The sequence below is a fragment of the Erigeron canadensis genome, chromosome 8 (genome assembly GCF_010389155.1).
Source record: "Erigeron canadensis isolate Cc75 chromosome 8, C_canadensis_v1, whole genome shotgun sequence".
In the NCBI taxonomy this organism is placed as follows: Eukaryota; Viridiplantae; Streptophyta; class Magnoliopsida; order Asterales; family Asteraceae; genus Erigeron; species Erigeron canadensis.
This window is the reverse complement of record NC_057768.1, coordinates 43,848,213-43,991,962: the sequence shown is the minus strand read 5'-3', so window position 1 is coordinate 43,991,962 and position 143,750 is coordinate 43,848,213. Positions and strand designations below refer to the sequence as shown.

General features: G+C 32.3%; 19 protein-coding genes and 1 pseudogene across 21 annotated transcripts; 10 read left to right on the top strand and 10 right to left on the bottom strand.

The window, feature by feature from the left end:
* Positions 1–995: 995 nt before the first annotated feature.
* On the bottom strand, positions 996–2,425 carry LOC122580045 (F-box protein At1g67340-like). The gene is made up of 3 exons (XM_043752315.1): positions 2,174–2,425; positions 1,901–2,063; positions 996–1,804 (listed from the first exon to the last, which is right to left on the bottom strand). The coding sequence occupies exons 1-3, from the start codon at positions 2,362–2,364 to the stop codon at positions 1,208–1,210; spliced, it is 951 nt and encodes a 316-aa protein (XP_043608250.1). The 5' UTR covers positions 2,365–2,425; the 3' UTR covers positions 996–1,207.
* A 28,302-nt stretch (positions 2,426–30,727) lies between these two features.
* LOC122580611 (chlorophyll a-b binding protein, chloroplastic) lies at positions 30,728–32,586 on the top strand. The gene is made up of 5 exons (XM_043752876.1): positions 30,728–30,857; positions 31,011–31,196; positions 31,290–31,327; positions 31,791–32,305; positions 32,394–32,586. The coding sequence occupies exons 1-5, from the start codon at positions 30,799–30,801 to the stop codon at positions 32,406–32,408; spliced, it is 813 nt and encodes a 270-aa protein (XP_043608811.1). The 5' UTR covers positions 30,728–30,798; the 3' UTR covers positions 32,409–32,586.
* Positions 32,587–35,668: 3,082 nt separating this feature from the next.
* Positions 35,669–38,896, top strand: LOC122578793. Its single transcript, XM_043750831.1, has 5 exons — positions 35,669–36,116; positions 36,882–36,985; positions 37,211–37,324; positions 37,979–38,062; positions 38,647–38,896. The coding sequence occupies exons 1-5, from the start codon at positions 35,843–35,845 to the stop codon at positions 38,701–38,703; spliced, it is 633 nt and encodes a 210-aa protein (XP_043606766.1). The 5' UTR covers positions 35,669–35,842; the 3' UTR covers positions 38,704–38,896.
* Positions 38,897–41,980: 3,084 nt separating this feature from the next.
* Positions 41,981–43,077, bottom strand: LOC122579374 (probable methyltransferase At1g27930). Its single transcript, XM_043751539.1, has one exon. It carries the CDS (start codon positions 42,998–43,000, stop codon positions 42,143–42,145), a length of 858 nt encoding a protein of 285 aa, XP_043607474.1. The 5' UTR covers positions 43,001–43,077; the 3' UTR covers positions 41,981–42,142.
* A 2,319-nt stretch (positions 43,078–45,396) lies between these two features.
* LOC122578119 (squamosa promoter-binding-like protein 12) lies at positions 45,397–49,341 on the bottom strand. The gene is made up of 5 exons (XM_043750006.1): positions 49,179–49,341; positions 47,061–47,712; positions 46,489–46,625; positions 46,114–46,335; positions 45,397–45,890 (listed from the first exon to the last, which is right to left on the bottom strand). Exons 1-5 carry the CDS (start codon positions 49,228–49,230, stop codon positions 45,580–45,582), a joined length of 1,374 nt encoding a protein of 457 aa, XP_043605941.1. The 5' UTR covers positions 49,231–49,341; the 3' UTR covers positions 45,397–45,579.
* A 13,747-nt stretch (positions 49,342–63,088) lies between these two features.
* On the top strand, positions 63,089–66,027 carry LOC122578300 (F-box only protein 6-like). The gene is made up of 2 exons (XM_043750232.1): positions 63,089–63,287; positions 64,623–66,027. The coding sequence occupies exons 1-2, from the start codon at positions 63,163–63,165 to the stop codon at positions 65,842–65,844; spliced, it is 1,347 nt and encodes a 448-aa protein (XP_043606167.1). The 5' UTR covers positions 63,089–63,162; the 3' UTR covers positions 65,845–66,027.
* On the bottom strand, positions 65,949–66,487 carry LOC122610933 (stress-associated endoplasmic reticulum protein 2-like; the record flags this gene model as incomplete). Its single annotated transcript, XM_043783882.1, has 3 exons — positions 65,949–66,105; positions 66,227–66,383; positions 66,476–66,487. Coding segments are annotated over 3 exons (252 nt in total), but the record flags the coding sequence as incomplete, so codon positions are not given.
* A 1,062-nt stretch (positions 66,488–67,549) lies between these two features.
* Positions 67,550–68,205, bottom strand: LOC122578301 (stress-associated endoplasmic reticulum protein 2-like). Its single transcript, XM_043750233.1, has 3 exons — positions 68,099–68,205; positions 67,841–67,997; positions 67,550–67,721 (listed from the first exon to the last, which is right to left on the bottom strand). The coding sequence occupies exons 1-3, from the start codon at positions 68,099–68,101 to the stop codon at positions 67,675–67,677; spliced, it is 207 nt and encodes a 68-aa protein (XP_043606168.1). The 5' UTR covers positions 68,102–68,205; the 3' UTR covers positions 67,550–67,674.
* Positions 68,206–69,663: 1,458 nt separating this feature from the next.
* LOC122578456 (nuclear transport factor 2B-like) lies at positions 69,664–73,285 on the top strand. The gene is made up of 2 exons (XM_043750426.1): positions 69,664–70,055; positions 72,934–73,285. The coding sequence occupies exons 1-2, from the start codon at positions 69,759–69,761 to the stop codon at positions 73,006–73,008; spliced, it is 372 nt and encodes a 123-aa protein (XP_043606361.1). The 5' UTR covers positions 69,664–69,758; the 3' UTR covers positions 73,009–73,285.
* Positions 73,286–74,321: 1,036 nt separating this feature from the next.
* LOC122578528 lies at positions 74,322–76,324 on the bottom strand. The gene is made up of 2 exons (XM_043750504.1): positions 75,703–76,324; positions 74,322–74,724 (listed from the first exon to the last, which is right to left on the bottom strand). Exons 1-2 carry the CDS (start codon positions 76,076–76,078, stop codon positions 74,708–74,710), a joined length of 393 nt encoding a protein of 130 aa, XP_043606439.1. The 5' UTR covers positions 76,079–76,324; the 3' UTR covers positions 74,322–74,707.
* A 5,865-nt stretch (positions 76,325–82,189) lies between these two features.
* Positions 82,190–88,868, bottom strand: LOC122610104 (agamous-like MADS-box protein MADS4). The gene is made up of 8 exons (XM_043783098.1): positions 88,674–88,868; positions 87,570–87,651; positions 83,824–83,891; positions 83,159–83,258; positions 82,986–83,027; positions 82,861–82,902; positions 82,486–82,631; positions 82,190–82,300 (listed from the first exon to the last, which is right to left on the bottom strand). Exons 1-8 carry the CDS (start codon positions 88,856–88,858, stop codon positions 82,219–82,221), a joined length of 747 nt encoding a protein of 248 aa, XP_043639033.1. The 5' UTR covers positions 88,859–88,868; the 3' UTR covers positions 82,190–82,218.
* LOC122578079 (AP2/ERF and B3 domain-containing transcription factor At1g50680-like) lies at positions 86,034–86,996 on the top strand. Its single transcript, XM_043749948.1, has one exon. It carries the CDS (start codon positions 86,034–86,036, stop codon positions 86,994–86,996), a length of 963 nt encoding a protein of 320 aa, XP_043605883.1.
* Positions 88,869–94,128: 5,260 nt separating the features above from the next.
* Positions 94,129–98,022, bottom strand: LOC122580537. Its single transcript, XM_043752811.1, has 14 exons — positions 97,780–98,022; positions 97,170–97,264; positions 96,993–97,070; positions 96,762–96,837; positions 96,317–96,384; positions 95,942–96,043; positions 95,321–95,410; positions 95,156–95,230; positions 95,009–95,041; positions 94,861–94,920; positions 94,716–94,763; positions 94,582–94,644; positions 94,447–94,491; positions 94,129–94,356 (listed from the first exon to the last, which is right to left on the bottom strand). Exons 1-14 carry the CDS (start codon positions 97,820–97,822, stop codon positions 94,204–94,206), a joined length of 1,029 nt encoding a protein of 342 aa, XP_043608746.1. The 5' UTR covers positions 97,823–98,022; the 3' UTR covers positions 94,129–94,203.
* Positions 98,023–101,397: 3,375 nt separating this feature from the next.
* Positions 101,398–102,605, bottom strand: LOC122580253 (probable WRKY transcription factor 75). Its single transcript, XM_043752532.1, has 2 exons — positions 102,156–102,605; positions 101,398–101,706 (listed from the first exon to the last, which is right to left on the bottom strand). Exons 1-2 carry the CDS (start codon positions 102,572–102,574, stop codon positions 101,532–101,534), a joined length of 594 nt encoding a protein of 197 aa, XP_043608467.1. The 5' UTR covers positions 102,575–102,605; the 3' UTR covers positions 101,398–101,531.
* Positions 102,606–104,686: 2,081 nt separating this feature from the next.
* On the top strand, positions 104,687–104,818 carry LOC122580692 (annotated as a pseudogene).
* Positions 104,819–106,734: 1,916 nt separating this feature from the next.
* LOC122579390 (protein LAZY 1-like) lies at positions 106,735–109,835 on the bottom strand. The gene is made up of 5 exons (XM_043751560.1): positions 109,747–109,835; positions 109,615–109,675; positions 108,772–109,538; positions 107,585–107,843; positions 106,735–107,013 (listed from the first exon to the last, which is right to left on the bottom strand). The coding sequence occupies exons 1-5, from the start codon at positions 109,750–109,752 to the stop codon at positions 106,994–106,996; spliced, it is 1,113 nt and encodes a 370-aa protein (XP_043607495.1). The 5' UTR covers positions 109,753–109,835; the 3' UTR covers positions 106,735–106,993.
* A 2,384-nt stretch (positions 109,836–112,219) lies between these two features.
* On the top strand, positions 112,220–118,647 carry LOC122578647 (11-beta-hydroxysteroid dehydrogenase-like 4A). Of its 3 annotated transcripts, XM_043750653.1 has the most exons (7): positions 112,225–112,337; positions 115,457–115,647; positions 116,871–117,069; positions 117,150–117,229; positions 117,299–117,430; positions 117,556–117,708; positions 118,249–118,647. In XM_043750653.1, the coding sequence occupies exons 2-7, from the start codon at positions 115,636–115,638 to the stop codon at positions 118,438–118,440; spliced, it is 768 nt and encodes a 255-aa protein (XP_043606588.1). In that variant the 5' UTR covers positions 112,225–112,337; positions 115,457–115,635; the 3' UTR covers positions 118,441–118,647. The 3 variants fall into 3 exon arrangements, with proteins under 3 accessions (XP_043606589.1, XP_043606588.1, XP_043606587.1); XM_043750654.1 differs by lacking the exon at positions 115,457–115,647 and having other exon boundaries at positions 112,220–112,337; XM_043750652.1 differs by lacking the exons at positions 112,225–112,337; positions 115,457–115,647 and adding an exon at positions 115,972–116,496.
* Positions 118,648–120,773: 2,126 nt separating this feature from the next.
* LOC122580687 (11-beta-hydroxysteroid dehydrogenase 1A-like) lies at positions 120,774–122,399 on the top strand. The gene is made up of 6 exons (XM_043752953.1): positions 120,774–120,968; positions 121,135–121,330; positions 121,421–121,500; positions 121,583–121,714; positions 121,857–122,009; positions 122,090–122,399. Exons 1-6 carry the CDS (start codon positions 120,774–120,776, stop codon positions 122,291–122,293), a joined length of 960 nt encoding a protein of 319 aa, XP_043608888.1. The 3' UTR covers positions 122,294–122,399.
* Positions 122,400–123,785: 1,386 nt separating this feature from the next.
* Positions 123,786–125,725, top strand: LOC122579945 (11-beta-hydroxysteroid dehydrogenase-like 4A). The gene is made up of 6 exons (XM_043752213.1): positions 123,786–124,023; positions 124,118–124,316; positions 124,649–124,728; positions 124,820–124,951; positions 125,055–125,207; positions 125,286–125,725. The coding sequence occupies exons 1-6, from the start codon at positions 123,829–123,831 to the stop codon at positions 125,505–125,507; spliced, it is 981 nt and encodes a 326-aa protein (XP_043608148.1). The 5' UTR covers positions 123,786–123,828; the 3' UTR covers positions 125,508–125,725.
* Positions 125,726–137,731: 12,006 nt separating this feature from the next.
* On the top strand, positions 137,732–140,653 carry LOC122580108 (ACT domain-containing protein ACR4-like). The gene is made up of 7 exons (XM_043752382.1): positions 137,732–137,831; positions 137,969–138,014; positions 138,146–138,260; positions 138,419–138,486; positions 139,150–139,761; positions 139,846–139,950; positions 140,225–140,653. Exons 1-7 carry the CDS (start codon positions 137,758–137,760, stop codon positions 140,591–140,593), a joined length of 1,389 nt encoding a protein of 462 aa, XP_043608317.1. The 5' UTR covers positions 137,732–137,757; the 3' UTR covers positions 140,594–140,653.
* The last annotated feature ends 3,097 nt before the right edge of the window (positions 140,654–143,750 follow it).

Genomic DNA, 143,750 nt, shown 5'->3' with positions numbered 1-143,750 from the left:
ATAAAGAGGTAAAAAAAATAAAAATAAAAAAAAAGGAAAAAAGGGTATGGATTTGAAATGGGAAAAATGATATATAAATGGCATAGGATGCCTTTTGATGTGGCAATTTTAATGCTTTCGCCTTTTTTCATTATCAAAATAAAATAAAGAAAGCAAAATACCATGTCTTGAGCTTTCGATTTTGAATTTGCAATGCTAATAAAATTCGTATGGTTCCTTTTTTACATACTTTTTACATTGATTCACGTGATAATGCTTTTATCGTAAAGTACTTATTCGCATATTTTATTTTAATATAGTCATTTCTCTAATTTGCTTGTATTGTACTCCGGAATTAACTTTGGTATTTTTACATTGAAACATTTATTCGCCATCAGGAAATAATTTCGGATTTCAACTATATATTACTACTTTAATAACTTTAGTTGATGGTTGAGAAAGATATATCAACAGTTTACCATTACATTACATTAAGTCAGTCAAATCTTCAATATATACAATAGTATCATAAATACTTGAGCATTAATAAGTTAAGGTCTTGAGAAATATAGTCATAGTGACAATAAAATTGACGTGGTGGACTTTTGATATAAATCTATCATTATTTTATACATGTTAATTATAGTTCTAAAGGTCGTATTTGATATGTTCTTGACTTGAAAATATAACTTTCTTGAGTATTGACGAATTTTTGTGTTTTTATATTGTTATATTTCTTTTATACTCCCATGCAAAACTACCTCCATATTTTCCATTAATTAAATTTTTCCTTGCAAATCATTATGTTAAATGTAATATCAACATGGTGTGGTCGAGTCATTTAGTGGTTCATTTGCCATATGATGTTTGGCAGTATCAAGACTTGTGATCACTAATTGCATTCGATATAGTATTAATTGGTAATGCATACGTATCAAATTATAACTCAACCAGTACTGGAAATTTGGATCCCCGAAAAGGGATTCAAAAGGACAAGCAAGACGAGGCGATGGAAATTTAGCCACAACTATTTTTGATAAGGTAACAAAAACTAAAAAAGTAAAAGGCAGCTATATGATATCATATCTCATATTACTCCACTAGCTAAGCTATATAGCTATATATATTTTGTTTTGTGTACAAAATTGCTACCCTCTAAACTGTAAAAACATAAAACCAATATCATCACATCATCCTCCTTTTCATCATCTCACCGTCATTGTCAGCGTTAAACCAACCACGCGTGAGGATGATCAACAACATTCATAAACACCAAGGGCCTGCAACTCTTAAAATGACCCATTGTCCAATCACGCGCTTGACAACCACGTGAGCAGTAATTCATCACCCCGCAAACCGAACACCTCCTAAACTCATGCATCCTAGTCTCGGGTCGTCCACAACCCGCATAACAACAAATCCGCAATGCCGGGTCGGGCACCCGATTCACAAACCAACTCGCCAGAAAACGGTTTGCGGGATGACCCACCCGACCCGCAACAGAAGCACGTGGATCGTACATTGCATTCAGTTCACGCGCGTTTGCTTGTAACAGAAACCGTTGGCCTTCTGTTACGTTTTTACTGATTCCATAACCGTCTTTCAGACAATAACCCAATTCACGGAGAGCGTCAATGTGGCCCAGAAACGCTGCACGTGCACACAGCGTGACTCCCCCAATTAGGTCCTTGACGTTTTTTGTGCCTCCACTTCCGTTGAACTGGATGATAGCAAGCGAGTATAATGCTGGCGCGTGTGATGCAATCGCTGCTTTTGCCATCAACGCTGCCCCATTTCTTCTGTTTTGAAAGCAGTAGAACTGAATCTGTAACCAAACAAATATAGTACAGTTAATAATTAATGTATATATTAATTAAACATAATTCATTAATGATAATAAAATGTAATTAAAAGAACTAACCATGCCGAGAGTGTAAGAAGCATCGGCGTTTCCGGCATCAGAACATCGTTTAAGAAACCAATTGGCATTGAGAGACCATTTGTGAGGTTTAATCGCAAACGTTTCTGCCGAAGCTTTCGATAACACCTTCTGGTCTAGTCCCAATCCGTAAAACCTTCTGTTTCTGTTTCAATAATTCACACATAAAAATAAAATCACCACCTACAAAATATATATATATACATATAAACAAAATGTCTTCATTTTGAGAAATAAAAAATAAAAAATTATTACATTAATAGAGAGGAGATGAAATCAGACGGGCGTTCGGCTGAGGAGCTAAGATTCGCAAGGATGACTAAAACGATGTCGTCTGGTAGTCTATCAAAGTTGTCACAAAGAGCATTTGACGGTTTTGACTTTTTCCGGCTGCTAGTTAACTGAGCTCCGGCAACCGGATAGGCATTTCCCCGTCGGGTTTTCATATGTAATGTGAATTACTGTAATAATAAGAGATATTGATTGGGGGGTGAAATGAAAGGGAAATGGGTGCTACTGTTGGGTTTTGGACACTGGATTTGTTGACTTTATAATGGGTATGAGTAGTCAGCAAGTTACTATAGTGCCCCTTGGCTTAACTCACTTTTGTCATTTCTCTCTTTTTTTTTGTTTAGTGAAATCAATATTAGACAGAACTTTTCACTAAATATAGCAATCTATTTTTAGGTTTTCTCTTTTTCGTTTTTACATTTTTACTTTTGATTTATTATATTTACTAGAATAGTACCCAAGTGCGGTGGTTGCGGTGGAGGCGACGTGAAGTGGTGTAGATAACTGATGTAAAAGTATTTGATGTAAATAATTAATAAAGATAGTTTAAAAGATACATGATTGATAATATAATTTAATCATTAATGTTAAATAAATAGTATATGTGAAAATATTTTAAAAAGTGTTATAGGTATTATGGGTATATTAGATTGAGAGATTAATGTTGTAAATTAGGGGTCTTATAAGTATATATATTGTAGATATAAATAGATGGATAAATATTACTCAAGAGACAAGTCATCTCCAATGAAAGCGTTTTCATAAAGCTTTTGGTAGAGTTTGCTACCCACTCCATCTCATATTAAGTGTCTTATTTTGACTTTTTCGATCTTTTTCATTCAAATTTGACCGTAAATATTTTTGTTTGTGTTATATAACATGTATATATATATAATATATATATTATATATATAATATAATATACTTTTCATCGATATAATTTTTATCAACTAAGACATAACACAAACAACGATATTTACGGTCTAAGTCAGAAAAAAAGACTTGACCAGTCAAAATAAGACAGTTAAAATAGGACAGAGGGAGTATTTTTTTTTAGAACAAAGAGTTTGTTGTTTTTTAAGAAATTTTTTATATAACATTTTTCTCATTAGAGTAAAAAACTCTTTAGCAATAGGTTGATAATCTTTTATTTTTTGGTAAAATTTAGCATTCTCTTTTCTTTGTTTTATAATTAAAAAATATATAAAATACTTTTTTTAAGTTTTTACCATTGAAGAAATGACTTTATCAAAAGTTTTTTTAAAAAATATTTTTGTTAATAATTAACCATTGAAGATGCTTTTGTTATTTAAAAAAAACTAAGTTTCTTTTATCATCGGGGCACATGATATTTTACATTTAACGAACTTCAACTTTTCCAATAACTAATTTATGTTAAAAATGAAATTTCAAATTAATGTATATTAAAAACATTCTATAATAATTTAGAAAATAGTAAATTTATTAAATACATACTAAAATTTGCCTAGGGGATGTAGAAATATGGATTTAGTGATCGCATATTATAATATTTTTATAAGAATTTCTCATATTTAAATCTTTTTACATAAAAATATGGGAAGTGATTTCTACACCACCCAATTTTAACCGTACACCACCAAATATGCTATATAGTATTGCATTGTACAACACTTTAAAACATATTTGGTGGTGTACAGTCAAAAACGGGTGGTGTACAAATTATTTAGGCATGGTCAATAAAAAGAGTTAAAAATATTCAAGGAACTCTCATATAAATGATCCGGTTCAAATACATATTATTCTCAATATTCTAAACAGAAAATGCCTTTTATTTGTAAAATGTATAATCAGTATAACCTTGCGGTAGATAAAAGGGATAACTGCACAAAATAAAAAACAGCTTTTGTCTAATTCACGTTATTAGCATTAGCAATGACGTATAAATGTTTTACTTTTTAGAAAACATCTTTTTTTTATTTACAAAAATAGTAGCCTGACTGGTGATGTGGCATTTTTTTATGCAATGACTAAGCAGTTTTAATGATCTGGCAGTTTTCATCTACCTGTAGCTACTTACTTTATATCCCATGTCAATCGGAAAATTGTCGACCTAAACCTCCTCAATCATTCTTATTCGATCATTCCCCAAATCATCAAGATTCATTCCTTAATAGATATTTGCTATAATGGAGTTATAATCACTAGATATTTACTGGATATTAGGAAAGTGCAAGAGTACGTAGCCAGCGTCAGATCCGATTTCAAGTCAGATATTCCTTTCATTCATGTATTATTTTAGATCTGACTTGAGATCATTTGTTATCATCAACAATTGGTTATCGTCGGATATTCCCTTTATTCTTCCGTTACAGCAATAGATGGAGACAGCGACGGTTGACAGTCGAAGGTTTATGGTATCATTTGTTTAGATTTGAGGAAGGGAGGTGGGTTTGAATTTGCTTCACAAAAGTTTTCGGAGATGCTTCAAAAGTTGCAGCAACAGATCAATAGATGGACATCCAATATGTATATATATATATATATATATATATCTCAAAAACACTTCCAGATCTGGATTTGATTTTTGTTCTTTTTAGACTTGGCCGTGGTGAAGAAAATGATATATAGTAATAATAATTACGAGTATATTGTAGTTCATGTGATCTGGCGAGTCAAACTTTGAATATAAATGCCATATCAGTATAAACTTTGCCAACTCATTTAAAATTGCCATGTCCCCACTTTGGTTACTATCTTTGTGAATAAATAAAAAGTGTTTTTTAAAAAGTAAAATGTTTATAGGTCATTGCTAATTACGTAAATTGGACGAAAACTGCTTTCTATTTTGTACAGTTATTCTTAGATAAAAATGCCATAAATAAATTTCTTTATATCATTTTACACCAATAAATTTCTTTCTTCTAGAATTTTATCGCTAAGGAAAGTTCAAAAATTCTTTGTTGGAAACCATCTTATTGATAGTCCACGTCCAAGATTGTCGGTGTACGGAATTGTGCATTAAACTACTCCCTCTGTTCCATATTAAATATCCAATTTTGACTTGTCAAGTTTTCTGCTTTAAACTTTGACCATGAAAATATTTGTTATATTATACAACACTTCATATAAAATATATGAACGAATTCAGTTTTCAATTTACTTTTTATTGATATAACTTTCGTAAACTATAATATAAGACAAAAAAAATTTTATTTATGGTCAAAGTTGCAAACAGAATACTTGACAAATGAAAATTGGACATTTAATATGGGACGGAAGAGTATTTGTTGTCAATGCATCACACGTGTACCGTGATATTTCGCTTTCAACAATACTATTAATTAAATAAATCACTTTATACTGTTTAACATCGTTATGTTTTTTGTTCGCTAAAGAATATTCGGAAATTTCTATTTTACTGAAATGCTCTCACTGACCGTACACGTCCAATAATGTCACTGTACGGAATTGTGCATTAAACTGCTTGTAATCAATGGATCACACATGTAACCTGATATTTTGCTGTCAATAATACTAATTATTAAATAAACCACTTTATATCGGTTAACATCGTTTTTAGTTTTTTTTCCCTCTAATCTCAACCTTAAAGAATGTTTGAAAATTCCTATTTTGTTGGAAACAATGTCATTGATATCGTACATTCAAGAATGTGAATGTACGAAACTGTGCATTAAACTACTTGTAGTCAATGGATCACACATGTATCGTAATATTTTGTTTGCAATAATACTATCATTAAATAAACTAGTTTATAACAGTTAATACCGTTAAGTTTTTTTTTTCTCTAATCTCACCCCTAAAGAATGTTTAGAAATTCCTATTTTGTTGGAAACGATGTCATTGATATCGTACATTGAAGAATGTGAATGTACGAAATTGTAAATTTAAACTACTTTGCAGTAAATGCATCACGGTGTACTGTGCCATTCCTCTTTCAAGTAATATTATCACACGTGTGATATGACATTCCGCTTTAAATTATTATTAAATCTAATTACCTTATGCAGGGACGACCTACCAATGATATCATGCTAGGCGGTCGCCTAAAGGCCCCATAAAGTTCAGGCATAAGGCTTAAGTAATTTAAGTTTTGCGCTAAGTATTTAATGAAAGTAATTACCATTTACCAGTGCTTAGCATGCGAAGTAGACAACAAAAATCAAAACCAGATAAATCAATAACAACTTTTTATCTAAAGAAAAAATATAGTTTCATGGATCCAAACGAGCTAGTTACAAGTATCGGAATGATTGTACTGTGTGAGTGATTTAAATAACAGTACACGTAAAGGTGAGGTAATGAAGGTGGGGATTTTATCTTATACTTTTGATGCATATTAATATCTTAAGATCTTTTTTTTTTAATTTAATTCAAAAGGTTGTAACATACAATTGTCCATATTTTAAGTCTCTAATTAGTTAATTTATGTATACAGTTGTCCATACTCTAGGTCTCTAATAATGTTAATTATAATAAATTAGCCTAACAAATCTCTTAATCATAAGATAGTGACATGTGAAAGACCAGAGGATAAAATTAAAAAAGGATTTAGTGGAATTCACGTGTCATGATAAACTAAAAAAAAGATTTAGTGAAAATTATAATTAATTTTAAAAGGATTTTAAGCTAATATTTAAAAAGATATATCATTCCCTAATTTTTCAAGTAACTAAAAATGGATGGTCAAAATTAGCACATCCTTATAACATCATCGTAAATAAACTTAAAACCAAAATTAAATAATTGTAATTCAAATGTATTAGATAATAATATATTTATTGTAAAATTTAAACAAGTAGATTTTTGATAGTAAAAATATAACTTTTGAAATAAATATCTAAGTAAATAAAACAAATTTCCTTTTAACAGTTAAAGCAAAGAAAAGGAATTAACTTTTTTTTTTTTTGAAAGGTGAATTTCGCTTGAGAACTTCGTGTCGCGATTCGACAGCGGGACGTCTAACATACGTTGTTTTAACCGGCTCCGCGTTAGAGAGCTCCCTCGAAGTAGAAATGCCTATTTCAAATACCCGATGGGGGAAACTCCCTACTAATCCGTCCAAATGCACGACGATCAATAGGGGTAAATTCTGTCTTCTCAGACTTGAACCTTGGTATACCCAAGCCAAGTCTTCGAAGAAAGACCTCCTATGTACTTTTCAAGTTTTGAACATAAAACTTTCTTCTTGTAAGATAGGTACTTAACCACTTGAACTAACTAGAAAATACATAAAAAGAATTAACTAAAAGTAAATGAAAATGGATTGGGATACAGTTCACATTTTACCAAATGAAACAAATAATATATGGTCAAATATCCAATTGACTAGTTAGATTGGTCCCATCCCGAAGCTGTACCCTGTTGGCTTGTCTGCTTTTACGTACGATATAGGCATATAGCAGAGATAATTAAACACAGAAGGCAACAGTCAAGATAACTAAGGCACGTAAATCCATGTTTGTTCGAACCTAAAATATTTAAGGAACTCAAATCCAAGTTCTCGATTAAAACAATAGTATCTGAAAAAATTAAATGAAAAAGCTAAAAGAAGTCATCAGGGCTTCACAATTTTTTTTTACTTTTTTATATCAAAACCATATCCTCTTAATTTTATGATAAATATATAATTATTTAATTTAATACAAATTAACGAAAGCCCTTGTAGCTTCGTTTAGCAAAACATAAAGTTAAAAAATAAAATTATGGAAAATGATTAATATGTCTAATATACATAAACCTAATGATATGTCTATTGTCTTAGATATTTGACACATATATCATGTAGTATTTCTCTTATAATCTTTATCATTCATTATGCAATATATAATACTATGTGGAGTGATCCTTCCTTGGAAAGTCTCTTCTCAACTCAAAATATGTCACGTGACATTCAATCATTAAAAGGGCATTCCCTTCATTTACTTGGAGTAGAACATTAGAGGAAATGCCCCCCATTTCCTTTAACTATTTAAAAAAAACAAAAATTAATATATATTTATGTGAGTCATGCAGTGATAATAACAGTAAAAAGGACAAAAGGGGCAAGCCTGTTCAAAATGTAACGCGTCAGGCTATTTATCTGTTGGGAACGCCCCCCGGAGACAAAGAGGGGCGTCCCGGGGCATTCCCGTGGACGTTTCGACGTGTTTTTAGGCGTGGAACATGCTACTCCTCATAGTCTAATGATCTTATTCTTAAACATCTTTTTAGGCATGTCAATTAAGCCTATTTATCTTTATCCTAAAATTATAATAACACCCAGATATCTAATTCATATGCTTTAAAAAAAAAAGATTAATCTTTAAAAACGAGGATCATTTTTCATATACAATGATAAGAGTATACGCAATGCTAAAGACGTGTTAGGGGTTTTTAGCCGACATCACATTATATCCTTATATATACTCAATTACAATTTTTAAAATCCTTATAAACGTTTAATATCCTTTAAAAATAGTATGAGTTATGATCTCATGTCTCACCACAATAATATCCTTTCACTTTCTTTCATATTTTCATGTTTCTCCCATGTCTTAACATACCTTTTTAGTGGCATTCATACCTCAATACCTCATCATCCTTCATTTTTTCCCCCTCTAATTATACGCAATATCTCTTATATACATAATATATATATAGAGAGAGATATGGGAATAAAAATATCAAGTTGTAATCTTGTAATGTATATAAGCTTAGGTGTACTTCAACATCTTAGTATTTTAACTCATAGAAAAATGAAGATTAATTATTTATTCATTATACAATATATGTATATATATATATATAATAAATTGGTGTGTAAAAAATTTTAAACCTAAGTTTAAATATATGACAGTTAGAAATTCATTTTTCTATATATATATATATATATATATATATATATATAAGGAAAAAGAAATATAAGGTTGTCCGGCATTTAAGCTTAGGTGTAGTTACCCTCACATACCAGTATTATATTATTTCTTGTTTAATGAGTAAATGTTTGGGCTTCATGATATTTATGGTTTAAAAATTAGTATGTGAGTATTCAACATCTAAACTTAGATACCCGACAGCCTTATATTACCATCCCCATATATATGTATATATATATACGGAAAAGGGAATATGAGAATGTTAGACACCCAAGTTGGATGAAAAACCCCTCACATACCTTTTTTTAAAAGGTAAAAATCATGGGAGGCCATGTATTTATTTAAAATATTAAAATATTAGTATGTGACGGGTTTTTTACCCAAGTTAGATGCATAACAGTCTCATATTTACTTTTCCCACATATATATATATATATATATATATATATATATATATATATATATATTGATGTATGTGTCCTCCCTTCGCCCACCTTTACGACAAAAAATGCTGAAGCCCTCCATGCCTTCCTTAAATAGATAATGCAAACTTCTAGAAAAATATCCTTTACCTGCGTAATCCTGCGATATTCGTGGTAGTGACGTTGTGTTAGTGGAGGACGACTGTTGGTGGTAGAACTGGCATCGAGTTTGCGTAGAAAATTGATGTAAATGTAATTAATGTAAAAGGTTAATAAAGATATTTTAAAAGATAAAGTACAGATAGTGTAATATAATCATTGATGGTATTTTAAACATTTTTTTTTCATGTAACTTTCAACATGAAAATATTCTTTTTTTATAATATATTATAGATATAATTATGACAATAAGATTTGAAGATGAGATGATAAAAATGAGTCAATGACTTTTGATACATTTCATGTTAAATATATAATCAGAGGTCCGGGTATTGTAAAACAAGTATTAAAATAAAACAAATAGAACAAGATCTTGATCTTTATATCATGGTTAATTGATGCACGAAATATATTATATCATGGTTAAATTGATGCACGAAGATTCATGAAGTAATTGATGCACGATGATTTTCATAATGCTCGATGATTTTCAGTGAAGAGAAATCTATTTTTTAATTTGTTTTATTTTAATACTTGTTTTATTTTACCTGAAATCTATATAATTATTTATATATAAACCGATAATATTAAGTATAATTTGATTTATTCATTTGTGAATAATTTGTTTACATCTATAGTTTACATATGAAGTTATAAGTTAAAGATATTATAGTTTTTTAAACTTAAATAGTTTTCAGATAGATTATATATATATATATATAAAAGAAAATGAACCATTAAAACAAGAATCCAAAATAAAGTATATGTAACAATTAATTATTAACATTAAATACATCACATAACATGGTGTGCATTCAAATATAGGTGGGGGTGGGAGTGGAGCGCGAGATGAGGAGGGAGATGAAGCGAGTTTGGCAAGATTCGGTTGCTATCGTCATGAGCTCGGAGGGAGATGGAGCGAGTGAGCTTAAAGCTTGCAGAGTGATGGGTGTTTGGTGAAGAAACAGGGACTGAAAGTGACATGTTTGGAAAGTCCCTTGTGACCGTTAAAGGGACCACAAGTGGCAAGTTTGAGGCGCCAAGGACCAAAGGTGTAAATGTGCTTAAACTTTTTTTTTTCTCTTATGTATATATATATATATATATACCCAAAAACATAACTAAATCAACCTATTATTTCTTAAAATGCCATTTAATTTATTAAAAAGTACAATGATCAAAAATTAAAACTACTTAACGTTACAACTTAATTTGAAACATTACACCATAATTTAGAAACATGGTAGTTGTTACAACATATTAAACGTGCTTACCGTGGCATAGAAAAAATGTCAATAAAAGATAATGACAATGAAGAATAGTTTTTTTTTAAAGTTATACATTGTGTGTTTTTATTATGTACAGTGAAGTTTAACTATGTATTGTTTTTTACTTTTAATGTGTTTTAAGTATTATGTAATGTGTTTTGTTATTAATAAAACATATAAATTAAAAAAAAGGTTAGTTATGTAAATTTTATAAATGTTAAGGATGAAAAATTAAAATGTGAAGAAAAGGTTGGGAGTGATAGTTGACACTAAAAAAAGTTGAAAAAAAGGTTAGAGAGTTGAAATGAGGTGGAGTTATTTGATTGGATAATGGGAGGGATGAGAGTGATGACTCCCTCCCCCAAAATGTTAGAGTGTAATTTATAACTTTGAGATTCTTTAAGATAGGGTCATTAAATATGATGTTTTTATTTGTGATCATTGTTACTCTTGTAAAATCAAACCGTTAGATGTGATTATGAATAATTATGATAAAGTATCATATAAACATATTGTAATTCAATCATGTATTTTGCAATTCATTAGCGGACACAAATTATGATGCAGACATATCTATCTATAGTGTAACTAAAAGAGTAGGTTGGGGTACACTTGACACCCCTTATAACTAAAAGAGGGGGTTGGGAGTATAATTGGCACCCATAATCCCTCTTTTTTAGTCTAATACTCCTTTCTTATTAATCATTTATTTTTTTAATATTTATTTAATAGAAATTGGCCGGTCTTTAATAAAAAAATCTTATAAAAAAATCTTTATTATTATTATCTATCTATATATATATATATCACCTAAAAAAACTCTCACATATTCTCAATCCTAAGAAAAACCTTACGGAACAAAAAAAGGCTACGATCGACTACCAAAAAGGTTTTTTAATTTATATATTGTTCATATTTAATCATTATTATTATTATTTAACATTGAATTCTTATGTTACTTTTATTATTATTTATTTTAATTTAATTTGTTGTCCATTATAGGTTCATTATGACTTCTTTTTCAACAACAAAAAATAAGACCGCATTCGTTCATCTTAAAAATCTTAAGTCAACACATGTTAAACATGATTTACGACTCTGTGTTGTGCATGTATGAACTGTTTCGGAGTGGAACAACCCAAAGAAAATCAAAACATTTGAGACGATCTTCGTTGATAAATTGGTATGTATTTCTCAAATTATATACTATACACTTTTTGTTTTTCTTTTTATTTAACTAAAGTTGAAAAAAAAGGTAAACTGGAATCAATATTTATATGAAGTTAATTTTCATATGTTTCTTCTTTAGTTTTCGTATTGATTAAGTTGTGATATTGTGACACACTTTTTGTTTCTCTCTTTATTTAACTAAAGTTAAAAAAAAAAAGAGGTAAACTGGAATCAATATTTATATGGAGTTATTTTTCATATTTTTTTTTCGCTTTCGTATTCATTAAATTGTGATCTTGGTGATACACTTTTTGTTTCACAATTATTATGAGATTTATATATCTTAAGACTACCTGTCCAATGGACGGACCTGAACACTAGTTAATTATAAATTTGTAATGCAGTGATAATGTTATCACATAAAAAAGTGCGCGAACAATACAGAATACTGCAGTTCTTAGCTTGTAAACTTGGGACATGTTTGATTCACAAAATGTTTTTGGAAAGAATGGAATCTTTCGAAGGAATTGAAATATGAAGGAATGAAATTTGACGGAATGTTTTGGAATGAATGAAATTCCTTCCTCCATCCCAAAGGAATGGAGATTCCATCAAGTGATGAAATGTTTACATTTCTACAGAATGAGATTCATCCTTCTTTGAACAACCTGATGTGTCATATTTTATACCATTTCTCACGTGACTTTAGGACCAATTATTCGTTATATTTATAGTTTTATATCCAACTTTCGATGCTTTGAAGGTGTGTTAAGTGTTTTCAGGTTGGAAATTGATTAGAAGAATGAATTGGTTGAGTTCGATGATATATAGAAGAAACGGGAGGAAGATTCGGTTGAAATCGAGCGAAAGACGAAGGAAACGAATCCTGGAGTTTGTAACTCCCGTTACTGGAGTAATGGCCATTACAAAGGAAAATCATGAAACTCCTGTAACTTGCAGTTACTGGAGTAACGGCAGTTAGTTTTTCAAAGGAGTGTAACGGCAGTTACTGGAGTAACGGCAGTTACAAGGGAAGTTCAAAGGTAACGGCCATTACTCCACTAACGGCAGTTACACGCGAATTTTGTATATATAGACAATTAGGGTTCTGCTTTGGGGGATGAATTCATAACAATATTTTAATAGTTTTCTCATACTTAGGGATATTTTGGGAGCAAGCAAGTGATTAGGGTTTCGCTTATTTTCAGCTTTGGATTGTAATCATCATTGCTACCGGATTATCATCATTCATTTGGTATAATATGATTTCCTCTCTATTTGTTTGTTCTTGCATTTCTAATATGAATAGCTAAATCTTTAGCACCCGCTTGGGTAGTAAGCATGTCATAGGGTCGAATTGATGTTGCTTGCAAATGTTGAACAAGGTTTATATGTTTAATCGAAGTTCCACATTTATTTGGATTTAAATATTGTTTTCAACTTTTATATTAATTGATTGATAATTGTAATTAGAAGTTCGGGAGAAATCTATGTCATTGTCAATTGATTTATGAAATGGTTAATCGGTCTGTAATTAACCTGAAATCGTTAGAGTTCAGGAGAAATCAACGATGAAGATTAAAAACAATTAAATTCATTTCGAATGTGTAAACGTCTATGATAGAGGGATCTGATTAGGCGAATAAGCAGTTCGGGAGAAAGCTTTCAAAAGATTAAATCATAAAATCAACTCAGGAATTTAATGCTTAACTGTTTAGAGGAGAAATTAAGTGCGGGAGCAATAATTATCTATTTAGCAGTTAAAGTTTCAAGTATAACGGGAGTTCATCTTGTCTACTTTTTGAGTCGTTCAACAAATGCAAGTAGTATTTAGACCCGATGATTGGCATGTGAGCTGATCCAAGTAGGTGTTCATTTTTAAATCTGTGTTAAGATTCAACCAATCAAATACTCTTTGCGATTAATCCTACGGGATTACTGACTTTCTTCACTAACTTTGCAACGTGACAATTCGGTCACAAAACCCCCTTTTAATCTGAATCACTTTATTGTACCAATTGCTTATTAAGTCCTTGTGTTCGACCTCGGTTTACCAAGTCAACTATACTGTATACGAACGGGTTCACTGCCCGCAAGAGTGTAGTAGTCAGTAGCTAGGTATTTCGTGTTCATAAATTTAAGACTAGAAAATACACATCACAACCAAACGCACTAAGGAATGTACTTCAATCTGGGCTGGCCCTGGTACCGGGCGACGAACCTGAGCAACAAACAGGTAGAGGGCAACAATTTTTTGTTCTACTTTAAATTATATATGTATATGCGAACAAATGAAAAATACACTTGAGTGCAAGAAGGAAATTTATCACTGGATATATATTTTAAAGAAACTTGCAGGTTGTATTTTAATGGAGATTTGAGAAATTGTCTTTTAACCCTTGTGAAACAACGAGGAAGCTGAAGTGTGAACCACTATTACATTTTAGGGATTAGTTTCCTGTAATGTAAGAAACTTTGAACGAATGTCTATAGAAGGAAATAACTAAACTTGTGTGTATTGTATGTAAACAACTCGAAATAATGTTTATTGTATGTAAGAATTTCGTTTTAACCAATTAAAATTTGACAAGTGACACCTGTATATGGTTGCCACGTATGTTTTCTTACATACAATAAACATTTTTTCGAGTTGCTTACATACAATATACACAACTTTAGTTTTTTCCTATTATAGACATTCGGTCAAAGATAGTTACATTCCAGAAAACTAATCCCTACTTTTTATGTGTGATTATCTTACCACTAGATGTCTGACACGTACACTTCAGGACTTTTTATCTTCAATTTTCATTAAAACTCCTTTGTATTAGTACCTACTCAAATATAACCCTTAGACTTTTCATTTGTTTGATATATACAAGTATAGATTAAATATTTTAGTTTTCAAAATAAATACATATAATACCTTTGAGGTTAATCATATACGAACTAACGGAAGAACATTAAATCCATCAATGAAATACAATAGTAAGAACAAGTATATATTTCCATGTTATCAAATATAATGTGGTTAAAAGGGATAATTTAGTATGGGCTCACTAAAATTCATCAACATGTTATATACAATAATAAAAATCTTAAAGGTATAAAGATTCTTAAAAACTACTGTACTAAAGTTTTTATGGTGGTGAAAAATAAGTATGTTAGCATGTTTGAAAATAATTAAAATATAGACTTCAATAAAAGTTTATTTATCTGCAAGTCAATTAACTCTATTATACGTCCGACAAGTTGGTTAAGTTGAATAGTTTAACTCTCAAAATAAGTTGTTTGTAATTTACAAAATCTAGTGGGCATATTTGGATCATCTCGACCAGAGCATCTAATTATTCAAGACCGGTTGTGACTTTAATTCATATTCCATCAGATTTCATCAAATTCTGTGAAACATACGTAACCTTAAACTTTTTCATAGAACAAACATATATGTACGTAGATTCACATGCAACGAGAGCATGCATGACATTCCACATTAGTTTATTCTATTTATATTAACTGTCTGAGAATAATGTCCAACCTGGCCATTTGGGCGACCTAATGGCGATGGATAACCTCATCTAGGGGTGAGATTTGATTGGTTTGGTTGGTATTCGCCTAAAATCGAAACTCAAATCGAAGCTTTCGATTTTTGAAAACTAAAAACCAATGGATTCGGTTTCTGTTCGGTTCGTTTTGTCGGTTTTTCGGTTCGGTTTGTGTTTGGTTTTTTTTTTCTTCTAAAAAAACATAGTAAATATAACTTAATATGCTTGATTAATATAAAAGTTCTATGTTATTTATATTGAAATTGCATTGAATTGAAATTTTTATTGAAAATGTATAACAAAAAAGTATGACATCTATTTGTAATAATTGTAATATTAATACGAACATCAACTGTAGAACTTAGTTTATACATGACACAAAATTAGAAATGGTAAGAACTTAAGTACGGTTACCTGAATTGTTTGAAGTTTGAACTTCTATATCTATATTCCCTTATAAAAAGTATTTTAAATTTATTAAAATTCAACAATTTTTTTTCTTACCAAAATACCCCTACTTAAACATAAAAATTCTTATATATCCTCTTTTCTCCATTATCTCTAATCATTACGCAATCTCATCGACCTTCTATCACCCTCCACCGCCGCCCTCGATCTCCACCGCCGCCCTCGATCTCCACCGCCTCCCTTTTATATTATCATCACTTTCTAGCCGCCGCAACGCGCAGGTACTATACTCGTAATCTATAAATGACACAAATTTAGAAATTGTAAGAACTTAAGTATGGTATATGTGAATTAAATTAAGACTGATTCATTTGAAATTTTATTTCCAGTTTTTAATCTTTTTACCGATAAAACATAATTTAGAATCAAGATTTTTACATTTACTTGTAAGATTTATACATTGCATATATGATAATGGTTCGGTTCGATTTTTATGGTCGTTTTTTACATATGAAACCGAAACCCGAATCAATTCATTCGATTTTTTGGAAAACCAAAACCAAACCAATCCGTTGGATTCGGTTTTTGATTTTCGGTTTTTCAGTTCATTTTTTACTCACCCTAACCTCATTTCTATACTCCATTAATAAGCAAACTACCCCACCCCCTTTTAACACCTCTACCTTTAAAATGTCTTTTATGCCCTCCTAATTTACACTACCCTATTTTTTCTCCATCACGCTCATTACACACACATACGTTCATCCGATTTCCGATTTTCTCTCCCTCCCCCCTTCTCTGATTTTCTCCCCCCATAAACACCATCCACCACCGCCCCAAATACCACCATCCACCGCCGCAATCCACCTTCTATGTACTTTATCCCCCATAAACACCATCCACCACCGCCCCAGAAACCACCATCAAACCACCATCCATTGCCGTCGGCTTATTTTTTTTTTCTTTTTCATTGCCGCCGCCCCACAAACCACCATCAAATCACCGGCGTTTTTTTCTTATAGCCCGCTGCATCGCACGAGTACAACGCTAGTACCTGTAAATAGAGATAACCTATGGGAATCCCAAGGTTACACCAAAACCCCCCCTAAGATTACGACTAAATTTAAATTCCAACATCATGAGTCATCGACGTACCAAAATAATATTTTACATTCTTAAAAATAGGCTTAATCAATTAAATATCTAATAAGACATTGTTATAGTCCAATTGGTTGAGTCATGGGGATTTTTCCTAAATGCAAGTTCGAAAGTAAATTACTATGTTTAAAAATAGTTTTTTTCTATGAAAAAGAATGAAATAATAGAAATTTTATTTTAATAAAATGATAAAATATCACTAAAAGTGAATGGTTATATAAAAATTTAAAATTCAATGACAAATATCTTCATAGAAAGGTAAAATGTCACAAATTTGTTCAAAACTAACAAAATTACTAGTTTAGAACTTTAACCTTATCTATTGTTACAAAATGACTAACTTTATGTTAAACTCTTTATTGCATATTAACTTGCAATGAGACATACATTATAATTGAAACTATTTTTAATATCGTGTAAAATATACGGAAGGTTAATAATATATATAAATATTGAATTTAAATATGTGTACATAAAAAAATCTTATAAATTTAAAAATAGGATAAAACAAGATGATAAAATGTGAAAAATATAAATAAAAATCAAACTAAAATAAACTATAAATAAATAAAAACACGAAGTTATCAATATATCATCATTTCTATCTAGACATCTACGAGCATGGTACACATGCAATGCGACAACAGTAGTGGGGAAGACGGTCTACATTATTAGGGATTTTGGGTAGTTACGTAAAGAAAAAAAAATAAAAAAGTTCAAGGACAAATAAAGTATTTCAAAGACAGAAATATTTAATATGGGAGGATTTGTTTTATTAGGGGGTGTTTGGTATGAGTGAATCAAAGGGAATGAAAATGTAATAGAGAATGAATATAGTGAGAAAGAGAATAAGTATTTGGAAAGAGAATCGATTCTGTCGTTTGGTGCAAGCAGATAATGAATATATAAAAAATACTAAATTTTAAATAATAATCAAATTTAATACATATAACATCACTAAAAAAAAAATAAATTCCATTCCCATCAATTCCTTATTCTCGATTCTCTTTCCCATTTTCCATTACAACCAAACATGAGAAGTGTTTCTTATTCCATTCCATTGTACGAAACACCCTTCAGGGGATAGAGATAGATATATAGTTTTTACGGAGTAACTTTTACGTAAGGAGGCAGTTGAAGTTTGTTTCCCTGTAAGAGGTCACGTCTCCTTTGATGATATGACATGTGGAGGGGTAAAAAAAAAAAATTGTACTTCGTTATATCACGTGAACGTCACGTGCATTGAAGTGGAGGAGAAAGCATGCCGCATGCGTGATTTAGGCACGTAAATGTTAAGTCAATTAATTGTTGTGACTTGTGACGGAATGGTTATTACATTTGTATTTGAATGCTTTTAGTTTTAGCGGTGGCTGATGTGTGACTCCTTTGTTCAAGTCTTCCGTCAACGACTGTTACAATTAGACTTTAACTTTTTATATATGAAACGGATGGAATTATTAAAAGTGATGGAATTTGTGGCCACGATACTAACTTAGGGCTTGTTGTTTTTCTCTCCATTATGTTTAGGGTGAATTAATTGTTTGTATAGATATATAGTGTCTGTTTTGGATAAATTAGTAAGGGTTTGTCTTGTGAACAAAAGAAAAAAAAAAAAAAGAAAGAAATAGATAATTATCATTTCTTATGTGTATTGAACCAATTGAATGCTAGATAAATTATTATGATACATTTAATGAAATATCCTTACTAAAACTAAGAGGTTTTAAAAGGTGTATATCTATAAATCCTTATAAAGTATATTGATTTTTTTAATTTTAGGAAATTCAGTACTTTTTTATACCCAAAATACCCTTATTTCTTAATCTTAATTCTCATATACACCTAATCTATACTTTTATATTGTTTAATAAATAAAACAACCTTCTCTTTAGAAGTTATGAAGGAATAATCTAAATTACCATTAAAGATTAAATTACAATATCAGTCATTTATCCAAAATATCTCCATTAATTTTTTATCAATTATCTTTACATCACTTATCTACACCACTCGACGCCGCATCCATCACCAATAGTGACCCCCATCACCACATCATCGCCGCCACAACACCGCCGCATTGCGCGAGTACCGTCCTAGTATGTAAAAGTTGTCTAATCTAAAGTTTTTAATTAAGAATAACTCTTATTTTTTAATTCCCAAACAAATATATGTATAAATGACTTAAAAATTTTGACTTAAGTCAAGGCGTTTCTATTAAGTTCCCACAAAACAGTACCTTGTACTTTTAAGAGCAATCATAATAACCTTCTCACCATTACAAAATCATTAGTTTTATTTATTAATGTCCTGCTAGTGTTCCATCAAAAAAATCTTATTAAGGGGAGAAGTGCAGTCGGCTAGTTTTATCAGCAAAGCCATCGGCAAGCATCGGCTAATCGGCTACACTATAGCATCTCCATCGGCTTGTATCGTCAAGTTTAATCGTTTAGTATTGGCTATATATATCAGCTAGTTTTGTCTGATCCTTGTGATCGTTGGGAGCGTGTACTTTGTGACCGTTTTTTTTTTGTTCTTGTGCTCGCCGGAAACCTAGATTTTTTTTTGGGGTTTTCGATCTTAAGGCTCGATTTACGTTTTTCTTGGCTTCTATTGCCGGAATACGTGCCGATAAAACTTGCCGATGCTCCTAACGTGATATATCACCCCTCCGGTGAGATCCAAAACCCCTTTTTGAGGTTTCCGGTCGTCGCTGGCCAAAAACGTTCACTTTTACGGCCAAAACTTTGTTTGGCTTTGACAGGGGTGTAGTTGGCTATGTTACTGCTTGTTCCTTCGGTTTTCCGGCGATCCCTTTTTGGGGTTTCCGGTTTTCCGATGTGCTTCCTGTTGCTTCTTCCTGTGGTCTTGCATGTTGCATCGGTTCTCCGGCGAGCCCTTTCTTGGGTTTTCCGGTGAGCCCTTTGCTGTTGTTGCTGTTGCTACGACGGCTTGTGGTTTTCCGGCGATCCCTTTCTGGGTTATTGGTTAACTGCGGCTACTCTGCTACTGTGGGTGTTTTCTGGCGATCCCTTTTTGGGTTTCCAGTAAGACTTCCTGCTTATATATGTATATTTATATATTTACATTGTCGGATTTTTCCTTGGTAGTGTTACGGTAGCGGTGCCGGATTTTCCGTGGCGGCGTTGCCGGATTTTGTTCCATTAAAGCAATAAGTAGCCGGAAAAAGTAGCTCGTAGCCGATGATGATATCGTTGAACAGTTTTTTAGGTTGTCGGAAAAAATAGGCGATGATGATACAAATGTTCGTAAAAATAGGACTCGGATGATCCGGGGCGTATCTTGGCTGGGCAAACCCTTCGGGTTAGCAGCCATGGCGTCTCCGACTTCCGAAATTCCCGACCCCCAAATTCTGAGCCCAAGTTTTATTTTTTACAAAAAACGGTCACTCTTTTTAGTTTTCCGGTTACATTTATTTAGTTTTGAAATTGGCAAATTGGTTACTTTTCGTATACTATACTGCATGTTTTGGCTAGTATTTGACTACTTTTTGGCTAGTTTTTGGCAACGACACGTGGCGATATATGATTCGTCGATAGCTTGCCAAACTTGCCAATTAGACAATTTAGTGGCACTACACCTCTCCCCCTTATGAGGCTTAACAACATATTTCTTTATATACCCTCAACTTAAATTCTAAAGAAACTCATTTTTAAAAAATTAAAAAGTCTCCATACCTGTAAATACTTTGCTTACATCAGGAATTGAATTCAAAACATTTAAGTATTAGCTTTTCTATATACCTGATGGTTGAAAGAAGAGAGAAAAAAAAACCCCAAAAACATTGTCATTCGTTATTCCAACCACAAACGCCATCACCATGAGCTGACCACGACTCAGGCCTATTGGTATGCATTAATGGTCAGGCTAGCCGCGACCAGACGATAAATGTGTAGTGATCCCTTCTAACATATTACCATAATGGTTTAGATGAACTATCAATCAATAGATCGTTTGTAGTTATGAGTTTTCGAAAATGTTTTAAGTTGATCGTATGGTTCTAAACTATCTGAACTTTCGATGAACTGTTTGGAAAAAAAGTTCGTGCATTAGTTGAGTATTTCTACCTGGGTGTTGTCCTGGGAGAAAAACAAAACTTTGGTGACAAAAGTTAAAAAAACATTAAGCCGAGAAACAAAATTTGTGTGAAAAAAATTAAGAAAATAAAAGTTGTGGTCATAAGTAAAGAAAATGAAACTTTGGTAACAAAATTTAGAAATCAAAAGTTCTATCGTAAAAAGAAAATGAAAGAAAACTTTCGAATCGAGACTTGTATAAAACAAAGTTATGTAGAAAAAATTGCAAAAGTTAAGAAACTTACACTTGAAAACAAAGTTTGTACGATGAAAGTTTAAAAAACAAAAGTTATGTGATAAAAAGTAAAAAAAAAAATGTAAAAAAAAAAAAAGTTTCCGTGATGAAAGTTTAAAAAAGTAAAAATTATGTGGTAAAAATAAAAAGAAAGAAATACACTATTGATGGGAAAAACTTAAAAACTAAAAGTTATGTGGCAAAAAGAAATTAAAGCTACACTTTGGTGGCAACAATTTAAAACCTTAAACTTGAAAACAAACTCTGTTAAATACCTTTTTGTAACTACCGCTAGTTAGCTAAATAACACTTAACGACCATTAATTATTTTAGTTGTGCAACAACAACTTGTATCTTATGCACTGCGAGAATTACTTTTAGCTATAGTAACCACCTCCACCCCCACCCCCTCTTCACTCACATAGGCAAGTTGCATTTTGGTATTTATATATATAATATAATTATAATTATGTGTTTAAATGAACACATAAACATATTCGGCCTTTCATTTAATTTCATTTATAAAGTATGTTTAACTTATTTTTAATTGATATATATATATATATATACACACACGAGTATATCTCAAAGAAATTGAACCTTTATGTATAAAAACTTCTTTAACTTAAAACCTTAGATACATTTCAATTTCAATTTTCATTTCACTCATATACCTTTGTTATTTAAACTAGTTACATTGAAGTTTATTTAAGTAGTGACAACTGACAAGACAAAATAATACTAAGCTTGTTTAGGAAGTGATAAAATGGGGTATTAAAAGAAAAAAAACACACAGGATGTTGCTTAACGCAAATTGCAATGAATTAGAAACCTCGTAATTAGAGTGGGATACGGGAGCACATGCTTTCGCACGTGTTTGGTTTCATTTGAATTTTCTTTCACTCGAGTGCCCAACAATCGAGTGCACTTCAAGCCACCATCTTTAACAAATGCCTTCACATTTTAGTTTTAAACAACTGGTAAATTTGATTAATTTGGTTAGTCTAAAACCATATCTTAAAATTTAATGCTGTCACATCATATTAGATCAAAGATTTAAACAATAATAGTAAGTGAAATTAATATGTTAGTATTAGTTTTTTAGGCATAATTTTAAGCCTATTTAATTATGGTGAGAGAAAGGTACCTGTGTGTTGCAGCGGTGATAGAGGTGATGACAGGGTGGTGATGTAATGGTGGTGACGGTGATGGGGTGATCTTTAGCTGTACAGGCTCTGCCATCGGATTTAAAAATTCGTCAAAAGTATATTGAATGACATCTTTAATGAAAGAGCATGGAATTTTAAGAACACCCAAATAATTTTTATAATATATCGATGACGTTTTTTTAGATAAAAGATTTTGAATGAATTAGATGAATAAATTGATTTATGGAGGAGGGAGAAAAAAATGAGTGGTTGAGATTTTAGGAGAGAAAGAGTATTATAGTTATTTTAGGTAAATATAAAATAGACAAAAGGGGCATTTTGGAAAAGTAAATGTTGAAACTTAAAATTTAGACCGATGTTATTTGATTTATAATATAGTATAGATATACTTCCTCCGTCCCAATTTAAATATCACGTTGACTAACTTTGACCGTAAATAACTTTGTTTGTGTCATGTAACACTTGATATAAAATATATGAATGAATTGAGTTTTTAATGTACTTTTCGTTCATATAAGTTTCATCAACTACTATATAGTACAAACAAAATTATTTACGGTCAAAGTTAGTCAACGTGACATTTAAATTGGGACGGAGGGAGTAGTATACATATATAATTAACCCGATGTGGTTGAAGACAAAAAAGTTACACTCTATTTTTTGACATGTGACTTTTGAATATATAGAAACGTAACCCCATGTTGTTAAATGGTGAGGTCCTAACCCTACAGTGAATAAACGATTACCTAAACCAAATCTCGTTACCTTATGCCGAGCAACAATGTCAAAGGATAAACCCAAGAGGCTTCCCCTAAACAGCTTGATGATTAATAGGAATAAAATAAAACTTGTATTTGGTAACACTCGAACTTCCACATTATTGGGAAAACCGAGAACCCTTACCAGCTACCACTCTAGATATTCGATAGATTAATTGTAAAATGGGTTGTGTGTTCCATGAATTCATGTATTCTTTTTCATCTAAATGGACTAGTTTGATTTCGTTAAATCTTTTGCTTATGAGAACTTTATATAAATTTTAAGAGCGAGACTTTTGATATGGAAGTTATCATTTTTATTTTTATTTTTATATTATTCGTGCTAATAATAGCCTTATAGTCGGTCTAAAAGTAATGGCAAAATACTAATGTAACAAAACTAATGAAAAATTAAAGTTCGTTGTTGAGAGTCGTCTTAAAGTTTTGAAAAGCTAAAAGTATAATTATATGGAACGGAATATTGAAATGTTAATGTTACACTCCGAAAGTCTCGAGAATTCTAAGTTCTAACCATTAGTCAGTATTGCTCCTAATAAAAATGTCTTTCTTTAAATCGGGTTGTTAATTAGAGTTTAGAAATATATATAATAATAATAATAATAATAATAATAATAATATACATATAGACTGATGCGGTAAAACGTGGGAGACTCGTGCAAAGAGGGTTGACTTGACTGATACAAGGGTGGTTAGTTAACCTGCATTTGACATATGGAAGATGATGCATGTGATCATGCCAAAGTACTTTACTTTCATGGCCGTCAAGCATGCCTCTTTTTGCTTTCTTTTTTTTTTCCCTTTCTTTCGATCTCGATCTCTCTGTATTTTAAGTCATATGAATTTCCACTGGAGAACTTTAAATCGTACTCGCAAATAGTTTAATTCTCTATGTTGGAAAGCCGAAAGCAACCAACTTAATTAACTAAAGGTATTCAACAAATTAAAATAAACTTTTGTTATTAGCTGGTATATAGTTTATTGTTTTTATTCAAATCAGAATATTTCTTTGGTTTGTCAAACAAATACGATATTGATGCTGTATACGTTCAATTGTATTCTTTATGAAATGTCATCTGCATAACCGGTCACGCGGTCATAGCCGCACGATCATATATACCGGTTATTGACTTATTCCTGGGTCATCCATTACGCCTTACGGGACTAGCTAGGGTTGTTTTGAGGCTGTTAATTAAGCCGAAGTGTAATTGACAAGCTAACGTGGTTGATCTTTTCTTTTCTTTTTTTGTTTGTAGGCATGGAAATATTTATTTAATTCATAATTTACTCTATATATATGTTGGACTAGTATTTTATTGCAATATTATGATTACGGTTGGATCAGTGGTAAACACCCTTGCCTCTGGAGACACAGGTCATGGGTTCGATCCTCATCTCATGCAAAGGTTGGAGGCATTTTCTACCATTTAGGTAGAAACTGGAAGCAGCCTCTCTACTTAGGTAGAGGTAAGGTCTGCCTACATCTTAACATCCTCCACACACAGTCGAGGTATTGGGGCTCAAAACCCGCGGAAGACGGCACTGAGCAGTTACTTACTTACTATTTGGATATTTCAAAAAGATATAATCATTTAAAATATTACTCCGTAATTAATAAGTGACATGTTAAATGAATCTTTTAAAGATGACTGAAAAAAATAGCTAAAACTCAGATCGATCAAGAGAATACTTGTATTATATAACACATAAAATTTGAGTTATAAATAATTTAAATAGAGAAAAACTTTTTCTCGATATTAAACATGATACCATATGAAGTATAAAACAATCTTATGCGAGCATTTATGTAGAATTTGATTTTTTAAGATACAACACAATGAATGTGCCGCATATTATGTGAGCAACTAAGTAGAATTTGATTTTTTAAGATACAATAACACAATGAACGTGTCTAACGTTTTATTATGTCAAACACTTTTATATTGTTTATTTTGAGTAAACGATGTTAATATTACAACTTGTTCAAAAAACATAACATAACATCACCTATTCACATTAGCTATGTTAAAAAATCTAATAATAATTCAAATCACATTCGTCTAACTCTAAAATACTGTTACAATAATCAATTTTAATCTACAAGTTTGTTTCCTATTTAATAGAAACCTTTCACGATTATCTACTAAAATTATTTTAATAATAAAATTATAATGTCTTGAAATAAGTTTCCATTTTTCTTTATTTTGCACACTTTAATTTATTGTTTTTCGGATGATGTCATAAAAATATCAACACTATATATTAACATGTCATGAAAATCTCTTTTAAAGTAAAATGACATCATCACAACTAATGGAGATATAAGTGACACTGATACAATTAAGGGAATTGTGTTTTAACAGGGCTCGTGAAGGTATGTTATATCAGTCTTAACTAAAGAAGGTTTGTATTCAAGTCGGGTCTCAAAGTTAAAATAACTGAAAGTATAGTGGTAATAAAGCAAAATCGGTCAAAAATCTGTAAATTACTATTTATATATAAGTTCGATTTAAGTTTAATCAAAAATATTTACATTGTTAGTAAAGTTTCCACTTATTAACATTCTATATTTCTATGTGTAGCTTCCATTTTTCAAACATGTTCCAACTAATTAATAAGATATTTGTCAATACCATATACACTAATTTAGTAAAAAACGCATTATTATATTACAATGACACAATATTATGATTATGAAATAAATAACAAATTAGTTTTATTAAATGATGGTGTGAAATGTGAATATCCGACATGTTTGGCCTCTAATTGCAAAAGTAGACATTGTCAAGATTAGTTAGTTTAGCAAGCAATATACATCCATCATTATCTATTATCATTATTATTTAAATCTATCTATAATAATGTAAATTTAATAAAATAAAAACCAATCATGATTAAGAAAACCTTAAAACCAACATGTTGATGTGAGGTAGTTATCCTACTTTGCCAATCTCTTTTACATTAAGATACAACATTCATAATCTACTTTTGTCTTTCAATTTTACTTCTTTAATAATATGATTAAAAATATATATGGTATTAGATTAAACCTATTACAAGTAATTTCTATCCATAATGAAAGCTCAAAAATTAGTATTATGAGATATGATAACTCAAATTGCAATAAAACCAATATGACAAAGTAGAATTGAAACAATCAGGAATCTATATGCATAGGTTTAAATTTCTCAAGAAAAAAAACTAATCATACTTTTTAAAAAATATATAATTTTTTTTGTTAAACCTAAAAAAATGAGATATAATTGATCTCATACTTTTTTTTTGTTATAAATAATACAATAATAAAAATTATAATAAATAATAATGATAACTACGGAATTAAAAGTTAGAATACTACATTAAATTTTAAGTTTAAGATTTACATTAATATGTGAAAACTCATTATCTAAATTGGCTAAATAGTAAAAGAATAATTTACAAAATTAACCGTAAAATTACATGTAAGATAAAAGCTTATCTGGCTATTGAATATTAAATCCACCTAAGCCTTAAAATATCTTTTCTTAGTTATATATAATAACTAGCTTAAGAACCCGAGTGACTACCCAGATAGTATAATGATAACTAATTACAGTAAAAACAATTGAGATGTAACCGTTAAATGTAAAAACAATACAATACAACTGACTACATAATAAGTAATCAAAAAGAAGTAATAGATATCATGTATACAAATTTAATTTGAAAACTAGCAATGCATATGTTATCGTTGATTTGTGTTATTTATTTGAAAACGGCCTCATATGTTAACATGACAACATGCTCCAATCACGGTAGTAGTTTACTTAAACATTCAGACTTAAACCATGACTATTCTCATATATAAAAAAGGAGATATTTTTCTCTACATCATCTTCTAAATTACTGCATTTATATTATCAAATAATCAATTTTGGATGAGCAACAAAACTAATATGGTTACTTCTAAACAAAAAAAACTAATTCTCTTTTTCAACCTGGATTCAAAATCTGTAACATATCTTTTCATAAGCACCTTCCTTTAAATCAATATATAATACTTTGAGAACCATCAACATCACATAATAATATTATGTGTTTGTGTAGTGGCATGCCCAAAAGTTTTGGGGGAAAAAATGGGGAATTAAATTGGTTCTATTGTTTGTGATATATTAATCATGAGTTTCATGTATTTTATTCTTAATAGAAAAAAAAGACTATGCGTGGCTTTTGAAATCTGTTGTGAAATTGGGGTTCATGGATGTTTAATTTGGGGATCTAGAAGATATGTGTGCATAGCATATTAATTTATGGAAAATGCTAATTAAATTAGTTGTATTAATACTTCAAATTCAATTGGGATAAAATCATAAAATTAATTTTTTTAATCAGATTAATGAATTAAAGGGTTTTGGTTGTGCCAGCTTGTTTTTAGCTAAATTTTTGGTATGGACTTAAGTTTTATATAGAAAAAAGATAATAAATATACTTAAATTTCTATAAACTTTTGGTCCAAAATATTCATAGATTTTTTTCCCCCTGTCTTTTATTATTCAATCTTTTCTTTTCTTTTTTATACATTTTAAACTCTAGAATACAATAATGGATAAAAAACAAACAAGCCCAATATAAATTAAATATACGTATTTAAATGTCCAAGACTTGGGCTTTAGCCATTTTCCGGATCCAAACCATCCTCCATTGTTAAACCAGAAGAGATTGATGTAACAGTGTGATTGTTATATAAAAATCTATTACGTTTGTTGGTAAGATAAAGACCAAAGACCAAAATCTATTGTTTTCTTATTAGTATATATATTAGTCACTTGTTGCCGGTTACCAACCCGATAGTTAAAAAGGTGTTTGATGGTACGCTGGGAAAGCAAAGGTGGTGATGATTAGATCACGCTTTTATATGTAAAGAAAAGTCAAAATGATACATGAGATTCCATGTTTGCTTCTTCACCACACTACCTATGAATCAAATCATGCAACTTTTTTTCTTCCATACTGCTCAATTTTTATAAAGTTATATGAGGTGAAATAGATACTATGTATTTTGATACATATATCATACTCATGCCTTATTGGCGAAAACACATATTAATTAACGGTATAGAATGGTACTCTGGACTAGTAAACTCAGTAAATTTATAACCTTGACTCAGCTGGGTGTGACACGTGACTATATTCCGTCGAAAACTTAACAAAGATATCTAAAATGTGGCAATTTATAAATTCTCAAGCAAAAGTAAAATTACAAACACATGGGAACCTCATAATCAAAATTTAGAACATATATGATTTATCTATAACTTTATACATGTTTTGAGAAAATAATAAAAAGTTGGAAGTTTGCACATAATAATTTAATATAAGGAAGTATCATGCATAATTTAGAACTTAATAATTTAGAATATGGCATGGATATATAAGTTCCATGATTGCAAATTATGGTGGTATAATGATAGCCAGTCACATGCCTTGATCATACTAATACATAATATAGCAACAAAATGAACATTAGCCCATACATGACAGAATCCCCCACATATGGAAATTTTTGTATAGAAGCATTGTTAGAATATGATATTCATGTTTTCTTGTCAAAATCCTACCACTTAATAAAATCATAACATCAACAATGAAGGCTTAACTTCAAGTAACTAGTCATGATACCGGACATAAACATTTCAAGCATATATCATGGTTGTCAGGATCGAAATGTTTATGGGACAAATCATAGGGGATTGTTAGCTATAAATATTAAAAATGTTATCGTGACATTTTCTGAATAGAATCAAACGACCGCCACAAAACGATAGGCATTCAATTAACCATCTATACCTTGAACGAATGGGTGATATAAAGATACATATACTGTTGTGTGACTTCAACGAGTAAAAGTCATCAATCATTATAGGTTGTGTTTCGTACACCCAAATCATGATACAAATTGGGATTTTGGAAAGGCTTCAGATATCTTTCCTGGCCCAATGGGCTTCAAAACAGCCAATCTCAGAAGTCTTACTTTCCGCCAAAACCCAAAGGCACAAATTAGGCATGACATGACTGCAACACTGAAAAGGTCAACGGCACTGCCAGTGGCATTCGAATTTGAACTTATATATCTTGAAAATAAATACTAGTACTAAACATGAGCCCGGCTAATAATAAAAATTAAAAATGTCCTTTGATTGTTACAATAAAATTTAATGTGTTTTTATAACAAGGGTTAACTTTTTCAACTAGTCAAACATATTATTGTTGGATTATAAATAAATCCATTAATCTTTTTGTTCTTTTATTTATATACTTAGATAGTTACATAGATTAAGGGACTAGATCTTATGTGGAAAACCTTAAAACTGTCATACCTTTTGAATGGTTGGGACTGTCGAACAGGCAACTTGAAGGTTGCCACATAAAATCCTAAAAGTCACCATTGAAGCAATGCAAATATGCAATGTTTCAAAGCTTATGTCATACTAGTACATATAGGTTCATTCTGTAAACAATATCGCGTGGGGTTGAAATTCAAATATACATGCAGCTTCTTCTTCTTCTTTTTTTTTTTTTTGAATTTTACCCATCAAATTTCTTGCTACCCTCGATCTATATTTTGATTATTGTTTGATGTTGGTATCATGACACAACTGAGATTTTACTCATGTCACAACTATTTTCACACTTAAAATCTAAAATTATCGAGGAATTTCTAGCTGTTAAATAAACATAACAATCAGGATGACATGAAAAAAAATTCGACTATTCGAGAAGACATTGATCTAGTAAACTTATACATTTGATTCACAACTCTTTTTTTATTTAGTAGTCATTTCTATTTTATTGGTATACCAATATACCATATATGTGCAATATTTTGGTTTGGAGTAACAAGGTGTAACATTGATCAAATGTTTGTCAATTAAATTCACTCAAAAAGTCAAAGTCAAATAATTTCAAACAAATAAAAGGGCTTGCAAAGTTGCAAGGGCACTTGCTTGAGTTCAAGTTATCTGGCCTTTGCAAAGACAAAATTGCCCTAAGGATAAAAATAAAAATATAAAAAATCACAAATGGGATGTCAGCCACATGTAAGTTTTAGAAACATGAACCACTAGTATGAGATTATTTGATGCCAAGTCAGCCAAATTAGATTCTGCATGGGCCTACATGGCAACCCAAATAGCCAATCACAGCATTATTTCTTCTACTCCTATCCTTCAAGATAAGCCCATTTTGCCATTACATTAACACCAACCATCTATCTTTTTTTTTACAAACATACTCTCATTCTTCATTACCAATTCTTGAAGGCAAATACATTTTTTATAAAATAAAATAAAATGGCTTCCACTGCTTGTGCTTCTTCTGCCATTGCAGCTGTTGCTTTCTCATCTCCAAGGTAAACTTCCTTTTTATATATGCATGCAATTTTGGTTGTGTTTTTGGCTCTAATGTATATTAGGCCATCATGGAGTTAATTAATTATATATCTTTGTGCATCATATAGAATACTTGTATATATTTTATATCAACTTTTTATTTTTATATATAGTTCACAAAAGAGTGGATCAATAGTTGGATCAACAAAAGCTTCTTTTGTTGGTGGGAAGAAACTGAGAGTTAGCAAGTTGGGTGCGCCATCTGGCTCACGTTCGCTTAGCACTGTGTGTGTTGCAGCTGACCCCGACAGACCTATTTGGTTCCCTGGTAGCACCCCACCAGAATGGCTCGATGGCAGGTTCGATCAAAAATTATTATTATAAAAATAAAATCACAACTAGTGTGTTTTAAGTTTGTGATGCTTATGATGTTTGATTTTCGTAACTTGCAGCCTGCCCGGAGACTTCGGTTTCGATCCTCTTGGTCTAGGTAAGCCTGAACATAACCTATATGGTTTTAGTCTCTAGTGAATCTTATGGCCATGACTTTATACTAAGACATTAGCTGTTATGTATTGACAAACATCTTCTATAGATAGTAGGGTGTATTACTTGATACTAATTAGGGGATGTCTTGATTTATATATATATAGTATATGTTTTAAAATTGTTTATCGAGTTATTATGATATGAAGTAGGAATAATGGAGTTTCAATTCTAGTAGTGGTTGCAAGAGAGAACCAGGGCTGAAAAAATTGTTTCATACATTTTTCAGAAAAGTTTAATCATTTGATTACTATAACTTCAACTAAAAAACATACTTTGATAACCAAAGCCTGAAGACATAATCTTGAGAAAAAAAATCCCCAAACAACCCATTATGATCTTGGATTCTAAATTCAAAGATTTTACTATGAGTGGTTTCCTAACATGATTGAATTCTAAAATGATAGGATCTGATCCCGAGACCTTGAAATGGAACGTACAAGCGGAACTAGTACACTGCAGATGGGCAATGTTAGGAGCAGCCGGGATCTTCATCCCTGAATTCCTAACCAAAATCGGAATCCTAAACACTCCATCATGGTACACTGCTGGTGAACAAGAATACTTCACCGACAAAACCACCCTCTTCATCGTTGAGCTCATTTTTATCGGATGGGCAGAAGGAAGAAGATGGGCTGACATCATCAAGCCTGGGTGTGTCAACACTGACCCCATCTTCCCCAACAACAAGCTAACCGGAACTGATGTTGGCTACCCAGGTGGGCTATGGTTTGACCCACTCGGATGGGGAAACGCTTCACCTGCAAAGCTCAAGGAATTAAGGACAAAGGAGATCAAGAATGGGAGACTAGCTATGTTGGCTGTCATGGGTGCATGGTTCCAAGCCATCTACACTGGAACCGGACCCATTGACAACCTGTTTGCTCACCTTGCTGACCCTGGACACGCCACCATTTTTGCTGTAAGTGGATCTTTTACAGCTTACGGAGTTATGTTTATCGTATTATGCAAATTAAATTATGTTCTAAGTTACACCATGATGTTTTCAGGCATTCAAGGGCTAAATACATAGCAAAGAAAGATGATGATGGAAGGAGGATGGACTTTTTATAAGTGTTTTTGGCAAGTGATGTTTGTGTATTAATTATTAGGCAATGTATCTTATCTTCACTGTAGAAAAAGTAATGCAATGTACAAAAACCTATTCGAACTCACAATGTTACCTGCTAAGCTTGTATGTCATTCATATGGATTTAAAAATCTTCATCAAGATATGCACCATCGCGCCCTAAACTGCCAAGTAATGCTCGATTAACAACTTACAGGAGTAATGTATCTGCAGGTTAAGTTATAATATTTCTGGATACCGATCAACACACATGTGACATGTAATAGTCTCATTGTTCTATGCGTCGCATATTATATATGTCTAACTAGTGTGTTACTCCTGGGCATTGCAGCAGGTGCACACTATGTGTAAATGATAAGTCAATGAGTACAATTTTGTAAGGATGATATATATTGCATAGCCATACAAAAGGGTGAGTGTATTTGTTACATCAACAACCGGTATACAAAAGTCATTTTTGTTGCAAAAAAGGAAGTTAGAGTTTGTTTAATTTGTTCTATTCAGGCAGTTTTCATCTACAAAAGTGCCTGTCATTTCTAGAGCTAGCAAAAGAAGTTGTTCCTGTATGCCCTTTTTAGTTTTGGCTCTTGGGTTGGACCTTCACAGATAGAAGTTAACATCATTTGCTAGAAAGTTATCAGTGCTTAGATGCAAGAAAAAGATAACAAGAGTATCTCCATTCCAAAATGTGACTATTGAGTATTGATACAGCTATGATCTTAAAACACACTACATGTTGCTTACTTCAGTTTTTCTACATCAAAGGCATTTGAAATTTAGAATTCATAAAGGCGTGGAGGCTAAAAACTAATATTGTATATCAGGCATGTATCATGACCTAAGTTGCATCAATAATGTGAGCTGAAATTGGAATTCAGATTATACATCGAAACATAGGTGTAACAACAGCCACTTAATAAGCAAAAGTTTTTTGAGAAAGCAATAAAGATTGCTAACAGAAGTAAACCAGCTACTTTATCATAGATATTGGAAATTTTTTGCACGATTTAGATACCTAAATATCAGTTATGTTGACAGCTAAAGACATGTAGTTACATCAACTAAAGTACGATGAGAAGCAACGATATTTATCAATTGTTATCTGTATTACTTATACTATTCTATCAATTGTTGCTGAAAAAGTCAGAATCAAATAATAATGATACTTAGCTGTAACTTCCTATCATTACGATTTACCAGAAAAATCAGTCAGCCAATATACTTGGTGATTTATAGAAAATGTTATGGCAAGCTACTATTCTTACAATCGTAATCCTTACGTTTATATGTGCATATTTGAACATCATTATTTAGATGTGTAGAAGTAACAAAAATACAGATCAAGATTCCGTGAGCATTCTATGCTAAAAATGTAGGTTTAAAAAGCTGCATATCCTTGTTTTCTAAGAGAAGGTGATAGCAAACTGTCGATCAACTTGCAATTTACACACAACATAATTTATGAAGTCCAACTTACCAGACTCGAGTTTTTATTTTTTTCCTTTGCAGAATTTCTCCTGTTAAGATACACATAAGGGAAATCATCAAGAAAGTATATAGTTAGGCAATATCCCCAATTCTTTTATTCATGTTAGTTTGGTCGAGTGAGGTTGGGTTAAAACGTAGGCACACAGCAGCCTTAGGTGTGTTTCTAAGTTCATTAGCAGCTGCAATAACACAGTTGTGGGTTTCTAACGCATAGGTTTAAAGTTTCTGATCTAGGTAGTTTCAAAGCTAAGGTTCGGTGAACGGGTTTCTTTTAGACATTTCATCAAATATGTAATGTGCGAAGAGTAATAAAACATATTACTGGAGAAACTTGTGTGTGAACCATACACCAATAAGATTGGCAAAACATCTTCAGAATTCATTCGATAACCATATTGATAAAAGAAGATATCACATAACCAAAAAGTACAAAGGGTTCTTGTTGCAAAAATTTAAATCACTTGTTAACAACTTTCCTAAAACAGATTAATAGTTGCAAAAATTGATCTAGTAAAGTAGTAGCAACCATTAGAAGGTACCTACAAATGTAGCAACACATGCATTTTTTATTTTATTTTTAAAGTGTGGATCATTTGATCGCAATAGGGGATCTAGTTTACGTTGTCTTAACCGGGTCCGAGAGCCCCCTGACCCTCAATACCTAGTAGAAGGAGACACTCCCAACTAAACCGCCCGAAGACACGATATTTAATTGGGATAAAAACTGCCCTCTCTGCAGGAATCAAACCTGGAGGATTATATTGTGAAATTCCTTCAAATATTCTTCCCATGTCTCGAACTCAAAACCTCCTGCATGAAAAGTTGTTGCTCAACCACTGAGCTATAATGAGAAGTACAACAATACATGCATTTATACGAGCATGGTACCGTACCCGCGCAATGCGGCGGCGCTAGCGGGGACGACGGTGTTGTGGTGTCGGTGATGGTATTATTGGTGGTGGTGGCGGTGTCAATTGGTGTAAGATTATAGGTTGATGTAAAGGTGATAGTGAAAATATTTTAGAAGTCATTGCTAATTTGTAACTTCATTATTGTATGGATTATGGTTTTGTTTTGTTCTTTCTTTCTTTTTTTTTTTAGTTACAACAGCAAGCCAGCAAACGACTTGTTGAAAGTTAATGGTATATATTTGGTTTCTTCATACATCTCTTGTTATATTTGGTTGGGTTAAAACACAGGCACACAGTAGCCTTAGGTGTGTTTCTAAGTTCATTAGCAGCTGCAATAATACAGTTGTGGGTTTCTAACGCACAGGTTTAAAGTTCTGATCTAGGTAGTTTCAAAGCTAAGAGGTTCGGTGAACGGGTTTCTTTCAGACCCATTTCATCAAATATGTAATGTGTGAAGAGGGGAGAAACTTGTGTGTGAACCATATAACAATATTCTAGAAGATAAGGGTTTAAACGTAAATTAATTCATTAAAAGTATAAAATGTCAAGGGTAATTTCGATAATTTAAAAACAGAATTTTCTAAAAGTAAAAATAGAACTTTTGTTATTGGGGAATGATAAATCTACATCAATTTTTTTATGGCATTGTTGTAGATGCAAAGAGATATATATATGAATCTTTTGCAATAATTTTTGAAAGGTGTGACTCAAAAATGAGGGGAGATATCTTGGAGACGGTAAATATATAGTGGTAAAATGGTGAGAAGAAGATTTTGGATTCATTCAATCCTTGTGGTCGTTGGCTACTGGCAACCAATTCAACAGAAAAGAAAGAGAAAAAAAGTTAGTTAATAATAATATACATACAGCGTACGACTTCCATCCCCAAAACACTAGAAATTTTTCCTCCAAATTTGTTGGATAGAAAAAGTGAATTGAATTTGAAACAGAAACAGAAACAGAAAATCAAATGGGGTGGTGTCTGACGCTATTCACGCCATCAATTCTCACCGATCCATCCCCGACTTTCACATTCCCACCCAATTATTATTCGTCTTCTAAGCCTCCAAATTTGGGTGTCCGACAACAAACTCATCGCCATACACATCAGAAGAAGCAGCAGCAGCTCAATTGTTATGATAATGATGAAACCCCATCATCGTCATCACAATCATCTATGGATTCAATTGAATATAATAATAATAATAATCCCCCACAAGATGCTATTCTCAAAGCCATTTCAGGTCTCCCTTTCGATTTTCTACCTCCTCTTTTATTATTTATTATCATACACACATTGACACTGTCAAACACATAGATATATAGTAGCTAACTGAGTTGTGGGGGATATCTTTTAGGTATAAGATTTCCGTAGCGTTTAGAAATTTAGGTCAGAAGAATAAGGTCCATTCATCTGTTTGATGATTTTGTTTAAGTGCAATGATTTTAGCAGACACGTGTGTTCATACAGTCGTAGCATATTTCATGTTTGGGTACAACTCAACTCAACTCATTATCTAGATTCTACTACTTTAAACATACCCTAAGGTTTTTTGAGAAACCCTGCTAAGCATCTGCTTCTATATATAGCACATGAAGGAAAGTTTTAACCTACTACAGAGTGAAATGAATCACCGAAACATTGTCCATTCCAGATGTAGGCATGTATTGGACAAGTCTAAATTTAGACTATGAATTGGTTTAAGTAAGTCATAATCCATCTGTTTAGGTTAGTTAGGTCATAGTTTGGATAACAAAACTCCGTAGCTAGCAGATCAGATTTAGGTCATATACCGTAATACTGTATGTTATGTACCAAGGCTTTTTTGCCTTTCAATGCTTATAATCATCATTGATTATGTTGTCTGTTTGATTATACAAGTTGTGTGGGCATGTTAATGTCACTGGTTCCGATCATTTATGTTTTTAAGTGTTTTTTTTTTTTTTGTACAAAAGTTCTGATAATTGTTTGTGGAACTGTGGAGACTAACAATAAAAATGTTATTCAGAAATATCAAAGGCTGAAGGAAGGATCGGAAGAACTAGTACTTTAATTCTTGGAGGGACTATTACCGATGATTCGACCTATGACGGGATTAGTCTCACTAAGATGGTAGTCACGAAATTTATGTTTTAGCTACACCTATCATTCAAATAAACACGTCTATAACTTACAAATAAGCATATGAATTATGGAAAACCATAGAGCTCATTGTAGTATTGTGTTTTTATCAAGTTTTAACTATGTGATCGTTGTGATTTAATTTTGTCAAAGTTCAGTGCATACTTGAACTGCTTATAGTTCTTGAGTTAGTGATTTCATATGCTTGCATGACAGTTAAACATCTACCCAGCTGCACGAGGATTCACAGCTATTGGATCTGGGGGTGATGATTTTGTGCAATCGATGGTCTTTGCTGTTGAGTCAGTAGTTCAACATCCAATTCCTCAAGTAAGCTTAACTTCTTGTTGCTGTAACTTTATAGCTAGTATACAGGTGAACAAAATATCCCCCACCCCCAAGAACAACAATATGAATAGTTATAGGATGAAGGAAACCCCTTGACTTAAAAACGTACTTCAATGAAATTGTTTGAATGGTAGTCAGATATCTAATTTCCATTCAACAATTGATATTTATGGTGTGGTCAAAAAAGTTATTGTTAAGTGTAACTTTGCTAGAAAGTAGAACTTTTGCATTTTCTTTAGAAGTGAGGAAAAAATTGTTGCATTAATTTCAGGGTAAGGATATTCTTTCTTATTTAACAAACAGACGTCCTTAAACCCTTTCACAGTTTGGATTTGAAACCACAACCATATGGTTGATGGGGCACCTTATATACACCTCAGAGGCTTGTATACCACTAGGCTATAGGCCTGCTGGTACCGATTTTTGTAGATAATGTGTTACCACGTTGAATATCTACTTGTGGAACTAGTTTATGATAAAGATAACTCAAATGAAAAAGATAATACAGGAAATCGGTCATTTTAACTATTACAATTGCTTACCAACAGTCATCACATCACCACAACTGATTGTTTTTTTATTTAACCGGAAGACTATATTGGTTCTGCAGCAACATAATTCCACTAATTTTGGCAGGGCAAGGTGAAGCAGAAATTATCATCGGGTGGGAAATATGTCTCAGTGAACATTGGACCTGTTCAAATTGTTTCTAGTAACCAGGTTGGTGGTCTACATATATAAAATTCTTTTGTAGTAGCAGTGGCGGTTCTATCTAGTTCCCACATATCGTGGACCTAGGCTAGGGTGGAAAATTTTTTAGCAAGCATATAGAAAGGTAGAAAACTAAGTCTCGACATATGTTATCAAGATTTTTGGACCTAGATAAATTATAAAGTAAGCATTTTAAAGCATTTTTATTGGATAAGTTATATTTGGATACACGTGATATGTATTCCTAGATCCGCCACTGTGTAGTAGGTTTCCAATCTTACTATTGCCAGTTACTAGTCTTGATCATATGTTTTTATGTAAATGGATGAATAGTATGCTACCAGATGGGGGCATATATTTTGGGTAGTGAAGGATTCAAGTATAGCTAAACCATTTATGGATACTAACACAAACTTATGCTGTACTAAAATCTAAATTTCTGAAACTCGATGGGTCATCTAAAAGAGTGAGTTTGTCACCGGTTCTTTTGCATGCAATGAAGTGTGTTATAATTCTGTATAGCATGAAGTTCTATATATTGACATATTATTACTTCCCAACTATCAATGAGGGTTATTCTTGTTTTTTTGCAGGTTCAAGCTGTTTACCATGCTATGAAGAGAGATTTTCGAATGAGATACTTTCTGTAGTGTGCACATCTCTGTATGTATAAAAAAAACTTAATTTCTGGTATGGTTTATGTTATTCCATTGTAAATGTCAGTTGATCATCTCAATATCTCTGAACCTGTGTATCCATGAATTAGGCAAACTAGGCTGTATAGTTGTGTACTTGTGTTGCATACTTATTGTTTAAATTCCAGTTTGACAAGCTCTTACATAATTCCTATTGTGATTTAGCAGTGAGAATAGTGAACTCTGATCTGATTACATCTTTCCATAGGATCCACAGTAGTCCAATGTTCCCCCTCCCACTCCCCAATATTTCTCTCTGGAACGACTCAGGTGGCTTAGCTTCCAATTCTGATTAACTGTATTATAAGTGGATATCTCGTTTATACGTTGTGTCAATTTGAGTACGTGGGTTCAATTATTATGATTCCCGGCTCTCCCAAATAGAGATGATGAAAGAAATGGACCACACAAATTGTACTTAACTGGTTGTCACCACTCCTGTTGAATAACATTAAGAAATGTTTAATTGAAAGTGTATTAAAGATCCATTAAGAGAACTTAAGAATGTATTGATTATTTATACAGAAGTAGAGATGAATTCAATAAGACATTGAATGCACTACATATAGTACATATCGCATTTGGAAAGTTATCAGAGGCCCATAGCATAGCCACACAAATAAAGAAAATGCAAGTCATCATTAATAACAAACTCAGTAAGTAGTTACCAAACTATTAAATCGCATACTGATCATATAGCAACTAAAAGTAGAAGAAATTCAATGATACCTACTATAAGCCAAAGTACCAAACAACTAGGAATACATTGCAAGAGTTTGACAAAAGAAGGGTACATGAATGTCTGTTGGCCAAAATAACCATTAAGGCATTAGATCTTACAAGTTTCTTTTTACCTAATTTGTACCATTTTTATTTATATTTATCTGCGTTTCTTTATCAAACTGGAGGTTACCAATGAACCATGAATAACAGTGATAGATAGAACACCGAATACACAAGCTACACCTAGCATGTAAAATGGGTGCAGGGTGCATAAGGATGCTGTGCTTGGGATGGAATACGATCAAATTAGTAAGTTACAATCATAAAGCTAAAAGTGCTAGAAATTCCTGAAAGCCATACCATATAAGAGTTTCGTTGTCTAACTCCACCATCTTGTCGTAATTTAGTCATGATCATACTTATTTAGTGTTGAAAACACACAAGCATTAACAGATATTCAAATAAATACATGGTTAAGTGTGCAAGAGATGGAAACAAAATAAAGTGTCCTGTTGACTTCAGTGACATGCTATAAGTGCGCAAGAGATTGAAAGTTTGAAACCATATTGCTACTAGTCTTCACACCAACAAGTAGGTGAAAATTAGTTGTGGGTTTCTGTGGAAAGAGAGACGATTCTACTTGTTAATTTATAAATAGAGAAATGATTTATACTTCTATACTACTATATAAAAATTATACCCTTATGTTAAAAAGTTTACAATTTTAGGACATGCAAAATTACCATTTTACCCTTAATTAATTAACTTACACAATCATTCCATAATCTTTTAAAAGATATATTCACTATCCCTAATTTCAAATATCTTTGTATCAATTTCCTACACCACTTAACGCTGACGCCATCACCATACGTCGACGCCACCATATCGCAACTAATGTCATCGTCGCCGTATTGCGCGGGTACCATGCTCGTATTGTTACAACAATATTTAGTCATTTACAACAACAACTGCATTATACAGTTATATATTGTACAATAAAAATTTATACCTTTGTTGTAGATGGCTAATTATTGTTGTATCAATATCACTCTCATTGTAAATATGTTTTGTAATTTGGTATAAAACTATAGATAAACATTATTGTGACATTTTTTTTAAATTAGCATTTGACTTAAAGTAATATTTTTTTATGTTATATAATATTTAGATGAAAATATATGAATGAATTAGGTTTTAATATACTTTTATTTTTATAATTTTCATAAACTATAATAAATATAATACAAATTAAGAGATTTAAAGTTAAATATTGTAAATACACTTCCAAAAGTCAAAGTGTACATTTAAATATAGGGACGAAGTAAATATATATTTTTATGAACTTTCCATGTAAAATATATCAGCTTTAAATATCGTGAAATTGTTATGTAATCTTTGACCAGTGTATATTGTCATAAGTACTATTAAAAATAAGGAAAATATTAAGTCTAAAAACCAATCTAAAACCTTAAGAATTTAACATGTGAATTCCACTAATTCTCTTTCCTAATCTTGCCCCATAATTTTTTTACATGTCATCATCTTACTATTAGACATATCTTTAGACATACCAATTAGGTTGATTTATCATTATCCAAATTTAAAATGATGGATTTATTATAGTCAAAAGAAGGTATGTTACCAAAAAGGGAAGTTACTTTGATAGATTTATCACAGTTATGTATTACTGATTTATACAGTCAACTATAAAATTTATACCTTATAGTACATACATCAAAAATCTTGTTACAAATATTATTTCCCAACCAAAAAACTATATGACGACATATTGCTTAAAAGTACTTTAAACCGAAAGATAAATCTAATACCCTCTTCAAACCCTCAAACAACAAATTCAGTAGCGGGATTAAAACTCAATTCAATATCCAACCTCAAAATAACTAGAAAAAGGTTCAAACCAAACACAAACTTTAATCTTGAAGACGTGACTCGACGGTCTTCCAACATTCTATTCCTCGCGTATAATCACAACATTCTTTAGCCTTTACTCTTCACAGCCCAAAAGACTAAATGACAACTCAATTGGTTTTCGTAATACATATTCTGAACCGTCTTGCGAAGGGATGGCCTATCTACAAGTATTGAGTTAAATGTATATACGGATCGAGTCGCGATAATGAAATGTCTAATTATATTCATTCCCGAAAAGAAGTATTATATGGTGAAAGAAAAGCAGTTGACCAGAAAGTGAAAGTAGAAACTTGTATCAAATTGTCTTTCATTAAGGATACCACAAATATAATTTTGTTATAGAACATATGCTAAAAGTTAAATGACTTAAATCCTCTTCATTAAGTTTTCTGAGTTTGAGGCAGAACAAAAAACAATTGAATATGTATTTGAACTCTGAAATGCTTCAGTTTGTTTTTTTTTTATCCAAAAAAAAAGGGTGTAATCTGACCAATATCAAACTGTATTTTTGAAACATTCCCAAAACCAAAATTCAGGAACTCATATCTCTGATATTTAAAATACAAAAAATGGGTAAAGCATAAAATCTATCTGATCACATATTATATTACTTCTGATGATGCTAAAAATACAAAAAGTCTAACAACAATACCTTATAATAAAGATATCATATACAAAATATGACAATAATCATCTCATAAGGCTTTGACCACACCTCAAAACACTACATCGATCCTTAACAAAAACTAAATTCATCTTTCACATCGGTACCATTCCGGGACGCGGGCGGTATCTCAAAATGCCACAACCGTCCCGTCCCGTCTTTCAAGTTTTTCCTACACAAAAATTCTTCCGCATACGCCTTCTCAACTTTCCTATCGATATCGTGCAAAAACACATGTGTGACCCCGGGTTTTTTCCTGTTTCTAGCCATAACAGCAGCGGAATAAATCGCCCCCATCCTACCTGGCGCCTTGGGGAAATATCCCCTAGGCGCATCAATCATTATTATATCCCATTCCTTATCATACACTACATTTGGCAAACCCGTCAAGGCCAACTTACAACGTGTGTTACCACGTATATAAGATTTACTGACCCCACATTCGGGTTCATTTTTATAATGTTTCAATAAATCATCTGATTCAGAAAGCTGTGTACGGTAATTAACGTGCACAGCTTTCAAATCAGGTGCGTCTTTTAAAACAGTATGGACCCACTTTGTATCTTCCTCGAGAAATATAGTTAACCCACCAGGGTTAAAAGTTGACCACATTAAAGAATCATGGCCTAGGCCAAAAACTAGAAAATTGCAAGGGGAGATGGATTTAAGGACGTCGAACGATATCGAAATCTCGGCGAGGGATTGTTGCGGGACAGTTTTCGAAGTGGCGTAATGAAGAATAGCGCGAAGCTGGGACGGGACGGTGGTGGTTTGAAAGTTGTTGTTGAAGGTGGTTGATGAACCGGTGCAAATGAGGTTGTTTGTTTCGTCTCCGATGAATGTAAAGATTAAGAGACCGACACCGATGAGAGCCAAGAGAGAAAATGCTATGGATATTTTTTGGTCAGGGAACGGACGCAGTAGATTCATTTTAGTTTTGTTTTTGTGGTATGAGGAAATGTGAAATGGTGGTTATTATGTGGTTTTTGGTTTGTTATTGTCGTGTGTTTTGATAATTATGTGATGTGATGACATGATGTATGTGTGGAAAATGTGATATCTTTGTTTACCAAAATGCCCCTATCTGAGGAAAAAAAAAAAATCTAAAAATACGTTTTTTTGAAAATTAGTTTTATTGTAGGTTGAAAGGGTTGTATACTTGTATTCATATTTTGTTTTTCTTTTTCAAATCAACAAATATCTTTTTGTGAATTCATTTTTATTTACCTACAATAACAGTTGATTGTATCATTAAAATTGATATGATATATTTTATTTTCCCTCAACCTTGACTTCTCCAAATTTTGATGAGAGCTTGACGAAATCAATATTGGGAGTGAAATAAATAAGGTTTGTTGATATTTGAAAAATCTAATTAATTGATGTCTTGTTCCATATAAAAATTTCTAACTATGTAACTTCTTACTTAAATATAATATGGTTCAGATAAAATAATTCAGTTGGTCTGGGAAAATAGTTCTTCAATTACCAACTGAACAATCGTTTAAACACAATAAAGAAAAGACTTTTGGCAATTAAATTGAATAGCCGGGTTCAACTGTACTCATAAAATCATTTATATGTAGAATTATCTTATTAGTTCATGATATACTTATCTAAATGCAGTGATACTGGGAATGATTGTTTAGGACAAGGGTTTCACTTTTTAAATTGTAATTTTGTATTTAAAGCTAAAATGATTTAAAAAATATATTTTTTTTATGAAATAACTATAAATAATATTAGAAAATTGGTTATCTATTACTTATTGTAAATGAAAAATGACAATATATCTTTAGGAAAACGTAATAAAACAGACAATAAAAATTAAGAGTAGTAGCCTAGTAGTAGTAGGTAGGTATCAACTTTGAAAAAGGAAGTGATATTAGTACCACTTATTTTAATAGATTTACCACAACTGTGTAATACAGGTTTGTACAGTCAGCTGTAAAACTTGTACCTTGTGGTACATCCATCAAAAGTCGTGATACGAATATCATTTCCCCTTTGAAAACGGCAAACGAATTACGGTAAGTCCCTAAATTACCGAAACAATATTATTACGTACCAATATATATAGAGTTTGATTTGAAGCGTGATGACAAGAAACAATATTTTTTTGGGGGTGACCGAAAAAGACACAATATATTAAATTACGTACCAATATATAGATCTTATCATCATGTGAGTCCATCCCACAATCAGTCTACAAGTGTCCCATGCCTATTTGAATTGTTCCGAGTGGTTTTAAATCATTGTGGCCCATTTGATTTTTACCTTTGACACCTTCCCAATAGATACTCCACACTTTTGTTCTGGTGTTGCCCGCAATTGCTTTCCCATTTTATTGTATTCCTTTTTCTTTTGTGTTTCCTTTATTCAATCCTTTTTCAAGATTAGCATCACAAGCTTTTTATACAAATGGAATTCATAAAGATTATAAGAACGTATGGGTTATAATGACAAATATTTCTAAGCATGTCTATATTACGTAAAGCAAACATAATGGGCCAAGTCATGCACAAGACGAAATTCAAACAAACAAGTTCTTATTTGTTAGTATCAGTGTGGGCATCTACCTCCATCCTCATTTTGGTACAACATAATTTTTTTTAATTTTAAAAATATACAATATTTGAATTTGTCTGTAAAAAGAGTAAATACAGTGAATTCCATACAAAACGCAAGAAAACTTTCTAAATTTTTTTTCGTTCTAGATAATTTCGCTAAGACTCTGGCTAAGATGGTTTCGGTTGTAACAATCCTCAACTTGCTCTGGTTTGCTCCATTTCTTGTCCTTCTAAGAGGAAATTTGATGTTACCAACTTTACCAGTAAGTCATACAAGAGTACAAGGACCAAATCGAATTGGAACCCAGCTAATGACACAAATAAAAAATATCTTGTACATTTTAGTAATCATAAAGAAATGATATCTTGGACATATGTTAGAATAGTTTATTAGCCTATGTTAAATTGTTAATTACATATCTAACATGAGCCCATTAGTTATACCAAAAGCCAACATAACGTCTATCTAGCCCAAGTATCTTATGTCTAATCTAACTCTAAATATTTAATCAGCATGTCTTACGTTTCATACCACCCCCAAAATTTTCTTATCTATCCTAATAATTCTACATAGTCGGAACTTGTATTGTTGTATAATGGGATTAGACCTACTAGTGTTCTTAAATATATTGAAACTTTTGAACAAATTTGTCTGGGTTTTTTGTTTCTTCAGTTAGATAATACTAAGATTAACAGAGTTTAGAAATAAACGTATATATAAAGCAAAACTTCAACCTTAAGATCCATAACACAGTGTTAATCATAAAGTCAATGGTTGTGACTTGTGAGTGTCATAACAAACAAGCACATTTACTCAACCTTATCACCTAAAAAGTTATAACTTATAGACCAAGAACTCTGAGAACAAACGCTATGTCTTTATACTCCCCAACAAAAACAGAATAAAAATATAAAGATTTATCTTGTCATTTTTGCAAGTCACAAGGGCTTCAAGAATTCATCCATTGGATTGACGTGTTGAATTCCAAAGGGTACTTTGAGAGCATGAGATTCTAGGAAATGAGTGGAGTGAATGCGAGGATCAACAGGCTGGTGGCTAACCTGCCAGTAATCAGGTGAAGGAAGTGGCAAACTGTGGAGAGCCGAATGCATCCCATGTTGAACCATGTCGGGACCATTTGTATGCATGGGAGGGTCAAGGCCACTGAAATCTGAATCACATGAATCCCATGAATTTTTTGACAGAAGAGAGAGAGCACGACGAAGATCAAGAGCTTCTGCATTGGAACCTGCATAAAAAAAGAGTCTTGCAGTGATTAATTTATCTTATTCAGTATCTAATCTGGTTGGCTATTGCCAATTATGGTGAGTAGCTAAATTTTCAAATATTTGTAGTACAGTAACAGTATATAAATACAATCATAAGTATATTGTAACAGTGTACTTTATAAAACTGCAATTGATAGTGTACTTTATTACACTACTATCAATAGAGTAAGCAAGAATTTTAACCTTGATCAAATACGCCGGCTGCAGTGCCCTTGGATGGCACAATCCTATTGAAAGAAAGAGCAGGAATGCTGGTGGCATTTGAAAATTGAATATATCCAGGTTCAGCTTTCACTGTTGGTGCCAACTGTTTGGAGCTAACTGTGCTTTCCCAAATAGCACTCACAGCAGGTTTAGTTGTTACTTGAGGAGTATTGTACGCGAAACTCAATTGTTGTTGTCCATCTGCAAAAAGGAAAAGCCTGTGTGAGCATCATAAGTTGACGGGAGTCCATTATATTATGGATTTATAAGACGTTTATGTGGTAAACTTAGTATGCTTTGAGAATAAGGTGGCAAAAACTGGATCCAATTGTTAATAGGATATCGTTTGAGTACCATAATATGGCGAAGACAGACATCTTGAGTTAAACTGAATTGTTTCCCGCTGTGGCTTACGGCGGCGAGCATTGTGATCAGAAAGCCGCCGGCGACAGCTCCGCTTCTTCCCATCAAACTCGGTCAAACCATGAAATCTGTATAAATTGTCAAAAAGATAAGTTGTTACTTGCATATGATAAACAAAACTGACAGACAAGGCCGTGGAGGGCAGACCCATAAACATTTTTGTCGAAGTCTATAAATAGTTGATGCAATACATATATGAATTTATGATAGCAAACTATGTTAACAAACAATAGTAATCCAACCATAAAAATTCAGGAGTAGGCCCTTAAAATACACGTTGTTGGACATTCCATCCTTGCAACCCATTTGTCCTGATCTGATTTTATCAAACAAAATTTATTGGACCAACTTGAACTGTTATGAGTAACCCAGATCAACCCAATCCCAAGTAAATGCATTGAACTTTGCATCTCTACCCAAAAGGAACCAGCAAACACCAAGAAGTTTCAAGTCTATGCTAGCAGATTCTAACATGCAAGTGACAATTGCAAAAAAAACCTTACCGGCTACACTGTTGGCAGAACCGCCGGTCAAGACCAGCCACAACAACTTTTAAGGATTTTGAATGAGTTTCGCACACTCTATGTTTACGATGGTAATCTTTAGCGGATGAGAGATCAAGGTTGCATCCCTCAACCTGACATCGTGAAATATGAGTACCCTGGTGTGATAATTTAACTTTTTTCACCACCGATACATGAACATTAGGGGAAGAACATGTTTTAGTAGTGTTCTTAGCAAAACTGTTCTCAAAGTATGTTCTTTTACCAAGTTTTAACCCGATGGATTGATCAGAAGAGCAAACAGAAGCCTCCAATGATGGAGAACTTCCATTTAGCTCACAACCTGCAAACTCAGTGTTCTTGCTATACTCGTCATTGAAACTTCTAGATCCTTCGAAAGGAAAACTTGACACTTTGATGCTATCTTTGAATGAAGAGTCAGTTGAAGCCGATACCGAGCTCTTTGCTGACGAATTGTATTCAACAATACCCGACGCATTAAAAGATTCAGTAATGTCTTCCTTCTCATCTATTTCCCAATCTGATGATTGCAGTTTCTTGGGACCTGCTATGGCAACCCCTTTTGAACCATAAATATCAAGGTTCTCCCAGTCCCACTTTGTATTCCACTCCATATCTGGAAAATGGTTTCCTGAATAATAAGATATTGTAGTTAGTTAATTTCTATTCGAGAAGCCTACAGAATTTATATACTCTTTTTTTTTTATCTATCTTGTAAAGTAAACAAAATCTAACATCTTTTTACGTGGATGGAAAATATAAACTAGAAAGTGCCTAATTCCCCACAATATGAAGTTTTTTTTTTGAACATACAATATGAAGTTATGCAAAGATACCAAAAGATATTCAATTCATGAATTCAAGTGAAAGTGCAATCAACAGTCATGCACTCATGTCTAAGTAAACATTTTGAAATAAAAGCGAACAAAAACCGTACAAGCTTTATTTTCCTTTGACACAAGTGTCGTCTACCTCAGTACATAAGTCCTAAATGACAGATACGCATTTCTTAATAAGCGAATTATGATTTATGATGAACCTTGTATATTCAGCGATTGTTATTTGTTGGCACACTTCATTTACAAAAGAATTGAATGCATATAGTAGCAACCTAAGTAAGGCCAAATCCGGTGTTTGTTTTTTTAACTTCAATTTTCCTTCTCTTGTTATGCAATGCATACTCGGTAAAGAAAATAAGCTACAAAGTATAATGTTGGTCAACTTCAGGCAAAGTAGTTACATCGTCTTATGCATAACCGCAACATACTCTAGATTTTACCATAAATGATTAAATGCAAGATGCTAAAATAAACAAAAAAAAAAAAAAAAAAAAACAGGGCAATTTCCTGATATGGATAAAGTAAACAACATTACCTAAAATGATACAGATTTGTCTAATTATATTGCTATTTATATGCATTTCACCCAACAAATGAACATATACTTCCTAAAACAGAGTTCCACATATAGCAATTATTACACAAGCACATCAACTTAAACAATATATCCTTAACATTTTAATAGTGTAACAAATCAGTCAAAAGATAGTAATATGTAAGAAAGTAAAGGATAGATTTTATTTGACACCATTATGGTCAACAAAGACCGTTGACCGATGAAAATGCCACAGTATAATTTAGGGATCTAAAAATCCAGAAGAAAAAAAAAAAGGCTAATCAAAAATTAATCCTTTTTATATTTTAATCATATATTGTTATTACAGCTAGAACAAATGAAATCACAATACAAACATAATAACAATATCAATAACAATAAAAATCTGAAACAAACGACTTTAACGACTATTAAATGTTTTATTATTTACTATTACCAACAAAAGAAACTAGTTTTAATGGTCCCCCATCTCACATTTCATTAAAATTAACAACAGTAAATAAATACGAGTAACATAATAATAAAAAAGAAAGAAAAAAAAACAGTCACACAACATAAAATGACATGACAAAGTACATATCTAAAAAAGAAAGGAAAAACATAGAAATAAATCAGGTCTGTGTAGTTTTAAATAATGATGATGGAAAATGAAATATAAAAAGAAAAGGTTTTATTGGAAAAGAGGGAAGGTAGGTTGGTTACCGATGAGAGTAGTCTGCAACATTCTTCCAGCTGCAGCTGCTGCTGCTGGCATCAATCAAGGATAGCAAGCTAGGAAAAGTGTGGAAATTTTCACTTAAAACTTTACCAAATCAAGAAAAAGGAAAAAGGGGAGATAGAAAGATATTATTATAGACTGTCTCTTTCTGTGTGTGTGTGAGAGAGAGAGAGAGAGAGTGGGTGTGTGTATATGTATGTATGGATGTATTGATGTATGTGTAGCGTGTAGAATCCGCAGACAAAAGAAAAACTTTACTACTCGTATTATTTATGGTAAAAATAATTATAGCTGTAATGTAGCAGCAGACTAGCAGTAGTATCGTAAACCGTTATACCAAACCAATTGCAGACCCAAGAGCACCGTCAAACGGTCATACCCAAGTAACCCAATATATTATTAAATGGATAATGACAAATCAACTTAATTTATATACATAAAGATCAATATTAGATGATGACATTTGAAAAAATCAATGGATAAGATTATAAAAAATACTTAGTGAAATCCATATATTAAATTTTTAAATTTTTTGGTTAATTTTCAGGTACACTTTTAGGTCAATTTATCATTTTCTATATTTCAATACCTTTTTATATCGCCGTCAAATCATGTAAAACCTTTTTTTAATATATTTCTTCTTAATTCACATTCAATACACTTTTATTCAATCATCTAATAACGTCGTTAGACCCATTTATCCAATTTGTTTAACGCAAAAACCGCACTATCAATAATCACGCCTTAGTCTTCAAACGAAGATATTTACCTTTTTACCGAACAAAGGTATTCCATCTATTTTTCAAGTTACTAGAGATGGGTAAACAATGATAATCATAACAATGTCTAAATTCAACAACAGAAAAGATGCCTTACATAGGATTTGGGTCGGCACCACCCTATAATCGACGCTTTTAAAAGGATTGTTGATTTATATACTAATTTCTTTTTATAACATTATCCGACTATATAATTTACCTATATAGGTTGTTAAAATATATAGTAATATTGTACGCGTGCGATAAAACGGAAATCACTTTATTTGTTTGGTAACATAAGAAAATAGAAATAAAGAGGTGAAAGGGAGAATCATTTTCATTTTTATCATTCCTCCTAAAATGATGAAGAATCGTAAAAATGGAATCAAGTAATAATTTTTTTCTCATAAATTTAACTAGTAATTATTTATATCATGATATTATAATTAATTTTTGTTTATTTTTTTTTTTCATATTGATTTGTTTATTTTTTTTTCTATTATATTTATTTTCTAACTAGCTTATTACCCGCGTAATACGCGGGATATTTGTACATTGTTTTTACATTAAAAAACTTTTAAAATATGAAAACGATTAACATCTAAATAAATATTTACAATATTTTGAACCACAATAATAGTATCATGTTCTTTGTCATTAAAAAATGAAAAATGTTAACAAATAATGTTGTCACCCATAAAAACTAAAAGATATGCGTGGAAAATGTATATTCCAATAAGTGTGTAAAAAAGGGGTAAATGCTGATGTGCGAAATCTAGCTTTAAATTCATAAACACGATTTACCGAAAGACTGACTACTACACACTCACAGGCAGTGTACCTGATCGCATGCAGTATAGTTAAAACTGGTAAGCCGAGATCGTTCGCAAGGACTTAAATAAGCAATTGTAAACATTAAATGATTCAAATAAAATATGGGGGGTTTTGTGGCCGAATTGCCACGTTGCAATTAGTTAGTAGAAAAAGTCAGTAATCCCCCAGGATTAATCGAAAAAGAATTTTGGTTGTAATTTATTACTCAAGAGATTTAAAAGTCATCCGTCTTGACCTCGCTCAACAACATGCTTGGATTGCACATTAATGAAGTTCAAATTCAAATTAAGTTGATAAAGATAATCGTGACAAAACAAAGACACAAACTGGTACCACCAACGTTTGTAAAATCATTTAAATCACCTAATTAATCAATTCCGTTGTAAAAGCTGATACCACCAACGCTTAAAACAATTTCCCTAACCAACTAGTTTGTTCGACTATCGAATTAACAATTGTACCTATGTGAAGATAACGTGGTACCACCAACCGTTACACAACATGTTGACAAAATAACTCCTTTTATTAAATGACATTCACTATCATACCATGAACTAGTGATAACTGTTTATAGACAAACAATTAATAGAAAATCACACACATATTCAACTAGTACCACTAACGAAGAACACATATGCCACCAATATCAAAATAATAATTAACAAGGAATTAAATCATCAAGATCACGACACAATGATAATTAAAATCAACTCTGAATTATAAAATTGTGCAATCCTTACATTTTGTTTCACTTCATCAAGACGGATGAATAAGTATTTAGCTACTCATAATGAAAGAATGAAAACAATCGATAATTATTGAAAACATATTGTACCGATTGAAGAAATAAATCCAATGAAGAGCTAGAATCGTAAACGGAATGATGAGATGAATCCAAACGAGATTATGATCTTCAAAGATGTTTAGGTTGATGAAAAATCACCTTTAGAAACCCTAAAATCGGCTGAGTGGTAAAAATAAGTCAAAAGATTCGTCTAAAATTATATAAATCAAGTATATATATGATTCAGATGTTAACGGTCGTTAGGAAAAGTAATGGCCGTTACACGGGCCTGTTAAGTCTCTAACGCCCGTTAATTGCTTCAGCTTATAAACTTTGCAACTTCAGTCCTTCAGATGCTAATGCCCGTTAACTTAGCTAACGACCGTTCCAGTGACTACAGTATGGCAGCCATGACATCCCCTAACGCCCATGACATCCATAACGACCGTTAGTAGCTGACGATTGTTCTTCATTTGATCCTTTAACGGGAGCTAAGCATTGTAACGGGAGTTAAGCTCGTATAAGCATAATTTCTTCATTTTAGCATATACTTTCATCACATCTTGCATCCGGTTCCATCACAAACTTCACTTCATCCCTTTTTAAGTCGATTTTAGCCGTTGCACGTGCTATAACCTGAAATCACTTACACATACCATAAACGTACCAAATGTATATGAAAACGACTCTAAAAACACTTAAAAACAACCAACTAATCCGTGGGAAAAAGGGTATAAAATACGACATATCAAATGCCCAAAAACTCTTTAGTCCCATAGGGGAATTTTTTTCTCTCGAGCTAGCGACCATGCAACGTTTACCATTATGTTAGTTATGAGATACTAATTACATATCATTATTAACATTAAGTTATAACTACATAACTTTTACTTATTATTAGGGGTACCCAAAGATGTTATTTTAATTTATGCAATCACATAAAAAAAAGTCATGTAATATTTATATTAATTCATTTTAAGTGGAAGTTTTGTCGAATATTCGTATCAATTACACAACATTAAAAATATAAATATATGAAACTTTATATACATGAAATATAATATACTATATAAATTATTTTATTCATTTATAACTTATATACATTAAAGACTACAAATTATCATTATTGTACTAAAATAAATAAATATAAAAGACTTTATAAGACATATTTATTTATATAAACTGTGAGGACTAAAAGTGTTATTGACTAATTCTTTAGTCAATGATTATGTCATCAAACTGATCTAATTGTAAAGAATAAAAGATGAAATTCAATCAAAAAGTTCTTACTTTTTCAATTTAAAATTAAAGGTTTTATTTTAATATATATTAAACATTGTTACTGAACAACGTAAGATATTTTTTTCAAATACTTATTCCTTTTTTCATTAATTTTTTTATTCTTATATTTTTATTCCCTATAATTTTTTCCACCGTAGTGAGTTAGCAAAACTACGTATAACCATTCGTCATGAATTGCGTATATATTCGTTCCATGTATCCCGTGTTTCACTTTCTCAAATGAAGGTCACTGTAGGTGTCAGTTGTTGACAAATGTTTATCAAACATTTACAAAAGATAGAGTTTTTAAGTACATATTTTTTTTTAAAAAGTCAAATGAACATCACAACTAATGAGGAATAGTCAAATAAATAACCCGAATAATTAAATTAAGAGGTTATGGTTTGTGTGACTGTTAGATACTCAAGTTTGGGTGTAAAACACTTCACATCTTGTTTTTTAATTCATAAAAAACATAGGAGGCCAAACATTTATAGATATATTAAAAAATTATTATGTGAGGGATTTCACATCCAAATTTGGGTGTCTAACAACACATACTGTATTTTCTTTGAAATTAAATGTTTCTTTAAACATGTGTGGGTATTGATGGTTGATGACTTGATGCAAACCTGTAAAGAGTTCAATGACTATATATTTTTTGAATCATGTCATAAAAAAAAAAAAGGTTCAACCTCTAATAAGTTTTTAGAGTTTCAATTTGAGATAACACACATAGCTAAAGCTCGATTTTTGACAGACAAATTAAATGAACTACAAGAATATATGTTTGCAAGATACTAATATTCATGATTCGATCGTATATATGCAATAGAATTCTTAAATATTAATGAAAGTTAGTTATGTAAACCGCTGGCCAAAAGGAATATATATCCATAATTCAAAAGCAATTACATACGTTAATGGGAAAATGTCACAAATGGTCCCTATTGTTCTTCATATTATTAAGTTGCTTCATATCTTTTTTTTTCCGTTGCAAACAGTCCTTGGGTTTTTCATTCTCGTTGGCAGTAGACCCTAACACTAACTTCTGTTAATTTTTACCGTTAAATCCCTCACGTGCATATCACGTGAGGGCATTTTGGTCCTTTTCATAAATACAGGGACCATATGTGATAAAAAAAAATTAATTAACGATAAAAAAATTTTTTTAAAAATATACGTATACATATTTGTAACCTTTCTATATCTATATCTATATGTACATGTATATTACTTGTATGTACTTTTATATCCAAAATCACAAACTTAGTAATCATCACCATCACTTCTAATACAAAATTTATATACCTCTAATACAAAGACACAGACAAATCACTTCAGACATCCACTGTTCTTCCCCCTGATTTCTTCTTAATGCCGATGACACGTCGCTTTGGTGACTGTAACACCGCTGTCACCAACAACTTCCCGTTGACAATATTATCGGTCATCACGAACATCTCCATACTCACCCAACTGCTACCTTTTAAACGAAGCTACAAAACCCGGATGGGCGGATCCCAATCTCCGGTTAATCCCCATTCTACACAATTTCAGGTGAATCTATCTTGTCTCCGGCATTATCAACATCTCCTAAAGTCAACCCGGTCACTATCTCCCAAATTGAAAAACACGATGCTTATTGAGTGGGTTTAAGTAAATCTGTTGTAAAAGTATATATGGCAGATTGGGCTAAAAGGCTTATATTTGACAGATCCACATAATATTTGTGCATACTGTATCAAAAACTTGTATCCCAATATCATATTCTCATATGTTACTATCATACATTCAATAAAGGAGGCACATATATTAGTGGTTACGTGTGGAGTGCAACCACGGGGGATAAAGTTCCAGAAGACTTTTGTTCCTTTATGTTATTCGACAAAGCAGTAGCAATTTGACATCAACAAAATTTGTGTTCGAAATCTTTTAGTTTTGTTTGTCGTTAACTATTTTTATTATTATTGTTATTAGTAACATTATTTGCAAGACTTGTTAATTATATAGTTTTTGATTATATATCTTTGTTAATGATTGATTGATTGAGTGAGAATAACGAAACATGAAGAAGAAGAAGATTTATTAGAGAGAAGCATTAAGTAGATGAAGATAGGAAAGGGAGAAGCATGAAGAAGAAGAAAGCAGACTCATTATGTTGCGAAAGGACCAAAATGCCCTCACATGATATGCACGTGAGGGATTTAACGGTAAAAATTAACAGAAGTTAGTGCTAGGGGTTGCTGGCAACGAGAATGAAAAACTCATGGACTATTTGCAACGAAAAAAAAAGATAGGGGGCAACTTAATAATATGAAGAACCAGAGGGACCATTTGTGACATTTTCTCTACGTTAATTATAACATGTGTTTTGATGAGCGATAATTGATTTTAGTAAATCAGCATCAAAGCACATGTTCACATGAGTTCGTTTGTTTTCATACTCACTGACGACTACGTTATTTTTTAGTTGGATCGAGCTAATTCCGAAGCACTACTGTCACAAGCCTCAAAATAGCTTATCGATCTCGTTGACCTCAACTTGATGAGCTAGCAGTTACCATCAATCGATTACCACCACAAATTAAATAGGCTGGGCTAGCTTCCCCTTGAACTAATTGAAGATTGAGAATGTCGTGATTAAGAAGATCGATTTGATCACCTTAGCTTATAACTTTTCACACATGCATCTTATATTGTAATTAAAGTATTCGTAGTAAAGTACAATAGTAGTTAATTAATTATCTATGTATGAATTGAAGTCTATATTTTTTATTCATAAATAAGAAGATTTCTTCTAAATTAAGTGTTGTATGGTCCCCTCGCAAGATTTACTACTAGCTATACTGACATGTGATTTTGAAAATACAAAACAATCGATGAGAAAACACCTGGTGATGATTTTTTTATTTTTTCTTTTCTCACAAAAGTGATTGAATCTTGACATCCTTTTATTTATCTTTTACCTAGAGCTGAGAAGCCAATATTATTATTAATTTCAAAGGATTAATAAATGGAAAACAAAAAAATAATCTCAAAAGATTCGCACGCCAATATTATTTAATCAATAATTTGCAAACAGTTAACAGTTACCAAGTGATTATCAAATCAAATAAATAAATAAATAAATTGCCAATTAAGCAGTTGCCCTAAACTCATAACATTGAGCCGTTGACCCCATCCGTATCTTGATTCCAATTTTCATATCAACCGCTCACCTAGCCATGTAGTAGTGTAGTACAACGTTAAACAACCATCGATCGACCGTTAAAATTAGATAAGCTAGTCAGATAACAACCACCTGATGATCACAATATTTTTCGTAAGGTTGTTCTTGTGCATTAAACTAATTAACATAAGTTTAATTTTTAATTAATTAAGCTAGGTGGGTCCCGGGGGTCAGTTTCAAGTTTTGGGTTTTTCATCTCAAGGTAATTTTCATGAGCAGGGGGTCGGAGGTGTTAGGATTTATGAATATAAACATATAACAAACACGAATACACAGCAGATAGAAACGTATATATAATCATATTAATTAACAAAGAGAGAATCGAATATATATACCTTTTATCGTAAGCTTCCAATAAAGTAATAATTATAATATTACTATTAATTAGGGTTTAAAGTAAACCCCTTCTATGATCGCACACTTGACACCCCTATGATGTATGCTAGTACCCGATCACGAACTACAACCCTTTGTCTAATACCCCAATGGTCGAACCAAGCAAAACCCAAAACCCTTTCTCGTTGCTACCCTACGGCCGAACCAATAGAGAGAGAAAAACAAATCTAATTGTCTTGTGTAATTGTGTATATAACCCTTAAGCCTAGCCCTCTATTTATAGGCTTAACTAAAAAGGTTTTTAACTTGGTGACCAAGTTAGAGAAGAATTAGGAAACCTTCTCGAAATTTCGCCCCCTCCTTTTTAGTGTAATTAGAAAACTTCTTTATTTTCTAATTTACACTTTAGTCCTCTCTATTAATTAATAAACACATATTTTAACTCATTAATTATTGTTTATTAATTATTTCGTGATCATATTAATCAACTACACTTAGTATATTAATTAATAACATAGAGTTTATGTGTCATTTTGTGTGACCCCGTAGGCTTAAATAACTTCCAGACATGCGTTTATGTAACATGATCATATTCCAACAGGAGGTCTAGCAATTTGTTGACTAAAATTGTATCCAACACGTCTGAATCGAAACTAACTTTACAAAAAAAAAAAAAAGTTATATAATCTACCAATAAACTAAAAGAGGATTAAGGTTTTCTTCGATCGACACGTAACGAGTTATTTAATCGATACAAATATGTGGCAACCAACGTGGTAATTTGTTATCTAAATTTCAATTACAAGCACGAGACTACGTATATAATTACCTTGCTTAGTTTTTATTGATAAACTTTGAGGAGATTCGGTTAAGCTGTGCTAGCTTTAGCTTAAACTCGAATTTTGATGTTTTTCCAAAATATATATGCATGTGTTTGTATGTGCGAACGCATGCTTTGTCGGGCTGGTTGAATTAGTTAATTGAAGTTAATGATGTGGATTAACATTAAATAATTAATTTATGCAATTTGATCACGTTAAAGTGCCTATGTTTGTGAGGATTAAGTTAGATTTGGGACCACTTAAGCCCACATCGGACTTAATTACATGGTTCCAGTTAACAATAAGATGTTAATTAAGTAAACGTCCTAGTTGATAAAAGTGCCATAGTATTAAAAAAACATACTTCCAAGATCTTGTTTAGTACTATTATAAATATTTGTTAATGTGTTTCTTTGATATGAAATTTCGACTGCACGTGGGTCGTGGGATGAAAGATGCCAATTATCTTTCTGATCCTTTTCATTTGTTTTAGATATATAACAATCAATTAATTAGTTTATTACGAGTACAAATTTAGGTGACCTTGAAAGTTGAAACGGTTAGAGCCGTCTCAATCCACCTCGTTGTGGGTTGTTCGTGGCTTATGAAGGCTTATCAAAGATGGCACCACATCTTTCTCAGCTTCGTCAAGGAGCCCTCGCCGCCAAGAGGAAGAGTAAGACGAGGGGTTGTGAGGTATGGGTGGGACCAATGAGTTATTAACTAATTGAAATTAAAGAAAAAAGATAAATATTTGAAGAATAGGTGAAGAGAGAGAAATGTTAAGATTGGTAGGGAGTGTTATTGAGGTAATTTTGAGGAGAAAAGATGATGTGACGACTCAGGAAAGGAAGATGATGTCGCGTTCATAAATTCAACGGCAGGAGAATCGCTATACGCTGCATCATACATTTAGTGTTCGTCATCGAAAGACTTGAGGTGGTTAAGAATGAAATTTCGTATTATCGAATGGTAGGGATGTATAGATATAAGTTTGAAGGTTGTTGTAGTTAAAATGTGTGAAATGATAATATTTTTATAAAATCTAAAAAGTGGAATATATATATATATATATATATATATATATGGGAAAAGTAAGTGTGTGGTTGTCATGTACCTAAGTTTGGTATAAAACTACTCACATACTAATATTCTAATATTTTAAATAAATAATGGTCCCCCATTCATTTTATGGATTAAAAAAATATGAAAAGGAAATTGTATGGGAGCAAAGGTTTGTTTTAGAAAAATATCAAAACGTTTAGGGTTCGTTTGGTTGTTGAAAATGCTTTTAAGTTTTTCATTTCTAATTTTCTAGAAAATGAAAGGGATTTTTATTTTTTAGAAAACAAATAAAAGTTTTGAAAACACGTTAAAATTAGAAAAATTATAAAACATGTTAGAGATGTGAGGGGAGGGAATGGGAAGAAGTAAATGAAAAATAAAAATGGAAATGAAAACAAGAAAAAAATGTTTTCAAATTTTTCTATGGAAAAGTGAAAAACATTGTTTTTTTTTTTCTTGAAAAATATTATTAGAAGACTATGATTAGAATACGTTTTATGTCTTTTCATGTTTTCTTGGAAAACAAAAATCGAAAACAAAAGGCGTTTTCTGTAACCAAACGTCCCCTTGGAATTTTCGAAAAATCTTAGAAACTCCACTCTATAATTAAACAAAAAACTAATAGAAAAGAACATGACATCTTGTATTAAATGGTCAAGTATTTAGGGAAAAACCGAAAAAGTGATCACACATATATTGTTTGCTTCAATTTTCCGAGACTTCAATGATAGCAAATTGAAACCCAGTTTGCAAACTGACATGAAAAAATCCATTGAAGATAGCCTTGATCTCAAAAATTTGGGAGATCTTGTCCTTATTGCATGGCAATATGCAATCTACAACTAGAAGTTCATAAAAGATTGAAATTGTTTATATAATCATATACTTAAGTTTTATGATGGAGTGAGGTTTATGAATTACAATAACATAATATGCGAAAGATTCATGTTTATAACTTTGTCTACAATATAATTTACATTCTATTCATAAAGTTTTATAAAGTTTATATTAATGTTGAACTGTAAGCCCATTAGGTTTATATAAGTATGACCGTTATATAGCTATAGCTTGTGTTTAAAAAGTAAAACGGTATAAGTGATCAGTAAATGAAATTTAACGATATAAAATGCAATTGATTATTGGGTTATTTAAAAAAATATATATATTTCTTTTATTTCTACAGAATCATTCTTTTTTTCTTTTCAAGTGCTATTCCAAACGAGTTTATGGAGTAGTGTTAGCAAAACAAGTTTGAGGGCTGAGCGCCTGAGCCGCTGAGGCATTAAGTATAGTCTTTCTAATTCACTTGTATTGGGCCTAGTCGATCATATGTAGAGTCCAATAAATGGATTCATACTTGGCATGACTGGTTGGCGTTGGCGACTTGGCGGTAGCATCTCTATATCAGTGGACTTACAACCCACAAAGTCCACAAACTTAACCTGGTCAGTTTTTTATTTTTCTAAAAGGACTAATTATTTTACTTTTACTTTGAAATAAAATTTAAAACTTCACGAAAATATTGAAAAATAAGTATATCTCTCTCAATATTTAAACCAATAGAAAACTAGATTAATACCCGGTCGGTGACCGGGTAAAAAGATAAATTGATATATGAACCGATCGGGTAAAAAGATAAATTGATATATGCATCATACATTGCAAAAAATATACGTCAGATTATTAGAAAATGTATTGTGGAAGAGAAAAAAAAGCATATAGTTTAATTTAATTGTAAAGATTGTTCTATTGATATTTTTATGAGTCTTATAATATTAGTATTTTTTTTTTTTTTTGGCATGTTTATTGATATATGAAGTTTAATATGATAGATTGAATATAAAGTTCAGATAAAATTTTACACACGTGTAATTTTGGGTATATTATGTTAAGGTTGTCAATAGTCAATCTAACCCGATACTCAATTTGAAGAAAACATTTTTAGGTCAAGTATCTCAACCTGCCAACCCGACAACTTGATTTTTTTCAGGTTAGTTTGGGTTGGCTCTTTTGGTTGCCAGGTCCACCTAGTGTACAAAAATGGTTTTTACTCAATTCGACCCGGTTTTTGGTCAATGAGGCCAAAACCGGATTTGACCCAACCCAACCCGGTTTGATACCGGTTTTTGGTCAAAATTTGACTGGGTATTGACCAGGTTTTACCAAATTTTTTTGACCAAAACCTATGCCAGACCCAATCTCAACCAGATATAAAAACGAAAACCGAAACGGTTAGTAACCGCCGGGTTGGGTCAGACCCAGTTGTTGACCAATTTTGGGTTCAGGTTCGGGTTTCAACGCGGTTTTTGTACACCTCTAGGTCTACCTCCCAACCTGAAATAGTTTTATATTAATTTGTTTATAATTAATACTGATCCGTTTGACAAAAACCACACATTTGACATTTCAACCCGTCAACCAATTTGTCTCGAAAACAACTAATTTGACTAAATTGATCCAATAAAAACCCATTTAACCTAATAACACACAAACCTACAGGTTGACGCAAGTTGGGTCTTGGTTGTAATTAAAGATATGAAACTTTAGTGGGTCTGATTAAGGTTAAAGATTTATAACATGTCATCCCAATTGGGGTGGTTCTAATTGACAAACGTATATTATATATAAAGCTTTCTATGAATCTTTATGTAGGCTAGAAAAAAACTCTTATTGTTAAAAAAATTTAATTATAAATTTGAGAAAAATTGTACACTATAAATAGTTATAATTCTTGCACGAACAATAATGGTGGAGTACATAATCCCGATTTTTTTAAACGAACTTTAAAAAATCACATATTTAAAAATATATAGTAATAATGTTGATAAGCTACTATTTCTCATTATGTTTAACAATTGTGTTCTAGTTATATAGACTGCAGTCAATTTACCAACCCATATATTAATTTGGTTTTTATTATGTTCAAGTTAAATTAAAAATAAATCAAAACTTTTATATTTTTTTAAATAATTTGTTTGTATCAAGTATTAAGCATCTTCTTTAAATTCCAAATATAATTACTAATATATTTGTTTTATATTTAACTTCATTAATGAAAAGATCATTTTATAAATAAATTTTAAATTATTTATAAAAATAGACTCAACCAATCAAAATACAAGAAAATAAAACCAACAGCCAATCAGAAGCTAGAGAATTCAATCTTTTTTTCTCTCAGCTCTACCGGCAATATATATATATATAATTCTAAAATACAGGTACCTATTGAAAGCTGGTCAGTGGTCACTTATTTCTTTGAAAAGCCATAAAGTAATTTTAATGATCGTTATAACTTTGTGTTTTTGTTTTTATATGGGTGATGGATACATGATTTGATGTGTTTTTAGAATTTTATTTAGAAAATTAGTGACTTTCTATTGTTAATTTAAAAGCTCATATATTATCTGTGTTAGAATATATGTATTCTTTTTCATCTATTTTTATTTTAAAATTATCATAAATAATTTTAAACTATCTCATGTCTATAATGGAACAATGAATTTTGTCTCAACTGTTTACTAAGTAGGTTAACACCACATTAACCGGTCCTAAAATATATAACTGCTTTCAAAACTGAAATGTAATAATATCATTTTGCTTTTAACGCAATTTTTCAAATGGATATTTATTTTGAAACATAAAAAGTAAAAAAGTTATGATTGATACATCATAAATAATGTGAATGTATATGCTAGTAAGGAAATGATAAGAAATATTTTTTAAGACTTGTAAGAAAATCATAAAAGAACTTGTCTTGAACATGTATACTACAAATCTATTAAGTGGTTGATCTTTATAATAAGGATGGACAAATATTTGTATTTGGTATTTACAACTTGAATACATTAATACATGATTATGCTTTAAGGTATGAAAAATACAAAATTTATCAACCACCGACTAGCCAACGTTTTTTTCACCTTTATTTCTCGAGAAAGAATACAAATGTAATGAAGGAGATTGCATATACATTTAGGCCAAAAGGTTTGGTGGTGTACAAGTTGGATTTGTCTTTACTGACATCTTTTATTACTAGTGGAGTTTTTAGTTAATGCGATCATTTTCTCATACTAGATTATTGTAATTAGGGATGTTTATAGATGCATGATTAAATCCGAAATAAAACCGGTATTATTAGCTTTTAACATATCTCAAAGTAAATCACACTAAATATGTTATTTGACCGGATCAGACCAGGCCAAACTTTTTTTTTTTCTTTGATTTGTTTTCATATTACTTTGTGTATGTTTATTATGATTTGTGTTTTAAAAAGAAAGTATGTAGCCACAATAATTTTGGTACAACCAAACCACTCACAATAAATAAAATAAAAAATAAAAAAACACGGAGAAACAATACCTGGATACAAGTAAATAGTATTAAAGGAACAAAATCTTGGATCTTGTAACAAAAAGATGGAGGTGGGGTTGTTAAATTACCAAAAAATTCGAGAAATCACTGTCACAATAATAGTATAATTTGTGATCACCATCACAATATATCACATCAATTAAGTAACCAATTAGATTCTTTATTTTCTGTGGCCATCCACTAACTCTCCCTTTTTTACATACTTTTTAATCTTATATATAAAACAAACTTTTTATTATAAATAATTCAATTCAATTATAATGTTTTTGCTGTGTCTGAATAATAACACAACAGCTAGACATTATGGAGAAGAAGACTAGTAGTGAGCTGAATAAGGATGAAGAAAGAAAATTGTAAATAAATGTTGTTCTTTCTTTTAGGAAATATAATAATAATAATAATAATAATAATAATAATAATAATAATAATAATAATAATAATAATAATAATAATAATAATATAATAGCAAGGGGGCTTTTTGTTGCCATGTTTAGGCATCTTATTAATCAAGTTCAAGACCTGGTAGATCTCCATGGCTTTACTCCGCCACCGCCACCGCCCTCCTCCTATCTCCTTCAATCTCAACCTCCGTCCCAACTACATGATGACAGGTGATATTTTTGTACTACCTCATTAACTTTAATTTATACTCGTAGTATTACTTATAAAACTACTCTTGTATATCCGTATGGATTGTTAATTCGAATTTGTTCGATGTTTTTTATAATTTTGTCAATAATAATGTTGTTTGTTTTTAGTTATATAGAAACGTTATATCCAATTGTAATATGCATGGTACCGGTTAATGGTCTTTGAATGAATAGGTGATAATGCTTTGACATTTATTTATAGTCGACATATATGTATTGATGTTCCATGAGGGATGTAAATGTAAGTTTGCTGCCCACTTGAGTTAGTGTAAAAACGTCATATAGACATGAGATGAGATGTATTTCAAATGTGAGGAGAGGTATCTAAATTTGGGCTGGGCGATTGCTGAGGTCTAGGTTGAATTTCACTGTCAAGTAGGATGCTGCAGGTTGAAATGTTACTTTTTCCGTCTTCATCAACTGTTTCGTGGTCATTTATCCTTTTGTATGTCAAGTCTTGCAGTAAACGATTACGGGTGAGTGAGCTCATTTGTGCTGTTGTTTCATGGGTTTTGCATGCTCTATTTTCTAGTGACCATCCTCTGTCTATAAGGATGTTGGCATCACATAGTTTTGAGACGTATGTGAAACGTAAAAGTAAGATTCATTGAAATGAGGTGCATGATAAGGGGTGGGGGGTTGGAGGACCTGGTAACTGAAGCAGGAGCTTCTAACTAGAAGCCTATATATATATATATATATATATACTTTATTAGTTGCGGATATCAGAAGGAACCAATCAGCCAAATAACTAGGTTTGATTCTGGCTGCAATGCTGCATTAGTCATAAAGATTTGTTACTGTTTACAAATCTCCTGGGACTCTTGGTTCTTTTCCTTTTGCACGATATTCCCATTAAAACCCTTGGAAGTCACCCATAAGCGTCTAAGTGTACAACAACTCAGTTGCTGGTTATTACATATATCCAGATATTATGCACATCAAACTAAAATCCATCGAAGTCACCCATAAACAGATGGGGCAATCGGTGAATGAACACCGAATGCACATAAACAGATGAGGCAATCGGTGAATGAACACCGAATGCACATCAAATTATGTACTGAATCACCTAGTATATTAGCGCTCAAAGACTGCCAGGATCTTGTTATCACAAATTCACAACGCGATTTGATGTGTTGTATATGACAGATGATTATCCCTGCTATCTGCAACATCTTTAGTTGATATTGTTTCCATCTCCATTTTTTAAGTCTTATTTTCTTACCTTTAAACTTGGTATGAAACAACCTAATCAGGACATCTCTTAATTATTGTTCAGAATTTTCTTTGCAGATGGTATTTTCTGAATCTTGAAAATAACATTTCTGAAGGTGATTGTTATGATCTGATAATGAAGACCAGGAAATCAAAGGTGTTGGAAACACCTTCAAGGAGAATACAGAAGGAGCGAAAACGAACTGATACTGATATATCTGGTTCAAACCTAGCTATGGAAGAAATCTGGAAAAACTTCCCAGAAGACCTGTATGAGGCTGTCATTGCAAGACTTCCTATTGCATCATTCTTCCGTTTCCGGTCCGTTTGCCAGGATTGGAATTCCTTACTAAATTCCAGCAGTTTCATACTTCAATGTGCTCAATTTCTGCCACAACAACCTTGGTTCTATACAGTCACACATGAAAATGTCATCTCGGGAGCTATGTATGATCCTGTCTCAAGAAAATGGCACCACCCTGTTGTGCCTAAAATACCTACAAAAATGATCATCTTGCCTGTGGCTTCAGCAGGCGGTCTCGTATGTTTTCTCGATATCGGACATAGAAGCTTCTATATATGCAATCCTCTCACTAATTCTTTTAAAGTATTGCCTTCTAGATCAGCTAAAGTGTGGTCAAGGGTTGCTGTGGGGATGATTATGGAACAAATTTCAGATAGTGGAGCCTACAAGATCATGTGGGTTTCAACTAATGGTGAGTATGAAGTTTATGACTCCATCAACAACAGCTGGTCACTTGCAGGAAGCTTGCCTGATTGTATTAAGTTACCACTGTCGTTGAACTTTAGCTTGCAGATAGTTGCAGCAGATGGTTTGATGTATTTCTTAAGGTCTGATCCAGATGGTATCGTGTCTTTTGACATGAACTTAAATACATGGAAGCAGTATCTAGTCCCAGCCCCACCAGACTCAAGGGACCATGCGCTAGCAGAATGTGGCGGCAGGATGGTGCTGGTGGGGCTTGTGACGAAGAACTCCGCCACTTGTGTTTCCATTTGGGAGCTTCAGAAGATGACTCTCTTATGGAAGGAGGTTGACAGAATGCCAAATGTAATGTGCTTAGAATTCTACGGTAAGCACATTAAGTTATCTTGTTTGGGTAACAGAGGATTACTCATGTTATCCCTTGAATCGAAAATGATGAATCGGTTAATTACTTATGATATCTTGAAAAAGGAATGGTTGAAAATTCCTGGTTGTGTGCCGCCACACAGGCGAAAACAACTTTGGATTGCTTGTGGAACTGCATTTCAACCATCTCTAACTGCAATCGCTTGATATCGTAACACATGGTTTTTTATGTTTAAATAATCGTATTCCACTGTTCTTGAATAATCTTGTCTTTCATTTCATGTATGTTAATTAATTTCTGTCATTCTGTGTATAAATGAAGACTTGTATTAGTGATATTGTTATTGATGGTTATATATCTCTATATATGTATGAAAATTTCAAATCAAATGGTGCTAGAATTAGTGAAATTGTTATTGATCTTCAAGTCTTTCCCACTTGTAGCTGTATTGATGATCTGAAACAAAGCTGGAGGATAACAAGAAGAAAAGCCACGAATTAGAAAGAATGATGGAGTAATTTTTTTTTCTGAGATAGAGGTGATAAATCTGTGTTAAGAAACTTTAGTTGGAACTTGGGATAAACTTACATGATCCGATGACAACAAAGACAAAGAAGCAAAGCATGGCAGTGCCAACAGGTTTACTGGTTCTGTTCTTGGTGGATGTTTCCGGGACAGATCCACGCCGGGTTATGTTCTTTTCCAACTTCCCCGCCTTCTTATTCGCAAGACGCCTTGATGTAGTCTAAAGACAACACAAAGGATTAATCAGTATAACTCAACAGCGGCGAATCTAGGATTTAAAATCAGGAAGAAAAAACGATAGAAAATACACACATATTCATAACAAGTTTACCATGGTTGTACAAGTTTAGAGAGATCGCTAAATATCTACTTGGTCACGTTAAAAGTTCGTTGAATATTTATAAGTTTGGTGTTGACTTTGACAAGTCAGTCGAAAAAGTAATTTATATTGGTTAGACGGTTTGATTGGTAAAAATACGTTCCTTGGTGATGTGTTAGACGGTGGGTGGATACAAGTGACGTGCGTCAGAGTCATCTAATACTTGATACGAGTATTTATTTTAATTTAATTTAATTTTCATTCCATCTTTAATATTTAATTTAATTTAATTTAATTTTCATTCCGTCTTTCACGTATATACGCGTTATTATTATTATTATTATTATTATTGGAACTTGTTTTTTTAAATTAAATATATTGTGTGTATTGTATTTTACCATCAGGAAAATATTTCCATGAATACAAGTTTGACAAAAATTAAAGTTATATTGGTTACATTACCTTACATTTACAACAAGAATATTTTACTATAATGTTCTTTAATTAATTATACTTAAAATTCAAGATTATAAATTCTATATTTATATTTATCTATTTATGTATATACTAAAAGACACCTAATGTATCACTTATTAGTTAATCACAACTTTCGATTTATTTTAAAATTAAACATGATCATGTTATTATTAATCTAATTATAAAATAAATTAAAATTCTATAATTATTATCTAAATATATTAATATTAATATATATTAATTAATATTTAAGTTATCTTGTTTGGGTAAGAGAGGATTACTAATGTTATCTCTTGAAGTTGAATCCAAAATAATGAATCGATTGGTTGGTTGAAAATTCCTGGTTGTGTGCCGCCACATAGGCGAAAACAACTGTGGATCGCCTTTGGGACTACATTCCAACCATGTCTAACTGCAATCGCGTAATTAATATTTTTTTTTATGTTTACATTATTGTATTCTGCTTTTCTTGAATAATCTTGACTTCAATTTCATGTATCTTTATTAAATTCTGTCATTTGTGTATACATGAAGAGTTGTTTTAAATTTATTACTGTATTTGTTCGCAACAAAAACATATGGAACTGAAATGAGGGTTAAGCAAATTCAAATATATCAAAAGTGAAGAAACAATGGGTTATGTATCTCTATGTATATGTATGTAAGGAAATTTCAATACAGATGATGCTAGTAACAATGATATTGTATTTGATCTTCAAGCCATTCCCCCACTTGTAGCTGTTCTGATGATCTGAAACAAAGCTGGAAAATAACAAGAAGAAAAGCCACAAATTAGAAACAAAGCTGGAGTATAATTTTTTTCTAGATAGATTAATTGGTGTTAAGAAACTTGGTTGGGAACTTGGGATGAGCTTAATTACATGATCCGATGACAACAAAGACAAAGAAGCCAAGCATAACAGGACCAACAGGATAACTGGTTCCCTTCTTGGTGGATGTTTCCGGGACAGATCCACGACGGGTTATGTTCTTTTCGAACTTCCCCACCTTCTTATCCGCAAGACGCCTTGATGTAGTCTAAAGACAACACAAAGGATTAATCAGTATAACTCAACAGCGGCGAATCTAGGATTGAGAAAAAATGATAGATAATATACTTAGATTTGTAACAAGTTTACCATGGTTGTACTAGAAGTGCAGAGAGATTGGTAAATATTTGGACTCGGTACAATTCTTCTTCTAATGCTTTGATGGTAAAAGATAGACAAGGTTTAGTTGCACATTTATAAGTTTGAATTGAATGGAAGAGTTCCAACTTCCAAGTTTGATGTTGACTTTGATAAGTCAGACGAAAAAGTTCTGTAATCCAGTTGTTGCCTACTGATTGGTTAAAGCACGTTCCTTGGTGACGTGTCACATGGTGATTGGATGCAAGCGACGTGCGTTATAAAAGCGCTGTTGAGCTACTACGTCAAAACATAAAAGCTTTCATACTTGGCAAAGGTGTCTAGGTCCCTAGGACGGCTGTTCCTTTCATGTATATAGATATACGTGATACGTGATTACGCGTTATTATTATTGGAACTTGACTTCTAAATTAAACATTTTGTATGTATTGTATTTTACGATAGGGAAAATCATTTCGCTGAACACAATATTAACATACACTAACATAGTGTATTGGTTACATACTTACATTACATTCGATTTACAAACAAGAGCATTTTTACTATATTGTTCACTGATTAATTACTTAAACTTTCAAGACTATAAATTGTATAATTATACATGTGCTTTCACTTAGACATCAACACACTATTTTTAGATTTTTTTTTTTTTATCCAGTACAAGTTTATAGCTTTTATATATGTATAGTTTTGAAATATAATTGGTAAACTTTAATACAATGTTAAGTTAATAGGTTCACAAAAATTTCACAACCACATAAAACTCGTATACTCAAATTTCGTCAAAATAACAGATTTCATGTATCTTTCATGTGACCCCAATTTTATATCAACACCAAAATACTAGTAAACATGTTTCAAAAACATTGGTAAATCTAGGTACCTTGCACACAATCAAGTTACATAGATTTTGAACTTTAGACATAATAAACCTTTCATCTTGATTACAAATTACACACGACTTTTGAATTTATTGATTTAAGTTAACTTTTATACAAACTGGTTTTTACTTTGTCTAACAAAATTATAAAGACTATATGTATAATATTGTAATTCGGTTTCTCGAAGTGATTCAAATTTGAATTTGATAGATCATTTGAAGCTAGCTCAGCTCGTAATCTGATATGTAGATTTTTCATAAGTATTAGGTTCAACTCTTTGGAGTGACAACTACGTAGAGATTTTTCTTTTAAAATCACTTATAACGGCTCATGTATATAATCATATGTGTCTAAAAAGTTTTACACTACTACTTGGTTTTATTGTGCCTAATTATATACGTAACTCGATTTTATCAAATCGATTCAAATTTGATTAAATAAATCAAACCAAGTTGTAAACCAATTTACTAAATTAATTTAGGTTCAACTCACATCAAACATCATCAATTTTATAAATTACGCGTACACTTTATATTCTTTTTCGATTCTTTTTTTATATTCGGTTGCATTGATTTGATTTTCGGGTTAAACAATCCAAACTAAACATTATAGAGTCTAGACAGGGCATAAAATGTGTTAGTACCAAACTCCAAGGCGTATAAAATAAAATACGAATATACTTTTCGAAACACAAAATTGAAAAACCCTCAATTTTTATTCACCCCACACACTGAAAAACACACACAGAAAACAAAACCCTTGCGGCGGAGATGGATCCAGATGCGGTGGCCAAAGCGTTCGTCGAACACTACTACTCAACCTTCGATACTAATCGTGCCGGATTAGCTAACCTCTATCAGGATTCCTCTATGTTGACTTTTGAAGGTCAAAAAATACAAGGATCTACTAACATCGTTGCTAAGCTGACGTCACTCCCCTTCCAACAGTGCAAGCACAGCATCACTACCGTTGACTGTCAGCCATCTGGTCCTTCTGGCGGTATGCTTGTTTTTGTTTCCGGTAACCTCCAACTCGCCGGCGAACAACATGCTCTTAAGTTCAGTCAGGTGAATTTCTAATCTATTATTTTTTTTACATTTTTTATATTATAATATTATAGTTGTTCAATATAATATTATTCCTTTTTGTGAATCTATTTGCTAGAATAAATGGATGTTAGAATTTAGATAGATTTATATTATTGATGTTTTGATCTGGTGTATTGAAGTGTATCTAACTTGTGGAGTTTTTCTATCGGTGTGTATACGACATTCGAACCGTCTATTGTGTTTATCGAACTTTCAATTATCATTTTTATAAAAGTTACTTTGGCCATATAACTTGTCAACCATGTCTGATATTGTCAATATCAATGAGTTGAAAGCTTAATAACTCGGCAGGCGGTTTGGAAGTTAGACATTTTGGTGCACTGACCCTTTGTTATAAATTGTTCTGTGTTTAATTGTTAGGTCTAGTTATATAATTTCGTATGGATTTCAAAATCGATTAATGCCATGATTTATCTGACATTTGTTGTGTGTGTTTACTGTGGTTGTGTTGGTTACATATGTTTGAACTTCGAAAAGATAAGGGGATTTTTGGTTACATGAATAGGAAATCCCTTTTCCTTAATATAAAACTATAGTCTTTATATTTAGCGAGCCTTACTGACCCCCACTCCCCCCGTGGATCAGTATGATCATACCATTTTTGCTTGATTAAGAGTAACATGAAGCGGTCATCATTTTTAGATTGTGTAGTGTGACTCTTCTGAACTCTAGTAGCGTTGTGATGTTGCCTTCATTGTGGTAATTGATCTAGAATATGTAACGTTCATCAAGCTGTTTTGTCATGCTACACGAGTGTTACTTTGTGGATATAGTTGGAATCCAGATAATTGTTTCTTCTGGCGGCTTGCTCAAGTATTGCTAATAAAATAATAATTCAGACAGGGAACTTGGCTTTTATGAAAGTTTCTATGGTGGTGTTAGAACTAGAACTCATGAGATTGATAATTAGGATAACACATATGCATGCATCATACACTCTAACGCGCGATTGATAATCACTCTTTGTCTACAGTTAATACTCGGTTACTGTATTGTAGGTTATTTACTGCGGAAATGTTTTATAATGCGCTCTGATGAATCCATTTGTCTTTTCTATTCATCGTCATTCTTAAGTTACATTGCTTGAATTTCATCAGAAATTATTTGCTTATGCTTTCTACAAGTTCACTGCCATCCACTAATGTACTTATTTGACGAACACTGCAATACATTCAATAATCGTTTTTCCTCAAATTATGTGTTCCCTCTTGTAGTCTTATGTGTACACGATCAACTTGTCTGCCTTTAGAAATATATAACTTATGTTTGCGCACGTACACACTCTATCTGAAAGATACCATGATAATGTGTCACCTGATTGTAATATTGATTTGGGTCTTGGGAGATACACATACACCCATGAGCAGGCTGTTTCATTCAGTTGAAAGCGAGAGGCTGTGAGGCTCAGTTGCTAGAGAAGGATCATATTAAAGGGATATCAGTGGTATCTTTTGTTTTTACTACAAGACTCTTACCAACAATTGATATCATTGTTTACATGTCAGCTTTTATTTTTGTGATGATTCATGACTTGATTTGATGTGGTTATATAAGTTACAAGATTTATCATATCAGCTAAATCGGCCTGTGTTGGTAATGAACATGGCAGTTATTTTCTCATAATCTGATTTTTCATGAGGTATTATTTAGTATTATGAAGTTGTGGTAATAAGGTAATTGTGTCAGTAAATCGGAGTATGGATTGTATAATGAGATTATATATTGATTCTTGTATAGAAAGTTAAAAATAAAGTACAGTAGGCCCTATATATAGAACTATACATAAGTATATCAAAGGATGTCAGTTATATATAGATATACCGTTTAGATATTTTCTTGTATAGATAACTAGCATCCTTATATATACTTATGTATAGATCTATATATAGGACCTACTGTATTGACTAATAGTGTCCTTCCCTATTTGGTCAATTCAACTGCGTACTTTTAGTTAACAGTCCAACTTGTCATTTAAGTGGCAAGAAGGTTTTTTCAAATATAACATTGTTCATAAACTTGGGAAACATGTCTACTAGGTTAGTGTCTAATCAGCAATTATCGTGGTTTAATTTTACCATGCCACCGGTGTTTTATTAACAGTTTTCTAAAGTACTCTTCATGTAAATATCACCTGATTTTCAGCAGTTCAGTACTTCTGCTTGTAATATATGACCTAACAAATAATGGGACACAATATGCTCCACGACTGGTTCAGGTGTGTATTGGATTAATGTTTTTGGTTTGGGGATGGTGGGTCTAGATTTTTCCCAGTACCAGGTTTTGTGGTCCGATCAGGTTTGTTAATAGTATTATATATGGTGTTCCATGATACTCCCAGAATCAACAATCCCTGAAGTAACTAGGATGCACTAACACATGAAAACATACAGTTGTTTATCGCACCCTTGGTTTATGTTTTACAAACTTCTTGTGTTCATAAATGCACTCTCTTTAGCCATCTATTGTCCTCCTTTGTTAGTCTAATATGATGGAAAATCTGTTTAGTTCTCTTTACCCATTTAGTTGTGATGAAAAATCTACTCATCCATTGCGTACCTTTGAATACTATGACCTCCGAGTTCTTGAAGGATTTTTGATCTAAATCATAAATCTAATTGATTTTAGAACCATGCATCCAGGGTCATAATAATTTTTGACCTGCTTATGCAAAAGTTTTTTGTTACTGCCACATATCTGCTGACTTAAAACTATTTCTGGTTATAGACCACATTGTATGTTTTTCTTAGAATTATTTTCTTGGCATATTTTCCCACATCTAAATCATTGTTTTCCCCGCTGATCTGATGTTTATAATTTTATGTTACTTTGTTTTCAGATGTTCCATCTAATGCCGACTCCGCAGTCAAGCTTTTACGTTCTCAATGACATTTTCCGGTTGAACTATGCCTAAGCCTTGAAGTCATATCATTGGTGGATTACTGTATTGTCCTTGGAGAAGACATACTGAATTGTCCTTGGAGAAAACATCTAGTTGTTCATTGTTTAGATTTTCCTCCTTTATCCAAAAAATTGTTTAGATTTTTTCTATTGGTATTTTGTCAAAACTAAAAAGTGCACTCTCATGGGTTTCGGAAAGAGATACATGATACAATGATGCTTATTCTATCTTGGAGAATTGCTTTGGTGTGTTTAGAAGGGATCATATATTAAATGTGCCTGTTTTTGTCTGCTCTCTTTTTTTATTATCATGGCTAATGTATAGAGTATAAACGATATAAATATCCCACCTGGAGAAGATTACCGAGGGACGAGATGCCCCTCAGGACCCCAAAAACATGCCCAGGCACTTTATATATATATATATATATATATATATATATATATATATTCTTTGATATATACCTAGAAATTACACTGAAAGAAGTTGGTACATGTTGAGTTGTTCACCATCCACGGTATATGGCCTGTACTTACCAGGACTCGCAACATACTATACAACATGGAAACAACTCGGTAGCTCCATATGGGTATGCATATGATTGCTATCAAAAGCCCCCATATGCACAACTGTATGTACAAAGTGACAAGATGAACACTCTGATTTCCATATCTTCAACCTAAAGAAACTGATGCAAGATATGAGAAGTGTGATTTCCATATTTCCAGCCTGCAATACTTCCCATTGTTTAAATCATATATGCTGATATCATTTTGAGGTATATCAATATATCATATAAGTACTGGCACTGAAAGAACCAATCAACTTCTACCCATTTGCTCATGAACGACGAATCCAGGTAATGTTTTATCTCCAAAAGGACAATTAAAAAAATGAGCTAAGAAGAATAGAAGAAACTTGATCTAACATGATGAAAGTTACCCAGAGAAAAATGATTGTCGTTTGTAACAAGATTTATCTTAGAGATATAGTAACTGTGCTTTCTGCTTCCACATCAGCAGAATTTGAGGCTTGATATCTCAAAGCTACAACATGGAACTGCTCAAAAAAGGGTCACCAATTGCCACCATGAATGTGTTTGTGACCAGGTGGTGCTTGGGAGTTGGGTCATCTGCGCTGGGGAGTGCAGAAGAAAGGAACTCCGGATGTTCACAGTATGGATTTTTTTACATCACTCGTATTCAAGTTCAAGATTTCAAGAGATACAATATTGCATTCATCATGATCGATATTGTTTGTGTTTCAAAACATATTAAACAGAAGTATATGAATATAAATAAAATGAATAGTAAAACCAGAATAAATACAAGTAAAAGCAAGCGAGGAACTGAGTTCATTATACCAACAGCATGTTCTAGTCTTTACAAACATAACTAATAAACCCCTACGCCTCCTCAAGTAAAGAATGCACACCCACACCCAAAACCACAACCACAACGGCAACCACCAAATTTCTTAGTATAAGAAAAAATAACTTTAAAGTCTATATATATTTATATATATTGTATGTCTTCTTAAACAATCTTTAACAACCAGAGTTCCTTCCTGCTCTAATACTTCAAGAAGCTCAGGCTTCATTCATTCCCATTTACCTTCTGCATTCTCACTGCCTCAAAGTAGCACCTCCTCAGAAGCTACATTCATGGTGTACTATCCACCATCTTCTAGGAAGTTTAATCACCCTCCCGTCTCACAACAGTTTCCACGCTGCAACATCAAGATAGAAAGCATTAAGCATAGCTCTACAGCCTCTCAAGAATAAACCTAAGAAATTTCTAAGAGCGTCATAAACATGATGAATAACAACTAGTACGATGTTACTTATCTGGTCCTGAGAATAATGCTTCCAAATTCAAAATACATGTCCACGTAATCATGACTACATCAAGATTTACTTGTAGGACAGATAATAATCAAACACGACCAATATGAATCTTGTCTCATTAATGCGGAAAATATTGCATCTTGAAAAGTTATAAGATGGCTACATCATGGCATGCGTAATTTGAAAATACACGTCGTCCTATAGGGTGTGTAAAAAATTCAAGTTTTTGTAGCAATGGAAAATAGTCAAATGAGTATTTTGAGCCTCAAACTTAATCCATATCTCCACGTCCAAAATCTTAACATTAAAAACGAAAAGCCAGATTGGGGACACTTTTGATTTGGAACAAACACAAACTTAGATATGCATACATCACTTTGTCAAAACAATGAATTAATGTAACAGACCAATACCTCATTTTGAAAAAAAAGAAATCAACAAGATAGTTAGTTATTCCATACAAGGCGGAACACTTTCTAAATAACATTCAATAATGGCATCCAATAACAAGCAGCCTACAACTTCAATTTTTCCGGGAAAACTTTATTTGTACCACAATTAGAAATTCTCAATTACAATAGTGGAACACATGTTACGAGCTCAATTACTAGCCAAAAAGTAGTCAATATACTTAAAAGTACAAGGAAATATGTCCAACTTTAGCACGAAATCTAATTTGTGTGTCAAACTTTCCAACATAGTTATTGTCTGTATTCTGTGGTCCTTTTTTGACTAATTATAATTAAAAAGGTGTTTTTTTCTCAAATTCATATTTAGCAATTGTATTCGAGTTACATACATGGAGCAGAATTGGGGCTATATTTGAATAAATACAACAGTTGATTGTGATGATGACATACCAGGAACAGTTGATTTTCTGGGAGAAGGAGCAGGAGAAAGAGTATGATAGAAGATAGCTCTGCCGAGGATAGACAAACTGGAAACAATTCCAGCTATATAAAACAGCATAACCAAGCCAAGCACCCACGGCATCAATATAAACCCTATTAAAAACGTTATCGACCCACATAACATCAACGCCAACGACACCCCTAACAACATCGACGCAAATCCCGCCGGCGTTATCTGAGATAACGGCGCCGCTCTCGGCTGCCGTCGCACCTCGCCGGAATACTGAACCGGAACCGGTGGGTACCGGATTAGGTTTAAAATCAAAGCGGATAATTCGTAGAAAACCCTAGATTGTTGATCTTGAGGATTTTGCCTTGTCATCATCTTCTTAATTATTATTTTATCAATTAATTAATTTAAATACTTGGAAGAATTGTTTTTGGATTTAGAAAGTTGTGGTGGTACATGGGCAGAAGGGAGAAGAGATCTGATCAGAGGTTGGTTTGGAGGGGGAAAATTAAAAATTTGAGGAATGACGGGGGGGTGGGGTTGGTTATCTTGAAAAGGATTACGATGTTGTTGATGATGAACAAGAACATTAAATAAAGCAATTGGAAAAACAAGATAACGTAACAAGATAGACAAGTCAAACTTACCACTTTAGTCCCTATCCTATCCAACTAGCTTCAGGTTTTTACTTGTTTTTGGACCTATCATCAATCTATCTATCAAATGGATACCTTTTTTTCTTTTTTCTTTTTTTAGTGTATTTTATTTTACTTTAACGGCCTACACTAGAAGTCCCAAAGACCTTTCAGAAAAAAGTAGTCCCAAAGAGGGAGGGAGTCGAGTCTGGTAGCTCGTCGAGCATGGATCTGGTTGCCACCGGCTATTTGGCTAACAAATATCGTATAGCGAATTGGGTAAAAAGAAAACTTATTTATCACAAAAATTTTTTTTTTTAATTATTATTATTATTAGGAAAATGATAATGACAACATTAAGTGTTATCATGTCATTAAGAGCTTATTAGATGCATAAAAAGTATTACTTTATATATCAATAACCGTCGTTTGAATTTTCACAAGACAGAGTACAAATTTTAATGCATCAAATTAATTAATACTGATAGCCCTAAGAGCCGTCATTAACAAAACTATTATTATTATTATTATTATTATTATTATTATTATTATTATTATTATTATTTTGTGATTTAGGTATTTGGGTATTTAGATACCATTCACTTTATTGTAACTTTAGTTTATGTCTTGGTGTCTTTTGATGTATATTGAAGCTTGTATATAGTCGATAGTAATCTAATCTAATGTCGACTGTTAAAAACAAAACAAAACAAAACAAAACATTCAATTCTCTTTAATAGCAAAAGAATATACTTATACTTGTTTATACTAGCTAATTTGGGTAACTTAGTCTTTCATCTTTAATTCTAGAAATATTCACCACCCAAAACCATTACAGTAAAACCTAATTGCATTTGGACTAGACTCAGTGACCATTAGGGGTGACAAAAATACACATACCGCAAGGAATTCGATACCCAGCCTGGTTTGACCCGGGAATTATCGAGCTGAATGTGGATGAATACGGGTATGGAGATGCGATTTTATTCCTCGACGGAAATGAGTTCTCATAAATCCCTGATTCCTATACCTGAAGTCGAAAAAATTATATAATATTTAATAATACCATTTTAAGTTTAATCTTTTGGTTACAAACTTTTAAATGTCACGCTTTGTTTATTGATTACTTAACATAGATATAAATTGTAAAATTGAATTATATCCCTGCTATATGAAATAAAAGGTCGAACTATAATTCTTTTGGTTATTTTTTACTTCAATAAATTTATTCTTGTTCTAAAAAAAAAAGATATTCTCGATTACCCGATGAGGATCTCGATACGCAACAGGGATGAGTATGTGGATGTAACTTACTTCCCCGACGGAGATGGGTCGAGATGAGTCTTATAAGTGGGAACCGGATATGGTGATGAGATCGTGATTATCGATAATACCTAACGCGTTGCTATCCTCCTAACCATTGGCCATTGTCTACCGTCTTATTATGATATCACCAACAATTGGTGAGAGTGAGGATTGAACGTTGGTCGACTTAAAAATAGTGATATCCATATATAAAATTTATATATCTATATTATAGGGTGACAATCAAATGAGAACCAACTTAAAATGAGAACAAATAAGAACAGTTAAAAACTACATTTTGATGCATTAAAAGTTCATAAAACTGACATAGTGCATATCTAATTATCATTATTTAAGTGTTTAACAACACATGAATCCGTCAAAATCGAAAAAAATAATGTTTTTTGTTGGATGCATCATTTTGATAATATGCATCCAAGATGGACGCACAAAACAAAAAACATGATTTTTTCGATTTTGAAGGATCAATGTGTTGTTAAACACTTAAATAATGATAATTAGTTATGCACATTGCTAGTTTTATGGACTTTTAATGCATCAAAATGATGTTTTTAAGTGTTCTCACCGTTCTTATTTTAAAAGTGTTCTCACCGGAGTGTTACCCATATATAATAAATATATAAAATTTAATTTATCCAAGTATATATATGTTACATATTGTAGCTCTCAAAAAGATTTAACTAAAGAAAAATTATTATATTCCTTCGGTTTGAAAAAAAAATTAATTAAAAAATTTCATCATTTATTTATAAAAATATTTAACATGGAAATGATAGTCATTAACAGCTTATTACATGCATAAAAAGTAGTGCTTTATATATCAATAACTGTCCCTTGAAATTTACATATGACAAAGTGTAAATTTTAATGTATCAAATTAATTAATACTATCATTAACAAAACTCTAATTTTTATTATAAAAAATAAACTTTATTCTTTCACATAAATTTTCTTTTATCTTCTGCGATTTTTATGTGTAATGAAGGTTAGAAAACTAATGTAAAGGTTATTTGCCTTATAAAAATCTTTTTTTCTTTTTTGCCAAAAGTACATGTTATTCATGGTAATACGTTAACAAAAAGCATGTAAATGTTGTATTTGCCTTATAAAGGTATTCTTTGTTCTCATGGTCGAGTTCAGGTCGGCAAACTGTTTAGCTTGAACATGCTCGATTTGAGACAAACTTTAGTGTTCGAAGAGCACATGATTTTTATATTTTTTATTTTTACATCCATATTGTACTCTAGCTGTTATAGAACGAAGACAGGCTATCCAATTCAATTTTGGATGAATAAAGCAGCGAAACGTGTTAATAAATGCAATTTGCAGTTTGCAATTTCATGAATACTCTAAGGACTGAAGTTGTAGTTTCGTCTATGTAAAAGGGATTGGTGATTCACGGAGCGTGGAGAGACGTACCAGGCATGTTGCAGCAGTGTCGGCGGTTTTCGTTGACGTACCACCTTATCCAATATCGTATTGGATTATCGTGCACCTTAACAGCGCGTGGGGTTGAGAAAAAGGAGACGATTCTTAGCAATATCGTATTGGATCTTGTTACTCATGGCCTCTTTTATGTTCTTTTCTTCTTTTTAATTTTTTTTGTTTTAGTTTTAAAAGTCAAATGTGCAAGCGGCTATCATTTATTTTTAGAGAAGTCAAATTATTGTCATCGTCATGTCTCGTTGGAATTGGAATTGGAATTGGAATCAAATAATTTAAGGAGGTAAACAGAAGATATGCTTTAGGATAGAAGGTATGTATAAGACTAACTTTTCATATGGTGTTACGTAAATATGTAAAAAGCATCTCAAAAGTCAAAAACCCTGAAGTGAGCCTATGTAACCCGGTATAGTAATATGTGCCATATGATACTCTAGAAGTGTTTCATGTGTGTAAAATGAACAAATACATATGTAAGGTGTATGTAAAGCTGGGGACCAAATTTAACCGTAGAGGAAAAAACCATTCGAGCCAATAAGCCACCTATCTGACGTAGAAGGTGAATAGAGACTTCTTATAAAGTTTTAAGCGACTAAGGGAATATTTGTGTTTTTAATAACTGAATTGATAAAGTGTTAAGTACTTAATACAGTTTTTTACCAATCATCAATAGATGAATTGGTATATGGTGGAGTCTGAGATTGAGAGGTCTTGGGTTCAAATTCTGGTGTGAGCAAAATGTTCTCAGAAACGGAGACATGGGTTTTCTCAGTATGAGTTTCCTCTAGAATTGGAGTTGGACATATGAAGAGGCATGTCACTTAGCCCAAATTTGAAATTTGCTGTTCAAAAAAAAAACTTAATACAGTTTTTTAATTTTTGTTTATTAAGTTAAAGAAAAAAACAAATACCTTTGATGATTTTATGGATTAAGTATTATTGATTAAGTCACAACATTTTTATTAAGTTATTAAACAAACACCATCTAAGGGTTGAGGTCGCCTCGCTCTTAGTTTAAAAAATTAGTTTAGAGATCAAAAATGCAAAAGAAAATGATTTTTTTTTTTTTTTTTAAACTTGGCTTCGATAAAAAGTGACTAACATGTTAAATTCGACAACTAAAAATTTAATCTAAAATCTTAATAATAACTCGTTATTTATTTTATTGTTATTATAAAAATATCATTTACTTGGGTATCAGAATAACAATTTGTTATGTTATGTTTTGTTATTATCATGACAACAAATATATATACTTTTAAATATGATTTGATTTCATTAGCTTCTTTTCTTGTGTTGATCGAAGTCTTGTACTCTTGTAGATGGGTTCTGTTCATTTTTTGTATGTGCTTAGGATTACTATTAACTTTTAACTCCCTTTATCTTTTTCAAATTAATTACACCAACTCTACTAAGTACCCAAATTCATACCCGTAATATTTTTCATCCCTCATTAGAATGATCACTTCATGAGGTTTACTGTTATTCTTTTTCATTAAAACCATTTCTATGCACCCAGATTCAGGGGCAGTACCACATGGAGCCAAAGGTGGCAAACGTCTCCCTCAAAATTTAGATTTTATCATGTATTTTCAAATTTTTTATCGATTTTAAAAAATTACCTATATGTTTTTAATATTTTGACCTTTTTTATATTTTTATTTCACAGAATTTTTTATTTTGCCTTCTCTGAGATTTTTTTCTTATACCGCCTCTACCTAGATTAACATTCAACAACAGCAAAATACATCATAGATATTGGAACAATTAGTATGATTTTTTTTTTTTTGTTTTATAAAAATAAATTTTGAGGATCTTGCTGGACTGTTATTAACATATAACAAATTTTTATATTTATACTTTTATCATAAACTTCAAATAATATATTATTTTTTGATATTAATGTAATTTTTTTTATTTACGCTAACAATCATTAGTTAGCCTTTTCTTTAATTTAATAATTAACATAGGTTCCAAATCTAGCCGCCTAAATTTGACAAATGTTACTTAATTAAAGTCTCGTAAATTTGACAAATGCGTTTTATATCGAATACAAAATTAAATTTATTTTTATATTTAACGGCTAAAACAAAAATAAATAGAATGTTAAGGGTAAATGCACAGGATCTCTTAGTCCCTAAATTTTTTTTTTTTCATCTCAAATTTACGATCCTGCAACGTTGAATGAGACTCCAGAAACTTTAAAAAAAAGGTAAATTAAGAATTTTAGATTTAAACGACCAAGTTAGAACCATTAACTGGGCTGAACCATAAAAGGCTATTTTTTTTTAATCTTGTCTGCCATTTTTTAAATCTGTTTCACAAAACCAAACATGCTACTAAATTTTGATAGCCAGTGGTAAAATATCACAAATGATCTAAGTAAACACTTTAAAAATAGATAAAAAAAAATATTTTTTAAAAATGGTTACAAAGATCTCTTGATTATGTTATATCTATCTATACTATCTTATAAAGCATTTTGCCCTTTTTAAAAATCTCAATTCATGATTTGAAGTACCTATAATACTCATCTTCTTTATTCACTAATTTAAACATCCTTAGCTGATATACCTATAATACCCTTAAATCTCAACCACTCAATTCATGTTTCATATCATTATTATAATCCGAAGACTTTATGGCACAACACAACAAGTCTTCAAAAAGTTAATCGATGAAAAGTGAAAAGTGTACAACCATCACTCGACAAATCAATAATGTATGATGTATAAGTTTGATGCTCACACGTTTTATATATTTTCCACCTAATATAATATATTATTGGTATTATTGATCGTTATTTTCATACATCATATAAGTAATATTATAATTTAACGATCCTAAAGCTTCCAGTGGAAACATATGTGTAAAAAATGCCCAACACGTTTTAACCAAACATATGCGAATCGGTTGCTTAAAAATTCTACGGATATAAAAGTGTCATCAGAGATTTACAACAACCTTTTCAGCAATTACATAGATGTGTTGTCATTAGCTTGTTCGAATTCAATTCCCTTCAAATGACTTACATTTAACAATGATTAACTAAACACACTTTTGGGATCTATTTTTATGCACCCATAAACTGATATTATTTTGTTATTTTCTTTAACATGGCATCCATCCTTGGATGTAGTTATTCATACTTGGGCCTACTCCCGCAGCAGCTGTTAGTAGATCCGTTTGATACCTATAGCATGCCAATACATGTCCAATGTATTTTAATTTGTATTAGAAATTTTTTTTTTCCGAACATTAATTTGTATTAGAATTATAGTTATTTTTTATGTCCTTTATAAGGCCCGAATTAGATTAATGTTAAACAGTCTTTATTTTATCGAAGTGTTACTGGATTTAAGATCTTATTGGGCTTACCCGATTTGTAGAGTGGGCCCACAATCAAGTGGATGAAAGAAGGCTTCATTGCTTTGTTGTTGAGGTACATATTGTCTATCATAACACACTTCTTGTTGAGCATGTGGATACCAATGAAGTGAACTTATTTGATTTCCTTCCATTAACTGCAAATTAAACCAATTGTACCATTATGTTATATACAAGTTCTGTTTCATTCGGTTTTTGCTTCTAAAAAGCAAAAATTTTCACTTGGTTTTTCATTTTATTGTTCCATGGTTCTAAGTTTTAAGAGATATAAATGAAAAGAAATGAGGATGACATATGGGCGCAGCCTAAAGAAAATAACATTATTACATAAACACGCAAATAATATGGCATAATTAACATATATACCCTTTGCTTCAAGGTATGGTTTGCTTCATTTAGTGCATTCTCCTGAAATTGAAGAACTATAATCAGAAGATGGATACAAATTGGTTTCTCGTAAATAAACCTTCGAGATGTTGATGTTATCTTACCTTTCTTTGAAGATCCGAAAGTGTGTCCAACAAAACTTGCGTCTATAAGCTCAAATATATACAAACTCATTAAGTTTAAAGGCATGTTTTTATCTAACATTTTTCAGCCTGCTGTAAAACTAATAGTCTCATTTGAATAATAAACAAATTATGTATGTAGGTCAGCAGCATACCCGAGCTGATCTGATATGTTTGAGAGATGTATCGAGCTGCCTTTCTAGGGACTCAAGCTCCTTGCAGCTCAAAGGACCAAGATCCTCACCCAGGAGATTCCTAGTGTACGTACGTCAAACACCCAGATCGATCAGTTATTATTCATTTGATGATTACTCGCTAGTATTAGGTTAATTACTAGACATGTACGTCAACTAATTTTGACCTATGTCTAACTTGTCCATTTTGTAGATTAAACTAATTTTTTTTTTAACTATGATGAAAACATTATGTCAAATAAATTGGTTAAGCTAAAATACTCGATATAAGTCAAAGAAACATATGAGACAGGTCAAAATTCTTTATGAAGTGTATGAGCTGAAACCACAAACATCATAAACTGTTCAAACTTGAATATCATCTCATTCATGTTTTTGTATTCACAAATAATGCATTAATTTTTTTATATATTTATACTTTTGTTTGGAATGACATAGTTTTCGATTAAGGTAACGCCCCCCACCATAATTTGGTGATCGAGAGATATAGCTAGCCAGCGTGGATAGTCGTTTGCCTGACTAATTAGGTTGACCCAAACCAACTGATCAAGTTGCATTGACCCTCCAAATAGTTAGCGATTGTTTTTAGCCATTATTGAAACCATTCACTTTCCATCGATGATTACCTTTGCGATTGTTGTAAGGCTTCATACCGTGCCTTAAGTTTCATATACTCCTGTTGACTACTTAGCTCCTAAAACCATGAAAAACAAAAGCTAATCGTAAATCATATCCTACTAAATTACCACAATATGAAAGGAATTAGGACTCATATATTCATGTTTAATGATGATTATTGTTATAATAAAAGAAAAGTTTAATTTGTAAGTTTATTCATAATTACCATCCAAAAGTTTCAAAATCTACAGGGCATTAGGCATATGCGATGCGTACAGCTATTCGTTAATTCATGTATTTTTGTTCTATGAAACCATGAAGTTATTATAGTTACAAACTAGTTACCGAAGATATATAACTTCGATAACACATCCAATTCCAATCTTATCAAGTTTATTTTAAACTCGATTATTTGGCATAAACAAATTTAGATACGTATCGTATACATTATTTATTTGTATCTCCTTGATTTGAAGATATATCACAAATAAACAAAATCAGTCAACTTCTTAACTAAACCAAATTAATTTGTTGATAAAAATAACAAACTAGATAAAACTTTATCCAGACATATTTACTAAATTTTATAGAGGTTCTTTTCTTCTTACTAAAGCTTCGTAATTTTCATGTTAGGATTTACTTTTTAACACATACCCGAAGTCATTTTTAATTTATCAAGACACCATAAAATTGTTGTTGATAGAATATGACTATATGTCCTGAAAACACGCATGTATGTCTAAAAAAATAATCAACCATAGTCTCTTCGACTATATATGTTTACCATTTATTAAAAAAGAATAAAAAATTCTAACTACAACATTAAGGGACGCATATTATTAGTATTTATATTATAAGTTCACCCTTTAATTTTATATAAAAAACTCAACTTTATATTTTATGGATATTAATGATAACTCATAAGACTGTTATTAGCAAAATATTTTATTAAATTTAAGATTCATATCATCTAATATCATAAGTAATTACTTTTTCCATTAAACGCAAAATATTACAAAAAAATAATAATATTTATACACATGTATTATTTGTACCACAATAAGATATCAACAATTGACCCATATTGTTGGAATATGTTTATTTAAAGGGTGTTGATAGCTTGTCATGACTTTAGTAATAAGTGATTAAATGTATAAAAATTGTATTTTATTGTTAAAAGAAATTCAAAAAATATGCTTTATATATTAAGAAACACTTAATTTTGGCATTTAACAACATATATTGGGTGGCATTATCAAAATTCTTATTTAAGTACTATAATAATGACAAATATATAAACGAAGAAAGACTATTTCCAAGTTTGGATGTACAACTTCAAATTGGAGTATATGTAATGACTAGCCGTTTGTAAACTTTCCATATATTTCAAGAATAGATTTGAAAGAGATGTATGTATGTATATTATACGTATATTATTATAATAATTAGTTTTGTTAAGCGCTAAACATTATATCTATTAATTATTATATATATTATTTGTAATGATTGTGAAAAAACTAACTTTGGCAAGCTTCTAACACAGAGCAAATTATTTAGGAATGATGAGTTAATTACCTAAAATGACTTTCCAATTAAATTTAGACCAGCAACTTCTTAGAACCTTCAAAATACATAAAGTCCACACCTTTATATATATATATTCTCCACCCTGAAGAACAACGAATTTTATACAATCCCTGCGTCCCCAGCTTATTCAGATACCAAAGGTTAGTTTCTTGTCGCAATTTCAGACTATTCTCATCATTATTTTTATATTACTATTTTCGCAGAGTATAATCAACTAATTCTTTTGTTTCATCATAAGTACTTTTTATACACACACACACACACATGATACTCGTAATAGTTTAATTACTCCGTATATAATTAAGTTCCATTGAACAATTAATTCTGTTGATTAGTTATCAATGTATCAATCTTCAATGGCGTTGATAAAGTTTTCGTCTTTGTTACTGAAGTTTTTAGTCTTGATCGAACCCAGTGTTTGATTTTGTGTTCGAATTCGTTATAGGTGTGTGTATGTAAGTATGATCCAGATTTGAGTAATGTATATGTTTTCAGTTATTGTAGGTGTGTAGGTTCCAGATGTGAGTAATGTATAAGTTTTCAAGAATCATGTATATATATATATATGTTTTCAAGAATTAATGTTGATACTTACATTCTTGTAGCGATTTTTTTGGCAGAGATATTATCAATGGAGGGCCATTCATCAGATGATCAGAACTATGGAGGCGACTATGATCCGAAAGTGGTGGATAATAACTGCAGTAGTTATTCGCAGAGATACAAAGGGGTGGTTGCACAGCATAATGGACATTGGGGTGCTCAGATATACACAAAGAACCAACGTATTTGGCTAGGGACGTTCAAATCTGAAATAGACGCCGCCATTGCTTATGACAGGGCGTCTATCAAACTTGTAGACGCCCCTCAGAATTTCCCTTGGACTAAGACAACGCTTCAAGAGGAAAGTTTTCAAAGTCTTTATGACACCGGAAGGATTTTAGCCATGATTAAAGATGGGTCTTATCAATCCAAGTTTGATGATTTCAGAAGGCAAACATTGGGAACAGATAATAATTGTGATTATAACAACCTGCTGAAGGCAAATTATGGTTATTCTTGTAGACTACTTTTTCAAAAGGAATTAACCCCAAGTGATGTGGGTAAACTTAACAGGTTAGTTATTCCTAAAAAATATGCTGAAAGATATTTCCCTAAGGTGCCGGCTGACTCTGAAGGTTTTGCGAATGATGAGGTACATTTATCTTTCTACGATACGCAAAAAAGGCTGTGGAAATTTCGGTATTGTTATTGGAAGAGTAGCCAGAGTTTTGTGTTTGCCAAGGGGTGGAATCAGTTTGTTAAAGAGAAGAAATTGATGGCAACAGACAAGATTACTTTTTACGAGTATTATCATGAGAATCCGGATTTGAGATTCTGGGTTATCGACACGTGTTTGTCTTCCAGGAATATTATGGGAACGAATTTAAAACTTGGCTTCTGTGAGGCCGATGAGATCAGTTTGATGAAAGATGATGATCACACCAGGATGATAAAAGATGAAACTACTATTGATGATCAAACAACAAGCAATGATAATAATATTGTGAAGACCAATGGGTTGAAGCTATTTGGTGTCCAAATCATTGGATAATTAGTCGATCGAGTAATAGGAGTATTTTTTTTTTTTTTTGGCGGCCAGTTTTGTTTTTTATTAGTAATATCTTTTGGGCCTCTTTATCTATGATATGGCCTTTTTATGAGTCCACATCAGGTTTTATCGATTAATAGTATGTTTATGATGAGTAATACGAGTATAATTTTTACTCTTTTTTTTTTTTTTTTTTGCATTGCATTATTAGTAGTAAATAATATAATGTGTTCTAATAAATGAGAGTTCATAATTTGCCTCGATCTTTATAAAGATTCCTATTTTCAGTTCACATATTATTTATTGTTGTAGACCATGTTAGATATTCAGGCCGGCGGGTCAGGGTTGAACGTAAGGAATTAAGGTAGGACTCAAAGGTTGTTTGCCCATTGTGTCAAATACTATTCCATTAATTAAATGTTACTTCAATTCGTATATGAAACCTCTAACATGGCATATTGAGTTTATAGCCGGCCACTTATTGGATCTGGTAATTAAATATATTTGATCGATGGAATTAATGCCAATTTATCAAAGCGATATATTGAGAGAAGGATCAGAAAATTAATTACTCACCAGTGCCTCTCTTGCAGAGACGACATTTGACTCCGGTGCTCCATAGTTGCATTTTTGATACCTCTCAAGCGTTTTGAGCATGCTGCTACAAGATTTGGACCACATTCATGTAACAATAAGCATAACTAGAATTAAAATTATTGTATATCAAACTGCAGAAAACTTATATAATGAAAAAAGGAGAAAATATACTTGACATTATAATGATTCAGTGTATTAATCATCTCACATATCTTGAAGTCAAAATCAGATATGGAAGATGACTGATCAACTTTTTACAAGCTAGCTATCTGTTTTTGAGATTTAATGTTATCTCAGATAATTACAACGGATCGATGTCAAACTCTCATCATTCTCAGATCTTAAATATTAGCTAGATACAAAACCAAACCCTAATTAAAGATGGAGCCATATATGAACTATGAGAATTATGCACCCACAAATATAGTAGTCTCATGTTAGAGATCTGAAACATAAGAGATATCGAATGAATATTTATAAGAAATCGATCTAGCTGTCTATCGGGAAAAAAAAAAAAAAAAAAAAAAAAAAAACACAAAAAGAAAGGTAGACAGAGAAAATGTATGTATTCTGCTATATAGCTAGAATGACAAGTCTTTGTGCAATAGTAGTAATAATTTTCATGAGCAAAAACAAATCCATAAGACCAAACCATAGAGAAAGCTAGAATACGAAGCTACCAATAAAACCACAAGCAAGGCACAAAAACAAAAATGGCGTTACATTTATACAAAAATGGAGTACTAGAAAAAGAGAATATATATAGCTACTATAGTACTACTATAAGATATACAATAATAAGAAAGATATATGTACACAACACTTCTTTTTTCATATATAGCTTTCCACTAGCTAGCAGATCTAACAAACAGAACCAAATTCCATAAACGCCAAGGCATTCGTGAAAACAGCAAATTGATCGATATAATGATAGTAAAAGCAAAGAAATTCACTTTTTGCTTAGATCTAATAAAAGCAAGCACATTCCAAATAATTAATGATTGGAGTACGTACTTAACATAGATCGAGATAACAAATGTACACACATATTACATGTATATATATGGTGAAGTGTACGTGTACCTTGAGCTGCTACAAAATTCATAAAGTTTGCCACGGTTAGAGAAGATGATCAAAGCAACTTCAGCATCACAAAGAACAGAAAGCTCATAAGCTTTTTTCAAAAGTCCATTTCTGCGTTTGGCAAAGGTGACTTGCCTATTGATTTTGTTCTCTATTCTCTTAAGTTCAACTCTCCCTCTACCCATTCTCTCTCTCTCGCTCGCTCGCTCGCTCTCACACACTTAATTAGTCACTCACTACAATATATGCACACAAGATTTTAATATGATCTCTTGTCTCTTTATACACGTTTTAGTTTTAGCTTTTAGTTTATACTACATATATACGTATACTAATGTATCTAGACTAGATATGGTTATCAACTTTTTTTTAAATAAAGGTACGTATTTTATAAACTACTTTGTATTTGTCAAAATTGGGTCAAAAGTACTACCGATTGAATTTAGTTTTAAAGGGGTGTTTGGGTTAGCTTATTTTCATGGCTTTTTTGCTTATGAAAATAAAATAAGCTATTTTTTAATGTTTGTGTGGGCTTATTTGCTTAGGCTTATTAGCTTATATAAGCCATTTTTGAGAAGCCATCTTTACCAAGCTTTTTAGCTTATTTTCTTTCATTTTTCTTTCAAAAGCTATAAGCTAATCCAAACACTACAAAAAAGCTTATAAATTTAAAGCAAAAAAGCCATAAGCTACTTATATTTTATAAGCATAAGCCATTTTATAAAAGCTAGGCCAAACACCCCCTAAGTGTTATGTTCTTCTTTTGTGTATATTTTATTTATATATATGTATTGCAAAATAAAGTAATGAAATGTTGGTAACTCTTTTTTCACTTTGTGGATATATGACGTAATTATAAACTACTTTGCATTTGTCAAAATTGGTAAAAAAGTACTATTAAATTTAGTTATAAATGTTATGTTTTCTTTAATTTGTATTTTTTATGAAATAAAGTTTTAAAGACTTTCGTTAAGGTGTATCAAAAAGTTGTATACTTATCATAAAATTAAATGGGTGAATTTTTTATATGAAAATATACAAACTTTTATGCGCGTTAAGTGAAACTCAAAAGGACTCAATTAACATTTTTCATTTTTTATATAGTAAAACAAAACATGCTGTAAAGTTATTAAAAACTTGATGAAGTATATGTGTTACACTTCTATCATAAAAACCAAATATTAATGATATGTGGTGCTTTGGAACTTCTACTTATGAATTCATTTTTAACTTTAATATAAGTAATAACATGTCGATATTTTTTTTTTTGAAGTAATTGTTTTTATTTAGCTGTCCTCTAACCTGAATCTCATTAGAATATAGACGATCATATTTTGTGGTTGTGACCCTAGATGTGATAATAAGTGATATAATTTGGCTTATGATGGTAACATAACACATTTTAGATTCTCTGATAATTAATTCAACTAAGTAAGGTGATTTTAGAATCTTTACATTACTATCACTGGTTGATAGAATCATTATCATAATTTTTATGCTAAATTATGTCATATACATGGTATGTTTTTTCATAAACAAACAAACTAAAAAATAATGGTATGTCATCTTAGTATCTTACATAGTACTCAAACTAATGTACGAGTAATTAATAGATAGTCATGCTCATGCGTAGTAATTTAATTATTCAATTGAAAAATCAAATGATTTGCCAAGGGTCCATCTATTCATACACTCATAAATTTGGTAAAAATATTCACTTCTTGACAAGTACGAGTATTTCATTATACATGATTACATGTGTCTATATTGGAGCTTTGATTAGAAAAGTCAAAGTATTATATACTCCTCGTATGATGGGTATTATTTAAACATCCATCATATAACAAGTATAAATGTATACTTCTTATATAATAGTAGATGTTAGTTGTTTATATCGAATTGGGTGTTTTATAAGAGGGACCCGCCACTTTGCCAAACTGAATTGGTCGGGTTCAGAAATAAGAGCGTAAGTAGAAATTAAAAAAAAAAAAAAAAAGCCGTTCAAAAAAAAAAAAAGAAATCAAAAGACACATGGAATAGGGAAGGTGTGGTACTGGTGCTGATTCCTGGATATATTATTACTGTACGATAAAGAGAGGGGGGGAGATAGGAATAACATCAATGATGGTCGAAATTTGAACAAATGGTAATGTAGGCTAGGCTAGGCTAGGTAGCATTAATAATTCCATTATCTTATCTAGCGGTAGCTACTAGTTATCCTCGACGGTCCAGATGTGACATAACTAAAACCTTAAAAAACCCATTAGATAATTGGTTGCTACATTACATTGGTACATACGTGTCAACATATAATTACTTGATCACATATAGTCCGGCCACGGCTTATTAATTAGTTAAGTTGCAACGAATCGATACTAAAAGATGACTGGGGATTTTTCTAAGATTCGGGCATGGCTTCTGATCGAGTTGTGGACTTGTGGCAGAAGAAGATCAATAATCTATCGAGTATCGATGATGCCAAAACTTTCTAACTAGTTCCATGTAACTCACATTCACATTAAGTTTTGTAGTCATTTACATATTCACGTGGGCAGCACATGAAAATATTTAACGATTCGTTAGGCTTAATCAGCGAGAGGTATGCTTTTTGTAAACTATGGGTATGTCTCAGGTAATAAATTTGTAAGGATATAACCAATGCAAATTCGAGTATTTGTCAGGTACCGCTTTTGTAATTTAACCTAAATTAGAATATATATTTGGTTCAGTTCAGTTTTTGATTGGTTTCTTGGCATATAAAACAAAAACCTGAACCAATCTGTACGGTTTTAGGAAAAGAAAATCAAACAAATAGGTTTCATTCGTTTTCGGTTTTAACAGTTCGGTTTTCTAAATTAATTTTCGGTTCACTGGTTTGGTTTTGATACCCCATATTAAGTATGATCTTTATTTATTTATTTATTTTGATGTATCTAAATTTTGATGTATCTGACTTACATTTTAATGTGTTACCCGTATTTCATGAAAATAAAGTAAGATATTTTAAACACCCTAGTCTCTAGACATAAAAGTCGGATCAGTGGTAAACACCCTGACTTCTGGAGACAGAAATTATGGGTTCGATCGTTGTCTTATGCAAAGGTTGTAGAGTCTTTTCTACTACTGTATTTAGGTAGAAAATAAAAGCAGTCTCTCTACTAAGGTAGAGGTAAAATCCATCTACATTTTAACCTCCCCATATACCGTCAAGGCATTGGAGGTTTAAAACTCATAAAAAATGGGACTGACATTTTCCTTCTTCTATTTTTTTTTAATATTTTAAAGTCAGATATCTTAAAAATGAGATGTAAAAAGCATCATAAACATTTTCGACCCTTTTAGGTCCAATCCACTACAAAAATAATTTATTTCCAAGTTTATGATTTCTACATTAACTGTAATTTTCTTTTAGTTTTCAGATCGGAAAAACCCAACATGACTAGTCATGTTGGGATAACATGACTAGTCATGTTAAGATAATCTTGACCATTGATTGGAAATCAAGGGCTAAGATTCAAAGATGATCTTCATCTTTGAATCTTGGCCCTTAATTTTCATTCAATGGTTAAGATTTTCCTAACTTGATAGATTTTCCTAACTTGAGTCAAGTTAGAAAAATAACTTGAGGGAATCCTCTCCCAAAAATACGTGTATAGCATACTATACCATGAATAATGTTGATTATGTGTGGGGACCTACAAAGAATATGACACATTTGTCTCTATCAATCTATGAATACTCACAGCACAAGTCTTGTCATTGTTGAAATAGAAACCAATAATTTCACAAAATGTACACAACAAATGCATCCATATTTCATGCAATTGATAACCAAAATTCATAACTTACAGTAAACGATTTTGGTATAACTTACAGTAAATCAGTAATTCTTTGGTATTAGGTCATCTTGTTCCTTTTCCTAGATGGCTCAATCAGTAAATCATAACTATTTAATTTATTATTGTCTCTAATATTAAAAACTTTGGTTTCGAATTAAAATTTATAATGAATGTGATGTGAAAAAAGTGGGGATGGGGTTGAGTTGGGTGGTGAAGAACTGAAGTTGGAGTTGATTGATGGGGACCATGGGGGTGGAGAGTGGTAAATATTGGCGGGACCATGGTCAGATATTTAACCTGAAACAAGGAAACATCAAGCGTCGCCCAAATTGAGAAGGTGGGTCCACTTTCTATTTTGGGAAAGGGTGAATCATTTCACTTTCCAAACCACTTTACTCCACTTTTCTCTTTTCCAAATTGCGATTTCATAGTTACTATAATATTTAGAATTACAATTAAGCTCATCATATCTATATTTCTTTTATGAAAATTATCACACCCTCTTCTTTAAATATAGTTACACAATAATTACATAAAAAATTATTAAATTATCCTTAATCAACACCCACTATAGAAAAAGTTTTTATAAAATACCAAACTTGTATTTAATTAATTAATTTACACTCTAAACCTTTATTTTAATAATTAACACTTTAAGTTTTTCTCTCCAAAAAATTATCACTATCACAATTACATCAACCTACACTTGACATTGCCACCACCACCAATAGGATCATCACCGACACCACTAGACCGTATTCCCCACCACCGTCGTCGTATTGCGCGGGTACCATGCTCGTATAATTAAAGTAAATATCAATAAAAAAAACTAGAACTTCATTATTTCTTGTGACCTTCCATGTAGGTATTGCAAAATGTGTATAATACAGAAATCGAGTATTCACTAATTGTATAATTTGTATTCATAGGAAATATACGGTTAGCAAATCAAGACCAGGATGGAGTGCATTAAAACTTAAAATGTATAAATTAATTTAACACAAGTAAAATGAGGGTCATTTAGTACATAATAAAAAAATTGACAGACAACAATGTGTATTAATTTATATATTAACTGATTATATCACATAAGGCGCATAATTAGACTTTATTCAGTAAGAAAGATGTCTTGTGTACTAGAAAGAAGGAAAAATTAACACTGTTAAATTGGATTTAATTCTAATTCTAAAATATCCACCATTTCTAGTTAAGGGTTCACTAACGGGTCTCTCACAATTAATCATGTAAAAGTAAGTAACTAACTGCTCAGTGCCGCCTTCCGCGGGTTTTGAGCCCCAATACCTCGACGGTGTATGGGGGAGGTTAAGATGTAGGCAGACCTTACCTCTACCTAAGTAGAGAGGCTGCTTTCCAGTTTCTACCTAAATGGTAGAATATGCCCTCCAACCTTTGCATGGGATGAGGATCGAACCCATGACCTCTGTCTCCAGAGGCAAGGGCGTTTACCAATGATCCAACCATGCTGCTTGTTCTCACAATTAATCATGTCCGTAACTAAATTGTTCTACCTGAAAGATGATCCGGACCTGGCTCAACCCGACAAAAAGCCCAAACCCTCGAGAGGTTTTTTCTTCTATTTCCTATTTCCTAATAAGTACAAGAATATATATTCCAATTTGGAAAAGTGAATAAAAAACATACACTTCATATACGTCATCAATGTGTGCATTTCAAGGGCGGTACCTTGAGAAAACAGTACTAATACCAGAAAATGTTCGTCCAAAGACACCAGAATTTGAGCTTCCCTCTTCTGTAAAGTTAAACCCATTTGATGCCCTTTGAGTGTTTCTAGTTTCAGGCATATCTGGGTTCTCATGAGGAACCTGCAATATATTCCCAACAGACTTAATCTTTTTTAAAAAACAGAAAATGGAGATTTCAATAGATATAAAGAATACTGGAACAGAAATTACCCTCAAGCCAGAGGCAGAGACAGAGGTTTCTAAAGATAGTCTAGCCTGAAACATGCGATAAATTTTATTATATATAGTCACATATAATGTATAGCAAACTATACTAAAGTGGGTAAGAAAAAATGAAAAATATACTTTGGGAGAGACTGGAGGGGTGGGTTGTAACTCCTCTATTTGTACTGGTTGCAAGAATGTAGCCTGTAAACAGAAACCGAGGAATCAGATGAGCAAAAGATTAGCAAGCAAAAAACAAGTGGTAAGAAATTTACCCTTTGTGGCATTCCAAGAGCTGGCCTTGAAGAACTGAAAGGGTTTCCCTGGACGTGACAAGAAAAATAATTAATAGAATGATAAGCATTATAATGTCAAACATGCAAATAAACACAGTTATAGTCAGGATTGCAAAAATTGTACCTGATTTTCCAATGATATGGAACTACGTAGTAACCTCCCCACTCCTATGTTTGTATCGTCCTGCATGTGTCAATAAAGCAGTTTGACGAAGGCGTAAATAACATTGAGCACACTGTGTATAGGTTATGCTGTGTGAATGAGCGAGTACCTGGACTGATTCAATTCTATTCAACCTACTCTCCTGTGACAAGAAAGTGATTATAGAGCATTTTTTTATAGTTCTACATGAAAACACATCTTACAAAAATAAAAAAAAACGTCTTGGAAGTCACAAAGATATAGGTAAGAATCACACCAGTGTGAAAACAGCGTTATGTACAGAATGAAGGTTCTTAGCAGTCGCTGATGATCTTTGACTTAATTCAGAAACCTACAAAGTTTTTAACCAAGTATTCCTTAAATCAACACCATGTTTAATAGCAAAGCACAAAGAAACCAGCCAACCTTTATCATGTCATACCTCCTGTTCTGTAGCTAAAGAAGTTTCTCTAAGCTTGGCCACATAACTGTCAACCTGATCAATCCTAGAAGATAGACTCATCCTGGCATCCTACACAACAAAAGAAACACCCTTAAATCACCATAGTATGAAACGATCAATCTACTACCATTATATAATTTCAACTCTCAAAATATAGCAGCATATGATGAGTATACCTGAAGGAGACCTACCACGAACCATTATTTAAAGACAGTGCCAAAATAAGCCGGTTGGGTGACAAGTTTAGGTCGAAACACAAATTCATAAACAGATCGGATACTTTTAGTTTCCAGTCATGACATTTTTTTTCAAATATAATTCAATAGTTGCTATTGTAATCGAACTTCTGATTGAATAAAATGATTCAGGAGGTTTTGGTAATAAATATACACTTATGGTAAGTTTGATCCATCTATCCGCCCGTTACCTACTAAGCGAGCTCTTTTGTTTTACCTATTTTACCCGTTAAGAGATTAAGATAATTAGAAATGATTCATTCATGTGAATAGATCAAAGTTGCCACCTCTACTAATTAATGACTAAAATAAACTCCAGAAGGAGACGAGATATAAAAAGGGCAAAATCTCATGTTCGACTTACTGAAAGTGACGAGTAAACACTTTCAAGTTGTCTAGCTACAGCATCTGTTGCATCAGCCAAACTACGTTTTGTTGCAAACATCATACTAGGAAGTGTCCAACCCTGAGAACACGGACACAAGGTAAGTTCAATAAAAAATTATGACAATCTGTAAAAATTTATGATTGGCCAAGTCTATACAAAATAGTATATAATTGCAGCAAAAAGTAGCTTCGGTTCATTTAGTTGATTTTGAATAGTAACTAAATAGCAAAGTATGTTTCTAACTTTATACAGGTAACTGAAGAAATATCAGGGACATGGGCAATTTGGATGTTACAAATAAATAACAAGCAGAGCAAGTAGTTTATTGACTTATTAGCTTCTTTCTATTACCTTCCAACAAACATATCCATATCCAGCGACAACAACAATGATAATAGTAGTAAATTTTCTAGTAGCTCCTGCATAAGAACGAATGAAACCAATGCAACGGTATCAGATCAAGCTTGGAACAACAGAACCCACAAGTGGGCATCATAAGTTACGTTCAGTGGCTGATCTAAGATTCAACACATAGTATGCACCATCTAGTAAAAATGTAAATCAGTATGAACCATCAGTATTCAATATCCAATTTTTGGGTTGGGTAATTGGGTTCAATAGATTGCGTAGTCTGTATTATTTAAATGAGTATCGTTTCAGGTTGGTCAATAATGTCTATGCAAAGGGTATCCACTCTTGTATCAACACTAAACTTAATGTCTAGTTTTTGGCACTACCAACTTAACAAACTCCACATGCCAGACATGATGATAAATATAAAAGAAAATCTAACCACCTGAACGACTGGTAGTCACAATGGTGACAGGTCTATTTGATGTGAGAAGTTGCAGCTCCTGCCTTAGGTTGGTGACCTGTTAAAAACACATATAACACAAGAATCCAGTATAGTTTGTTAATGCGTGTGGAAGCATACACATGAATGACCATATAATACATAAGAAAGCTAACAAAGAATAAAACTGTCAGAACATACAATAGAATGTGGAAAGAAAAAACACATCTGAACCTGTGACAATAATGAGTCGTTCACTGGTCTTCGAGTACTTGAAGTAGGTACCCCATCGGTTTTAACTAATTTAAGTACCTAGAAAGAACGAAAATCGAAAACGCAATAAAAAGGACTTAAGTATGATCGATCTAAATTTTGAACGGGCAAAAAAAACTAGCAAAGGAAACTACTTACCTTAGAAGCACCTGTCACAACATCAGAAGCAACAGATAATACATCCACCACACCGGGCATACGACCTTCCCTAATAAGAACCGAACCAACGATGCCTACACATACAATGCCATATAGTTACCTCGGGTGGTATTCATTTTGACTAAATGAACCTAACAAGTAAGTCACAAGCAGTTTGTTTGTTCTTTGACTTAAATCGAACTAAGTCATAGCGATTTAGAACAAAAAGGACAAAATGGTCAATTTCAATCATAAGTTTCATTTGGCGCACAAAATAAATAACAATTTTTTAGAACAGTGGAAGGAATAATATATGAAAGACAGCTTTCAGCAAGACACCAAAAACAAAAATTACTACAATACTATTGCTTAAGCGAGTCAGTCAAAATGCAATATATCACCCGTATCTCTTCTGATTATTTTTAGGAAAAACAAAAAGTTAACAATGTCTTATAAACCCCAACCAAGTCTCAAAAATCCTAATAACTAAATTGAACTTATTAAAATAAAATCTAGTAACTATCTTAAATAAGAAATAACAAAACTAAATAAACATTTGATAGAACACCATCAATTACAAAAGAAGAAGAAAAACAATATAATATGATACCTGCACCGATTATGAGTGTAATTTTACCGAAAGTAAGAGCCATCGCAGGATCAATCAGATCAAATAAATTTTACTTGCATTAATCTTCCTACCACAATTATTATTCACAAAAACACTGAAGTCTAATAGCTATTTATTATTATTAATTAATTGTCAATAACAAATAAATTAGTGAATATAATTTGGGCGCTATGTATGTTGAATGAGGCGAAATTAAAACCCTAGCTGATGATGCCCGAATTGCTGGACTATAATTCGCATTTTTCTCAAGTATTTTTGCTTAAAATAAATTTTTATGGTGATATACATTATTAATTAATTAATATTAATAATTAAATTAAATTAAATGTGCTACTAACTTGGAGAACACGAAGACACACACCAACTGTCCGAGGCCCATAGGCCCAATAAGGATTTGGCCCGATAAAAAGATATTTTATATTTGTTTTATGGGTTAAGTCGGATCAACAACGTACTTTCCTTATTTACATGGTTAACTATTGAACTGGATTATTGATGTGTATTACCCATATACTTTTCAATTTTTTACATGGTTGACCAACTGCTGACCTGATAACCTGTTATAACAAGTTAATCTCTATTTACATATGGTTGCCCATTAAACTGGATGACTAATGTACTTTCCTTCATTTACATGGTTGCTCATTGAACTGAATTATTAATATACATCACCCACATACTTATCTAATTTTTACATGGTTGACCAAATGTCGACCTCATGACTTACAATAACAAATTAATCTCAGTTTTATTTTATTTTTTCATAAATTTAACAACTCAACAATCAACTCAATCCATTATGACCCGTGCTATTGGATTTCACTTTTCCTTTTGATCAATAATGATACGCCTGAAAATATTTTAAAGTCTAATATCACCTAAATTTTTGAACTGACGGTCACTATGACCCAGTTTATGGACATTTGGGTCAATTTGAAACGAAAGAACATGGTTTCCGGAAATTTTACCAAAATTTTCGCCTGGAAAATTGATGAAGATGATGAAGATAATTTCTCGAAAAATAAAAAGTAAATATAGAGTTTAACTTGTTATTGTTGGTCATCATATCGACATTTGGTCAACCAAGTAAAAAGTTGAAAAGTATGTTGGTGATATATATACTAATAATCCAGTTCAATGACCAACCATGTGAATGAGGCAAAGTACATTAGTCATCCAATTCAATAAGCAACCATGTAAATAAAGATTAACCTGTTATAGCAGGTCATCAAGTCAGCAGTTGGTCAACCATGTAAAAAATTGAAGAGTATATGGGTGATACTCATCAATAATCCAGTTCAATGGGCAACCATGTAAATGAGAGAAATTACATTGTTCATCAAGTGACTTAACCCTTGTTTTATTAATGAAAATATGGGATCAATATTGTGTTGGTATGTGATCACGTTATAATAAAACGCATGTCCAAAAATAATTTAAGCCTACGGGGTCACACGAAATGACACGGTAACTCTATATTATTAATTAGTATATTATGTAATATATTGATTAAAATATAATCATGAATTAATTAATTATGGATTTAATTAATTAAAGAGGAAGCGTTGGAGTGAAATAAGGAATTTGTATTGTTTCCTTATTCCAATCCATGGGGGCCGAACCAAGCCTTGGGATTGCTTGGTCACCAAGTTTAAAACCCTTCTAATTAAGCCTATAAATAGAGGGCTTAGATTTAAGAGTCTTATATACAATTACACAATAAATGTATTGTGAGCTTCTCTCCTCTTTCTCTCTTTGGTTCGGCCGAAACTAAGCAACAAAAAGGGTTTTGGGTTTTGTGGTTTTCGACTTCAAGGGGAATAATCAAAGGGTTGGTTGATCGTGATTGGTACTAGCATACGATATATGGGTGTCTAGTGTGCGATCGTAGAAGATGTTTTACTTTAAACCCTATAATAATAATAATAATAATAATAATAATAATAATAATACATCTTATTATTAACAATATTATTGGAAGTTTTGCGCAAAAGTACACGTTTCAATTCCTTTCTTTATTAATTAATTTGATTGCATATTTGATTCTTACGTTACGTATACTCGTGATTATTTGTATGTTTATATACTTATATTCTAGTTGGGTAACATAAAAAATATAAGAAACGTTCATTGTTAGTATTAGTATTAGTATCAATACAAGTATTTGAGTGTTTAACATATAATATGTATGAAGCAGAATTAGCTCGATAATTCAACTAATCTACACGGTTAGAATTAATTAGTTAATAATCTTGAGAAACAAAATAATTTTGTTATACTTTTAGCCTTTTAATTAGTATACAAAAAAGAGCCCAAAAGTCTGTTAAAAACCCAGGAGTGAAACTGGGCTTTTTGCAAATACCCGATAACTAATTGCTACTTCCCATTAACAATATATGTTTAACCGAAAGATTAACTTGATCATCAGACATATATGCAGTTGTCCACTTGTCCTTAATAAAAAGTCCCTTGCTAAAATGGAATCATATTCTGATAGATGAGTGTCAGTGCATTGCAACCGTATTAACAAATCATAACATGTTCTACACTTACTGTTCAATTCAGCTATTTATATAAGTGTTTCGTTGTATGTGTTGTGATGATAATTTTGGAGGTTTGAAATTTTTTAAGGGTATTTTAGTCTAAGTGTGTATGTGATATATAAAACATGTAAAAGATAAGAAGATAATATATATAGTCTTTTTAAATTTTTAATTGTGTAATGATGAGGTGTCTAATTTGCTTTTTAAGGGATTATAAATGTATTAAAACATAATATTTAATACGTAACTTCTAACCGTGAAAGTTAAAGGAAAAAAATTCAAAAAAGATGTTGCTAGTATGGAGATAGGGTTTTTTTCAAATATGAGTTTTCAATACAATTGAAGTTGGAGAGGCATGCTAAACTTAAAAATTTAAACGTAAAAATAGAAAATCGAAAATTCAAATTAATATCGATATTTATGTTGGAACATATGGAAAATTAATTTCTCCACTGTGACTTTAACACTACTGGAGGATTTAGCTGGTAAAAGTACCGAAAATGTATACAAATTAAGATTAGTTTGCGATCCTCATTCTGCTTTTGTATTTTTAACATCGATCTATCACTTTGAGATCCTCATTATAACAAGGCTGCTATATATCTCGATTCAGTGATGTTTCTTAATTTCAACAACCAGTTTGGACGACTAATTTCACTACAAGACTACTTTCTGTCAAATCACCCACGGTTATTCACACCATTAATTCTTATACGAGTATATATATAGTGATGGAATACGTACGTCATTGGTGAATAGAGAATACACATGCATAACCCTCATATATTGGGTTTTATTCATAATAACAACACACAAACAAAAACGTCTTATTTGGTTTGAAAATGCCATTTTTTTTACCTGCCTAAGGCCTTCAATTCAAACTCTGTATTTTATTTTCTTATTGATCACACAACACTCACAATTAACATTATGCAAGATGATATAAGAAACAATGAGCCTTAACATGCACCACGATATATATATATATATATTTGAAATGTAGTCAACTTGTAATCTTATAGAAAGACACTAGTTAATTAATTAGCTAGCAAGATTTTAACACCTTTTATATTTTCTAATTAAGATCGATGGAGTAGTACTCAAGAACACAAACCATTATTAGCAACACGTACGTACCGTACCACATACAATTAATATTTTATGCGTGATGTATCTGATGGATTTTAATTAACGTGAATAGATTTGCATTTGTGTTAAAATATTCTCAAAGTTATTAGTAGGTTTCTCAATGGGATGTGAATGCATTCCTTCATACGTTGTTACCACAATCCCCTCCTCATTTGATAGTCGTTGAACTTGCTTCTTTACATTGCATCCTTGATGTGTACAACGATAGTAATTCCTGTACACCAAGTGAACGTAAACTACATTAACACTACCAAAAAAAAAGAAGCCATTTATTAGTGACATATTCTTGATCTATATATCTGTCACTGTTAAGGGTAGGGACATTCAATTCTCATCTGCTATTTTATTAGGAAATAACCTAAAATATCGAGAATACATAACTTGTTTCGAGTTTATTTCACAAAATGCATATTAAAATCACCAACCATGGCTTGTGATTCTGAAAATAGAAAACTATATATGGCTTGTTTTTTTTGACTTTTACAAGGTACACTTTGCACTTTTTCAAACTCACAAATTAACCATAGCTTGTGATTTTGCAAAATCACTAGACATGGATTGAATATATATCGTTAGGTAATTCATATATAGAGTAACTAAATTACGTATCCGGCCATGTCTATATATAATTATTGTATAGAAGTAGCAAGGTACGTACGGTACCTTGGGAATTTGTTGTTCTTGACGGCCTTTTGGCCATATTTCCTCCATCTATAGCCATCATCAAGTATATCAACCTGACTCCTCGTTTGAAAAGCACGTTTAAGGCCGGCTTTTAACCTCTTCTGATGATCACCTTTTATGATTTTATTACCACTCTGCAGCTTCGTCGAGGCCATGCTGATCCCCTGCTTGTTATTAGTACCATTATCGGCGTCTATAATTAGCCTGCTGTTGCTTGGGGAAACATGATCATCCGCAACATCATCCAAGCTTTCGTGCACCCAATCTTCGGTTTTCTCAGTTGACCACGTCTGCTGATGGTAATCAGCATGGATGTCATGCGTCGTGTTTGTTGATATACACGTAGAATTAACGCCGGATGCGGGTGATGTTGAAGATGAAGAGTAGTAAGAAAACATTTTACCAGCGGTAGCTAGGAGAAAGAAAAGAACATTTGAAGAAGCTAGCTAGGCATCATAAAGGACTAAATATATATATATATATGGTTGGTCAATACGTACTGTATGATTTTTCTTAGCTTCTTTTGAAGAAACGAGCTAGCTAGGGGCGGCTAGCTAGCTATCATGGATATATGCATGGCTACTACTAGACAAAATTATCATTTGGCTACTACAAGACAAAATTATCATTTGGTACACTCTCCATAAATACATAATGTAAAAGTTAGAAAAATTTATTGAAGGAGTTTGGAGGGAAAAAAATTTGTGAAACAAGGTGTTCCGGCAGTGCCACTGCCGGTCTCACATATCTTAAGCGAAGCCGGTGTTGCCACTGCCGGTCTCGCCTTTCACGAGCGAGTCCGTGGCTTTCACTGCCAGTCTCGCCTTTTAGGGGGCTCCCACTGCCGGTCTCACTTAAAGTAGTTAGCAGGTGGTCGGTGTTGACCGCAAGCTCAATTATTTTGCTCGTGTATATATATATCTCAAACCATATCTGTTACTTTAAATAAAATCCACATCTAAGTAAATACAAGTCGAGTTATCAGTTTTCTAAAATAGATAATGGATTCTTCATCGTCATCTGATCCTTCATCACCTCGTATGGTAACATTTCATGCATTGAAAGCGCAATGTAAAGAGGATATAGACGATGGGTATGAACTTTCGTACAAAATTAATGATTGTAAGCTTCTTATGGAACAAAGGAAACTGGAACATAAGAAGAAAATCAAAGAAATAAGGAAAAGGGGTAACGAAATCATTATAAGTGAAGAAATGCAAGCGATTATCTTGAAACAACATTACCAGGTTTCGAAGAAATAACTTCTCAAGTTGATAAACTGCTAAAGTTGATTGACAGAAAAATCGACTTGGCGACAAATTATAAATTGCAAGCTGAAAACGGTTTCAGTTAATATCGTATAATAAAGTGTATGATTTTTTTACTTTATTCATGTAACTTTTTATCAGTTAATGTGATGTTGATTTAATATGTATTATTTTCATATTAATTTTTGATCGATTATTATGTATTATCTAAGAAAACATAATATAAGGTATTTGATGAATGCAAATGTTCTTGTTTTTGAAAATAATGTATGTTTTGCTTTGTGTTGTATGTGATCTTTCAGAAATACATGTATATGTATATATGGTTTATTAAAGACTTCATGTGACTCCTGCAAAGTTTGGAAGTGACTATGCAAAGTTGGAATTGAGTGAAATTTGGAATTGAGTGAAATTTGGAATTGAGTAGTCATTTCTCTGCCTCCTCTGCTCCCTCTGTTTCCTCTTCGAACCACTCGAGACCGGCATTGGAAGCCACGACTTCGTTTAAGAAAGGCGAGACCGGCAATGGCAACGCCGGCTTCGCTTAAGATATGCGAGACCGACAATGTTACTGCCGGAACACCTTGTTTCACAAATTTTTTTCCCTAAAAACACCTTTGACAAAACAAAAATAAAAAACTACTACTTCAAGAAATTTTTTGTAAAAGTTAGTTGGATTAATAAGGATTTTAATTAATTTTCAAAGAGTTTTTCTTTTGTTTCATCTCATCTCAATCTAATGTCAAAATAGATAAATAATACTCGTATAATATGTTTGTTTTAAAAAAAATTAATATAAAAATAAAGTATATGGTAATTAAACGTGGAGTAAGTTATAGTGATAAACATGTTTAAAGTCTAAAAATGCTGAAATTCGATAAATTGTAATTAATTGGCGATCAATTGGTAAGGTAAATGTACCTTAAAGTTTTTTATTTGGGTTTGAGCACCATTCCTAACCTCTGTGAGGGTGGGTGAAGGGGACATATGGGGTATTTTTAAGAAGTAATGAGTTCCATGCTATATGTAACTTAAGAATAAAATAATAATATAGCCTCTAGTTCGAAAAAATAAAAATATACTTAACTTGATACATGTTACATCAATATCTATATACAAATTTAGACAAATTACATGTATATGTATATCACAAGAGTATTTGTAATTTTAAATGAGTAATTAATAATAAGTTAATAACAAACATAAAGATATATATATATACTCGTATCAAATATTGGCTCTATCTTTGCGCTTGGTTCAATGATGCAAGTAATTAGCTAATAACCGAGTTGCATCAATTGCTTGTTGAAAACTATTAGTAACAAATTTTGAGGTATATGATTAATTTCAAAATTTGGGGAACTCATTTTCTGGTCAAAAATTGTGCGTTTAACAATCCAATGTTCACTATTTTCTCCTCCAAGAGACGTTGTTGACCGTTCCTTCCAGTTATCCAAACTTTAATACTTACGACCCAAGACTTTTGCTCAGCCTTTCACTAGTACTCCGTAAATGACAGATTAAAAAGGCCAAATTTGCTGACTAGTGAAAACTTTACCAAATGCTGAAAAATAAACATATATATAAATTGTAAAAAAACTTAAAAAGGTCGCGTGTCATTATTGGGTTTGAAAAGTCATTTTATATCAGTCTCTTTCTTTATCTACTACTCCGTTAGATATAAAATATTGTTGCCCGACTTTCCTTATTTTTAATAACCATTTCTTTTGCAATAATCACGAGGATTTTCAAATTATATATTAGACTATATGTTTTTTTTAATTCACATGTGAAATGATATAAAAAGTATGTTGTAAAAAAACCTTTTTAAAAAAATCTTCAAAATAACCTTTTGTTTGTGAATAAATATGTTCTCGTTTTTGTTCACATGTAAACAAATGACTATATATAAGATTTTGAAAATATATCTTCTGCAACATATATTTTTTTAACATTTCACATGTGAAATTGTGAATGAACAAAAAAAACATGTGATCCAATACATGATTTAAGAATTCTCAAAGTTTTTACAAAGAATAATTTCTCAAAATAAGGGTCTCCGTATTACCCTAAACATATATATTTTCAAGATGTAAATCAGTGTGGATGATAAAATAAAATTTTGCATTATACATCAATGTATCATTAATTAGTTTTTAGAGTCTAGATGAAAAGTTTTACATTGTGACAAATGAATCACAAGTTATGGTAATTAAATATATATAGTTATATACACCTTTTTTCAAAAGGATATTGTACGGATAAGAACTTTTGGTATAACCGATTTGTATCCTGTGCATACAACTAACAATATATAATCTGAATTATATAAACATTTGTGAAATTTTACTTAGTTAACCATTTGACTATATGTATGATTTGAGTTAATCATTTGACTATATGTATGATTTGACTAACTAAACTAGTTGGTAATATATGATCGAGTTTATTTGTGGCCTAATTTGTGTTTGTTATGCTTGTCGTGATCGATTTGGTCGTTTTAATTGAATATACGATGCTAAATGATGTGTAATTTAATTAGAAAAGTTTATGGGTTATTAATGGATTGACCCATGACCCATAACCCAAACCCAAGACCCAACTAGTGGACTAACTTTATCCCCTCCTATTCTTTCACCATTTTCCATCCATTCATTTCATTCTATCTCTTTCCTCTCTCTTAAATACAAGAATATCAAAAACACACACATACTCTCTCTCTCTCTCTAAATTTTAGCATAGTTAATTGTTGTTTGAACAAGATTTATATTAGAAACATCATCATTTTCATCATCTTTAACTGTAACACCCGTCATTTTAAAAACCTAGATTTACAAAAACTTTGCCTAACGGCGTTCAAACTTTGCGGAAAGCGTACACATAAAACTGCCCATTCGAAACCGGATGGTACCTTTCATAAAAATGGTGTTACTAAATCGTATTGTCACAACAATAAATGATAAATTCAAGTTATGACACCAACATAAATGTCATATATCAATACATAAAACATAAGTCATTAATAAGTAGCCAAACAATGGCCAACGGGAAGTCTAAGTTATTAAACCGAAAATCACCTTCTTGTTCTTGGTTTATTTTTGTAGTTCGATTGAAGGTTTGTTGGTTTTATTCCAACATTATTAAATTTAACAATATGAATTGAGATTAAGATTAACATAAAAAACAAAAACGATATTCATGATTCTGACTAATGTTAGCATGTAAAGTTGTAAATCAAACATGATTATTGATTAGTTCAAGAACTTCAGAAATCAGGGCATACAAGTATATACTTCAACTTCATTCTTGAATGAATATATAATAATATCCTTTTAAGGTTCCATACAATATATCATCATGATTACAGAACTTCATGCTTAAAAATAAAGGGGCATTGTCTTATTATCACGTACAAGCTTTGCTATTATACATATATCACTCAAACACTTTTTTATCTTGTTTGACTGTAGAAGATGATCATATTGACAACTTTTTTTCAAGGCAGACTCTTTAACCAACTGCAAGATCCTCTACTGCTTTGTTCGTCTTCTACAATTCCAGCACCAGGTCTGATAGGAACATAAAAATACTCAGGTATATGATCTAAATATATATCAAGTATCAACAACCCATAACCTTACAGCCTCTTTTCTCTTTTGCACATATTAACTGTGTGTTCTGGTCTACTTATGTATGCTGAAGAATGTGGGATCAGTATTGTGTTAGATGTTTTTGCTACTACTAGGAACACGAAATTAAAAAAAAAAAAAGCGGAGGTGCTGAACTAGTTGCTACTACTAGATATTTTTGGCACTTTGGTAGTTTCAATTTCTCATTTAGTTGCATACATACATTTTCATGAGTTGTATTGTTAGAATAATCCTTTGAAAGTTTAGAGTTCTTTACATTGACTGATATCCCATATTTGTTTGACCCATAGTAACAATAAATAATACATCAATTTTCAAAAAAAAATACACTACATAGATCAGGTTGATCCGTAGCCCAAGCTACCCCTATGGCCCTAGTGTATGCGGTTCCGCCTATGGTGACGATACATGTCAACTTGCAATTATCCCTTTCAGATCAAATACAGATTTAAAGAGTATGGAAACAAATAATGTGAGTTTGTATACTTACAGTCTGCATCGGATTTGATCCAGCATTCTCTGTTCTCATTTGAATCATTGGCACCACATATGTTGCTTTTCTTATAGGTTGCAATCTTTTTAGACATATCTCTCTCAGGAATAATAGTGATATCTTCCCCCGACATCATCTGGTTTCCCTTTTTATAAACCTCCTCGTTGACAGAGGTGGCATTCATCATATTTTTAGACTGATTTTGAGATTTTGTTGTTCTTTCAGGATGAACTTTCCTGTGGAACATATGTAGGATCTGCAAATTTTACATAATGGATGAGGAAAAAGTAACATAGATTTTAAGAGTTTTGTGCTAATGCTAAGGTATACATGTTTTTGCATACACAACTTGATTGCATGTTAAAAAAAAATGTCTATGGAGTCACTGGCTCATGAACTTAAAATTGGTAATATTGACCCATTTAATTGGGCTGTGCTTTATCTCTAACAGGCCAATAGAGTTGCGCTAAATTACTGACGGGACAAATTAGCAACTTTACTTTTAGTTAATGTAGGGCTATAGGCAAAAAAAACTAGAGGAGAAAACAATGTAGTCGGATGAAGTATTTTTTTTCCCCAGATGTAGTCACCGTGATACGTTTACCAATTTGTAAGAGTGGATTAACGGAGGGGGGTGGGGGGTCAGAAGCCTTAGGTTGCATCCTAGGCATTCGGATAGTTTGGGAGTAGGAGTGGCCGAGTGGGATAGTTTGTTGTTCTAAAAAATAAAATCCGTTGAACGGGCTAGAAAGAAAGCAGGTCAAACAAATTGACGGGGCCAAACAAGCCAAAAGTTATATGTAGTGTATTCTAATGCATAAACCTCTTAAATCATGCAATCGTATGTGTATTATTGATGGATCTTAAAGAAATATTATGGATTGAACATAGGACTTTGTCCAAATGGTATATGTGGCGACCTATCAACCAAAAGGTTGTGGGTTCTAGTCGACAATTGTAAATATGTATGTGGATGATATATAAGAAAATAACATGTGCTTGAAGGTTGGATCAACTCGTTTCAAGCACAACTTAAAATTAATCAGTGTGGACCAGTTACTCAACCCACCCGACTCGTCCATTTTGTCACTTCTACTTATGACCTGTTTAATTTTCCTATTTAATAAAATCAGGCGATTCATAAGTGCAGTGTAATTGGTTACATAAAGCTTTGATACATATACCTTGTTCAGTTTCTTATCAGCTGAAGCAGTATCCATGCTTCCAGTTCCACCGGATGCTTTTCTTCCTTTCAGTATCTTTTTCATCAAGTGGACAGCAGACTTTTCGGTTTCCTTATCTTTTTGTTTTTCTAACTTGTTACACTTATTTCCAGTGTTTTCGTCTGCCAGTTTGGTTTTCTGAAACAACTCCCCTAGTGATGTTCTATGTTCTTTCTTTCCTGTTGTTGTCTCTGGGAGTCCAACTGCCGAACCAAACAGATAGCCCTGCAGCGGACAGGCAACAGACCCGTTTTCACTATCTGCAGCTTCCAGAGGCTTCCCACTGAGTGTAATAGTACTACCATGGCTGCTTCTTCCATTGCTAACGTAACTGTTTCTCGCAGATGAATCATCTTCTTTTCCCTCACCAGTGAGTACCTTTTCTAACTCATCATTGATGAATTGCAGCTCATTTTCTGTTGCTTCAGTTTCTTTTTCCATTATGTACTCAACTGAGGTGGAAAAAGTTGGTGTTCCTGGATCACTAGTAACTGGATCCATGCCAAGTGTCCCGATTGCTAAAAATCCATGAAAGAGTTCACTAAGAGCAGCAGATGATTCATCTTCCGTATGATCTTCCTCTGCTCTTACTCCCTCTAGACATGCAAATGATTTCCGTAGCTGGGTTTCTCGTGATTTGTTTGATGGTTTGGCATGATAGTTTGATTTAGGATAGTATTCAAAGTCATCAAGTGATGGTTGCCCCATAAGACAAATGCATGGGTTCCCTGCTCAAAATGATATCCTTAAATCAAGCAACGTTTAACATAACGATTAAATAGGTGTGCAGTGATATATTCATACCTGTAGAAATTTCTTTTAGTGGCTCACCATTACGAAACTTGCGGTGCATCCAATCTAGCAACTGCCATGAAGACATGCAAGAATGAGTGAAAAACTGGTTACATTGTGCAAATGCAATTGAACATAACATACCTTCATTGTTTCAGTCGTTACTCAAAACTGTGACGAGAATATAGATGAAAACTATGGTTTCTTATGTTAATGTAATGCATGGAAGGTCAAATTAATTCATGGCAGGTGAACAGAAACATAAAGAAAAGAACAAAGGTTTGGCTGGATACTTGTGTAAAGATCATCATTGGGCCTACGGTGAGTAACCTCTGGGCCAACATGCTGCTTCATGTTTCATATAAGTAATTTGTTCTAGGACGGTCTTAACTGTAAGGCGTGTACACGTAAACCATACAACTTTCGGTGTAAATACTTTTTTGTTTATTGCTGATGTTTCCATAGTTTTACCTGATGAATGTCGGATATAACTGAGACGGGACATATGATTGTCTTTTAGTTTGTTTTCCATTATTTGTAAATGAAAAGGCTGCACGTTTTAAACCCTCCCTTTCAAGCATCTTTTTGATGTAACATGTAATGGTTTAGTTAATGGTCACATTAAGCGGGGTCCTATGGCTTGATAAGATCGGAGGAACAAAACAAATCAATGTACTTGCATCAACATATATAATTGCATATAAATATTTGGCTGATTCCTTATTTCCTTTATTCACCCCTTGATGATATATCAGACATGTAAGCGGCCCTTCTTTTCTGAACGCAAACTATTAACCAGGATACAAGATTTGACGTTTAGGCCACCTTGAAAGCGGAAAGCATCCCAACACGAAATGATTAGATTGGTACGTCTATCGCTTCTCTTTGTTTACTCCGGGGTTACCTGCTCCCCCACTTGTTCATGTTGCACATTGTGATGGATATTGTGTAGTTGTTCACATCAGGGCCCTATTTGTTGATTTTTTGTCAAAAAGAGCATACAATCAGCTAGACAAGTGTATAGTCACGAATCATGTCATTGATCAAATAATATCTACATGAACTTTTTGAACCTAATGGTTATGGCTGGGTCGAATATTCAATAGCATGGAGAGAGCTGAGTGTGCTACCTTTTGAATGCTTAAAGTGACCCATTGAATTTAATATCTTCTCCATTTATCCCTTTGCAAAACCATTTGTTAAATGAAACCAACAAAAACGAATAAAGTCTTTTATTTAATCGTTTGGTTGGTTCACAGTTAATGTGGAAGAAATTTGACTAGCAAGTGACACTTTGATCATCTCATATTCTCATGAAAACTCAGAGGTCTCGTCTTTGTTAGTTTGTGTATGGAAGATTCAGATGTGTGTGAAGGATGTTGTCATGATATGATAAGTTAACAACTACCATCATGGCCTTTATTTGTCGGCTATCATATGACTTGTACTTCCTGGCTGCTGTCAGTACACATACGGGGACAACAGCTGCCCGACTTTGACCCATTAACCATTTCTTTTTCTACATTTTATCGGGCTAATTACCAAAAATATATATATATATATATATATATATATTGAACATAAATCTTCGGCAAAACAATAAAATGAACGTTTAAAAAAATTTCTTGAAATCTATTATATTAAGAAAAGAAAAATTGTGATGACATAAGATTTTTTTAAAATTTTATTATTACACATCCTTTTAATTTAATTATGACATCATCATATCGTTTTATTTAAAATTCAAAATAACTTTTTTTTAGATATGTATCCTTAATATAGATTTTTATTAAATGTCCACATTATTATATAAGATTTTAATCACCTTATTTTTTCGTTATAATAGGCCAAAAACTATGATGTTTTTCTTCTTCTATATAACAGTTTTTTTTTGCCAACTGAATGTGTTTTAACCTGTGTCCACAACCATATAACTTTTGTTTCCGTTTAGTTTCTTTTGTACATAATAATTTATCGCAACTTTTTAACTTATTTAACGTTGTTATTATACATTTTAATATGACAACATATTTTAAAGTTATTCGGGTATCATCCGGTTTATTTACAAAACGTCTATCAATTAACCCGGGTTCAGCTAGTAAAATGTATAAAATCGTATTTATGTAGATGATTAGGACATGGAAATTGCCAAATGTACAAAAAACTCTTAAAAGTTATTAAAAACCGTCAAAATTTGTAATTTTTTTTTTTTTTTTGAAAAGTGTGGATACTCATAGCGTAAGGTTTAACGTACCCCTAATTAAACTGCTTGAATTCACAACATTTAATTGGGATAAGACTCGAAACCGAGTCTTGCATCACCAAAAGACTTTGGGAGATTTCTTATACCGTTGAGCTAATTGCTCGTTAGTCGTTAAAATTCTTACTAATTTAATCATTATCATTATCATTATCTTACTATAAAAGAATAAAGGTTAAATTTGTATAAAGTGCTACTTACAGTTTTACTGTATCAGTTCTTTCAGAGTAATATTTTATGCAAGGACAAAGACCGCTAGAAAAGTAGAAACCTAAACCTAACATTAAAATTCAAATTAAAGGGTTGCGTTGCTTTGCTATCTCATAATCATTTATTTACAACCGATAACTATTAAAAAATCAATTCGTAGACACAGTCCAAGAGAATCGCACGGTGGCTCTGACGACCATCCTTTTTGACTAGCAAACATGCGAGGGTATTTCATCGTGTATCACACTTATCTATGATACACCAGGTAACCTTTCCTTTTCTTTTTAATAAACTTTTTATTATATTGAACGGCAATTTATGCATTTTCTTTTTAATAAACTTTTAACTTTACAAATTAGGATAATACGGAGTAATGTTTTTTGAAAAGCAAATGTGTGTTAAACTGTTAATAGTTGCTTTTCGCAAAGCCAGTACGTAAACGCCTTGAACCCAGATCTCGAGAGCCTCCCAACTCCCCTTGTACCATTAGACCAAGAGCTCATTGGCATTGGCATTAGCATTAGGATTACATTTTGCCTCGGTTTATATATATACTAGGCACATGCCTACGCGATGCGGCAGTGTGATGGTGGCAGCCGTAACGGTGGCGGCGGCGGCGATGTTGGCGCCAATGGTGTGGTTGGTAGTGTAAAAGTAATAGATGTAAAAGGGGTAGTGTAGTAATTTTAGGAGTTGAGGGATGTATGTTGTAAAATAATTTCATTAAGGGTATTATAATTTATAATATTAAGGGGAGATATTTAAATTAGTTAATAAAGAGGAGGGATAGTTGTAAATAAGTTATTTTTTGAGAAAAATAAGGAGGAACCATATGCTTTATAAGGTAATATAGATATAGATAGATAGTATAGATATAGATATGTGTTTGGTGGTTTTTAGTGAGAACACCCCTAAAATGAGAACATGGTGAGAACACTTTAAAACTTCATTTCGATGCATTAAAAGCCCATAAACTAACATAGTGTATAACTAATTATCATTATTTAAGTGTTTAACAACACATTGATCTTTTAAAATCGAAAAAATCACGTTTTTGTTTTGTGCATCCATTGTGAGGTGGTTTTCCAGTGAGAACACCCTTAAAAAATCACGTTTTTGTTTTGTGCATCCAAGATGAATGCACAAAATAAAATAAAAAACATGATTTTCTTGATTTTGATAGATCAATGTGTTGTTAAACACTTACATAATGATAATTAGTTATACACTATGTTAGTTTATGGGCTTTTAATGCATCAAAATGAAGTTTTAAAGTGTTCTAATTTTAAGGGTGTTCTCATTTGATTGGCCCCCTTTGTGTGTATGTGTGTGTGTTCTTGACAACAAACGTTGAAACCCGTTGTGCCTCATAACTAGAGGTTTAAAAAATAGATAGGTTGGCCTGGATTGTTATGGGTCAATATAAGTGACTTTATATGAAATGATTTAGAACATTGTGATAATATGAAGTGAAATGATAAACATAGTGAGAGGGTTGTGTTTAATTTGTTAGGATATATTAAAGTGTTGTACTTTGAGTATAACCAACTCCCGAAAATGTGCATAGATATCGAACTACAACAATTTATGCAATTTTAATCAAATTAATCATAGTCACGGGGTATGTTTACCATTTCCCAATATATTAAGTATCGTTTAGCGACCTTTTACAGGTCAATTTGTTTTCAACCCTGTTATGTTCTTTGGCCCATGTTGACACTTATAGAAGTGTTTTTGGGTATTTAAGTGTACCTTCCTTAGACTAGCAGACAATTTCTGCTATATGGGCTGGTTTATAACAAACCCATATGGCCCGTTTGAATTTAGTAATTTTTTTTATATTTTATATGCTCTACTGTTCGATATGAATGGATTAACTTGATGACTCAACTTTTAGAAAAATGTGAGTACAGAGCCACATCCGCTATGTTCGTAGACTTTGTTAGATGACTTATTTAGTTATTTTTGTTGCAGATCATGTATGTAACATATATGAAAACATTTCATTGGTCCTTTTAACCTAGACCAGTCATTGAAGATCAAGTATATATGATACATCTGTGTTGAAGATCATATATGTAACATATATGATACATATCTGTTTGACCATCATGTATGTAACATTGGTGGGTCGGAAGCACCCAACCAAGCATGACTCATATAATTAATCATGTCAAACCTTCAACCCGAAGCTGCACATGCTTAAACCAGTCAACCAAAACATGACCCATGTAACCCGTATATCTAAATGGATCAAATTAGCTGGCGTGTCAGTTGGGTTTATGAGTCAAAATGGTCTGCTGCTCATTTGCTCAAAATGGTTGGCAGATAACCTGTTTGAATTTCAGCGTACCAAAGTTAATGAGTTAAAACCATAAATTAGATGATACTTGTTCTTGAATTACTAAATGATCAATCAAATACAGATACATAACCATGCAATTCAAACCACAAAAGATTAACAAACTATTGCTGTATCACATGATGCATGGTGTTTGATGGCGTTGTACTTGTTGGTAAGAGCTGCAATTTTCAAAAGGCTTATTGCTTCTTTTTTTTTTTTTTTTCTCTTCATGTGGTTGATTTATCAAATCAAATACAGCAATGCTTATAATAAACTCAATCCAGTTTGATAACAATCTAAAATATGTAAACATAAATAAGATCAAAATAACTGCTACGAGTTGATGAATACGTGCTCTGTTTAATTTGACTTTATCTTGCTCCTTTCCTTGTAATGATGTTGAGTGCTCTTCGAAGAAAGCATTAAATCAAAACTTTAAAGGGACTGATCATCTAGTAATAAGCTAGATTGAGCAACTGGCAATTTCCTGCTCTTCAAAAGTGCATAACCCCACGGGTTACGTGGCTAAAGATGTCTGGAGTAGTTTGAAGACGATATAAGTTAGGCCATAAACTATTTGATGTGTAACATGTTGGAGGTTGCCAATACCTTTTTAGAATAGTGACAATATGACAAACGTATATGAAATTGCATGCTGCCATTAGTCATTAGATTAGGTGGTGTTATAGGTTCTGGACCACTTACCAAACTTTATATATATTTTACTTTTTCTCAAATGTTCGAACTTGAAAAATATTTATAGATTAGTTAGATTTTGTCTATTCTTTCCAATTCAGTTATGATTTTTTTGGTTATAATTTTATCACATAATTGGTTTTGTTTATTAATGTATGACTTCATGTTCAGTTTTTGTTATTTGATAACTTTATAACTGGATGTAATAATATTTAGTTCACACATGATGTGTGCGGCATTTTATTGTAGTGTATTGGGTTTGTTTAGTCTAATTGTAATCCACAAGATATGAATGTATATAAGTTTACATTTTTCCTGTATACTTACGTGTACATTGTATTCAGGATTAGTACCTGATCCACTGTTAATATTGTCTTGGACATACTTCTAAGGTATGTCTACACTTTAAAAGTGTCTTGAGTTGAAAACCATGGTGGAAAAGTTTGCGATAAATCGTTCTGTCTACACTCTATATATGCAAGGGTCGGCCAACACTCCCACACCGGGATAAATCGCCTTATATATGATCGAGCATGTAAGTAAATTATTTTGAATTCTCTATTGTAAATCTACATTATCTTATATATTGACATGCATTTGTGGGCATTTGGTTGCCCTCAGTTTCAGATAATTATAAGCAGTAAGTTATTTTTGAACACCACTAAATTAAATGAAAAAGGATCTATAATATATAGAACCTGGTTATGCATTTGGGTATAGAAAATGATACAGAAAACCCTTATATGTGACATGATGTATATGTGTATGCACTGCATTCGGTAAATTTTCTAGCATTGAAGATCTTTAGAACTGCTATACACTTCAAACTATGTACAGTGGTTTGTGAAAAAAATTATCTTACATGTACATATTGTACTTAATTTTATTTTTTCAGTGTTTTATAGTGCTGGTTTGAAACACTTGATTTTACTATTTGCAACGTACGGGTCTGGCCTTATACAACGTGAATGCGGTTGTATAAATTGTTTACAGACAAATATACCATACGTCAAACCTGCTCGTTTGAAATACAAATTTTCAGAATTAGTAGTAAGATTGAACAAACATCCAACTAGGTTGGTTATTTATGACCTAACTAAATGCACATGCACTTTTTGATTATTTGCAACATAAATCAGCAGCTAAGTGCTAACTCGGGGGTGTTCGTGAGTGTGTGTAATGTGTAGCCATGTATGAAGCCCTCTTTAGAAATAAGTTCACAAATGAACTTTTGTTGTACATTTACTTGTTAGTTTTGCTTTTAATTTCACCATTTTGTTTCATTTGGGAACTCATTCACACCCTCCGATCATGTTTCCGATGTGATGAAAACATCTCTGGAAAAGTTGTTTTGATTACAGGTGCTTCATCCGGAATTGGAGAGGTATGTAAAACCTTAAACCCCTTTTTGGAATCGGATACCTAATCATACCTAAATTCAATCCAAACATAACAAACTCTAGTGTAAAGGGTAAACACTAAACACCAATATTTTGTGGTCCATTCTCTTAAGTCTAATTTTAGAAAAGAAGCTCCATCTCTGACCATATTCCACTTGCGGGTGCAACTAAAATGTTAATGAATTTTGCTAACTATAAACTTAATAAACACAACCAGTTCCTAAATATATGGATAAGTATGTTAGTACAAAATATTTATACATGTCCAAATATCTTAGTGGTAAGAGCTATAGTTAGCAAAATGTGCCATTGCAACTTCTTTTCTTTTTTATTTTTGAAAAAATCAATTTAATGGCAGCAACTGACATATGAATATGCAAGAAGAGGTGCACGTCTGGCCATTGTATCAACAAATAAACCAGAGAGTCCTCTCAAGAAAGTAGCAGATAAAGCTCGTCTACTCGGCTCTCCTGATGTTCTTTTCATGTTTGCTGATGTTTCGAAGGTCGATGAGTGTAGGATGTTCATAGATGGCACCATTAAACATTTTGGTCACTGTGGGTAAACTCCAAATCGACTAACTTTTTATCATACATTAAGTTTTGTTAATTAACATCGTAGACATATCCTTTCGCAGTAGATCATCTCGTTTGTAATGCTGGAATCGGACCTGTTTATTCAACGGACATGGATGTCACTAAATTCGGACCTGTTATGGTATGATCCCTTGAAACTATTCCTAATTTTACATGACTGCTATGAATTTACGAATGAATTATTGTGCAGGACGTAAACTTCTGGGGATCAGTTTATCCAACACATTTCGCCATACCACACCTCAAGAAAACCAACGGAAAGATCATTGTCAATTCTTCATGTGCTGGAGTGTGCAACCCACCAAGACATGGTGTCTACAACGTAATAAACCTGATTCCATCAACCCATGTAGTCATTTTGTGTGTGGTCGTTCTTTATAACTGTTATACCTTATGGTGTATCTAATAATAAATTCTAATTCTTGCTATTTTGGACCGATCTTTCAGGCAAGTAAAGCAGCCCTCATTAGCTTCTACGAGTCCCTTGGACATGAATTGTTTCCAACAATAACAGTAACCATCTTGACACTTGGGTTCATACGAACAAGGTTCATAACAGCCAAGTATTCCATGAATGGTATTGGTGTTCAATACAGAAAAGTAAGTTATTCTGTGTCACGGAATCGGCTTTAATTCTATGATGCAAAAATTCATGGCGTGTTAATAAGTTGACTGTGATTTGTACACCATTTTCTATTTGTGCATCACGAATGTAGTGTTTCGACTAGTTTTCCCTTGAATACATTTTTTTGGTGTTAGGGTAAAATAATCAAAATAATACTTGTCTTGGTGGTGGTATAGGCTGAGCCAAAAAACTTTCTCTAAACGCTTTTATAACTAAAGCTAGTCATGTTGTTTGAAAGATCAGTGAGTTAATAGCTAAAACTATACTCATAGTAACACTTAGAATACATTATAAATTTTGGCGAGTGGGTTCTATTGTAAGCAAAGACTGCATGCAACTTCGTCACAAGTATTAGGGTGGTTTTGTCTCTTGTTTGTGGGTGTCTCATTTATGGGGGTTTATTATGCGACGTCTTGTCCTGTGCATGCTAGCTTTTTGTTTGTTTTTATTAATTCCGATCTCAGAAAATTACTTTAAAGGATTCATCTAATGTTGATAAGAGCTACTTTTTGCAGGATTTGGGAGATGTGCTTTTAGCAATGGAGGCTGAACCATGTGCTAAAGCCATTGTCGATGGAGTTTGCAAAGGAGCAACGTCCATTACTGAACCAAGGTTTATAAAAGGTTTCTTTTTGATCAAGTACTTGTTCCCACAACTTCATCGACTCTACCTGTGTACTTTTTCCCACAAAATCCTGAAGCTTTAAAAGGGACAGATCAACCCTTTGCAAGACGGTTAATGTTACAAGTGTATTTTGAATTTAATTAGTTTGTGATTGTGTGATTTCTGTCCTCATTTCCAAAAAATACTTGAAATATTATGTCTATCCATTGTCTGACGGTACTAGTTAGTGTTTCACTATATTTGTTCAAAACATATTGTGATAAAGTATGACCTCAATTTTAGTTGATTATCATTGTGTTCATGTGTCAATGTGTTGTACATTATGTGTTTGCAAAGTTAAAAACTATCTCAAGTTACATTGCTTATGTTTGACACAAGCTTTTTAAGATTTTTTTAAAAGCTTTAGTTTTTTATTTTAAACTAAAAGCTTTTAAAGTGTTAAAAGCTTTGTTTGGATGCAACTAGTTAACATCAGTATCTCCAAATCGGTTGGTAAATGGCTTAAACACTTTGCTTGCCGTTTTTAAGCATTCGGTAAATATTTAATTTTCTTTTCGGAATCAAATATATTCAAATCTTAACATTAACGGTAGGAAAGAGAACGGTCCTTGGATTTTTTCACGAGGGGAGATCTATTTGGATGTTTGTTGATGGACCAACATAGTTAAGCCACGAAGAGCTATAGTCTGTGGCATGATCTAGGTTTGATAAGCCTGTTTTCTTATTTCACCTTTTAGGAATGCTCGTGCCTTTTTTTATTTTGGTGGCGTTCAATATGAAAACTATTGTATTAATACATTACACATGATTTGAACTAACAGAGTAACATCGAATGGCTTGTTTGCTTAGAAAAGTTATGGAATTAATTAAGCCGAATAGACTCATTAAAGATGACGAGCTGGCCGTCTGAGTGGTCGCATCTTATATTAAATCCCTAACCCTATATTGTACAAGGAGGCATTTAACAATCAACATGTACGTGTAGGTTATGTTTAGAAGGCACGTTAACCAAAATCGGTTAACCACTTCTTGCACGTCTATATTTAACTATAGTGACTTTTTAAACTTTTTCATTTTATCAGATAACTTTTTAAAATTTATTTTTGTCACAAAACTTCATCTTTTAAAATTTTACCTTCAAATATAGTAAACTTTTTTGACTTTTTTAATCTTACCATATAACTTTTCAACTTTTTAATTCAACCACAAACTTTCATTTTCTTTAATTTTTGCTTTTCCCTACTTAAGGTAAAGAGACTTATATCTACAACAAACTAAGATATCCAATCTTGGAAGGCATGAAGATAAACTTTTAACCACAACAAACTTTCTTATTTCTACCACATAAGTTTTTTAACTTTTACATCTATCACAAAACTTTCATCTTTTTTAAAATTTTGCTCTTAAATACGGTAACTTTATTTGACTTTTTAGTCTTACCGCATAACTTTTCAAATTTTTACTTAAGACACAAACTTTTATCTTCTTCAACTTTTCCCTTTTAAGTCGCAGTCTTACCCTTACTTAATGTACAGAGAGTTATATCTACAATAGACTAGGACATCTAGTCTTATAAGGCATGAGGAATGAACCTTTAACTCCTATCTCCATATGCAAGGATATTAACATATCAAGATTCGCTGCAAAGCATGGAGTATAATAACTAGTTAAATACATAACAACTCTTGAACATGCCTTCTTGACCATTTGGTGATGGTTTTCCAAAACTAACAAACCGATTATCTTTGTAAGTTGAATTGGGACCCGTTGGTGTCACTTAACTATCGATAATTGTTGCCAGTAGTAAATATGTTGGTTGGTTGACATGTATGCATGAATCGTTAGACTCTTACGAGTCACACGAGTCGATCAATTTATACCAGAAACGAGAAGTGATTTTTTTTTCTCCCAACTCTTTCAAGGCGCGGTTTGAATTTTGGACCGGGACACTACGAGTTGCAAAGCTATAATTATTATAGTTTGATATTATGGTTATATATTAAATATTATACATATGGTTATGTTATTTTGCATGTTCTATATGTATTTTTGATCCTTGTAGGACGAATTTGGAGATAAATTAAAAGTTTATGACTCAAAAGTATCGAATATATAATATTTTGATAAAATATATGAAATAATCAACTTATATTTTGTTTTCAAAAGTTGTAACATATATATAACTAAACTACGTAGTATATAAAAATGTCCTGACTTTTATAAGTCGGATCACGAGTCAAAAAATCATGTTTTCGAATCGAGTAAAAATTTACCAAATACAACTGTTTGTATTTGTAGCCTTAATTACTAAACATGCACAATTTTTGGGGTTACCATTTCGATCGGTAACAAAGAGGGAGTACAATATAGATTAGCACTTAGCTCTGAGGTGTCCCCTGCAAATTGTGTAGAGCCATGTATGAAGCGTACTTTAGACACAAGTTCACAGATGAAGTAGTGTTGTATATTTTCTTACTACTTTTGCTTTTAATGTCACCATTTCTTTTCATTTGGGAACTCATCAGCAACATCCGATCATTCTTCCAATGTAAGGAAAATATGTCTGGAAAAGTTGTTTTGATCACTGGCGCTTCATCTGGACTTGGAGAGGTATGTAATTGAAATCTAAATACGTACACATTTTAAGGTTACAACAGGGTTTTGCTGTGACCCACTGACCCTAAATGTTCATATAAATACGAACCTAATAATTAAGAGTAATATCTTGAAAAAGAAATGACTATATTTTCTCTTTTTATTTATGTGAAATTGGCAGCTCATGGCTTATGAATATGCAAAAAGAGGTGCACGTCTAGCGATAATAGCAACAAAAAGACCAGAGAGTCGTCTCGAGCAAGTAGCAGAAAGAGCTCGTGTCCCCTCTCCTGATGTTTTTTGCATGTTTGCTGATGTTTCAAAGGTCGACGAGTGTAGGATGTTCGTGGACGATACCATTAAACGTTTTCATCACTGTGGGTACCTTCCAAGCCGACTAATTTTTTGACACAAGCTTTTTGTTATATACTAACTTAACGTGGATATATATCCTTGTCTACGTGCAGTGGATCATCTTGTTTGTAATACCGGAATAGGACCCATTTATTCATCAAACATTGATGTCACTAAATTCAGACCCGTCATGGTATAGTAATGATCATATTATAAGTTGTCCTCAACATGACTGCAAAAACGCAACGAAATTTAATCATGAAACATAAATGCAGGAAATAAACTTTTGGGGATCTATTTATCCTACTCAATTTGCGCTCCCATACCTCAAGAAAACACATGGAAAGATCATTGTCAATTCCTCGGCTGGTGGAGTTCTGCACCCGCCAAAACATGGCATCTACAATGTAACAAAAACCGTATTTCAGCATATCGCCTTACCTAGCTAGTCATTTTGTATTTTTGTGTGTAGCCTTGCTTGTTTAACCATTAAACCTCATGGTGTTGCAAGATAACTGCTGATACTCAATTTTTTGAATTGATTTACAGGCAAGTAAAGCAGCCTTGATTAGCTTCTATGAGTCCCTTAGATTTGAAGTTTCCCCAACAGTAACCATAACAATCCTGACAATCGGGTTCATAAAGACAAACTTAATAACAGCCAAATATTCAGCTAATGGTGTTGGTTTTCATCTAAAAGAGGTAAAGTAATATGGTTAAGTTCATTTCCCTGCCAATTAATGGATTCATTTATTATTGCTAAAAGTGAAATTTTGTGACAGGACTTGGGAGACGTGGTCCCGGTGATGGAGGCTAAACCATGCGCAAAAGCCATTGTTGATGGAGTATGCAAAGGAGCCACATCCATTACAGAACCAAGGTTCTATAAAGCTCTCTTCTTGATCAAGTTCTTGTTCCCACAACTCCACCGTTTCTACCTATATATGTATTGCCTCAAAATATTCAATGCTAAGACGGGCAGATAAACTTCAAGACTGCCTACATCTCACCATTACTATACCTTGCGAAATTGCATATTGTTGTTGTGTAGTGAGTATATTTTCTTTAGTTGCATTATCAGAGATATTTGAAATAAAGTGTCTAGTGATGATTCTAGTGGAAAATAATTTTCAAATATATCTGTTTGAATAATTTCTTGATATCAACCAACCCAATATTGTGCACATTGACACAAAGAGTCTTTGGCTTAGCTGAATTCAAGATGATCCACCAGCAAAATATGATTGTGTAAATTGACATAGCAAGCTACTCTGCAAAGGTATACTGTATATTGGTAAATGATACATGGATCCCGGCCGGTTATACTTTGTTAACGTGAGAAACATACTTTATAAGTTAGTAAATATTTCGGCTATTTGTTTCTGCAAACGTTAATGTTATCAGCTCTTTGCTCTAGAGCTACCAAAGAAGCTCATCTTAAGTTTTACAGTTGCAATGAATTTTGGGGTATGAATCCGTTCTTGCCCTATTAAGCACTTGAAGTTGTATGTCAAAACTATATATTCGTGAATGATAAAACTTTTGAAAGGATCTTAGATTTTTTTTTTTTAAGTCACAAATTATCTTAGCTTTGACCATTAGATGTTTTGATTCATTTTCATTTCCGAGTTGCTGCAATCCAATATCCATCTTGAAACTGCTAGTTTGGAACAGCTTATTACCCATTGTGGTCATATGGCTTTCGATTAAATTCGCATATTTGACCAGCAATATATGACTTAATTACGAGATCAAATCGCAAAACAGTTGTTTGGTCATGATATTGTATATTCTTGTACTTTAAGATCGAATTTTTATATATGGAAGCCACAGTTGTTTGATAACATTAGTTTACAACAATTGCTCTATGTAAAAGATGAATGAATTAATGTAATATCAGTTTTATTGTTATATATGAAATCAACCCCTCAGTATAATTGGCAATATTAGGAATGACATCAATTCGAAGATGAGTTTTGTTTCATCATAATACATCTACAGCTTGATCTTATCAGGCAAAAGTTCCTAATTACACGCATTCAACAGGTTTTTATGTTGCATGTCCTTCACTACTAGGCTACCATCATGGAAACTTCATGTATGATCTATATCGCTCAAATTTTGTTTAAAAATTTATATATAACAGAAAGTAAATTACCATAATAGTAAGTATCACATCACATATCAAATATTCTTTGGATGAAGTCAAAACTAAACATTTTTGGCAAAATGGGGACATGAATGAAGATAATGGTCCTCTGACTCCTGGTTATGAAGGAGTAGTTGTAACAGCCCAAGACCATTAATTTATTTAGTCTCATTATGTGGGGGATTTTATCATCGACATTATTTGAATATAACAAATCACAACGTGAGTCATAAATACACTGCCCAGCTACAGGACATCTTTTAGTTGGATACTTATGAGGGTAGTAGTGTCTGCACCTGTTTCCAATTATTACTAAATAATACAGTATAAATTCAAGTCTAAAAAAAAATCAGTTTTGTGTATTGCTCAACCATGTATGAAGCCTACTTCAATAACAAGTTCACAAATGCACTTGTGTTCTATGTTTTCTTGTTACTTTTGATTCTCCTTTCACCATTTCTTTTCATTTGGGAACTCATCAATGCTACCTGGTCATTTTTCCAACGTAGCGAAAGCATGTTAGGAAAAGTGGTTTTGATCACTGGTGCTTCGTCGGGACTTGGAGAGGTATGTTAACCTAAACCTTACGTTAACTCAAACATCTTTTACGGAGTATTATATAAAACATTGGAAAGTTTTCTCACATTATATAAAATGGCAGCTCATGGCTTATGAATATGCAAAACGAGGTGCACGTTTAGCGATTATAGCAATAAAAGAGCCAGAAAGTCGGCTTGAAAACGTAGCTGATAAAGCCCGTGAACTCGGGTCTCCTGATGTCCTGTTTCTATTTGCTAATGTATCAAATGTTGAAGAGTGTAGGATGTTCGTGGGTGACACCGTTAAACATTTTGGTCGTTGTGAGTAGCCTATAAGCTCGTAGTTGAGGTGGCAAAATGAGTGGGTTGGACAAATAGATATATGGGTCAAAATGAGAAGTGTTTTTGGTTGTCCATCTTTTCACGAGAAGTTAATATATGATCTTACCCATTACGCATATCATTGATACTATACAAATTTAACATTTTGAACAAACCAATAAAATTAAAAGGTAGGCATCTAAGATAGTTTTTGAATGACTTTGACCCACTAGACTCAGTTGGCCCGTTTCTTTTTTCAACTAGGTAATACACTAGTAGAAAGTTTCCTTGCAGTGGATAAATTAACATGCTGCTACTCAATTTTTTAACAGTGGATCATCTTGTTTGTAATGCTGGGATTGCAGCCATTTATTCAAAAAACATCGATGTCACCAAGTTCACACCCATGATGGTATGATCTTTTAAATTTGTACGTAACAACTTATTTCATAGTAAGCAACAAACACAACTTGAGTGTATTTATATATGAATTATTAGTGCAGGATATAAACTTTTGGGGATCGGTTTATCCAACTCATTTTGCAATCCCACACCTCATGAAAACAAATGGAAAGATCATTGTCAATGCCTCATCTGCCGGAGTGCTGAACCCACCAAAAGGCGGCTTCTACAATGTAGCAAACCGTACTCCATTGACAAAAAAACTTTTTTGGACTTGTGTCTTATCTGACCTTAAATGTGCAAAAATAACTAGTAATCTTGTGGAACAATTTTCAGGCAAGTAAAGCAGCATTGATTAGCTTCTATGAGTCTCTTAGATTTGAAGTGTCTCCAACAATAACAATAACAATTTTGACACTTGGGTTGGTAAAAACAAACATCACAACAGCCAAGTATTCCACAACTGGTGTTGGCCTTCATCTAAGAAAAGTAAGTATATCTGAGCTAAATTATTTCCCTTTTGACGATGTATCTAACGAACTTATTACGCAAAATCACATTGGGCAGGATCTTGGAGCTGTGCTCCCAACAATGGATCCCGAGCCATGCACGAAAGCCATTGTAGACGGGGTATGTAGAGGAGCAACATCCATTACAGAACCAAGGTTTTTTAAGGCTCTCTTCTTGATCAAGTTCTTGTTCCCACAGCTACATCGTTTCTACCTTGGCCTTTATTTTCCTCGAACGATTAAAAAGGGTACGGGTGCACCTATGAAAAATAGTTGCTAATGCTGTCGGAACTCGGAATCTGAACCGATTTATATAACTCGTCCGTCATAACTGGTTTTATGTTTTCTGGAATATGGTTGTTCTCAAATTTCAATTTAGCTAGGCTTGCTCAACGGATTGTAACTTCTTTTATTTTAACCAAGGATTGTAACTAACTGTTGTAATGTATGCAATTTACCAATGTATTTTTTCAATTTTAAGTTAAAATTTTTAACCAACCACCCTGTCTGCCGACTGCCGCTCAACCAATTACTGTTAAAAACGATCCTTTCGATGGAGAATTTATACCCCTCTACGGCTCAACCAGTTACTGCTAAAACTTTTTAGAAAACAGGAATTGCTGTCTGAATAAGGCCCAATAAGTTTAGACCCAATCTAGGACCCATCATCATTATTTATATTGACAACGTTTTTTTTCCCCAAGAATTCAACAACCCAAAGTCTGATTTTAGTTGTCAAATAATAAGTGAGCCTAATAAGTTGTTAACTATCTTAACAACTTCACCTAAACAAAGAAAAGAAACTCATTGATATGTTGATGGGTGTTGATTTTCACACCGCTATTTTTTTTTTACACCACCAAACATGCATAACATAATTGTACGATACAATACGTTAAAGCATGTTTGATGATGTACGATTAAAAATGAATGGTGTTACATGTATTATATCCACTAAATATTGATTTGTACATATCAAATCTTTGAAAAGATACGTTACATCTTTCAAAAATACATTACCCTTTGATTAGTTGGTATAGATAAATAATATGTAAGAGATTATGTGTTATTACAAAAGTTCTAAAAAGATATTACTTTCATGCCCTTTAATATTTCGTTACGCGTCACCAATCAATGTCCGCTACGTGTTACTTGATCAATGGTTGATTTTACACCCGGTATCATTATTCAGATTTTGTCATGTTGGATTCCGTTTGAGTTATTTCTCTTTCGGTTATTCTTGATTTTTTTCATAGTAACCCGCCTACGTGGCGAGTTGCAATTTGTTGATGTCACACCCCGTACCACTATTCAGACTTTGCTAAACGCATCCCTTACGGATTTTCTACTATAGGTTACTTTTTGGTTTTTTTGGACATTATTTTTCTTTTGAATCATCCAACCTTTTTGTATCACACATCGTACCACTATTTACATTTTATTATATCGCATCCGCTTGAACTCTCAACAAATATCTTGATGTTTTTGTAATATTGTATCCCATTCAGTTTCTACTAAGAATTACTTTTTAATTTCTTACACACTTTTAAACAAACATATTCATGACAGAATAATTTTTAATTAATAAGTGGTTGAAAGTTCAACGCAAATACACCAAAATAGTATAAGCGTTTTAACAAGACAACTGAGCCCCGCCATGCGGGGTCCAAAATTCACTAGTTAATATGATAATAGCTCGACTTGTCGAATCATCAAATTTTATTTTACACATAGTCACATAAGTCTAACCTTTAGACAAGGTCACAAGGGCTTTTTAATGTGATTTTTTATTGGATTTTTGCTTAGCATCGAAGTATCGAACGTAACAAGGACTGATTAAGACAACCGATTACTTATAGGCTCTAACCGTTAATTTGTTGTTATTCTAAATTTAAAAGTAAAATGTTCTCAAACTGAATTATAATAAATTGTCCGTATTTATGAGTTTTTAAATGACTCGATTCCTACAATATATGTACCGTCTATTCTTTCTTAGATTTAGTCCTTCAGGTATACAACAAATAAAACACCTACTCTGAGCAATTTAATTATGACATTTCTCATATAACATGTAAAAGATAGACCTTTTATTTTATTATATATTGTCACTATAAGCTACAATGATAATAACAAAGCTAGTTTCCATCCTCATCAGTAATGTATTTAAGACTTTAAAGCAATTTCATCCTAACTATGCATAATACGAGTATATTAATATGATCTAGACTTGTAATACATAAGCCAATACGAGAATCATGCTCTTGTCAAACAAACATCCGACGCACATTTAGGCAGGAGTTAGAACATGATCACGCCTTTCGCGAAAGTGCGTATTAGGTTTGTTCATATGTAGTTAGTAATGTCGATCATTAACGTGATATACCTATCTCAAAGATGCCTCTGATCACATGATTCTCATGTTAGATGAATATATAGTAAATGATTTTTTTATTTTTGTTATTGCCAACTTTACACTGTGCCAGCATGTGGAATAACCAAATATTTAGATGGAACATAGAAAACAACTAATCTGCTATTTTAACTTTAAAGGGTGAATTTCATTAATATGCACAAAATTACATCTGTACAATACAAATAATAAAAAAAACCAAAAAGAACATACAGAAACTTTCTATTCTAAAACCAACAATTCCGACCTCAATGCAAAACTAAATCTGCAAATACAATCAGCAGACTTCCAAAGCAGCAGCCTCCTCATTACAAACACAACACACGATCCTCATTAGTTACCAAGAAGCGTCATCTTTCACCGCTCTCTATTCTCATTCGCATACACTAACAAGAATCTGCTCAATAACAACCCTTCACTCCTCTTATTCTGCAACAACCACCAACTGATAGTCCTTCCACCTTAAATTCCATTTTCCAATCACATTATTCACATTTTTAGAATTCTTAACTCTCCAAGCCATCATTTTATACCTCACATTTTCTTCAGTAATTCTGCAAACAACATCAATACCCCTTTCCTCCTTTTTAAAAGTTCTCAAATTCCTCTCCTGCCATACAAAGTAAACAGATGCAGCTAGCACCAATTTGCTAATTAACAACAACTGCAATATTATTATGAGTCTTCTTAGCAGCAATCCTCCCAATGATATCATCCATTCCTGTATTGCCACTTAACATAGGAACCTTTTCAATCAGTCTTTTCCATACCTGCAATGCATATCCACACTTAAAGAACAAGTGTTCATGACTGTCTGCTTCTTCCATACACAAAGCACACTTAAAATTCTCATTCTGCTTCCATATCACCATCTTATCATGTGTCATTAATTTTTCTGCACAACCAACCACAAGATAAATGCATGTCTAGGCACCATATGACTAAACCATACTACATTCTTCCAATTTACTTTAGCATCATCTTTTCTAAGATCCTCCCAAACCTGCTTTGTACAAAAATTCACGAGCACATTTTGTCTAGTGACCCATTTGACACTATCTTTCCCGTGTTCCTGCAGATTAGGTACCTCAATATTTCTTAAAAACTCAAATTTATCCAGCCACTCTTCTGACCACTTCCATCTTCCCTCACTAATCATATCAGCCACTCTAAGATCATCTTTCAATCTTTCCTCAAAAATCTCTCTTCTATTAATTTTATCACATAATGGCCCAGCTTCACACCATTTGTCATACCACAATGAAATCCTTTTACCATTTCCAACTTCATATCTAATACAATCTTTGATCTTATCCCTCAATTCAATCATAACTTTCCACCCCCAACTGTCATACTTATCCACTGAGACTGCCCAAATACTGGAGTTTTTTAACCTTACCACATTCAACCATTTAGCCCATAATGAATCATTATTTTCCAAAACTGTTTTACCAACAAAACTTCATTCCACTGTTTTAAGTCTTTTATCCCCAGTCCACCTTGATCTTTTGGTTTACATACATTCTTCCATGCCACTCTAGCCTTCCCTTTAGCAGATTCCCCAGCATTCCATAAGAAGCACTTAAACAATTTCTTAAGATCCTTTATCACTGTGCTAGGCAACATGTATACAGATGCCCAATATACTTGCATAGATGTTAATACTGAAGAAATAAGCTGAATTCTACCAGCATATGACGGGACTTTATTTCTCCAACATTCAATTCTGTTCCTCACTTTGTCAATTAGTATTTTACAATCAGCAACACTTAATTTCTTAGCTAACAGAGGTACTCCCAAGTATTTCACTGGCAACTTTCCACACTTAAATGACAATATCTGCAAAACTTCTGCTTTTTCTCTCTCAGCCATACTTCCAAAAAATATGGTGCTTTTACCCATATTTGGTATTAAACCAGAAACTTTAGAGAATTCATCCAAACTTTGCTTAATGACATTAACAGAATCCACCTCTCCTTTACACAGTACCAATAAATCATCAGCAAAGCACAAGTGTGAGAGTTTCAGTTCCTTGCACCCAAAATGATACTTAAAATTCTTTGCAGCTTCTATATTTTTACACATGATAAGATTCAATACTTCCATAACCAGTGTAAACAAATAAGGGGACATAAGATCCCCCTGTCTCAAACCTCTACCCCCTTTAAAATACCCATGCACTTCACCATTAACACACACACAGAAAACTTTGTGGAAGTAACACAAGTCATTATCCAGTTCACCATTTTCTCATGAAACCCAAAACCCTTTAAAATATCCCTCAAAAAATCCCAACTTACAATGTCATATGCTTTTTGAATATCAATTTGCATAGCACATTTCTTAGGCCCATACCTTCTGTTATATCCTCTTAGCAGTTCTTGGGCTATCAAAATGTTGTCTTGTATATGTCTCCCAGGCACAAATGCACTTTGATTGATACTTACAATCCTTCCAAGCCCAGACTGGATCCTTTTAGTGAGTATCTTGCTTATGCATTTATATATGACATTGCAACAAGCAATAGGCCTGAACTCTGACACCTTATTAGGGGTAGCAATTTTAGGAATTAATGTTATCAAAGTAACATTAATTTCCCCTAGTAAGCTTCCACTACTAAAAAACTCCTTAACAGCACAACACACATCCTTACCTACCACATCCCAAGCCTTTTTAAAGAACTCAGATGTGTACCCATCAGGCCCAGAGGCCTTTCTACTATCAATATCAAACATAGACTCCTTTATTTCTGCATCAGTCACACCCTTAGTCATTTTAGTAGCTTCCTCTTTACTAAGGGTTTTCACAAACATATTATCCCTAATTCTGTCCACTGGTTCTGTTCTACCAAAGAACTTTTCAAAATGTGTAACAAATTGTGCAGCCACTGCTTCTCCTTCATATTTGTTTCCTTGTTCATCACAAATGACCTCAACTTTGCATTTATTTCTTCTAACTTTCAGCAAACTATGAAAATATGCAGTATTTTTGTCTCCCTCTTTTAACCACTGCACCTTCACTTTCTGTTGCAATAAACTAATTTCATCTTTTGCAGCCTCAATATACTCATTCAATGTTTTAGCAGCCTCAATATACTCATTCAATGTTTTAGCAGCCTCTACTTAATTTCTCCTTTAAACTATTTACTTTCTCAAACAAATTACCATCATTCCAACTCATCTTGTTCAATGGCTTTTTTAATTTTTTCATATTCTGCACCAGCCTATACATATGAAATCCTGGACCATTTTCCTCCCACTCCTTCCTTACCAATTCCATAAAACCATCTTTTCTTGTTACAAAATTTGAGAATCTAAAAGACCTCTTTTTCCCACCAGAATTCTCCTTAAAGACCAAGACTGCAGGACTATGGTCAGAAGTTAAATAAGGTAAAAATACCCCGGTGAGCTCTTGGGTAGTTCCTTAATAACTCCTCATTAATCAAAATTCTATCCAACTTCTTAAGAATATTGCACTCCTTATTCTTAGGAGATTTTGTCCACGTAAAATGAAACCCACTACTCCCAATATCATCCACTTCTAATGAATTCACAGTATCTCTAAACTCACACATATTCATAGAAGCAGAAGATCCCCCAGCAGAATGCTCATAAGCATGCAGAGTGACATTAAAATCACCAATATCACCCATGGCCATTCTCCTACAAACTGCTTATGTCTCTCTAAATCATGCCAAAGAGTTCTTCTCTCTATCCCATTATTACTTGCATACACAAAGCTACAATAGAACTTGATATTACTCTGGCACTCTTCAATACTATACAACATCACTTGTTTATTCATATCTATCATCATAAGCTTCACATTACTAGAGTTCCATCCAACTAAAATTCTACAACTAGTTGGACTATAATGAATGTTTGAAATCCAGTCCCACTTATTAAAAATCCTATTTCCAACCTTATTTACATTACTAACTTCCAAATGAGTCTCAATAAAAGCACATATCTGGAACTTCCCCTCCCTAATAAACTTAACTGCCTCATTCTGCTTTAACTCATTATTCAACCCTCTTATATTCCAACATGCAATTTTAAAATCCATTACTAATAATAAGATCAAAGAAACTCAATTTAGTAAATGAGAATCTCCTCCACCTATTTCATTAGCAATCAATTCCTTAATTGCCTCATTCTCATTCTCCTTAACATTTTCTTTTTCAGAATTATCACTTTCTATATGTACAGCCTCCCATCTTTCCTTAAAGAAATTAATCATCTCCTTTGACCAATCTTTAGTCACATCAATAGATGGCTGCCATTTATTCTTAATGTATTATTCTACTATCAGTTTTTCTCCAACATCCAATTTACCTCCCACAGTGTCCTCCTCCTCAGACAACACAACATATCTATTAGCATGCACTCCACTTTCATTTGTCTGAACATCCTTCTTTTTATTATTCACATCCTTATTCTGATCAGTCCTACCTGCCTCTCTACTTTGCCACACTTTCTTATTCTGTCCATTATTCCATTTTCTGTTGCCATTAAACCAATGATTCTTAGGATTTTCATTAAACCTTTTACTCCTAGGTTTCTGAAATCCATCACCCTTTGCCTCATTTACACTAGCTTCACTTACCTTGCTTTTATTCTCATTTGCTATCTCTTCCTCATCCTTTTTATGCAATTTACACTTTTCACTAGAATGTCCAAAAACTCTACACTTATTGCACATATCAGGAATCCAACTGTATTCAACATCTACAAATTTGGTCCTCTTAACATTATTCTGCTCATCTTTATACACCACTTCAATTTTTCCTTGTAATTTCTCCTGAGCATTCACTTCCACAAGCGCTCTAGCATATCCTAGTCTCCCAACCCCTCTATGACACATCATGGCAGTCGTATTATCCATTTTCAAAGGTTTGCCCAACCTACTGGCCAATGCACTAATACCTTTCAAACTCCATGCTTCAAGTGGTACATTTAACAATTTAACCCATAGTGGAATCTTACTATGATCAGTCTTTTCTATACTCATCTCTGCATTCCACTCTTGAACAACTAATGGTTTACCATTAACCATCCAAGGACTTTGCTCAATCACATTATTCATTCCCTCCACACTCCTAAACTTGAAATAACATATGTCATTATTATCTTTCAAAATGTCTCCAATACCATACTTTCCCCACATTCTCCTCAAATGATATCTCAATTCATTCAGACTCATCTTACATCCTACAAAAAAACCACAAGCAGTAAATTGCCATTTCTTACTCCCCTCAACTACTAAATCTTCTTCAAAAATCACAACCTCTTCTCCTATCTCATTCACTCCAGTGGGCACAAAAAATAACTTGTTATCCAATTCTCCACTATTATTCACAATATTTGCATATGTATCATTTTTAGTCCTATTTACACCAGTTTTAATATTAACTCTATCAGCAAATTCAGCAATTTTATCAACAGATGTAGAATTAGTACCAGAATTATTGTCATCAACATCATTTGCACTCTTTTCCATCATAGATTCCTCAATAGAAAAATCTCCATTATGTCCACAGCTCTTATTTCCTCCAATTTCAATCTCAGGTACAATTCCACCTACATCACCATGCTGTGCTCCTCCATTCATGGAATCATCCTTATTCATACACTCATTACCATTACTTCCAGAATTGATCACCTTCTTTCTACTCTCCTTCTCTTTGCTGACGTCATCCTCCATATTTTTATCATTTTCATCAATTTCATTTTTATTATTTAACTCAGATTCATTATTATCATCATTCTTAGTTATATTATGTTTATTATTTTTATTATTCAGCACAAAATCATCTAAATTTATAGGAATTTTAGTTTTTCTACCAGATGATCGTTTTTTTGGCATTTTACGAAAAAAACCCAAATTCTAGGGTTTTTAATACATCAAAAAATCGCAAAATTGAACCAGTAGGGTTGTGCAGAATGATGAATAGAGATAAAATACAAGCAAATGATGAAGAATTATGAAGATTTGAATAAGAAATGACGATTGGAAAAGAAGAAAACGGTTACAATTTTAAAAATGGCGTTTCGCGCCACAATCGCCTTGTTTTGAGAGAGAGAAAACGGTTGGGGATCTTACTTCTAATCTGCTATTTTACACATCACCACATGTTTCTTCACCGTCTCAACGAGTTACATTATTCATGTGTGTTTACAAAACGACCACCACCAGAAGTGGTTCCAAAAGGAGCAAGAGGCCCCATGCCTTCTTGAAATTAAAATTTTACCATAAATTTTTTAAAACGAGAGCAAGTACCCGCGCGTTGCGGCGGTGAGATGATGGGGTGATAGGTCATAGAGTGTGATAGCCAAATGTCTTAGCCGTACGGGCTCCGCCCTCGAATTTAAAAATTCGTCGAAAGTATATCTAATAACATCTCTAATGAAAGAGCATGAAATTTTAAAAACACCCATATAAATTTTATAATTTATCGATGTACGGTTTGTGAGATAAAAGATTTTGAACGAATTGGAGGAATAAATGATTTATGAATGAGAAAGAAAAAAAATGATTGATTGAGATTTGATTAGAGTGGTGTTTGGTAATATATAATTGATAGAAGGGGCATTTTGAAAAAGTAAATGTTGAATTGAAAGTTAAAACCCTATTTGCTTTATAATATAGTATAGATTTTGTTATAAGATTTTAAATTTTGTCCTCTTTTGAATTCCAAGTAACTTTTAACTTGGAAGGTAACTTGAAAGCATTTATCCAAGCAAACATCAATTCTGACCCACCCATTAAACAAACTTATTCGCTAATATACAGTACTAGAAATAGAACAGGCCGAATATAGATGAGCAACAGATTAAATGTGTTGATACAATAATTGACATAAGGGGGATGTAATATAAGGTTGTTAGGTACATAAGTTTAGGCGTTGAACATTCACATATTGTTTTTATAATCCATAAAATTTATGAGACCCAAACATTTATTTTTTTAATAAAAAATATTAAAAATTTTGTATTTTAGGAATTCCACACCTAAGCTTAGGTATTGAACAACTTTATATTCACTTTTTCATTGACATTATTAATACGAGTATATCAACAATATCGAACCCTCTACGACTAAGATTCATCTGGGTTGGAAGACGATCATGTATTAATCTCCACATGTGAATGTTAACTTTTATTTTTGGACTAAATAATTCCAATGTGTCTTAAATGGCTCACAAGGAAGAAGAGCCCTAATTTGTTATGTTATTAATATGTATTAATGTATACACGGAACATGTGATACATAATTGCTTAGAGAATCACCAATCGCAAGTTCTCGATCAACGTGAAAACATTAACGCTTAAGCTTGACTTGCCAAATACACCAATATTTAGGGGCAAGTGTGTAGTATCAAGTTTGTGGCAAATTGACAAGTTTTGATTAAATTCTAGCCAATGGGAGAAAGACATATGTAAATGTCAAAAACTTGTCAAAACTAGCCAAATTATATGGTATAGTTGAGTTTTTTTTTTTTTTTGTCAATTTGCCAATTTGTTGCCAAAAACATTCAATTTCACTAGAAAAAAAAAAAAAGAGGTCACCAAAGATGCTCCCAACGTTTACTAGTATCGGCCAAAACTAGCCGATATACTTTGTCAAAACTTGCCGATTAAATTTGACAAAACTAGCCAATAAATATACTAGCCGATATTTTTTGCCGACTACACTCTTACCCCCTTACTATAGTAGTTAATTTCGTGACAAATTGTTACACTATCATTTTAGCATTTTAGCTAAAGCTATATTACCTAGAAGTCAAAACATGATGGGCATGATAGATTTGTTTGTGTTTCCTTGTTTATGTTTTGTCATGCTTATTAAGAATCCATCAATCAACATCAAAAAGAAATTCTATTTTTATTTTTTTAACAACAATTGCATTAAAAAAAATTCGGCAAGACTACGAAAGATACATCAAATTTGACATGCTAGTTTTCCATAAAGATCAATCTACTGTTTCCTATTTGCTATGAGAATTAATCCATTAAAAAAAAATATAGAAATGAGTTAAAACATAAACACTTGAAGCAGAGCTCATGTTGAAAACAACATCATTTTTATATTTTCAAAACAACCACTACCATACAGATGCTTCCACAATAATCTTGTACTTTATAAAAACTTGTTAAAAAATCCATTTAATAATAACTTCAGGGCATAAGACAGGATTAACTACTTGTAAGCAAGAGGAGAAGGGGTTCTCAAAATAATAAGCCTCTATCTTTATCGCTATGAAAACCACTAACCTCCTTATTTGTTGGGCTACTTCCTGATAAAGACGAGGTGTAAAACTTGTGGATCCATAATCTATTTTCCATTGAAAAGTGTTCGGGGGTAATTTCTGTTATATAAATCATAAAATTTAACAAGCATGGTATCCGCGTAATGTGGCAGCTAGATGCGTCAAGTGGTGCATATATTTTATATAATGATATTTGATTTAAAAGAGGAGTGGATATCTTTGAGAAGATAATGGAATGATTGTGTAAATTAATTTATTAAGGGTAAAATGGTAATTTCGCATGTTCCAAAAATATTAATTTTTCAACATGAGGGTATAAATTATATAGTACGGAGTAGTATATGTATAGAAGTATAGATTAGAGAGATTTTAGTGTGAGACAATCTCTTTTATAAAGGTGCTACTAGAGAGATATTTTAGAATATAAAGATTTTAGATATAAATTACTAAAATAAAATTTTATGGTGCTAATTAGTTCATTAAAAATAAATAGATAATGTTTTATAAGTTTTTCTTAAAAAAGTGATTCATTAAAGGCATTAAGGTCATTTTCAATGTCTCATTTTCTTTTAACTATTTGCCACAAAAAAAAAAAAATAGTTCACCATTTTACTTATGGAAAAAAAGTTTTGTCATTATTAATTTATTATTATTGTTAGAATAATTGAAATCATATCGTAATACTATAATATTTTAACGTTCAAGAAAAATTAAGGCACGATTATCCAGAGTTTATCTATCCGCAAAAGGTAGCTAGGATAGTCAATTCCGTTCCAAGAAAAAACCTCATAAAAACCAAACCAAAAATTGAATATTCACCTCTTAAAAATAACCTGGATGTACAATGTATATATCCGCATCAAAGATTGAAGGGTTCCAAAAGTGTATGATGAGCACACCATCAATATTTTTAACTTGTTTCTTCTTTTTCTTTTTCGTCAAATACATACATTTTAAATTCTTAATTAATGTTATGTATTGAAATAAGATTTTCCATTATTAATTACAAGAGTAAATTACAAAAATCATACCTGAGGTTTGTTCGAAACTACACTGGTCATACCTACAATTTAAAAATTACGCGAGTCATACCCACTGTTGTCAAAAACTTACACTAACCATACCTATCGCTGACGGTCGTCTATTTGACCGTTAAGTCAAGTCACGTGTCATGCATGTGTGATATCAAAACTTTAATTTCGTGCATACTTCAGGTACTATCCTTGTAATTCACTATAAAAATAATTATTAAGAATTTTAGAGTTTTATTTATACTTCATTTATTAAGTTAGGTAGATATGACATTTATTATGAAACAATAATTTTTTTAATGAAAAGTATATAAAAAAATAGTTGATACAAGAATGCATTATTATTAAACATTTACAACACGTGACTTGACTTAACGGCCAAATTGACAGCCGTCAGTGATAGGTATGATCAGTGTAAGGTTTTGACAACGATAGGTATGACTCGTGTAATTTTTAAATTGTAGGCATAACCAATGTAGTTTTGAACAAACCTCATGCATAATTTTTGTGATTTACGCTAATTACAATAATAATAATGATACATGAAGTAGTAGTAGTACGTAGTAGTATTGTATTTATGACTTGTCGTTGGGGCCAACCTGTACGTAGATAGCAGAGCAATTCCCAAATATATATATATATATGTGCTCCGTTTCCTCTTCCTTTCTCCATCTTCATCTTCTTCTTCTTCTTTGTGTGTTTTTTTTAGGGGGCTACGCTTATATCATTATATATCCCTCCAAATATATAATATAATCACACACGCATATTACAAACATAAATTATAACAAACATTTCTTTGATCAGTGTGAAAAATTTAATGGAGTGTTGGTCTGCTTCTTTAACTGTTGATCAAGAATTTGCCAAACTTGTAGATCGCATGCATCCACCCAGGCACTACATTTCTTCCCGTTTTTTTTTTGTTTTTTTTAATATATTACGAGTATATTTATTTAGGGTTTAATTATAGATCCAGTATCTATTAATTAAAAATTAACAAGATTTTTGCATATGCGTTTAATTACGTACAGGGTTACTGTTGATAACATTACAGACAGTAAAGCCACTTTAATCAAGGTATATATAGCTATTTATTTATTTTTTCAGTTTTTGTTGACTGAAGGAACAATATAATAATATATTAATGGTTTGATTATTTTTAGTATTATTAGCTAGACTGACTGATTAAGTATAAAATTATTTGGTAGGTTGATAGTGCAAACAAGAGAGGGAGCTTGTTAGAAGTAGTTCAAGTTCTGACTGATTTAAATATACTCGTCAAAAAAGCTTACATTTCTTCAGATGGTGGATGGTTTATGGATGGTAATTATCTACTAATCTATATGCATATATGATTAATATACAAATATTCTTGATAACTTTTATTAATTACTGTAATTTATGTGGATAATATTAGTCCAATCTGATTATCTATCATGTATATATATGGCTAATTAAAAATATCATGATTGTTGTTGCAGTATTTCATGTCACTGATCAGTATGGTAACAAGCTATCAGAGGATAACGTTGCTGATCGTATCCAACAGGTATACATTAATTTAATTATTATATATGTATTCATATTTAATTTGCATATATAAAATCCCCTGATTTCAAATTTATCTAGCTTGTCATAATTCATCAATTTGTTTATCATGCAGTATTAATTTTAGTACATTCGTTTTGCACCGTAGTGACATTAATTAATTTGTTTTCTGTTCATAAGGCCGGCCAGCTAGCGTTCGGCTGTCTTGTGTCCGGTTATATGAAAAATTTTAAACTTTCTTGTTCTTTTGGTGTGGGATACCAAGAACAATGATACATGCAATGCAAAATTAATGCAATCAAACAATGATATATCACCTTTTTTTTTTTTTGGAGTAGCAATGAATACAAATTTTTTTCATAACATACCAAACATTTGTATAAAATATGAGCATATCAACCTAGTCTTTTTTTGTTTTATCATTTATATATATATATATGAGCATTTGTTTCTTGACTAGTTCAGCACATGGTTCATGTGAACTTTCCCCGGATTTATTAACTAGACAAACTTTAGGTCCTTTGTCAACAAGCATTATTACGAACCGTAAATAACGCTTTATAGCACATGTGAACCTAATCGGACCTACTTTTGATTGTACCACATTGTTATGCATGGTAACGTTGAAAGTCAAACGACGAATAAAGTATGTTATGTTTTACAGTCACTTGGACCAAGAGGGTGCAGCTTCAGATCGTTGAGGGGTTCAGTTGGGGTCCAATCTGCAATGAAACACACGACTATTGAGTTAACTGGGCGTGACAGGCCCGGTTTGCTTTCTGAGGTGTTTGCCGTTCTTTCCAACCTTAATTGCAATGTAGTATCCACCGAAATCTGGACACATAATTCAAGAATTGCTTCAATCGTTTATATAACCGACAATGAAACCAGGCTCCCAATTGATGATCCAGACCGACTCACTAAGATCAAACAGCTTCTCCTTTTCATACTTAAAGGAGATAGAGATAGGCGAGGTGCCCAAACTTCGGTTTCACCAGGATCTACCCATACGCAGAGAAGACTGCACCAGTTGATGTATGCAGACCGGGATTATGATACAGAGGCATATGAATCATATGATCGATCTGAAAGCTCCACAAGTATGATCAAAGCATTTGTGACTGTCGAGAATTGCAGTGAGAAAGGGTATACAGTCGTCAATTTGCGATGTACTGATCGGCCTAAGCTACTGTTTGATACTGTTTGTACACTAACCGATATGCAATATGTAGTCTTTCATGCTACCATCGTAGCCAACGGATTAGATGCTTCTCAGGTATTTACATTAACACCCAGCTTTCAAGTCGTCTTTGATCGTTTTTAGGTGAACATTAATCTGATCACTCTGTGTCACTTTTAGGAATTTTACATTCGGCATACAGATGGTTGCCCAATTAGTTCAGAAGCCGAAAGGCAGCGTGTAGTTCATTGCCTTGAAGCAGCTATCAGGAGACGCATTTCAGAGGTAAAAACCCGCATAGCAAAAACTGTCTATCTGCTTATTATGTTGTGATACAACAACAAAAAAAAACACTATATATTGAGCATCTATGAGATTGCTTACCTAAATTGCTTCTGATTATTTCAAAACACATGATCATTTTTAATAGGCAATCCCTAACATTAATTCCTAAGTTCATATTTAGTGTTAGTTATATTAATTTAATCTACAATTTATAGAAATTTACTTTTTTTTTTAGAAATTTACTTATGTAGCGCTTTTGGTTACCATTACGCAGGGTGTAAGGTTAGAGCTTTGTGGTGAAGACAGAGTCGGGTTACTAGCAGACGTGACTAGAATCTTTAGAGAGAACGGGCTTTCAATCACAAGGGCAGAAGTGACTACAAGAGGATCAAACGCCGTGAACACATTCTACGTAGTGGATTCATCCGGATATCAAGTGAAAACTGAAACAATCCAAGCAGTTCGAAGTGCAATAGGTGAGAGCCTACTTAAAGTGAAGAAAGACAACGTGTTAACCACAACGAACTCTAAGGTGCATTCTCCGCAAACCGTGAAGTTTTCTTTGAGTAATCTTGTGCGAACAAAGTCCGAAAAGTTTTTATACAGTTTAGGACTAATTAGCTCTTGTTCTGAAGTAGCTTAACTACATTAAACAAATGCATATGTTGTAATTGTTAATATTATGAGAATTTTTATATTTTGTTTTGAGAGTTTATGTTTGTGTGTTGTCAATTTGTTCTTTCTTGTTACTATAAATTACAGTATGACTGGATAACGGACCACCATGAAATGTCACTTTCTGTTTATGGGACTGTAAAAAGGAAGTGCCATGGTGGCAAAACCCTGAAGAATAGGGACAAAATTGAAAAGGGACGTGACATTATGGCAGGTAAGACTGACAATTTTAACACGGAACCTATTAACACGATACGACACGACCTGTTCTTAACAGGTTTAACCTTAACAGGTTTCATGTCTTAACAGGTCCAGACCTGTTAAGATTCGTGTCTTAACAGATCCGGACTTGTTAGAACCTGTTAAAACATTTAAGATTATACATATATATAAAATACCATGAATTGATATTATGATTTGATATATGATTTTTATAAGGTAAGATGTTTATGAACTTTTGTAACGTAAGGATTATTGTCGCTATATAATAGTTGAAATTTGTAAAAAAAATTTTATCCTTAAAGGTTTTTTTTTTTTCAATATTAGTCAAAAACATCTATAATATACATGTTAACAGGTTTCTTAACAGGTGCACCTGTTAATTTTTGTGTCGTGTTCGTGTTTGAAAAAAATGACATGATTAGTTAACAGGTCGTGTTCGTGTTTGACCTTAACAGGTTCATGTCTTAACAGGTTTTGTATGACTTGTTATGCCAACCTTAATGGCAGGTGCTGTTTATGGGGGAAGACCGTGAAGGAAGTCACATGAATATATAATATATAGAATCCTGGACCAAGATCTTACTTGGTAATCGTGCAACACATGTGTTCAAACTTCAAACCTACATTAACTACTCTAGTCTAGACACTAAACTATCGACGACAAGACCCCAAAAGGAATTTGACTTTTTTTTTTCTCAAGACATTGTGAAGAAGTGAAGAACATTTATCAAGAGACTAAATGTTATTTGTCTCGTTCTTTTTGAAGAGAATAGTAACTATATTCTCATTGGACAAAAAGAACATCTCTAAGACTATCTCCAATGCTTTTGAGTTACCACATCATATCGTTATAAATCTTTATACATTTTTATAAATTCTTCAAATCTTATGATTTTATCTTCAACCATACAAACATCCTTACATATCCTTACATATCTTTTTACCTCCACTAAAAAACAAAAATATATTAGGTAAGGACAAGTAAGGGCATGCCCTTTAGGTAAGGGCATCCTTCAAAAAATCCTTAAGGGCTGTTTGGTAGGAAAGAATCATAAAGAATGAAAATGTAATAGAGAATGGAAATAGTGAGAAAGAGAATGAGTATTTGGAAAGAGAATATTTCATTGTTTGGTACCCACAAAGAATGAATATATAAAAAAAAAAAAATTTAAATAATGATACATTTATTACATATAACATCTTTAAAAAATATAAATAAAAAAATTCATTCTCACCCATTCTCTACAATTTGTAAAGAATAGAGAGAATGGAATCGATTTTCCTTTCTCATTCCCTTTTTCCATTGCAAACAAACAAGAGAACTCTTTCTCATTCTCTTTCTCCCCTTTCCATTCCATCATACCAAACACTCCTTTAATATTGGAAAAGCTTCAAAGGCGAAGGATTTCCAAGAGCACCTAAAGACGTCTTAGGGCGCCCCATTGGAGATAGCCTAATGATCAAATTAATTCTTACTTATTTCACTTTATATGATGGTACCCGGCTAAACATTGTTAAACAATATTGTTGAGAGTTGGTCTACAAAAAGGGCCATTTTGCCTGGTAAATGTGGTTATGGGTTCAATGCACATTTTGCCTTTAGCTAGAACTTGCCTAACGAGAAAATTTATCATTATGCATGATCGATGCCAAAGTATACAATTTGTAAGATGATAATAAAATCCCTTCTCATTGATATTAATTTATAGAATAACAAATTACATTTAACTACCTCGAACTATGACATATTCTAAACTAATACATATATAATAATATAACGGTCTAATATACCCCCGTAGTCTAATGCGTAGGATTTCGAAGACTAAGACTGGACCGAAAATCAACGAATAAAACACGCGGTAACCCTTTGGTAAAAATGTCTGAGAAGTTATGCGGTACAGAACATGGAGAACACGAACTTGACCACGTTGAACTTTTTCTCGAACTAAGTGTATATCAATCTTGCTATGCTTAATGCATTGATGCTGGACCGGATTGTCAGAAAGATAAATGACACTAACATTATCAGTAATTCAGTATATACCAAGGAGGCTTGACAAAGAGGAATAACTCAGCACTGGAAAGTGGAATAGATCGAGCAATAAATTGTGAATCCAACATAACTCAGAAACAACATTTGCAATGCCCCTATATTCTGCCTCAACACTGGATCGAGAAACAACTGTTTGGCGTTTAGAAGACCAAGAAAGAAGATTGTCCCCCAAAAAAACACAATACCTGGATGTAGAGCACCTAGTGTCGACAAAGAAGATGGTCGTATCCATATACCCATATCAAGAGTCCCTTTGACATAATGCAAGATGCGTTTTAATGCAAGAAAGTGATCAGTATGAGGATCATGCATGTGCATGCACACCTGCTGAACGGCATACGAGATATCCGGGCGAGTAAATGTCAGATACTGAAGAGCACTGGCCAAACTACGATACAATGTAGGATCATCAAAGAGAACACCTGCGTGAGCACCAAGTTTGCCCGCAGTGTCAACCGGAGTAGAAACAGGGTTAAAATCTTGCATCATAGCCCTTCTGAGAATATCAGAGGCATAACGGCTTTGAGACAAGAATAACCCATTAGAAGAGCGGGTGATAGAGATACCCAAAAAATAACTAAGAGGACCCAGATCCTTCATGGCTCTGATACCATGTAAGATGATAATAAAATCCCTTAAGGTTTTCCCTTCTCATTGATATTAATTTATAGAATAACAAATTACATTTAACTACTTCGAACTTATGACATATTCTAAACTAATACATATATAATAATATAACGGTCTAATACAATTATTGTTTTGTTACTAGCTATCCAAAATGTATATTGTTAAGCAAGTTGGATCACATAGAAACGAAGATAGCAGTCGATTAAAGGATGTCAGAGGA

Bases quoted from the DNA above. Each gene is read 5' to 3' on its own strand.
- LOC122580611 (XM_043752876.1), top strand. From the start codon at position 30,799: ATGGCTTCCACTGCTTGTGCTTCTTCTGCCATTGCAGCTGTTGCTTTC. The intron at 30,858-31,010 runs GTAAACTTCCTT...TTTTATATATAG, and splicing joins GTTGCTTTCTCATCTCCAAG to TTCACAAAAGAGTGGATCAA. The intron at 31,197-31,289 runs GTTCGATCAAAA...CGTAACTTGCAG, and splicing joins CCAGAATGGCTCGATGGCAG to CCTGCCCGGAGACTTCGGTT.
- LOC122580253 (XM_043752532.1), bottom strand. From the start codon at position 102,574: ATGTTTTCTTACTACTCTTCATCTTCAACATCACCCGCATCCGGCGTT. The intron at 101,707-102,155 runs GTACCGTACGTA...CTTGGTGTACAG, and splicing joins AAGAACAACAAATTCCCAAG to GAATTACTATCGTTGTACAC.
- LOC122579945 (XM_043752213.1), top strand. From the start codon at position 123,829: ATGTATGAAGCCTACTTCAATAACAAGTTCACAAATGCACTTGTGTTC. The intron at 124,317-124,648 runs GTGAGTAGCCTA...ATTTTTTAACAG, and splicing joins CGTTAAACATTTTGGTCGTT to TGGATCATCTTGTTTGTAAT. The intron at 124,729-124,819 runs GTATGATCTTTT...TTATTAGTGCAG, and splicing joins CCAAGTTCACACCCATGATG to GATATAAACTTTTGGGGATC.
- LOC122578793 (XM_043750831.1), top strand. From the start codon at position 35,843: ATGGGGTGGTGTCTGACGCTATTCACGCCATCAATTCTCACCGATCCA. The intron at 36,117-36,881 runs GTCTCCCTTTCG...AATGTTATTCAG, and splicing joins TATTCTCAAAGCCATTTCAG to AAATATCAAAGGCTGAAGGA. The intron at 37,325-37,978 runs GTAAGCTTAACT...TAATTTTGGCAG, and splicing joins TTCAACATCCAATTCCTCAA to GGCAAGGTGAAGCAGAAATT.
- LOC122580108 (XM_043752382.1), top strand. From the start codon at position 137,758: ATGGAGTGTTGGTCTGCTTCTTTAACTGTTGATCAAGAATTTGCCAAA. The intron at 138,261-138,418 runs GTAATTATCTAC...TTGTTGTTGCAG, and splicing joins TGGTGGATGGTTTATGGATG to TATTTCATGTCACTGATCAG. The intron at 139,951-140,224 runs GTAAAAACCCGC...ACCATTACGCAG, and splicing joins TCAGGAGACGCATTTCAGAG to GGTGTAAGGTTAGAGCTTTG.
- LOC122580537 (XM_043752811.1), bottom strand. From the start codon at position 97,822: ATGGCTCTTACTTTCGGTAAAATTACACTCATAATCGGTGCAG. The intron at 96,385-96,761 runs GTGGTTAGATTT...GTTCTTATGCAG, and splicing joins TGTGACTACCAGTCGTTCAG to GAGCTACTAGAAAATTTACT. The intron at 94,921-95,008 runs GTACTCGCTCAT...TGACACATGCAG, and splicing joins ATAGAATTGAATCAGTCCAG to GACGATACAAACATAGGAGT.
- LOC122578301 (XM_043750233.1), bottom strand. The intron at 67,722-67,840 runs GTAATTAAGCTC...GTTATTTTCCAG, and splicing joins CTTTGTTGTCATCGGATCAT to CTTTGTTTCAGATCATCAGA.
- LOC122579374 (XM_043751539.1), bottom strand. From the start codon at position 43,000: ATGAATCTACTGCGTCCGTTCCCTGACCAAAAAATATCCATAGCATTT.
- LOC122578528 (XM_043750504.1), bottom strand. From the start codon at position 76,078: ATGATGACAAGGCAAAATCCTCAAGATCAACAATCTAGGGTTTTCTAC.
- LOC122578456 (XM_043750426.1), top strand. From the start codon at position 69,759: ATGGATCCAGATGCGGTGGCCAAAGCGTTCGTCGAACACTACTACTCA. The intron at 70,056-72,933 runs GTGAATTTCTAA...CTTTGTTTTCAG, and splicing joins ATGCTCTTAAGTTCAGTCAG to ATGTTCCATCTAATGCCGAC.
- LOC122578647 (XM_043750652.1), top strand. From the start codon at position 116,302: ATGTATGAAGCCCTCTTTAGAAATAAGTTCACAAATGAACTTTTGTTG. The intron at 117,230-117,298 runs GTATGATCCCTT...ATTATTGTGCAG, and splicing joins CTAAATTCGGACCTGTTATG to GACGTAAACTTCTGGGGATC. The intron at 117,431-117,555 runs GTAATAAACCTG...CCGATCTTTCAG, and splicing joins CAAGACATGGTGTCTACAAC to GCAAGTAAAGCAGCCCTCAT.
- LOC122610104 (XM_043783098.1), bottom strand. From the start codon at position 88,858: ATGGGTAGAGGGAGAGTTGAACTTAAGAGAATAGAGAACAAAATCAAT. The intron at 83,892-87,569 runs GTGAGTAATTAA...TCATGGTTTTAG, and splicing joins TCTCTGCAAGAGAGGCACTG to GAGCTAAGTAGTCAACAGGA. The intron at 83,259-83,823 runs GTAATCATCGAT...TACGTACACTAG, and splicing joins GCCTTACAACAATCGCAAAG to GAATCTCCTGGGTGAGGATC.
- LOC122578079 (XM_043749948.1), top strand. From the start codon at position 86,034: ATGGAGGGCCATTCATCAGATGATCAGAACTATGGAGGCGACTATGAT.
- LOC122579390 (XM_043751560.1), bottom strand. The intron at 109,539-109,614 runs GTATGAATATAT...CATTTTGAGCAG, and splicing joins ACTAAAAGAAATTTCTACAG to GGAACCCATGCATTTGTCTT. The intron at 107,014-107,584 runs GTAAGTATACAA...TGTTCCTATCAG, and splicing joins GATCAAATCCGATGCAGACT to ACCTGGTGCTGGAATTGTAG.
- LOC122580687 (XM_043752953.1), top strand. From the start codon at position 120,774: ATGTATGAAGCGTACTTTAGACACAAGTTCACAGATGAAGTAGTGTTG. The intron at 121,715-121,856 runs GTAACAAAAACC...ATTGATTTACAG, and splicing joins CAAAACATGGCATCTACAAT to GCAAGTAAAGCAGCCTTGAT. The intron at 122,010-122,089 runs GTAAAGTAATAT...ATTTTGTGACAG, and splicing joins TTGGTTTTCATCTAAAAGAG to GACTTGGGAGACGTGGTCCC.
- LOC122578119 (XM_043750006.1), bottom strand. From the start codon at position 49,230: ATGCCAGCAGCAGCAGCTGCAGCTGGAAGAATGTTGCAGACTACTCTC. The intron at 46,626-47,060 runs GTAAGGTTTTTT...CAATTTATACAG, and splicing joins TTCTGCCAACAGTGTAGCCG to ATTTCATGGTTTGACCGAGT. The intron at 46,336-46,488 runs GTACTCAAACGA...TCCTTTTTGCAG, and splicing joins TCTGTCTTCGCCATATTATG to ATGGACAACAACAATTGAGT.
- LOC122578300 (XM_043750232.1), top strand. From the start codon at position 63,163: ATGTTTAGGCATCTTATTAATCAAGTTCAAGACCTGGTAGATCTCCAT. The intron at 63,288-64,622 runs GTGATATTTTTG...TTTTCTTTGCAG, and splicing joins TCCCAACTACATGATGACAG to ATGGTATTTTCTGAATCTTG.
- LOC122580045 (XM_043752315.1), bottom strand. From the start codon at position 2,364: ATGAAAACCCGACGGGGAAATGCCTATCCGGTTGCCGGAGCTCAGTTA. The intron at 2,064-2,173 runs GTAATAATTTTT...TTATTGAAACAG, and splicing joins TTCATCTCCTCTCTATTAAT to AAACAGAAGGTTTTACGGAT. The intron at 1,805-1,900 runs GTTAGTTCTTTT...GTTTGGTTACAG, and splicing joins CTTCTTACACTCTCGGCATG to ATTCAGTTCTACTGCTTTCA.